The sequence below is a fragment of the Dasypus novemcinctus genome, chromosome 3, assembly GCF_030445035.2.
Source record: "Dasypus novemcinctus isolate mDasNov1 chromosome 3, mDasNov1.1.hap2, whole genome shotgun sequence".
NCBI classification, from domain to species: domain Eukaryota; kingdom Metazoa; phylum Chordata; class Mammalia; order Cingulata; family Dasypodidae; genus Dasypus; species Dasypus novemcinctus.
The window spans coordinates 144,175,196-144,318,222 of NC_080675.1; the positions used below are offsets into that span (position 1 = coordinate 144,175,196).

The 143,027-nt window shown below is 43.9% G+C and overlaps 3 protein-coding genes and 2 long non-coding RNA genes across 7 annotated transcripts; 3 read left to right on the top strand and 2 right to left on the bottom strand.

Annotated features, from left to right (window-relative positions):
- Window positions 1-334: 334 nt before the first annotated feature.
- LOC111762481 (uncharacterized) lies at window positions 335-3,141 on the bottom strand. Its single transcript, XR_002795584.2, has 3 exons — window positions 1,854-3,141; window positions 1,185-1,336; window positions 335-1,023 (listed from the first exon to the last, which is right to left on the bottom strand). It is a non-coding gene; the product is annotated as an uncharacterized lncRNA (long non-coding RNA).
- A 68-nt stretch (window positions 3,142-3,209) lies between these two features.
- Window positions 3,210-95,847, top strand: PAQR5 (progestin and adipoQ receptor family member 5). Its single transcript, XM_004451040.4, has 8 exons — window positions 3,210-3,360; window positions 45,846-45,989; window positions 72,360-72,487; window positions 75,537-75,742; window positions 79,156-79,282; window positions 86,581-86,677; window positions 88,545-88,686; window positions 92,584-95,847. Exons 2-8 carry the CDS (start codon window positions 45,939-45,941, stop codon window positions 92,823-92,825), a joined length of 993 nt encoding a protein of 330 aa, XP_004451097.1. The 5' UTR covers window positions 3,210-3,360; window positions 45,846-45,938; the 3' UTR covers window positions 92,826-95,847.
- LOC105745458 (uncharacterized) lies at window positions 70,325-73,331 on the bottom strand. Its single transcript, XR_001118158.4, has 3 exons — window positions 73,068-73,331; window positions 71,714-71,973; window positions 70,325-70,622 (listed from the first exon to the last, which is right to left on the bottom strand). It is a non-coding gene; the product is annotated as an uncharacterized lncRNA (long non-coding RNA).
- Window positions 95,848-102,098: 6,251 nt separating the features above from the next.
- Window positions 102,099-130,232, top strand: KIF23 (kinesin family member 23). Of its 3 annotated transcripts, XM_058294413.1 has the most exons (23): window positions 102,135-102,329; window positions 103,956-104,025; window positions 105,116-105,244; window positions 108,795-108,900; window positions 109,133-109,269; window positions 109,477-109,586; window positions 110,759-110,929; window positions 112,868-112,980; window positions 113,112-113,233; window positions 114,382-114,484; window positions 118,036-118,115; window positions 118,203-118,322; window positions 118,503-118,629; window positions 119,596-119,754; window positions 121,173-121,330; window positions 122,193-122,366; window positions 122,667-122,846; window positions 123,114-123,425; window positions 126,158-126,388; window positions 127,313-127,395; window positions 127,557-127,638; window positions 128,677-128,747; window positions 129,549-130,232. In XM_058294413.1, exons 1-23 carry the CDS (start codon window positions 102,319-102,321, stop codon window positions 129,562-129,564), a joined length of 2,865 nt encoding a protein of 954 aa, XP_058150396.1. In that variant the 5' UTR covers window positions 102,135-102,318; the 3' UTR covers window positions 129,565-130,232. The 3 variants fall into 3 exon arrangements, with proteins under 3 accessions (XP_058150397.1, XP_058150396.1, XP_058150398.1); XM_058294414.2 differs by lacking the exon at window positions 126,158-126,388 and having other exon boundaries at window positions 102,099-102,329; XM_058294415.2 differs by lacking the exon at window positions 123,114-123,425 and having other exon boundaries at window positions 102,190-102,329.
- A 4,217-nt stretch (window positions 130,233-134,449) lies between these two features.
- RPLP1 (ribosomal protein lateral stalk subunit P1) lies at window positions 134,450-137,173 on the top strand. Its single transcript, XM_004451035.5, has 4 exons — window positions 134,450-134,653; window positions 135,826-135,900; window positions 136,756-136,873; window positions 137,049-137,173. The coding sequence occupies exons 1-4, from the start codon at window positions 134,582-134,584 to the stop codon at window positions 137,126-137,128; spliced, it is 345 nt and encodes a 114-aa protein (XP_004451092.1). The 5' UTR covers window positions 134,450-134,581; the 3' UTR covers window positions 137,129-137,173.
- The last annotated feature ends 5,854 nt before the right edge of the window (window positions 137,174-143,027 follow it).

Here is a 143,027-nt window from a genome sequence, read left to right on the forward strand (position 1 = left end):
GGGGTTAGCACTTCAACATATCTTTTTGGGGGAGCACTATTCAACCACAAAATGACTCCCTACCAGGGGAGAGAAGAGGGAGTGCGCTTCTGGGTTAGGTTAGGGTTAGGGTGCAAGAGAGCTTGGCACACTGAAGGAGCAGAGTCCTGCTAGCAAGTGGGGATGCCTGTCTCTTTTGCACTGTTCCTGCTGTCAGGCAAGGCCTCTTGAGCAAATATAAGGAGGATGTGGCCAGCCACCCAAGGATGTTTGGGATAGTTGAAGATGACATATTAACAAAACAACGGCTTTTTTTTTTTTTTTTTAAGATTTATTTATTTTTATTTAACCCTCCTCCCCATCCCCCGGCCAAGTCGTCTGCTCTCTGTGTCCATTCACTGTGTGTTCTGTGTCTGGTTGTATTCTTGTCAGCGGCACTGGGAATCTGTGTCTCTTTTTGTTACGTCATCTAGCTGCGTCAGCTCTTCGTGCGTGAGACCCCACTCCTGGGCAGGCTGTAATTTTTTTGTGCGGGGCGGCTCTCCTTATGGGGCGCACTCTTTGCACATGGGGCTCCCCTACTCTAGGGACACCCTGCGTGGCATGGCACTCCTTGCGCGCATCAGCACTGCGCATGGGCCAGCTCCGCACTGTGCATGGGCCAGCTCTACATGGGTCAAGGAGGCCTGGGGTTTGAACCGTGGACCTCCCATGTGGTAGGCAGATGCTCTATCCATTGAGCCAAATCCACTTCCCCAAAATAACTTCTGGTATTGTGCACCTTGATCACCCAGGTGCCCAGGGGAAGATTCGAGTCACAGATTGGAGCAGGGACTCTTTCCCCTCCCTCCCCCCAAAAAGGAGTTTTGAGTTATGTTGGAAAGGTGGGAGGACTGATGTTCCTGCTGGAGCTTTCCTTTCTTCCCACCCTCCCTGGATCCTCCTGGGAGGATCTGGTGACTGCTACAGATGCAGTTCATGGTCCATCCCTCCACTGCCTCCAAGAGACATGCAGTGCCCAATCCAACAAGGGTTTCTTGAGACCTTTGGGAAAAAAACAAAAAACAAAACCCAAATGTTAAATTAGCTCAACAAAGCATTTCTAGATCTATTCTCTCCTGTGCTCACATCATCTTAGAGGAAAGAAATTATTATCCCCTCTCTATAAATAAACTGAGTTCAGAGAAGAAAAATATCTTGCTTACGGTCATTTGAATACAGGTTGTGTGACTCTTGGTGCTCTTCCCATGCCACCTCGCTGCCTTCCTGGCCTTGTCTTGGGCAGTTTGGGGCGTGTTTCTCTCCCACAGCAATGTCCTGCACACACAGCTGCCCAAATGGTGCGGCTCACTCCTCTCTAAATCATTTAAGGTCTACAGTTTGCTGCCCAGCCTTCCCGATCTATGCAACTCTGTCTTTCAGATTCTCCCCATGGCTCCAGTACCTTCCCCTCTGATCTTTCCTCTTCAGCATCTTGGCTCAGCTCCTTCACCCCCCTAGAATGCTCCTCCCCATCGGGTATAAGTCTCCGAAGCCTACCCATTCTTCAGGCTCCTTGGGCTGCTCAGGGGGCCCGAACCCACTCACTACAGAGCCCTGGAGTCCTGGGTTCAAGTTCCAGCTCAGCTCTGAACACTGTGGGGAACCTTGGGTTGTTCACTTCTCTCTGGGCCTCAGTTTTCTCCCGCAGGAAATGGGGGAGCTGAAGTCAATACTCCCTCAATTCTTCGTGTCTAATATGGTCTAAGTCTGGCCTCTCAAGCCCCTTCTTAGCCTCTGGCCCCTCTGCTTTTCCTGTGTGCTCACCACCCACAACAATCTCTCCCGCTCCACATCTTTCTCCCAAGGATTCGTGCTTAATCATTCAGAGAGACCTGAAGAGGGGAGGTGCCTCCGATGCTGGGCCAAGGCAGGTGGGGGGTAGTCCACTGCCACCGCCACTGAGGCGGGGCCTCTCGACCTTCCTGTCTAGTTTCCCACTGTGCGCAGAGGCCTGCAGGAGGCTGTGGCGGGGAGCGGGTGGGCGCTGGGCATCACTACCTACGGAGACAGGGGAGCAAGGAGGGCGCGTGCCTTTGTGCCAGGTGCCCCAGCTCCCGCAGGGGAAGTGAGGCCTCCCAGAGAACACCTCAGCCCATTCTGCCTCCAAAGCCCACCACGGGCGTCGCAAAGATGGTGCTAGAAAGCACACAACCCCTCGCCTTCCCCCTCAAAGGGCCTCATAGCTAACATCTCATTTAGTCCCCCCAAACACTCTTGGGGAGGCAAAGCAGGGATTATTAGCATCCATTTCCGATTTCTCGGACACCACGCTGAACTCCGCGCAGAGCGGGGCGGGGTCTGCATTCTCGGTGCTTAGCCGTTCTTACCGAGCTGTGCTGCACCGGTCACTGCCTACCTGTTTGCACAGACTCAATCGCTTTCCTGTGAAGAATTTAGGTCAGAGAGGACAAGCTAACCTAGACTGAGGGGAATGAACACACACACCCCCCCTTTACAAGATATGCAGCCACAGAAAACCCCAATAAAGCAAGGGGCCCAATATCGGAATTCGGGATCCATAAAAGGCACCGGGTAGCTGCAAGCTCTTCCTGCAGCACCCGGGGGTCACCGCAGAGCCCGAGTCCCGCGAGTCAAATGTTTCTTCTTTGTCCCTGGCGTCCTTCACCTCTTCTCGCGGTGCCCGTCGGGTGGCGGATCAGGCCCGTTCTGGGAGCTTGTGTCCTGGGAAACTGAGCTGTGGGAGGAGGGTGAGTGGCAAGGCCCCCACGTCCTGGGCACTCCAGAGAGGAAGCAGGTGGAACTGAGGACAGGGGCAAGAGCAGCCAGAGCCTCTCCCACCCTGGAAGAGGACATTGTGGGTGGGGCTGCGGGTACCCGGTTGTTTTTCCTCCTTCCCTGTGCTCCACATTTTTCTGAGGGAGGGGACAGGCTCGGTGGCCTTATCTTCTGTAAGGCTTCCAGCCCCTGGGGGTGGGTGGATGGACGTGCGGGGACAGGGGCCCCAGCGCTAGGTATACGGGGTGAGGGGAATATGTGCGCCCCCCGACTCCCCTGGGCGCGTGGCCTTGGCTGCACCTCAGGCTTGGGAGTGGTGGGCTGACCCGCTGGAGGCAGGGTCGCGGGCGCCTCGCTAGGTGCAGGCCCCACGAGGGGTGGGGCGCCCCCACCGCCCTCGGCTCCTCCCCCGGGCCGCCCCGCCCGGGACGGGAGGGGGCTGGGGCGGGGACTGGCGGGGCTGCGGCGCCGACCGGCCCTGCCAGGTGCAGCGCCCGCGTGTCTGGGGCCGCCGCGGCCCGGGAGGAGTGTGCCCGTCCACGGCCGGCCCGCGCGGCCTGCCCTGCGCCCCCTCGACGGGACCCGCTGACCTCCGGAGCCCAGGTACCTGAGGGCGGGGCTCCCTGGCTGGCTGCCGCCCCGGGTCCCCTGCCGCGCGCGTCCTCTCGCGCCTCGGGGTCCACACGCACCTCCTTTCCGCGGCCGCCGCGCATGTTCCCTGTATCCCGGGTGGGTCTCCCGGGTGGGCGGGGGGAGGCGGGGTTGCCTTGGAAAGTTTGCGCCCGGACGGCCGAGCACCGGGATGCGAGTGAAATGTGCCACCCGCCCTCCACCCCGCACACCCGCCCTCCACCCCGCACACCCGCCCTCCACCCCGCACACCCGCCCTCCACCCCGCACACCCGCCCTCCACCCCGCACACCCGCCGCCTACATCGCCCGCAGCGCCGCGAGCGGGTGCGAGGTGGCGCGGCCGCTGTGGATGGAGAAGGGTCTCCGCTGAAGTCGTTTCCTGTCTCACACTCTTGAGAGCGGTCGCGTCCCGTCACACCCTCCCCGCCCCAAAAGAAACCACCCTTTAAAAAAGTCCTGGGAGAGGGACTACAGAGTTGGTGAGTTCTCAGGGAATGTTTACATTTGGGCTTCCCGCCTCCTCGGGCCAGGCACAAGATTTGAGATTAGGCTGAGCAAGATAGGGTGCGCGTGAGGGGAGGGCCTCCTGCCCAGGGGGTCGCCCGGGCCCTGTTGGAGCGGGTGCTCACCTGGGGAGGGCGCACCTCCCAGGCTCTCGCTGGGCATGCTGTCGCCGCCACCAGCATTTCCCAAGCCCCACTCAGCTGAGGGCAGGGGAGAGGGTGGAGCCCAGCCCCGCAGGGGCGCAGAGCAGGAGCTAGAGAACCCCTTCCTGCTTAGAGCAGAGTGCGCTTCCTGCAGCCCGGGTTCAGAGGGGGCTCAGGTGGTGGTGGGGTGGGGCGGGAAAACCACCCTTCTTCTGCACCCACCCAGAGAGAACAGCTAGGGTGAGGTCACTGGATGGGAGAGAAGCTGAAGTGACTAACAGGTGGGCGCATCCCTGACACCATTCGACCCCTCACAACAAATCATTGAGATGGCAGGTGTTGTTTCCTTGACAGATGAGAAAAAATGAGGCTTGAAGAGGTTAAGAGATTTGTAGGAGAAAAACGGTGGCCCTGGATCTCAAACCCCAGCCCTCTAGGCCAGATGGTTTGGTTGCTTCTCCATTCGTGCTGCTCCTCTGGTTCAGCCAAGCTCAGTGCCTCTCCCCTCCCCGCCAGGTTCTTCCTGTGAAAGGGGTCTGCTAGGAGAGGGCCCCTCCAAGCAGAAGCACAGTCTGGTCAAGAAGCTTGCTAAGCTGCGAGAGCCGCAGGAGGGCAGGGACCTGCCTTGTTGGCAGCTGTAGCCATAGTGCCCTGTGCACGGAAGGTGCTGGGCAAGAACTGAAGGAATTCCTCTGAAATAGCAGAGCCGCCTCTCCAGCTGGCACAGCCCTGCTCTTGGTGAGCAGAGAGGGTGCTCTGTAAAGCTGGGCTGGAAAGGTGCCCACCACTGCTGCCGACGTTCCTGGACACTGAGGTTCCCCACTTGGAGCAACTTCAAAACAAAACAAACCGATGAGCACATCCATAGTGCCATGTGCTTTTCCAGACAGACAGACAGACAGGCTTCCACCTTTCCATCAAACCACTTTCGTCAGGCCAAGGAGAGACAAAGGATTACATAGCCAGCTTGACCCTGCCCTAGGTTAGAGGCCGGGGCCATACTGAGACTCTTGTCTCCTTACACCCAGTCTTGCCCTGTGCTACAGGAAATCTTATTTGGAAACTCTAGTCTTCGTAGCCCCCCTCTCTATGGGGCATCTGTGGGTTGGGGGAAGAAAACTTGCTTTTCTGGGCCTCAATTTTCTCACCTGTGAAACGGTCATGCTAGAATCTGCATTGTTTTATGAGACAGTGAATGGTCCAAAGGGCTGTGTGAGCTGCAGAGCAAACTGTAAGAGATGACTGTTATCTTCTGAGGTGTGTGTGCTAGCCTGCCCTCCCCAGGGGGCTGTGTATTCCTCTGGGCAGTGACCATGCAGCTTGTTACCACTCTGAGAGAGAACCTCATTCTGGGCACACAGTAGATTTGCAAAAAGTATTTACTGATCAGATATAATCTCTCCAGGAAGAGAAAGTGCTAAAATGCAGAGGTTTCTCCCTTTGGACGGTTCCATGTAAGGAGGGGGGTGCGCTACCACACAGGGGCAGTCCAGAAGAAGGGGAGGGAGGGGTCTGGGAGGCCCTGTAGGTGGAAGTGGCCAGGGCAGAGTTGGGGAAGGTGCAGTGAGGGATGGAGGAGACTTTCAATGGTAGTGTCCCAAAATTGCCACCCACCCTGCTCTCAAAGACAGCCTGTGCTGAGGCAGGACTTTTGAGGTCCTGAGTTGAGAAACACACTGTTCTCAGATGCCCAGTTACATGCCAGGAACCCTGTAACCCCTGGATACCCTCAGCATACCCTGGTGTCAGCTTCAAGACATGCCAGGACACCAGAGCTAACCAGTTCTGGTCCCTGGAGAGAGCATCGGGAGCTCAGGTGCCTGCACCCACCCTAAGAGCTGACTCTGGGCCCACATAGGACCCTGCCCAGCTTTCTATTGCCAGTTCTTGGTTCTTACCAGAACTTCCCGGCTGGAATAAGCATAGAGGCCAAGTCCCTATCTCCCCTCTCTGCTTTATTTTCCAAAGAATTTATCACCATCTAACATCCTATATAGTTCACTTTTTTATCTTGTTTATTGCCAGTCTGCTGTACACGAGGGCAGAGTTTTCTGTCTTGTTTGCTTCTCTATCCCTAGGATCAGAGCAGTGCCTGGTATGTCCCAGGGGCTCAGTAATATGAGTTGAATAATGAATAAATGAAGGCTGCCCTTCCTCATTGTACAGATGGGGAGACTGAGGCCCAGAGAAGGGGAGTGACCTCCTGAGGCAGAGCTGGGGCTTCTCCTTGTCAGGCTCAAGGAAATTCAGAGCTGGTCTCTGTCTCCTGCACCAGTTGCTCAGGATGCCCCAGTGTCCCTGTGGCAAGAACCTTAGGTGATGTGAGAGATTCGGGAGGGGGGCTCCCCGTCATAGCCCCCTCCCCAGAAGAAACCTTCCAATGCTGTCTGCCAAAGGCAGCAGTTCCGCCGATAGCAAGTCATACTTTGGTGAAACTAGTGCCCTCTCCAAGCACTGGAGAACCAAAAAGGACCAAAGCCACTTGGGCGGCTGCCCTGAGGGATGGGGCGGGGGTGCAGATGGACCGGGCCTACCGTAACCAACCAGCCTGAGTGGTCAAGGACGTAACCCAGGTGCACCCAGATGCCGAGGGCCAGGAAGAGTGGGGGCGTGATTCTCCGGGGGGCCCGGGGAAGGCATGGGGCTCTGAGGCCTCAGGAGGAACCTGATAACGACGGTGGCCTTGGAGGACCCAAGAGCTTGGTTTTCTGAGGGACAAGCAGGATGAAGAACTTGGCGTAGGGTGCAGGCAGAACGCTGGGGTTGTGTGGAGTAGATTGGAGGGGAAGAGACAGGCAGGAAGTTATTGCCGGAGCCTAGATAAGAGATGAAGTGGCTGGAGGCCCAGGTCCCTGGAGGCATCTCTTCTGTGACAGTAAAGGAAGACTTAGACTCTGCCTTCTTTCCTGGTTGACTGCATCTTTAATAACAAGAATAAGTAGTGAATAAACGTTAACTGCGCACCAGGCGCTGCTCCAGGCACTTTCTGTGCATTAGTTAGTCCTTACAGTAACCCTGTGATGTTGGAACTAGATCGTCCCCATTTTACAGATGAGAAAACTGTGCCTCAGAAAGGTGGAGTAACTTGTCCAAGGTGACATTCGTAAGAGAGGGGGAGCCAGAAGTGGCCTAGGCAGTCTGGTTCCAGACCCTGCAACCTTAGCCTCTAGGCCTCCCTGCCTCTGGACAAACCAGTGGACAGAGGGCCTGGAAGCTGAGGTGGTCACACACCCCTTATAGAGGAAGTCGTGCGCTTGTGCAGAGCCGTGCTTTAGAGCCATGGAGAGCTTCCCCCCCCCACCCCCCAAGCCCTGCTTTTGACCCCAGGCAACTTTTCCCATTGCCGTTATGGTTTGCCAAATGAAGGGATCATAAACACCTGAACCTTGGGTTTGGGAGAGGGTCCCCAGAAATTGGACCTTGAAAGATGTGTAGGAGTTTTGCCAGTTTGTCAGAAAAATTGGTAGGAATGGGACAGGGTGGGTGGAGGGATCACTGATAATGCTTTCCCTGAAGAGATGAACCTGTGCCTCTTCCTGTGACCAGGGCTGCTGCAGGTATCCCCCCACCATCCTTGCTCCAGTTACGACCTGTGGGCTCCCTTCCTCTGACGAGGGTGAGGCCCTGACTTGTTGTTCATGCGTTCCTGTTGGCTGGCATTCTCTTTGTCACCACCACTGCAACAGGTTTGGTGGCTTTCAGTCCAGTGGATGGAAAAGTACATCTGTTGTGACATGATGTGAGTCAGTCTTTCATAAGTAATGGGTCTGCAGCTTCAGTCCTGATGCCTGCAACTGCTCCCTGATGTCTGGCCCATTGCGGGAGACACGGTGTTGGCTCCTAGGGAGGAAAGATAAGAGTTACTCTAGGTGTAATTTTGGAATTCTACAGGATGGCAATGAAGAGCCAACAGATGAGAGTCAGTCATTTTTAGCACCGAGGAAAAAGAATATATCTTCCCCAAAGCAGTGATCAAGGTTTAATCCCACACACACCCTGTCCTCTAAGCCAGGTTTTACCTTACACAATTACCCTCAGTCTGGCCTCGCAGGACCACACCCGGCGTGCTCTGGACTGTGGGGACTTGAGTGTGAGTTTTGCCTAAATCTTAGGGGCATTGTGCCTACACACGCCATAGCCCTTTAAGACTTTCTCCCTCTTCGAGCACTGGGAGCCCAGTGGCCAGGGTGGTCGGGCTGACCTTGGTGGGATTCACGTGGAGCCCAGTCACTGTAGATGTCAGGATCCCAGCGTCCCAAAGTCAGCGACTCCACCGGCTCGCCATCGGCCTTGAGTTGGTCACTGCTCTCTCGGTGTGGCTGGTGGGGAGCCCTGGATTCTAATTCTGACGGTATCTAACCCACAGTGTGACTTTGGCCAGTTTCCTCATCTGTGAAAGAGAGAGTTTGGATTAGATCAGGGCTTCTCAACCTTGGAATACTGGCATTTTGAACCACATAGTTCTTCGTTGTGGGGAGCCAGCTGTCCTGTGCATTTTAAGAGGTTTAGTAGCATCCTTTGTCCTCTTCCCACTAGAAGCCAGTAGCACCACCTCCCCCTCTCTTCTGGACAACCAAAAATATCTCAATGCATTGTCAAGTGTCCCCTGAGGGCAGAATCATTTCTGGTTGAGGTCCCCTGGATAAAATGATCTCTAACCACCATCCCAGTGGTTGTTCTCAGGGCACCCTGATTTTCTCTTTCCAACCCCTGATTTGTAAGTGTGGACTGTGTGGGAGTGGGGAGGCAGGGGGTGGAGTATCCAGGGCTGGGGGGTGGGATATAGCTATGAGAAAAGTCAGACTCTGGGCCTCTTGCTGAACGCCGGGGCCAAGTTCTCTGTCTTCTGGACACGGGTCACCTAAGAAGGTGGGGGTGGAAAGGGGTAGGTAGGTGTGTGGACTGGGCCCATGCACGAAGGTCAGTGGCCTGCCCAGGCAGCCTAGTGACTAATCATCTGCACATGCCCTCACGACTCAACTTCTCTTCCACTTTCCTCACTCAGGCTACTGTGGGAGGGACACAGGAAGTGAATCAGCTCCCGCTGCTCCCCGGGCAATTGGGGGAGAGGGGGCGAGAGCGGTGGTGTTAGACGCAAGGACTGAGTGACGCCTGCATAGACCTACTCCTGGTTTTATTTTGTTTATTCCTCCCAGGTTAGTTGTTTATTAACTTTATCCACAGAAACCTCCTTCTGACCTTGGTGCTTAGAGGAAAGACAGAAGATTCATCTTCTCTGGGGTAGGAGAGGTTTTATTGATGAATCTTAGAAGTAAAGCACTGTTCTGGGGACAACAGGCTATAAGAGTTGGGACAGTGTTAAATCATCTCCAGAAAAGTTGGTTTGGGTTATTTACTCTCACAGCTGTCGTTTAAGGAACTCTAGGTTGCAGGCTAGCTGTTGGGGAAGGAGCAGTGACGCAGACACCATCCCAGCCTGCAAAAACCCTCACTCTGTGAGCACAAAGGTGTTGGTCCATGCCCAAGAAATGTGCCCATGTGCACAGAGAAGGGAATGATGAGCTCCAGCCTGCATGTGCTGTCAGGAATTGGGGCGTGGGTGGAGGCGAGCATGCATGTGTGTGGGGGGGTAATACACAGAATTCTTCACAAGAGGAAAGGATGTTTGAACTAGATTGTTTTAAAAAGATTTATTTATTTATATATTACTTATTTCTCTTCCCTTCCTCCCCGCCCCCGCCCGCCCCAGTTGTCTGTTCTCTGGTGTCTATTTGCTGTGTGTTCTTCTTTGTCTGCTTCTGTTGTCCACGGCACAGGAATCTGTGTTTCTTTTTCTTGCGTCATCTTGTTGTGTCAGCTCTCTGTGTGGGCGGCACCATTCCTAGGCAGACTGCACTTTCTTTTGCGCTGGGCGGCTCTCCTTATAGGGTACAATCCTTGCGTGTGGGGCTCCCCTGTGCAGGGGATACCCCTGTGTGGCAGGGCACTCTTTTCGTGCATCAGCTCTGTGTGTGGGCCAACTCCACACGGGTCAAGGAGGCCTGGGATTTGAACCGCGGACCTCCCATGTGGTAGACGGACGCCCTAACCACTGGGCCAAGTCCGCTTCCTGAACTAGATTTTATGGATGAACATGAGCTCTCCAGGCTTTCAAGTAGAGGAAAGGTAACATCTGGTAATGTGAGAGGAGGTGGAGGAGGAGAGGGGAGGGGAAGGGAAGGGAGCGGAGGCAAGAAACCTAGACTATGTCATAAGACTAGAAGTGCTGCAGTGGTATTTGTACTTGAGGCTGAAGTGGGGTGTGCCTGGAGATAAAGGCCAGTGTGGGGTGGTGAGGTGGGGATAGAGTACAAAGGGTCTTTAGGGACTTGGGCTTGACCCTGAAGACAGTGGGAGACACTAATCAAGAAGTGATACATGGGAAGCGGACTTGGCCCAATAGATAGGGCATCCCCCTACCACATGGGAGGTCCACGGTTCAAACCCCGGGCCTCCTTGACCCGTGTGGAGCTGGCCCACATGCAGCACTGCTGTGCGCATGGAGTGCCCTGCCACTCAGGGGTGTCCCTCGCATAGGGGAACCTCACGTGCAAGGATTGCTCCCTGTAAGGAGAGCCGCCCAGCACAAAAGACAGTGCAGCCTGCTCAAGAATGGTGCCACACACACGGAAAGCTGACACAAGATGACACAACAAAAAGAAACGCAGATTCCCGGTGCCGCTGATAAGGATAGAAGTGGTCACAGAAGAACAAACAGTGAATGGACACAGAGAGCAGACAACTGGGGTGGGGGGCGGGTGGTAAGGGAAGAGAAATAAATAAAAAGTAAATCTTAAAAAAAAATGTGATACCGGCCACCATCCTCTTAGAAGAACAATGCTGGGAGAGATGTGGAGGGTGAACTGGAAGGGAAAGAGGCTGAAGCAAAAAGACCAAGTGGGGGGAAACTGGGTAACCCTGAACTTGGAGGGAGCAGGTCTGAAAGGACCTGGAGGGTGGATGTGCTGGACCAGGGGTGAGGAGAGGCCAGCCTCGGGCTCCAGTTTCTGTTTTGGGCATCTGGGTGAATGGTGGCACTGCTGTCTGGTAAGCTTGGAGGAGGAGCAGCCAGTTTGATGAGATGAAGAAAGGGCAAGCATGGACCCGGTGGCTTAAGAGGGCTGTGGAACCAGCTGGGTGGAGATGAACCGAGAGGTGGTGTGAGGAGTTATTAGAGGTGTGAGGGTGTGAGAGAGAAGCTGGCTAAGGGTACGCTCCAATCACTCGCTCCAGCACAGCCTGGGAGTTGCACAGAGGCAGCCCAGCCCAGGTCCCTCTCATGGTTGTGACTATAGAGCCACTCACAGCAGCAAGTTAGAACCCCACACATATCCAGAGACAGGGCCCCAAGTCCACAGAGATCCAGGGTGGAACACATGCCTCTAAGTCATACAAAAGCCCACCCCCCAAGGGAGGGAGGGGAACACCGTGGCAGAACTGTTGGCAAAAAAGTGCACTTACTAAATCCAGTTTCTGTTGGCTAGACCATCTAAATGCAAAAGACACTTTTCTGGAGTGGCCCGCCTTTTCTGGATTGACTGCCTCTGACTCCCTGGGGCGGGATACAGAAATCAGAGGCAGAAAATACTCACAGAAAAAAAAGGGGGGGCAGGGGTTTAAACTGAACCACTGTAAGACAGAAGTGTCTCAGAATTGAAACATGTAAGAAAGAGGGAGCACTGATTCAAGGGGAGAATTTAAATATATCAGAAGAGCTGGGGGGGAAATCGTGCACAAAAACAAACAGAACAGACCAAGATTCCTGGAGAAAAAAACAGGAAATGAAGCTTTTTCCTGGAGGTGAAACAGTTGCTCAAAACATGCAATCTTGAAAATTGTACCACATAACCAGGGCAAGGATCAGATGAAGAAGAGCTGAGGACATGTGAATAGTGAGATAAGGGATACTCTAACGGTCTGGAACAAGTTGGACCAATATGTGGCAAAGAAAAGCCTCAATGCAAAGGCAATTAACTATAAAACCTTAGACAAGAGGGAGAAACTGACCTTCAGAGTTAACTAATAAAGATAATCAGATGCCCATACAGCAGCAGAAGTTTAAAAGCTATATTAGAAACAGGAAGATACGGCTCAGTCAAGGGAACAAATTAAAACTTCAGAGGAGACACAGAATTTGGCACAATTAATCAAAGAAGTTAAAAAAAACTCCTAAATCAATTTGAAGAGATGAAGGAAAATATGGATAAAGAACTAAAGGATATTACTTATGTATGAACATAAGGAAGAATTTGAAAGTATAAGAAGAAACATAAGAGTAATTGTGGGTATGAAAGGCACAATAATAGACTTTAAAATTCTCTGGAGACATAAAACAGCAGATTTGAACAGGGAGAAGAAAGAAACCATGAACTAGAAAAAGGGCAATCCAAAGCATATAGTCAAAAGAATATATAGAGGAAAGAATAGAAAAAAATTGAGCAGTGTCTCAGGGATTTGAGTGAAAGCACCAAGTGCATAAACTTACACATCATGGGAGTCCCAGAAGGAGAAGAGAAGGGATAGGGAGTAGAAAGAAGAGTTGAGGAAGTAATGGTCAAATATTTCCCAACTCTTACGAAAGACAAAATGTACATGTCCAAGAAGCTCAATGTACTCCAAAGAGAACAAATCATAATACATTGGCTCCAAGACATATACTAATCAGAATGTCAAATGCCAGAGATAAAGAAGGAATTCTGAAAGCAGCAGGAGAAAAGCAATTCCTCACATACAAGGGATCCTCAATAAGACTGTTGATTTCTCATCAGAAACCATGGAAGTGAGAAGGCAGTGGTATGATATATTTAAGGTAATGGAAGAAAAACTGCCAGCCCCAAATTCTTTATCTGGCAAAACTGTCCTTCAAAATGAAGGGGAATTTAAAATACTCACAGATAAACAGAAACTGAGAGAGTTTGTCAACAAAAGACCTGCCCTTCAAGAATTACTAAAAGGAGTTCTTCAGTTTGAAAGGAAAAGACAGGAGAGAGTGGTCTGGGATAGTGTTAAGACTTGGCCCAATGGATAGGGCATCCACCTACTACATAAGAGGTCCAAGGTTCAAACCCTGGGCCTCCTTGACCCATGTGGAGCTGGCCCATGTGCAGTGCTGATGCGTGCAAGGAATGCCGTGCCATGCAGGAGTGTTCCCCGCATAGGGGAGACCCACGTGCAAGGAGTGCACCCCATAAGGAGAGCCACCCAGCATGAAAAAAGTGCAGCCTGCCCAGGAATGGTGCCACACACACGGAAAGCTGACACAGCAAGTTGACACAACAAAACAAGACACAGATTCTGGGTGCCACTGACACAAGCGGATGTAGAAGAACACACAGCGAATTGACACAGAGAGCAGACAACTGGGGGAGGGCGGGGAAGGGGAGAGAAATAAATAAAAAATAAATCTTTAAAAAAAATGAAGATCTTCAGTAAGGGTAACTTAAAGGATAAATTCAAAACCCAGTAGTACTGGATCCTCAATATACAACTCTACTCTTTAATTCCTGTAAGAGTCAGAATAAAATTGAACAAGAAAAGGCATATTTTATGATAATGGACATGCAAAATATAAAGTGGTAAAGTGAGACAAAAACAGAGGTGTGACAGGGTTATGGGAGCAGAGAACATGTATACTATTGAAATTAAATTGGTATCATTCAAATGAGTAGGTTATAGATGTAGGTTGTGTAACATAAACCCTAAGGTAACCACAAAAAAGTGTTTAAGAAATAAACAGAAAAAGATATGTGAAAGGGATCAGTTAGCTACATCACAAAAGATCAACTATTGAAAATGAGGTTGCAATAAGGGAAAAGAGAAACAACAATAAAAAGATATGACATATAAAAATCAAAGGACAAAATGGCTGAAGTAAGTACTTTCTTTACAGTAATAACAGTGAATGTTAATGGATTAAACACCCCAATCAGAAGGAACAGATTGGTATAATGGATTAAAAAAGCTTGATCCAACTATATGTTATTACAAAAGCCTCATCTTAGACCAAAAGACAAAAATAGGCTGAAAGTGAAAGGATGGAAAAAGCTATTCCACTCAAACAGTAACAAAAAAAGGCTTGGGGTAGCCATACTAATATTAGAAAAAATAGACTTCAGTCAAAAGCTGTTACAAGAAACAAAGAAGAAAACTATGTATTAATAAAAGGGACAATCCATCAAGAAGAAATAAAAAATATTTTTGCCCCTAACCATAGTGCCCCAGAATACATGAGGCAAACACTATTTAAAACTGAAAGGCAGCCACTACAAAAATAGTTGGAGACTTCAATACACCACTTACCAATAGATAGAGCATCTAGAAGGAAGATCAATAAGGAAACAGAACTTGAATAGTATGATAAATGAACTAGCCCTAACAGACATATACAGAACATTGCACCACCAAACAGCAGGATATACATTCTTTTCCAGTGTGTATGGATCATTCTCCAAGATAGTCCACAAGTCTCAATAAATTTGAAAAGATTGAAATTATGCAAAGCATCTTCTCTGATCATAATGGAATGAAGCTGGAAATCCATAACAGCTGGATAACTGGAAAATCCATAGATATATGGAAGTTAAATAATACATTTTTAAAGTGTGGGTCAAAGAAGAAATTGCAGGAAAAATCAGTAAGTATCTTGAGACAAATGAAAATGAGAACAGAATACTCAAAACCTGTAGGATGCAGTGAAGGCAGTGTTGAGAGGGAAATTTATAGCTCTCAAGGCTTACATTAAAAAAGAAGAGCTAAAATTAATATCCTGACTACAGAGCTGGAAGAACTAGAAAAAGAACAGCAAACTATTCCCAAAGCAAGCAGAAGGAACAAAATAATAAAGATCAGAGCAGAGATAAATGAAGTTGAGTACGAAAAAACAGTCGAGATAATGAACAAAACCAAAAGTTGGTTCTTTAAAAGATCAACAAAATTGACAAACCCTTAGCTAGAGTGACAAAGAAGAAAGAGAGAAGATGCAAATAAATAAAATCAGTAATGAAAATGGAGACATTACTGCTGACCCCACAGAAATAAAAGAGCGGTTCAAACCTCAAAAGAAATAAAAGAGCTATGAACCACTGTATAACTACAGACTAGACAACATAGATGAAATGGACAAATTCCTAGGAACATATGAACAATCCACACTGACCCTAGAATAGGGGTTCTTAACAAGGGACTCATGAGCTTGAGTTGAAATTAAAAAAAAACAATAACAGCATTATTCTTGTGGGGACGTGTTAGAGCAAGTGTGATATATTTATTGAATAATACACAGTATAGAGTGGACTTATAAAGGGGTCCATGATTTTCACCTGATTGGCAAAAGGGTCTGTGGAACAAAAAAGGTTAAGAACCTCTGCCTTAGAAGAAATAAAAGACCTCAACAAACCAATCTTACAAATAGAGAGATTGAAACAGTCATCAAAAACCTACTCAAATGAAAACCATGGACCAGAAGGCTTCACAGGTGAATTTTACCAAGCATTCTAAGATTTAATACTCTTCAGTCTTACACAAACTCTTCCAAAAATTAAACAGGAGGGAACACTATCAAATTCATTCTATGAAGCCAACATCACCCTAATACCAAAACCAGGTAAAGATATTACAAAAAAAAAAAATTATAGACCCATTTCTCAAATGAATATAGAGGCAAAAATCCTCAATAAAATACTCACTAATCAAATCCAACAACACCTTAAAAGAATTATTCATCATGATCAAGTGGGCCTTATCTCAAGCATACAAGGGTGGTTCAACACAAGAAAATCCATCAGTGTAATGCATCATATTTGGAAACTGAAGGAAAAAATCACACGATCATCTCAATTGACACAGAAAAGGCATTTGACAAAATACAGCATCCTTTCTTGATACTCCAAAAGATAGGAATTGATGGATTCTTTCTACTTAATTCTATGAGGAAACATCACCCTAATACCAAAGTCAAATAAAAATACAAGAAAAGAAAGAAAAACTTCTTTTATGAATATAGAATAAAAAATACTCAAAAAAATACTTGGAGATTGAATCCAATAGTGTATTAAAAGAATTATATACCATGATGGAGTGGGTTTTATCCTAGGCTTGCAAGGGTGGTTTACCATTAAAAAAATCAATGTAATATACCACATTAATAAAGTGAAGGGAGAAAACCACATGATCATCTCAATTGATGCAGATAAGGCATTTGACTAAATCCAGCATCCTTTCTTGATAAAAACACTTCAAAAATTGCAATAGAAGGAAACTTTCTCAACATGATAAAGGGCTTGTAAGAAAAACTCTCAGCTAACATCAATGGTGAAAGACTGAAAGCTTTCCCTCTAGGATTTGGAACAAGACAAGGATGCCCCCTTGTCATCACTGTTGTTAATCATTTTACTGGAAGTTCTAGCTAGAGCAGTTAGGCAAGAAAAAGAAATAAAAGGCATTGATGTTGGAAAGGAAGAAGTAAAACTGTCACTATTTGCAAATGATACGATCCCATATGTAGAAGTCCCAAAAAAATCTACAACAAAGCTACTAGAGGTAATGAATGAATTCAGCAATGTGGCAGGGTATTAAAAAATCAGTAGTATTTCTGTACACTAGCAATGAGCAAGCTGAGGAGGAAATCAAGAAAAAAATTTCATTTAGAATAGCAATGAAAAGACTCAAATATCTAGGAGTAAACTTAACCAAGGATGCAAAGGTCTTGTACACAGGAAATTATAAAACATTGCTAAAAGAAATCAAAGAAGACCTGCATAAATGGAAGGACATTCTGTGTTCATGGATTGGAAGACAAAATATTGTTAAGATGTCAGTTCTACTCAAAATGATTTACAGGTTCAGTACAATCTCAACCACAGTTCCAACAGCCCACTTTGCAGGAATGGAAAAGTCAAATGATCAAATTCATTTGGAATGGTAAAGGGCCCTGAATAGCCAAAAGTTCTTGAAAAAGAAGGATGAAGTTGGAGGACTCACACTTCCTGACTTTAAAGCCTATTACAGGGAAGAGGACTTGGTGCAATGGATAGGGCGTCCGCCTACCACATGGGAAGTCCGCAGTTCAAACCCCAGATCTCCTTGACCCGTGTAGAGCTGGCCCATGTGCAGTGCTGATATGCGCAAGGAGTGCCCTGCCACGCAGGGGTGTCCCCCGCGTAGGGGAGCCCCACACGCAAGGAGTGCACCCCGTAAGGAGAGCTGCCCAGCGCGAAAGAAAGTGCAGCCTGCCCAAGAATGGCGCTGCACACATGGAGAGCTGACACAACAAAAAGAAACACAGATTCCTGGTGCTGCTGATAAGGATGGAAGTGGTCACAGAAGAGCATGCTGTGAATGGACACAGAGAGCAGACAACTGGGGGGGTAGGGGAGAGAAATAAATAAAAAGGAAAAAGCCTATTACAAAGCTACAGTGGTCAGAACAGTATGGTATGGGCACAAGGATAGATATACTCATCAATGGAATTAAATTGAGAGTTTAGAAATAGAGCCTTGCATCTATGATTTTTTTTTCTTAAGTACTGGGGCTGGGATTGAACCCAGGACCTCATGTATAGGAAGCTGGTGCTCAATCAGTGAGCCGCACTGGCTCCCCTGAATTGGTTTTTTTTCTTTTGTTTGCTTGTTGTTTGTTTTGTTTTGTTTTTAGGGAGTACCAGGAATCAAACCTGGGAACTCCCATGTGGGAAGCATCTGCTCAACTGCTTGAGCCACATCTGCCCCCTCGCTGACTGATTTTTGATAAGGCTGTCAAGTCCATTCAATTGGGAAATAATAGTCTCTTCAGTAGGGGTGCTGGGAGAACTGAATATTCATATGCAAAAAAAAAATGAAAGAGGACCCTATCTCATACTACATTAAAAAATAACTCAAAATGGATCAAAGACCTAAATTTAAGAACCAGGACCCTACAACTCATAGAAGAAAAGGGAAGCACCTTCAAAATCTTATGGTAGGCATTAGATTCTTTAGACTTCACTCCCAAAGTATAAACAACAAAAGAAAATTGGGACCTTATCAAAATTAAATACTTTTTGTGCATCAAAAGACTTTATCATGAAAGTGAAAAGACAACCTATTCAATGGGAAAAAATATTTGGAAATTACATAGCTAATAAAGGTTTGATATCAGAATATAGAAAGAAATTCTACAACTCAACAATAAAAAGACAAACCTATTAAAAAATGGGCAAAAGACTTGAAAAGACATTTCTCCAAAGAGGATATACAAATAGCTAAAAAGCACATGAAAAAATGTTCAATATCACTAGCTATTAGGGAAATGCAAATCAAAACCATAATGAGATACCATTTTGCACCCACTAGAATGGCTACTATTACTAAAAAAAAACAACAGAAAATTATGGGTGTTGGGGAGGATGTGGAGAAATAGGAACACTCTTTCATTGCTGGTGAGAATGTAAATAGTGCGGTTCCTATGGAAGACAGTTTGGCCATTCCTCAGCAAGTTAAATATATTAGTAGAATTATGATATGACCTGGTAATAACATCTTTTAGGTATATAACCAAAAGAATTGAAACAGGGACTCAAACACTTATTTGCTCACTGATGTTCATAGTGGCATTATTAACAATTGCCAAGAGGTGGAATAACCCAAGTATCCATCAACCAATGAATGGACAAACAAAATGTGGCCTATACATACAATGGAATATTATTCAGCAGTAATCAGGAATTACGTCCTCATGCATGTGACAACAGGGATGAATCTTGGAGGCATTGTGTTGAGTGAAAGAAACCAGGCACGAAAGGACAAATGTTGTATGATTTCACTGATATGAAATAATTTGAATAAGCAAATTCACAATTAGATTCTAGAATATTAGTTACCAGGGGTTGGGATGGGGGTAGACAATAGGGAATTAGTGCTTAATATGTACAGAATCTCTGTTTGTGTTGATTGTAAAATTTTGGAAATGGATGGTGGTGATGGTAGTATATTATAGTAAATGTAATTAACAGCACTAAATTGTATATGTAAATGTGGTTAAAAGAGGAAATTTTAAGTCATGTATATGTTACTAGAATAAAAATTAAAAGATTAAATATAGGACTGTATATAACACAGTGAACTGTATTGTAAACGGTAGACTATAGTTAGTAATACAAGAATAAACATGTTCTTTCATGAATTATAACAAATGTACCACACTAATATAAGATGTCAATAATGTGGTATATAAGGGGAAACTACACCTAATATGAACTATGGACTATAGTTATAGTACAATTTTAATATTCTTTTATCAATTGTAACAAAGGTACCGCACTAACGCAAAGAGTCGTCAACTATATAGGGTATGAAAATGCTGTAAGTTTTACATGATTTTTCTGTAAACCTACAAATTCTCTAATTAAAAAAAAAGAATTTTTGAAGATAAAGCATATTTTCCCTAGTAGTTGCTCATAATAATGTGATGAAATACTGAATCATAAAGAAGTAGTTTTTTGCTTGCATAAAAACTGCAATGAAGAGATAATTAGTTTTTTACTGAAATAGAGCTTGGCATAAAAAGAAAATAAGAAGTTATATTGGAAAAAAAGGAACATTTTGCTGGGGCTTGATGCCTGAAAAATTTTGGCTGGGAAGTCTCCCAGTTGCGGAGGATGAAACTAGGGGGAAGCTGGTGAGTTACGTTTTGTGCACATTGGGTTCGAGATCCCTAGGAGGCATCTGAGGGGGGCCTTGGGCCCAGAAGAGTGCCCTGGAGGAGTTACCGGCCAGATGCGCAGAGCCCTGGCGTGGATGCTCAGGGAGAGAGAGTGGGCTGATGAGAGGAAGGGCCAAGGAGAAGGCCTCGTAGTAAGTGCCAGGAGCGCCACCTTTTAGAGAATGAGGGGGTGGAGCCTGCAGAGGCTGCAGGGGAGCTCCCAGGGAGGTAGCAGAAAGCCCAGAGACTCTGGCCTGTGGAAGCTGCTGGAAGAGGGTTTCAGCAGGAAGGAATGACCCACTCTGAAGGCCGTGGCATGTGGCAAGTAAGGTGAGGACTGAGAAGTGGCTGTTGAATTTAGAGACCTGTAGTCACTAGTGGCCTCAGTAAGTGCCTCGGGTCAGGCTGAGGTAGTTGTGGAATGGAGCCGGGGGTGGCACAAAAGACAACTGGGGGACAGCTTCTTCCCAAGTTTGGCAGTAGAGGTGAGGAGAGGGTGGGTCAGGGAGGGTTCTGTGTGTGTGCTTATTTAATCTTGCTTGTTTTACTCTATTTTTTCCCTCTTGGTTTCTTATTTTTTATTACAGAAGTTATGGGTTTACAGAATAATCATGCTTAAAATACAGAATTCCCATACAACACCCTTTTATTAACATCTGCATTGGTGCTGTACATTTGTTTCAATTGATGAAAACACATCGTTATAGTTGTACTATTAACAATAGTCCACAGTTTAGCTCACTGTTGGTGTAGTGCAGTCCCATGGATTTAAAAAAAATGTTATACTAGTAACTTATATTCAACCTAATGTTTCCCCTTTTAAACATATTCAGATATATATTTCAGTACTTAGTCATTAATACGTTCACAATGCCATGTCACCGTCACTACCATCCATTATCGAAACATTTCCATTGTTCCAAATAGGAACCCCATCCATTTTAAGCCTTAACTTCCCATTCTCTATCCCTACCCCATCCCCTGGTAACCTATATTCTAGATTCTGAATCTATGAGTTTGCTTATTCTAATTATATCATAGCAGTGATATCATATAATATCTTTTTAGATTTGGCTTGTTTCACTCAATATGGTATCTTTAAGGTTCATCCATATTAGCACACGTATCAGAACATCATCCCTTTTTATGGTATATATTCCTTTGTATATACCACATTTCATTTATCTGTTCATCCGTTGATGGACATTTAAGTTGCTTCTATCTTTTAGCAATTGTAAATTATGCCACTTTGAACACTGCTGTGCAAGTATCTATTTGAGTCCCCACTTTAAATTTTTTGGGGGTATATATCTAGTAATGGGATTCCTGGGTATTATGGTAATTCTATACTTAACTTTCTGAGGAGCTGCCAGTCTGTCTCCCACAGAATCTGCACCATTTTATGTTGCAGTGAATGAGGGTACCTATTTCTCCACATCTTCTCCAACACTTATTTTCATTAAAAAAAAAAATACTAGCCCGTCTAGTGGTGTGAAATGGTATCTTATTGTGCTTTTAATTTGCATTGCCTTGATGGCTAATGACGTTGAGCATCTTCTCATGTACTTTCTGGTCATTTGTATATCTTCCTTGGAGAGCTATCTGTTGAAGTTTTAGTCCATTTAAAAATTGGGCTCTTTGACTTATAGTTGTTAAGTTGAAGGATTTATCTGTATATTCTGGATATTAAACTGTTAGCGGATATATGGTTCCAAATATTTTCTCCCATTCTATAGGTCATCTTTTTACTTTCATGATAGAATCCTTTGAGGCACAAACGGTTTTAATTGTGTGAGGTCCCATTTATCTGTTTTCTCCTTTGTTGTTTGTGCGTTGGGTGTAATGTTTAAGAAACCATTGCCTAATACAAGTAAGGTCCTAAAGATGCTTCCCTATGTTTTCTTCTAGGAGCTTGATAGTTCTGATTCTCATTTTTAGGTCTTTGGTCCATATTGAGTTGATTTTTTTGTGGAAGTTTTGAGATAGGGGGTCCTTCTTTCCTTTGCAAATGGAGATCCAGTTTTCCCAGCATCCTTTGTTGAAGAGATTGTTCTTTCCCAAATGATTGGTCTTTGCCCTCTTGTCAAAATTAGTTGGCCATAAATGTGAGGGTTGATTTCTGAGCCGTCAATTTTTGTTTTTTTTTAATTTTGAGGTATTTTATTTTGATTAGATGTACTTTTGTACTGAATAACAGTTTGCCTTTTTTGTCGTTTTTGTTAATTCAATACTTGAAACAAGAAGTAAGAGTTCAGCCTTGTGTGAAGTACTTGTATCAGATCTTTTTTTTTTTTTTTTTTTTTAAATAAATCTGCGTGGTTCAGAATTTAAAAGTTATAAAAGATTTCACCATGGAGAGTCTTCATCCCACTCATCTCTCCTGGCCACCCATTCCCCTGGGATAGTGTTATCAGTTTCTTACATATTCCTCCATACATATTTCATGCCTGTAATTGTAAATACATATAAAAATTCCTTTCCTCCAAATGGCAGCATCCTGTATGCACTATTCTGCCTTGATTCTTTCTTTCTCCACTTAGCTACCTCTCTTAAAGATTCTTCCATATAGAGTTTCTTCATTCTCATTGATAGCCAAATAATGTTCCAATATATGGGCATCATATGATTTATATAATCTTTTGCCTTTCTTTAGACAAGGAAGGTGTTCTGGTCAAAAACAATGTTCCTCCAAATCACCTTCCACATCAGTCATTTTTGCAAATGTAGACAGGTATATGTAGAGTTGATGGTCAGAGGCTACATGCATGTATTTTGAAAGGTATTTGGAGCACACTGCTACCCACAATGTATGAATATGCTCATTTTTTCCAAACCTTCCAAGATAGAGTGCTGTCAAACTTGCTGATACTTGCCATTCTGGTGGAATGAAAATGACATCTCCATATAGTTTTAATTTGCATTTTTCTTACTATGAGTAAGGTTGAGTGTGTTTCTATAAACATAAGAGCCTTTCGTATTTTTTTTTTTGGTCTGTAAACTGACTATTGATATATTTTGCCCATTTTTCTATAGGATTGCTGGTCTTTTTCTTGTTGAATTGGAGAAGAGTTTTAGGTATTAGGGAAATGAGTCTTTTGTCTGAAATATACAAGTGAAATATACAAGGGCCTCTCCCACCCCCAGGTGATCAACTGTGTGTTGACTCTTCTTGTAGTGCCAGAAGCTTTTATGAAAGCTGATGGGAGAGAGCTATTGGAGAGAGGAGGTCTCTGGCACGGAGGTCCCTGAGGAAGCATTGGGTTAGGTTCCAGAATGGAACCAGAGATTGGCTTCAGACAGGAGGGGAGCACTCTGCTGTTGTAACAGCCAGAAGGAAGAGAAGAGGGCAAGCGTGCCAGAGGCTTGGTAGCAGGAAGTTGATGAGTAAAGGCAGAGTTGAATTTATTCAGGAATAAGGTTTTGTCATTGTGAGATCAAAAAGGTGAAGGGGCAAGGGAGTTCACTGTACTAGCAAGTGGGTGATTGAGATGTTGAACCCTGGAATATGAGCCAGATGAGGAGAAGTGAGTGGATGGGGGACCCTTAGGAACAGAATAGGAGGGTTGGTAATCTGCAGGTCCCAGTGAGTCTGCAGGACCATCACGGTGAGAGTAGCAAGCTCTCAGGGAGGGCTTCCTGGAAGAGGTGGGGTGGAGATGAACCCTGAGGACTGGAGAGGTATGTCTGGTGGTGGGAGTGGCAGGAGCACAGGCTGGGAGGCACTGGGGTGGGGGAGGGGACCGAGACCAGAACTGGGAGGCTGGAGGGAAGTACACAGTAAGGGCATTAATCCAACAGTGTATAGGGAAGGAGAGGTGATGGGGTCAAAGATGTAGGATGGGTCCAGTGAATGTGACAATGGCCCTGCTGAACCTGTGCTATTGGAACAGACAAGTGAGAGTTTGTCCATGCTCCATCTCCTTTCCACTTCCCTCTTCTCAAAATACTTCATGAAAGGGCTGTGTCTTTTATCCACAGCCTTCAAATAAACATATTGCAAATCAATTTTTGAAAAAAAAAAAACCCTGAAAACAGTTGTTTTATTCCCAAGAATCATTTCCTTTGAGAAGTCCTGGTGAAGCCGCTTCTCACGAAGGACCTGAACGATGACGTGTGCTTCAGCTCAGTGAGGCGAGCCTTGACCACCTGGGTGCTTTCTGCCTCTCCCCTGGAAGCCCCTACCTTTCTCTCAGATCCTCCTCCCCCAGGCTCAGGTGCCCATACCTGTCTGGTTCTGACCTTCCAATGGCCTTTGAATTAAGAAAAGAATTATTGAAGACCAGAAGGTTTTCAACACACAGAGAAGAAAGCAGTCATAAGAGAACGATGGGCTGTGGCACTGCATGCTAAGCTGGGCGCTGTTCCACACTGCCGCAAAGCACAGAATGTTTTCTTTGGAGGGGTGGTTCCAGGAATGCTGGCCTAATCACAGTCCTATGTGCCATAAGTCAATAAATCCCCCAGAAGTCCACAGACACAGGCACGATTGGGTGATTACCCATGCTACCTTGTAATTTATCATTTATTATTGCCTAGAGAACGATTAGCCTTTTTGAGAATGAAATTTGTGGGAAAATAATCTCATGTTCAGCAAGTGTTTACTGAGCATTCTTAAGAACTCTGAAGTGGGTCAGCTGCTGTGGGTCTTATAAGTTTGTTGCGTGTGTTTCCCCTCCCTGGTAGCCACTCATCGATACGCTCTTTAATACCGTTTTCAGAGCTGAGAATAAAGGGAACCCAGATGGCCTATGATTGGCAGAGAATTCTCGACCAGACAGTGGTTCTCAAGAAGGTGGTAAAGGGAAAGGAACAAGAAAGTCCAGCAGGGAATCTCTTAATTTTCTGTATTCCACAGGGTCAGGGGTCCTAAGAGATGAGGCTGAGGATGGTGATTGGTTCCTGGGGGTGACGGGTGTGCAGATTAAGAAGGAAATGGGCGGAGGCATTGGAGTCCGTGTGGGCTTCTGCTAACAGTGTGTGTGAAGGTTGGACCTTCTCTGTAAGCAGGGAGCCCTGGGGGGAACCCTGAGCTGGATGGGCCACTGAGATGGACTCAGTGTCTTTTCATTTCTGGGAGCAGCTGTGTTTCTTTCAAAATGCTTCCAGATGCCTGTGTGCTGCCTCCCAAAGTTCCTGCAGTTTTCTCTGGGGTGGGAAGCAGCTTGTTTTCCCCAGGTCCGGGGCTTGACGATGCTTACTGCCTGGAGTCCTTTCTTTGGTGAGGGGTGGAGTTGGGGAACAGCATGCTGTGAAGAAAGGCGCCAAGATTTCCAAAATATTTGTAGGACTTCAGTAGTTCATTTCTTGGATGCTTTTAGTGCACCTCCTTTCTGGAACCTGACCGATCATATTAAAAAAATTGTGAAGGAGGACTGAATTTTGGCTTACCCATGAGGCAGTGGGTGTTGAGGGGGAAGGGAACGTGACTGGCTGTTGCCATCCCCCAACCTCTCCCTCCCAGGCTGGCTCCATTTAATCTTTTTAAAAAAATTTTTTAAATTTCTCTCCCCTTCCCTAACCCCCCGTCCCCCCTCCCAGTTGTCTGCTCTCTGTGTCCATTCACTGTGTGTTCTTCTGTGTCTGCTTATATTCTTGTCAGCGGCACTGGGAATCTGTTTCTCTTTTTTGTTGCGTCATCTTGCTGGACCAGCTCTTGGTGTGTGCGGTGCCACTCCTGGGGCAGGCTGCGCTTTTTTTAGCACGGGGCGGCTCTCCTTACGGGGCACACTCCTTGCGCGTGGGGCTTCCCTACGCGGGGGACACCCCTGCATGGCAGGGCACTCCTTGTGCACATCAGCACTGCGCGTGGGCCAGCTCCACACGGGTCAAGGAGGCCCTGGGTTTGAACCCTGGACCTCCCATGTGGTAGACGGACGCTCTATGCCTTGAGCCAAATCCGCTCCCCCATTTAATCTTCACCCTCCTCTGAGCTGGACGGATGCCCAGGTCTGGAATGTTGCTTCTAGGTTATGGCCTACTAAGATGGGGGAGCGGGGAGGAGGTGCCGAAAAGTGAGCTTCCAGTCCAGTCACCCTGTGTGATCCTAAGCAAGTTACCTGATGTCGCTGGGCCCTGGTCTCCCACCTGGCCTCCTTTCTGGAAGCATCATTTTTGCCTTTTCAGTGTCTGCACCATTCCCTCTTTCTAATGATAAAGTCCTTGCTTACCACCATCAGGATTTCCTAAAGGGCCTAAAAAGTGCAGGAAAGTTTGAGGAAGTGAATGCCAGTGGTCAGGCTCTTTCCGGCTTGTGGGAGGGGAGCACAACGCAGCCTCTGCTGGCCCTCCCCCGCCAGGCCTGGGTGTTCTGAAGCACACCCCTCCTTGTCCGAAGGCCTGGATTTGTCTTTCAGAGGGAACACACCTCTTTGGGTAAGGTGGGCCTTGCTCCTCCATTCAAGATGGCTTTGTTTGGGCTCCAGTTTCAGTTCCAGTGTCCTGAGAGTGAGCAGGAGGAGGCTGGCCCAGGCATCCTGGGGGTTAAGGGATTACTGGGTTGGGCAGGTCAAAGGGTTGCAAGCACCTGGGTGGGGGGCCGGTCAAGCCTCCAGCTGAGTTCCCCCAGCTCCTGCTCTGGGCTGGGGGCTCTGTGTTTAACTCTATCCTCAGGGACCACTCTGGAGGAACAGAGCTGGTGTCATCGTCTCCATTGTCTCATGCTGGGGTGAGAAATTGAGGCACAGGAAAGTCAGACAGCTTGTGCAAGTTATTTGGGCTTACAAGGGACAGGTCAAACCAGAATTGAACTAAGGCTTCTGACTCCTTGCCCAGTGCTCTTTTCCCCATAAAGCGTTTATGATGGACCTTAACACATTGGATTCTCTGCCCCTCCTCTCCTTCATTCCTGCTCTCATTTATCCCCCTGAAGCTCCAACTACTGCCAGTTATTATGGAAACTAATTCACTTTGCCCAGACAGGAAAATCTGGGTCTCTGCCTGAAAAGTGAGAGAGGAAAAAAAAAAGATTTTCTCTAGTAATTCCAGCTAATTCCCACTATGCCTCCCCTTTCCCAAACGGACCAGCATTTTCCTCAGGCCCTTCCTTCAAAACCAAAAAATGAATCTCTCATGAAATTTCCAGCCTCACTGCAGCGGTGACCACTTTTGTACCTCCTTACACAGATGCCAATCCAGAGCGGCATTCCCGGGCTGAGAAACGCAAGGAGCCAGCTCCCAGTGTGCTTCCGCCTCCTTGGCACTTCCCTGTCTGGGGGGCACTGTGGGGACACGTTTATGGGAGAAGCATCTTACCTACGGAAATGATTATTTTTCTTCTCACTTTTCACATAGAGGCCCGTATCTTCCTCTCTGGGTGAAGTGAATTGGTTTCCACAATAATTGGTGGCAGTTAGGATTTTGGGGGGCAGGAAGAAGAGATAGCTACTGCCCGAAATTCTCCCCTCCATCCGCTGTCGCCAGCTCATTGATTCCATGCCACCTCCCTGGCACGCCCTCTTGGGTTCTGAGAGCTTCAGAAGCTGTCCTGGGCAGTGGAGCTCAGGGAAGCCCACCTGGGAAGGCAAGGGTTACTGTTTACAACTCCCTGAGCTCTGCCTGCACGCTGTGGCCGCTGATTTAGAAGGATCGTTATTCCCATTCTTCATGGGCTTTTGAATAATGCATTTTGCCTTAGCCCTTTAAAAAAAAGGCTCTCCTTAATAATGCTAGAATAATGACCTTGTGTTACATTTCAGCCACGGGGGCTCTTAATCCACTGCTGCATTCAAATATTGTGAAATGTGTTACTTATGACATTGAGTTAGCAGGAGAAATACTGTCTTAGGGAGGAGAAAGGAGAATAAATTCTGTGTGATACCTCGTAGGCTGTGGCAGCCTAGCGAGGAACGTCCTTAGTCATAACACAGTTATAACAAGAGTTGCCATTTATTGAGCACCTACTGTGTACCAAGCTCTAATTTTAATACGTGGCTCTTATTAATGCTCACAACAGTCCCAAAGACAGTCCTTCTGGGGACTGTAAAAGTGCCCACCCAGAGGAACATTGTAAAAATTAAATGGGGTGTAAAATGCAAATAAGGGGTTTGTAGTATAGACTCAGGGCCCAATAAATGATATTTGAAGTCAACATCATCATTCACATATTGCAGAGGAGAAAAGTGAGGCTTAGAGAGGCTTCAGGACTCAAAGCCAGGTCCGTCTGGTTTCTTCTAAGAAAATGCCCGACCTCTGCACATCACCAGTGGGGAGGATTGTATGTTAGGGAGGCTGGAGGCGCCTGCCTGGTCCCAGCCTTCTGGGCCCCGTGTTCGCTGGGGGTCCTTGTGTAAGTCCCACCCTTACCTGCTGGGGCCCTAGGCCACCCCCTGACCCCCGGCGCCCTCCATCCTTGGCAGAGGGCTTGGCACATGTCCCTCTCCCCTGAGTCGTGTGACCTTCCCTCTGCCACTTCACGCCTGCCTGGCTTCTCCACTGCCCCTGATCATTTCCCTGTCACCTGCTGGGTGTGTTCTTTGGGTAATAATTATGTGAAATGGTTCACCCGCCAGCATCATCACCAGTATAATCAGTTAACAATTCCCCCCAGTCCCAGCAGGCGAAGCTCAGAGTTAATGATTGCCCGGGAACACCTTCTCGGGAACGCAAATGGGCTGAGGAGGGAGGTGGAGGGAGGGGCAGGGAGGTGGAGCTGTTCACCTGGGGCTGCTCTGAGCGCACTGGCCCAAGGAGGAGCACCCGGGGAGGGGCATAGCGCCTGCTCCCCCTCCCGCCCTCCTGCCATGCTGTGCTCTCATCTCTAGCCTCTCTGAATTCAGAACCAGCCAGTCTCCCTGCTCACTGTCTCCCAGCCTGCTAACCCTCTCTGGGCCCTCTCTCATAAAGTGCCTCTCCCTGGGGGCCCGTTTCCTCCCCCCCCCCCTTTTTTTTTTTTATTAAGAAAACAAGTCGTTCTCCCCTTTTGGGACCCTCCTGAAGTGCTGCCTGCTCCAGGAGCCTTCTTGGGCCTCCTGACATCCTTGCTCTGGGTCCCCTCTCCGAATTCCTCCCTGAGACATTGGGGAGGCCTGTTCCAAGGGCTCCCCAGCCTGTTGGGTGCTGTGCCTGGTTCTGAGCAGGACCGCCTGTGTATTCTGCAGCACCCATGCAGCCCGAGGCATGGCGGGGGCCCCCAAGGAGGGCCCAGTAGCCCGCGGGCAGAGAGGATGGGGGAACATGGGGGGCTGGTGACGTGGGCACAGGCTGAGACCAAAGGATGAGTTGGAATATTCGAGGCAGATCAGGATCGAGGATAGGGCCGTCTCAAAGCAGAGGGAGCGGTGGCGGTATGTGTGAAGTCCAAAGGCATGGCTTGGTGGTAAGGTAATGGTTCAGTTGTAAATGCTGCACTGGAGGCAGCCAGGTGCAGGTGTCTGCAGTGGGTGATGCTCTGAGAAGCCTGTCTCTCTCCCTGCTCTTGCTTGCTCAGTTTTCTGTGCAAGCATTCCTTCCTCTAGAAGAAGGGAGTCTCCCTGAGGGCAGCTGTGACTTCCTCACCTCCCAACAGGACCTGAACTTTGAGCTTGTGTTCACCAAGGAGGTTCGAAATTGCATTTAAAACTCCTTTGCTTCCCTCCACCCGACTCCAAGTCTGTGTCTTGCCCCTCAGAATGCCTCCTTCCCATTTTTTCCTGCTTGTATGTGTGCTTTCTTTTGCTCCAGGGTAGCCATGTGTCTCCCCATGGGAAGGCGGACAGTCTCAGAAGCTCGGGGTCGCTGTACCCTCCCTCACCCGCCGAGCGTGGCAATCACTGTGAGCTTGTTCACCAGGCAGGTGCCCAGGCTGCACGCCGGGGTCTCTGATTTCAGAAAGCCTGAGATGGCCCCCTGGGTTGGTTCCATGTTTTAACATGACCCCCCACCCCCCCGGGTTATTTGGATGCACAGATGGGTTTGGGACTTATTGCAGTAGAGGTTTTCCAGGGCCCTGTGTCTATCCCAAGTTTCAACCCCCTCCCCAAGGTAAGGACCCCAGACATTTTCTGAGTGGGGAGCTCAGCACCCATGGAGTAAGTGGCCTGCCTTCATCAGAGACAGGACCTCTGTGGTTGAAGCTGAAACCTGCCTTCCAAAAGCTTCTGTCTGGGGCCTTGGTTCTGCCCCCTGGAGCTCCTTGGTCTCCTACAGGCATCTAAGCCTTCCTCCTTCTTTCTGTCCAGTTAGCTCCCACCCACAGGCTGGCAGCCAATACTCAGACACTAAGTTTCTGATCAGATGAGAAGCTTGGAGGCTGCTAGAGACAGGAACGTGCCTTCCCCAGCAGTCTGGACGCTTTCCCTTTGGGGTGAGGGGAACTCTTCGAACTACTCTTAGCACTAAGGGCCAGCATTAACCCTCCATCAACCTGGCTAGGACTTTCCCAGTCTTGGGTGAGGACCTGCCTGCTGGACCTGCCTTGGAGGCCACCGAGCTGGACAGTGCAGAGGGAAGGTGAGCCCAGGCTGGCATAGGCACCCGGCTTCTGGTTCCACAGGGCTGCATGCACACCAGCTCGGGGGCCCTTGGTGGGCCCTCTTCCCTGCAGCCTCCACCTGGCTCTGCCTTCCAGTCCCCTGGGTCCTGTCTTCTCCCACCTGATCCTCATAATTGAGCTGAGGTGGACATGAGTATCTGTATTTTTTTTAAAGCTCCCTGGTGATTGCAACGTGTTTCCAGGCTTGAGAACTGCTGGGCTAGACGCCCAGGACCTGCCCTTCCCACTGACAGTTCCTTGGAAATAGTTGTTACCTCCTGGAACAGAATAACCAGGGCCATTTTAACTATGTATTTCATATAATACTGAAATAATTTTTGTATTTTATAAAAAGTATTCAAAAGAAAAAATCAGATAGTAATCTTAAATACAGAAATGTATGATGTTTTTGAATATTCAATAAATGTAAATTTGTAAAAATATACATTATCATTTTCTGGTCTCTGTTTTTAGCAGACAAGTGTTCAAAACATTAAATATACTTCAGACACAAAATTTAATTAGTCATGAGAAATGGAAGATGAAATATTACTTGATCCCTTTTAAAGGAGAATTGTAAAGTCAAAATATGTTGGCAGCATCATGTTACAAGTGTATTTTTTTCCCCTATAAAATTTTCTAGGAAAAGCTTTTCCTGACGCTACCCTAGTTGAGGAATGATGAGAAGATATATTTGTGAGATATCTGCAAATATTTTCCGCTGACAAGGCCGTTCAACTTTTTTCCCCCAGAGATTGCAGTCTTTTATTTATAAGGAGCCTTCGTTCTTGTTTCTAAAGCATTTCCGGTTTGTCTCTAAGTTCTTTAGATTTATCTTGTTCAGATGGAGATTCTGATGCAGCGTTTCCTGTATCAGTTTCAAAAACTGTCATGTTGTTATTCCACATGTTTGTAAATCTGTGAATAGAGTAATAATTATTCTTTCAACAGAGTTTCACTTTGTCTACTGCCATATGATGCCTAAGAGTCAATGCATATTTAACTTTTTTTTTCAGATATTTTTGACACTGTTATTGCCTCGTTTTAAAAAACATTTATTAAAATTGAAAGAATAGTGTAATCAACATCTATGGCTGGCTTCAACAATTTCCAGCTCATGGTCAGTCTCATTTCACCTTTACCCCCAACCTTCCTATTGGATTATGGTAAGCCAATCCCAGACATAATATCACTTCATCTATAATTGCTTCAGTACACATTTCTAAATGAAAAGGCCCTTTTGAAAAACACAATCACCATTATAACACCTTAAGAATCGACAGTTCTTCCTTATCATAAAATGTCCGGTCAATGTTTAAATTTCCCTACTTTTTTTTAACATTTTGAGAGCTCGGATTTTTAAAAATTTGAGAGAAAAATATTGGACCAAGCAAAACACACAATTCTGGCACTAACTCACATTATTCAGGAATAGAGCAAGGCACCACTGGGTGGAAGATACTAGGCAAGAGGGTCAGATATTGCCTCTAAGGTTCGGGAGTGGCAAAATTATTCAGCCAATCAGCAAACATTCATTGATTGAGTCAACACAGTGCCCAGGCCTGGGTTCAGCACCAGGGATGCGGCTGTGAATAATACAAACTCTGTTCCTGCCTCGGGGCTGAGGGGGTGGGGAAACAGGCACTGGCATTGATGTGTGAGGTTGGCAAGTGGAGTGGTATCTGCCAAATCCAGTGAAACCAGGAGGAAAGCGCAAACTGATTTTGCCCTAGGAAGCTTCACGGAACAAGTGGTGTTTGATTTCAGTCTTGAAGAATGGGTGTCAAGGACCTCATCCTGGGCAGGCAGCGAGAGCAAAGGGATGGACACGTGAAGGGACGGAGGCGCGTGATGGCGAGCGGGGCACGTGGCAAGGCCGGTGGGAGTGTGGTGGAGGCTTGAGGATTGTGTGGAGGGGGGCGCTCTGGGATCTTCTAGAGGGGACCCCGTGACTTGGTTGCATGAGCATCAGTTGTGGACCCTGAGGAGAGCAGGACCTGGCAGGAACAATGAAGAGTTATTTGGATTTCTGAGCCCTTCCTGGAGCCCTGCGTCTCCTAGACCAAGGGCCCCAACAAGGGCAGCAGGCCTGTGTCTGCCTCGACCTCCGTGTGTCTCTACACAGTTCCAGGGTTAGCACAGTGCTTGCCTGTCACCCAGAAGGCGCTCAGCGTGTGTGCTGGCTGCTGACCTTCCAGTGCTCCCAGGGCAGAGCGCCCCTGCCTAGCTCCACCTTCACCCTGCTGATGACTGAGGGAATCCCCTTAGGCCTTAGGCTCAGGAAAATGTGGCTTTTCCAACTGCATGCATGGCCACACTTTAGGACCCAGGTCCCCGTTGCCCTGAATGGACTGGCAGGCAGGGCAGGGACCAGGAAGGGAGGCTCAGAAATGAGGTGTGAGGGAGTGCCAGTACCTTGGGCCAACCCTAACGCCTCCAAGACTGGCCAAGTGCTGGAGGTCTCCATTCATTTATTTCCTTTTAGTACCATTGTCATTTTAGTGAAAAATAGTACGCATGCTCATTATGAGAAAACTCTGGTGTATTGAAAAGTAGAGAGAAGAGAGTAAAACAAATCCCTAGAGCTGACTGTCTAGAGACAACCACTGAACGTTTTGGGACTATCCTTCAAAACATTTTTCTGTCCGTATACAAGCAGTTAAATGTAACACAGTTTTTTGTTTTTAAAGATTTATTTATTTACTTATTTCTCTCCCCTCCCCCCCCAACCCCCTGCCCTGGTGTCTATTTGCTGCATCGTCTTCTTTGTCCGCTTCTGTTGTTGTCAGCGGCACAGGAATCTGTGTTTTTTTTTGTTGCATCATCTTGTTGTGTCAGCTCTCCATGTGTGCAGCGCCATTCTTAGGCAGGCTGCATTTTCTTTCGCGCTTGGCGGCTCTCCTTATGGGGCGCACTCCTTGCGCGTGGGGCTCCCCTACGTGGGGGACACCCCTGCATGGCATGGCACTCCTTGCATGCATCAGCACTGCGCATGGGCCAGCTCCACATGGGTCAAGGAGACCCGGGGTTTGAACTGCGGACCTCCTATATGGTAGGCGGATGCCCTATCCACTGGGCCAAGTCCGCTTCCCTGGTAGCATTTTTAATAGCTATGCAGTACAATTTTGCATGGCTGCACCATAACTTGCCCAGACAGAAATTTGGATTGTTTACAACTTTTTTTCTATAGAGAATGTAATTCTATATTCAGCTTTTTGTCAGTATACACTAATTGCCTTGTGGTAAATATTTAGAAGAGGGGTAGCTGGGACAAAGGGAAGGCTCCGTTCACTCCCTGAGTCCTGAAGCCAAGCTGGGCGGTCACCATGCCAACCTCAGCCCTCCTCGAACACGGAGCGGTGGAGCCACAGCTCCAGCCAGGGAGGTGGGTCAGACCTGAGGGGAAGCAGTTGGTTTTCAAGGAAAATTGTAGATCAAGGGCTGGGGGAGCATTCATGCAGGATTGAGATGGTTTTCCTGAGCACTGGTGGTAATTATTGAGTGCTTGCTATCTGGTGGATTCCGTGGTTTTCGTCCTCATAGTACCATTAATACTTTGTTGTTGTTTTTTTTAAAGACTATTTAAAATTTTTATTTATTTCTCTCCCCTTCCCCGCCATTGTCTGCTCTCTGTGTCCATTCGCTGTGTGTTTTTCTGTGTTTGCCAGCATTCTTGTTATGCCGCACCAGGAATCTATGTCTCATTTTTGTTGCGTCAACTTGCTGCATCAGCTCTCCCTGTGTGCGGTACCACTCCTGGGTGGGCTGTGCTTTTTTCACACTGGGTGGCTTTCCTAGTGGGGCACACTCCTTGCACGTGGGGCACCCCTATGCGGGGGCACCCCTGTGTGGCACGGCACTCCTTGCATGCGGCAGCACTGCATTTGGGCCAGCTCACCACAAGGGTCAGGAGGCCCTGGGGATTGAACCCTAGACCTTCCGTATGGTAGACGGACACTCTATCAGTTGAGCCACGTCCGCTTCCCTTAATACTTTGATTATCTTCAATTCACTGATAGGAATATTCAAGATTAAAGAGATCAAGTAATCTGCCCAGAGGTATACAGTTGAATAATGGAGCCACAATTAGAAATTATCCTGCATCTATTTTTCAGAATTCTTACCGCCCCTGACCTGAGGTCTCCAGCTCTCCCCATGACCGTCCCTGAGAGCTCTGGTCCTGACTCCCCAGCTCCCTTAGTGCATTCCTTGCCACTGTGATCCAGTGGGACACACCAGCTCTTCATCTGGCCCCTGTTCTCCATCTGCACCTCACACTCTGTACCCTACACCACCTGCACACTGATTTACGGACAGTTTTCCTAACCCTAGACTTTCTTCCATGTCTCTGTCCTGCTGACCCTCGGCTTAGAACACCCTCCATCCCAGTAGCCGGTGCACTCCTATTTATTCTTCGAGACTCAACTCAAGCTTCATTTCTTCGAGAAGTCTTTCCTCAGTCCTAATGCGATGCCCTTCCTCTGAGCTTCCATAGAAGCACCTAGTTCTCACCACTCTTGCCATCAGACAGGCTGTGTGGCAATTGTCAGTGCTGATCTACACGGGAGGTGAGCTCTCAAGGAGTGGAAGCATCTTCTCCACTTCTCCACCCCCATTCTACCATAACCTTCGACACATAGTAGGTTTTAGTAAACATGTGCTGAATGAATAAATAAATGATGGCGCAAACTCCCATCCACTTTCTATTTCTGTTCCTAGGTCCAGGGCCGGGAAGGAGAAAACGGGATTGCATTACCGTAGCAGTTGGTTTGGAGGAGCACCCAGCCCACTGGAGCCTCTCCCTGCTGCCCTGCCTCTCCCTGGCTGCTGCCTGAGCACTGCCCCCCAACGCTGCCTCCACCTTCCATCCTCAAGTCCAGCCTCTGCCTCCTCCCACCACAATTCCTACCTTTACTAGACAGGGAACCCAGGTACTGGGTGAATACCTCATCCCTCTGCCTCTAGCATTGCTTTGTCTGTTTTGCTCCATCATCCGCATGAACCTAATTTTTCCTCACCCCTTGGGGTCCTCTGACCTCCTCTCGCTTCGGGTACCTCGAGTGCTCCCTGGGCCTTGAAGTTTACCCCTCTCCTCTGAGATTTATCCATAGCCTCAATTTCTCCTCCAAGATGTGGCCACCTACTTTTTCTACTGCCAGGCTGGCATTTCTATGCAGCTCAAACTCAGCTTGTATGAAAACTGCTCTGGTCTTCCTCACTTCCTTCAGTGGAATCACCCTTTCCAACCCTCTGCGAGCTCTGAGACCCCACGGTCAGACACAGGGAGTGAGATATGGGTCCTCCTTCATTCTTTTGGTTATAGATAATCCAGTTGTCCCAGCACCATTTGTTGAAGAGACCATTTTGTCCCATTAACAACTGGTTTTTGACAAACCTACCAAGTTAATGTTAATGGGACAAAATGGTCTCTTCAACAAATGGTGCTGGGACAGCTGGTGAGGGTTTATTTCTGGTTTCTCAATTTTATTCCACTGATTGATGTGTATATCTTTATGCCAGTACCATGCTGTTTTGACCACTGTAGCTTTGTAATATGTTTCAAGGTCAGGCAGTGCAATTCCTCCCACATCGCTCTTCTTTTTTTAGAATACTTTTGGCTATTCAAGTGCACTTTCCCTTTCAAATGAGTTTGGTAATTGCCTTTTCTAATTCTGTAAAGGGATTTTGATTGGTACTGTGTTGAATCTATAAATCAGTTTGGATAAGATTGACATCTTCACAATATTCTTTTAATTCATGAACATGAAATATCTTTCCATTTGTTTAGGTATTTTAAAATTTCTTTTAGCATTGTTTTATGGTTTTCTACATATAGGTCCTACTTCTTTGGTTAAATTAATTCCTAGGTATTTGAGTCTTTCTGTTGCTGTTGAAAATGGTATTTTTCTCCTGATTTCCTCCTCAGATTGTTCAGTACTAGTGTACAATTCATTACTAATTTTTGCATGTTGATCTTGTATCCTGCCACTTTGCTGAATTTATTTAATAGCTCAAGTAGATTTGTCATGGATACTTCAGGATTTTCTAAGTACAGGATCATGTCATCCGCAAACAGTAAGAATTTTAGTTCCTCTTTTCCTATTTGGATGCCTTTAATTTTTTTTCTTGTCTAATTGCCCTAGCTAGAACTTCTAGTACAATATTGAATAACAATGGTGACAATGGGCATCCTTGTCTTGTTCCAGATCTTAGAGGGAAGGCTTTCCCCATTGACTATGATGTTGGCTGTGGGTTTTTCATATATGCCTTTTATCATATTGAGGAATTTTCCTTCTGTTCTGGCTTTTAAAGTGTTTTTATCAAAAAAGGATCCTGGATTTTGTCAAATGAGCCTAGGATTTTAGAATTGAGATTTATTAAGAGAAACTAGGAGTTCAGGTTTTATTTTTATTGTCCCTTAATTAAAAAAAAAGATGGGCCAAATTGTTTTGTTTTGTTTTTAAAACAATTTAGAAGCTAAGGCTCTCTGCTTTCCACTACATCTCTCCTTTCTATCATCTCTCTTCCCTTTCCCCCAGTTTGGGCTCTTCTCATCTCTCTGCATCCCTGAGCATGCCCACCTTCCTTTCTGTCTCTTCTCTCTACCACACTGTAAGCTCTTTGAGGCACTCAGATACTTAACTCCAAAGTCTAAGCTCCGGAGGTGCCTAAGAGGGGGCCTGCGGTGGGGGGTGGGAGCCTTTCCACATTCACTTACTAATTAAGCCAATGCCTGCACATGCATTGGGGCTGAGGTCTCCAGGGAAAATACTTTGCTTTTTTTTAATAGGCAATTGTCATATTTTTTACTTTTTTTTTTTTGTTTTTTTTTTATTAAAGTTAATAGATCACAAGGAACGTTACATTAAAAAACATTAAAAAAAAACAAAAAACATAAGAGGTTCCTGTATACCCCACTCCACACCCCCCCACACCACCATTTTTGTAAATTGTATTTTTTTGAAGATACATACATCACAAAAAAATGTTACATTAAAAAATATAAGAGGTTCCCATATACCACCCCCCCCACTCCTCCCACACCAGCAACCTCCCCCATCATTGTGGCACATTCATCGCACTTGGTGGACACATTTTGGGGCACTGTTGCACTACACAGATAATAGTTTACCCTGTAGTTCACATTCTCCCCCAGTCCATTCAGTGGGTTATGGCAGGATATATAAAGTCCAGCATCTGACCCTGCAATATCATTTAGGACAACTCAAAATCCCAAAAATGCCCCCACAGCATGTCTCTTCTTCCCTTTCCCTGCCCTCAGCAACTACTGTGGCCACTTTCTCCACCTTGATGCTAAAATTTCTTCTATTACTGGTGACAGTAGTTTTTTTTTTTTTTTTTTTTAAAGATTTATTTATTTATTTAATTTCCCCCCCTCCCCTGGTTGTCTGTTCTTGGTGTCTATTTGCTGCGTCTTGTTTCTTTGTCCGCTTCTGTTGTCGTCAGCGGCACGGGAAGTGTGGGCGGCGCCATTCCTGGGCAGGCTGCACTTTCTTTTCACGCTGGGCGGCTCTCCTCACGGGCGCACTCCTTGCGCGTGGGGCTCCCCCACGCGGGGGACACCCTTGCGTGGCACGGCACTCCTTGCGCGCATCAGCACTGCACATGGCCAGCTCCACACGGGTCAAGGAGGCCTGGGGTTTGAACCGCGGACCTCCCATATGGTAGACGGACGCCCTAACCACTGGGCCAAAGTCCGTTTCCCCGTGGTGACAGTAGTTTTATAGTAGAATATCTACTTTGCTTTTGACAACAGGAGCTTGGGGAGAGCATGTGGCAAGGGAGGGAGACCTGGAAGGCTCTCAGGTGGGTGGTGGCTGCAGGGAAGGGAGAGGCCATGTCCTTGCAAGTTGGAGAGAGGATTGAGGACAAGCCCAGGGATGGGTGGAGGGAATGCCTGATGCCAGAGTGGGAGAGAGGGGTGGTCTCCGGGACTAAGGGAGTGTCACCCCAGAGAATGCCCAAGCTGGGGTCTCAAGGTCATCTGGCCTTTCCATTGGTCATTTACCAGTGGAAAAACTGTGAGGCCCAGAGAGGTGAGGTGAGCTGACCCAGTGCTGTGCGCTGTCACAGGACAGATCTCTCCAGCCCTTGCTGCTCCACCTCTGCAGCCGTCTCTGTGAAGCCTTCCTGCCTCTCCATCACCCTTCTTCACTGAGGCCTGTAAGAGACCGTTGGGTGCAGCTGGGGCCTGACCCCTGCTCCCCAAGCAGAGCAGACACAAGGCCCAGGGTGTGGTGGGAAGCCTTGGGGCAGCTCTCGGTTGTGACCCGTGGGGCAGGAGAGGGGAGGAGATGCTGGAAGGCGGTGGGGGGAGGCCACAGGCCTGCCCATAGCAGAAGCCTGCTTGAGCGTGGGTGAGTGAGCAATACAGGAAAATAAACTCAAAACTCCTCCTCCCCAGCGGCATTTCCCCCCCGCAGCACAGGCACTCGCTGCCCCAGCAGCTCTTATTGGGAGAGAACACGCACCTCCACTCCTCCCGAGGAGCCTGTGGAGGAAGGAATAATGGCTCCCCAGGGACGCCACATCCCCAGCCTGGAACCTGTGAAGATGGTGGGTTACCTGGCAAAGGGGAATTGAGTTGCAGATGGAATTAAGTTGCTGACATTAAAAGAGGGAGATTATCTTGGTTTATTTGAGTGGGCCCACTGTGATCACAAGGGATCCTAAAAGTGAAAGAGGAGGTCAGGCGATGCTACGTGAGAAAGACTTGACAGCTGTGGCTGGGTTTGAAGACGGAGGAAGGGGTCCATGAGCCAAGAAATGCAGGTGACCTCTAGACGCGGGAGAAGGCAAGATTCTCTCCTAGAGCCTTCAGAAAGGAATGCCACAGTGCCAGCACCTTTATGTTAGCCCAGTGAGACCTGTGCCAGGCTTTATTCCTACACAACTGTAGGGAAATAAACTTGTGCTGTTTAGGCCACTAGCTTTATGGTAATTTGTTACAGCAGCCAAAGGAAACTAATGCAGAGCCCAAAAGGGGGATTTGTGGTTCTTGTAACGTGCCACGCACAGTCACGCCTCTGTGCCGCTGCTCAGGCTGCTCCGTCTGCCAGCTGTGCCTCTCCCCACTTCCCAGACCCACAGATTCTGAGCTCCATGCAAATGTCATCTCCTCTGCAAAGCTTACTCTAACCCTCCCCGGCCTCCACCCAAACATGAAGGTGTCCCGTCCCAGATGTTTCCGTACAACTTTGTTTCAGTCCTATGGCATCTAACCCACAGGATCACTGATTTGTGTGCCGCCTTGTTCCTCTGAGAATGCCCCCAAGGCTCCGGTATAATTTATAGCCCTGCATCTCCGACACTCAATGGAGTGACTGGCAACATAGCACACTCACTAAATGGATGAACCATCGAATGATGGACAAATAAATGGGTAGATGAATGGATGGATGGATGGAAGGATGGACAGATGGACAAATGCAGGAATGAATGGATAGACTCTGAGTAGAAAAGTCAACAAGTTTTATTGAACCACTTCTTTTATGTAAAAAGAGATTCAGGCCCTGTCTTCAAGGAATCTAAATTGTGGAAACCAAAACAACCATACCGAAATAATCAGAGAACAACACCAAACCCGAGAGAGTGTAAAATACAACATAAACTATAATGCATGCTGTGTAGCAGTGCTCCAAAATGTATTCATCAAATGCAATGACTGTGCCACACTAATGAGAGAAGTTGTCGATGTGGGAGATGTGGGGATTGGGATATACGTGAACGTTATATTTTTTAATGTAACATTTTGTGTGATCTATGTATCTTTAAAAAAAAAATCAGAGAACAATGAGGTGGATGGCCAGAAGATACCCCAGGCTTGGGACAGGCATGTAGCCTGGCTAGAGACTCCCCAGGGAGTTGCAGGGTTGGGGTTGGGGGTAGGCTTTACTCTACCCTGTGCTCACCCTGGAAGGTCCCCATGAGCTCCCTGGGTCCCTGATGTGGTGGCTCGCTGACGGTCCCTGCCAAGTCCCTGCTGCTTTCCTCCTGACCTGCAGCCGAGGGGAGAGCTGGACCTGCAGGTAAAAACCAGACCCATGGCCTCTGAGGGGTTGGACTGGGCTGCTGTGGGTGTGGACACTTCCATGTCAGAGGGCAAGGCCAGCGCAGCCTGCAGAGCTGGCTTCTCTCTGGAGTGCCTTGTTGAGGGAATGCCTCTCCCAGTCGCTGGGGTCAGGCCTAGAGTGGGGCCTTGGAGGCAGGAACAGGTTTCTGTGAAGGAACACTCCCTCCCTTCACCGACTGGCAGATACAACCCGGGGGCTCTGACTGATTCCCACCAGCTCAAAGCCTGCCCAGTGAGTATGGCCTGGAATGGGTATTTCCTCTTTGTTCTGAGTACCCTGGGGATGTGGTTTGACTTCTGTTCACTAGGCATTGCTTTGGGCTGGTGATTCTGAACCTTTCAGGGGTGACAGATGCCACTGAAAAGGCCCTGGCCCCAGTGTTCAGTGATACACATACACATGCACACACACAGCTGCACGTGCAAGAACGTGTATATGTGGTTCTCCCCACCTATGCACAATTTTACCTGTAATTTCATGAACTTCCTGAGCCCCATCATGGATTTGCAAGGACCTCAGGTTAAAGCCCCCCCCCCCATCCTAGGAGTTGTTGCAGCTGATTGCCCGCTCTCCTGAATGTTATTTGTAATAGTAGTAGCAGCACTAGTAGCAAAGGTAGTAAGCGTTTTGTAGTGAATAAGATGTGTTCACATCCATTATTTTGTTTCAGCCTCACCGCAGTCCTGGCCAGGTAGGTGTTAATATCCTCATTTCACAGATGACAAAAATGAGACTGGGGGAATTACCCAGCCCAGCCAAGGTCAAACCTAGGAAACAACAGAGGGGAGACCTGACCTCAGCTACCCTACCTCCCATGCCCTGTGTGCCCCCTCCTGCCACCCCTCCTCAGAAGGCTTCTGAGCAGCTGGGCTTTCATCTTTAGAACATCTCCCATGGGCAGGCAGTCACGGAGCCTGTTAGAATAGACCAGAGTGTTAGGAGCGGCCTCCTGTCCAGCCAGTCACCTGTCTAGGTACCTGGCTGTCTTGGGTCCTCTGAACGCCAACTCTTTGCCTCCACTGTTGTATATGTAGAGAGGCCCACAGATATAAAATTGTGTGTGTGTGACTCTAGATGAAAAAACGTCCACAGGTCCCCAAAATCTGTGCAGGTAATCCGTGATATTAGCACACTTCTCCAAACTTTTTTTGATTGTAATCTTCAGTAAGAAATCTTTTATGTTATAACCCAGTACACACGAATATGAATATGTAACATAGCAACAAACATGCAAACATAACATACAAAACAAACAAAAATATCACACAGCAACACTTATCTTTACTCTGTGGTATTTTTTGTTTTATTGTTTTCCCTAGTCTTCCTTCTTTAAATGCTCATCATGACCCACTGAAATGATTGCAAGACCTACTGACAGGTTGTGTTCTGCAGTTTGGAAAACACTGCATTAATGCAAACAGTGTTTGCAGCATTAATTAACAGCGGGCACCTGGGAGCCGTTTGTAATTTTGCTGAGGTGGGCATTTGGCCCTGTTTGCAGTGATATTGGTGTTCAAGTGCAGATCATTCGGCCGAGCAGCCTTAACTGCCCTCAGCCTGGGCTGCTGTGGTGAAAAATACTTACAGGTTGGTGCCCAAGTTCCCACCCATAGTTAGAGACCTTCAGCGTAATCTCGACTTTGCCAGGCCCTTGCTGAGTAACCACAGATAATTCATTTCCCATCGGGGGTCCTTATCTATAAAATCTGAAGAAGGGTGGGTTGAACAAGTCTGCTGCTTGGGTCAAATGGGTGACCTTTTGTCAAAAGGCTGTCGATGACATTCACGCAAGCGGGTGGTGGTATGACTGGAGTACCCCTCCAGAAGCTCCCTAATCTCATGTTTTTTATCATTCTAAAGACAACCATGGGAGAAACTTCCTCGCAAACAACAGGCTTTGCCTTTACTGTTTGCCTGTCTGTAAATTAAGTGTTTTGTTTCCAAAATGAAGAAGTGGCATTATAGCAGGTCCATCCAACTGGATTCAGGCCACTGAGTCCTCGTAGAGGGCTACCCCAGGCGCCTCCCAAGGGACAGCTGCTCTGGACATCCTGTAGCCTGTCCTGTTGGTGGGAAGGTGAGGGGAGCATGCAACACTGCACACCGGTTCCCGTGTCTCTAATTCTACTCATTCACCAGCAAACATTGTTCATCATTCATTGCGCTAATTAGCAAACCCTCTGCTGCTGGGCAAAAATAATCCCCACAGAAACAAAGCAGTGCCCTCTAGAGTGTGAGTTTGTGGTTAGTTTTTCAGATGCTAACCAGCTACCACAGGGGTAGAGGCTAGAACTCACGTTTTCACGTCACACTGTTCATGTACTTGAAAGCAAATTGCAGACAGTATAATAATACCAAATGAATACTTGTGACTTGGGAAAACATTTTCAGCAACAGCATTAAACATAGCTTCAAAAAGTATGGGTTTCAAGTAACTTAAGTGAAAGTGGAAGTATTTTTTCACTTAAACTATAGGTGACTCAAAAAAGTAGCAGGCAGTTATGAAGAAGATACTCTTGTCAAAGATGCATATGGAGATTTTGAATACACTTATTAGTATGAAATGTAAGTAGAAACCAGTATTTTAAAATTAATATGTTGGATCTCGTAAGGGATTTTAAATATTTATGTATAACTAAATTAATAAATTAATGTTATAAAGAGACTAATTACTAGTTCATTTGCATCCCTCAAAGTTTATGCATTTTTTAAGACCCTCTCAATTGGGAAATAGCCCATTAGCTTCTATGTAAACATAACCAGTTGGTTATATAAGGTTTGCGATCGTGTCTGGGATGATCGTGTCTGGGATACTCAGTGCGTAGGCTAAATCTTCCTGGGAGCGGGCCTCCAAGAGTCTGGATGGAGGCCTAATCTGAGGGAGGAGGCAGCTGAGTGCAGTCTGCATTTTGCTTGGTCTTGAATCATAGAAGCCTGCCTTGAAATCTCCTGGTAGTGATTTTGCTGTTATGGTTTGCCTTTTCTTTCCCTAAGATTATTTCAGGAAAACTCAGCAGGTCCTTGAGAGTATATTGCAACCCACTTACCTTTTTTAGCTGTTTAAAAGACATGTTTGTGCTGTGGAAACCTCTTTAGATGAAATCTTATATGAAACACCACTATGCTATTAAAATATAGTACTAGCAAAGCATCCCCTCGTGTTCAGATGTAGTAACTCTCACAAGCTTTTTTGTTTTATTCAAGAGTGTTTTTAGACTTCTGCAAAAAGAGACAGCAAAGCAAGCTGCTGTTTGAAATCTTGGAAATTGCACTGTAGTTTTTCTAGTATTGGTGAAATTGAGAACGTGGTTTGTGATGGGCAGAGGCCGAGAAGACCAGTGAGTCCATTTTGTGTTCAGTTATATCTGAAATGATCAGAATAGGCCCAGCATCTTTATCAACATGCTCTATGACTTTTCATGATCATCTATGGATGTTTCACAGTTTTTGACAAACATAAAGGTTTACATTTTACATGCAAAGTACCATTTAAGCAGGAGAGTCCTTGTTTGTTTGAATGGCAAGAAAACATGACACGAGAAATCTCCCACTTGGGAAACAGCAGAGTTAAATCCGTCTTACCTGAGAGTTTGTCTCACCTGGTGAGTTAGCATAAAGGTTCATTGTTTAGCATCTAGGTTATTAACAGTGTTGTAAACATTCTGTATCTTTATCTCAGTAGCAAAGAGAAATTACATCCCAGTGCTTGATGCTAGGACTTAATTCCCTCTAATCAAAATATAATTGCCTTCTAAAAGGAAATTTAACACCTTATATTTTTCTTAAAAGAGGGCTTATATTATTATGTTTCCACCATAATTTAGAAAAATGTGAACATTTTCTGACTGAGATAGAATGGAAGTGACCTCCCTGTTTCTCCTAGCCATGGCACAACTCCCGTCTCCTAAAATCGGGTCCTTGGGGCACCACAGAAGGTAGTTGGAAGATCTCCAATCTCTGGAGTCATGGGCCAAGACACAAGACAGCCGGTAGTCCTCCCCTCCATGAGGGAGCACACTTGCCCCAGTCCTCTATCCACAGACCCATGGTGGTAGGTGGGAGCTCAACTGCTTGAGTTACATCCATTTCCCCATCAAGTGTTTTAAGATCAGCTAAATTCTCACAGAGAATAATCAGCTATACAAGTTGCCCTTCCCCTTACTCATCAGATGATAAAAATACAGTGAACAGTGTTGAATGAAGAAACAAGTGAAACAGGTGACTCTGCTAAGGCTAGATACCCCTCACGGTTGCATGTGTTAATCTGTGCTTCAGGGCAGGGACTGTGATACCGAGTTAAATCCAGCGGAAGCCAAAGTCTGCTGTCTGTGGAGACCCAGCCTTGGTTTGCGCTGTCATGTGAGCTTTTCTTGTGTGCTTTAGTTGCTCCCGTCCTGGGCCTTCGCCTCTTGCCACTAGGTGAATTAGCCGTGCTTCTGGGAAGGTGAGGAGCTTGGTGGTTTAGACATGGGAGGCTTTGGCATGAGCAGCCAAGGAAACCAAGAGTGTAGCATGGCCCACTTAGCGGTGTTTTTAAGAAACGTATTCAGGACAATGAAACATAAATAAATGGTGTTTTGCTGGATAGTTCCAGACAGTAACACAGAGAACATAAAGAACTGCATAAGAACTGAAAGCGCAAAGGCCAATCAAAATTAGTTACTTCTGAGTTCAAAGGATGCTTGATTAAATAAGCCGTTGCTGGAGGCCCAGGACGAGCCAGGCATACACCCTGGAGGATCCCCCGACGGGGACCAGGCGCGGCAGCTAGCCCCGACGCAGGTGGAGTGTGGTTGGTGCCAGGAGAGGGCGAGGCAACGCCTGGGCCTGGAGAGGAGGGAAAGAGCCCCTTGGTTGCCAGGGCCCTACGGCGGCAGCAGACTTCAGCCCAGTCCCCGACGACCGTGCATTCCTTGCTCTGCCGGTTCTTTGGTAAACCCAGCTCAGGCTTCTTTGTTTGTTGCGCCCTTCCTGAGGGCTTTGGCTTTCTCTAGTTTGCGTTGCTCACAGCTGTTAAGCAGCCTTAATCCTGCGTTTAAGCAACCTTGTTACTTCAAGTCCCTCTCTCCCTAACAAGGGCCCGGGATTTGCCTGGTCTGGTTCCTTGGTGTGTCTCAGGGCACCCGGCCTCCAGTCAGCCGCGTCCCGCCTGAAGAGCCGCTTCTCTTTCAGAGAGTGGGAGCAGAGCCCCGTCCCTTCCTGCCCAGTGGTGGGGTACACGCTGGCGAGGACGTTTGCCCAGAGGCAGCATGTGGCGGAAAGGGAGTGAGGAGCCCCACTCCTCACGGCTGCGCAATCCTGGGGACGTCACCCACCATTTCCCCAGGGGCGACTCAAGGGGCCTGGGGGACCTGTCAGGCCCTTTCCAGCTCTCACGTGTTGCTTGCCCATTTATGATCTAATGACTTCCCTCCAGCACTCTCGGAGTTAATGACTCACCAGGCTGAGAGTTTTGCTGTTGTTGTTTTTACGAAGCCTGGTTATTTTGCCATCACAAGCAAGTGTAGGTTCAATAGTTAAACAGTCTGACCATCTTGACCCTGCTGGAATTAGGCTGAGACTGACTGGACTTCTTCCCTCGGTGCTCTTTCAGGGAGGCAACGCGGGCCATGTCAGAACTTTGAGTGCAGCCCGGTGAGCCGGAGCGCCACCCACCCACCCGCCGGCGCTCCCAGCCGACTTCAAGATGCTGAGCCCGAAGCTCCCCAGGCTGCTCGGCATCGAGCAGATGCCCCAGGTATGTGCCCTTTCCATTCCTGTGGTTGGATTCCAGGGCTGGGACTCTGCTTGGTCTCCAGGAGTCTGCTGTGTGCACTTCACCTTCTTCAATGACCTGCTCCCAGACGCCCTTGGGAAAAGCAGGGTCTCCTGTTTCCCAGCCCACACCAGACCTGGAACGGAACTTTTAAGATGCAGCCCTTCCCTGTGACATCTGTATTTTATCCAGAATAATCCAGTCATTACTGAGATTAGAGATTCACGCTAAAGAGATGAAGCCAGCCGCAGCTTTTCCTTTGTTTTGTTTTTTTAGAATGTTCCAGTGGGTTGGTCAAAGCAGGCCAGGGCCAGTCACCTCTGGGAGAGGCTTTGTGGCGGGTGCATCTCCTCTCTCTCTTGCAAGAAAACATTTCACTACACCTCTATTTTGATGTGCAATTTCCTTCCTTTTTGACTGAAGAAAAATACGTGTTATTTCATGGTGGGAAGTTTCATTTGGAGGATGTTATGGGGTGGGGGTGGGGGATGCCGCTTTCCACTCAGCTGATTGCAAGCACTTACGACTTTCCCCAGAAAAACAATTGCTAAACAAACTCAGCATCGTGAAGGGAAGATTAAGGGGAGGCAAACTGCCAAACTCTCTCCCTAAAAGCCAATAAAGCTAGGTGATTCGAGTGAGATGGCGTTTGGGTGGGGGGCAGGAGTTGTAAAAGATGCAGGGCTGTTTGGGATGAGATGAGGATGGCTGCGGGTAACAGACAAATTAAAAACGAGGCCATGCTCACGGGACACGTTGGGAGTGCCCGCGTCTGCTCTCACGGGGCGTCACTTCCTTTCCCAGTGAGTCTCACGGGTCGATTCTGCCCAACGAGCGCTAGTGGCTGTGACTCAGAACACACTGTGAGTCTCTGATTCATTCGCTCATGAAAGTTTTACTGACAGCCTACTATGTTCAAGACGTCATCCTGTGCTGACATCTTGCATAGAAATCCTGCCCGTGAAGGGGCTCACATGTTGGTCAGGAAGATTGAAACGTGTGCACAAACAGGTCCTTTATAGAGTGGGTGGGGTGTGTCCTAAGAGAGGGACAGAGAGGCTCAGAGGAGGGGGCTCATCACTTCCATCTTGGGGGAGGAAGGGGTCTGGGAAGGCTTCTTGGGGAGGTGATCTTTACAGTGAGCTTTGAGAGGTGGGTAGGACTTGGAAGGTGGGGAGGGCATTACAGGTGGAAGGACCAGCATGAGCACAAAGCATGGAGATGGGGAATCACGGGGCAGGTGTGCAGACTCGTGGGGCGGGGACTGTGGATGTCTCTTGGGGTATCTTGATCAGAGTCCGTGCCCAGGGAGGGTGTGAAGGGGGGAAAGTGGTGTCAACAGGGACTTGGGGTAACCTGCTAGGATTTGGAAAGTCAGGATCTGATAGCTCCTGCAGGGGCTGTGAACTAAAGATGGCTGTGTCTTCTCTGTGCAGTTATTCATAATCACTGGAGATGGCAGTGATGGATCCTTTTTAGTAAAATAGCACTAATAGGTGGCAGAGAGCCAATGTCACAAGTCTCTTGAGGATAAACTGTATGACTTATGTGAACATTTAAAACAGGAGACAGAGAAGCAGATTTGGCTCAATGGGTACAGCGTCTGCCTACCACATGGGAGGTCCAAGGTTCAAACCCCGGGCCTCCATGACCCGTGTGGAACTGGCCCATGCACAGTGCTGATGTGTGCAAGGAGTGCCGTGCCATACAGGAGTGTCCCCCGATAGGGGAGCCCCACACAAGGAGTGTACCCCTTAAGGAGAGCACCCAGCTCGAAAAAAGTGCAGCGTGCCCAGGAGTAGGGCCACACACACGGAGAACTGATGCAGCAAGATGATGGAACAAAAAGAGACACAGATTCCTGGTGCCACTGACAAGAATACAACCGGACACAGAAGAACACACAGCGAATGGACACAGAAAGTAGACAACTGGGGGGAGGGGGAGGGAGGTGAGAGAAATAAATAAAAAATCTTTAAAAAAAAGAAAAAAAACAATGGGAGACAATGTAGCAATGTTAAGTTTGATGGACTGCAGTACTTGGTTTGCCCAGGGTCCTTGAGCAGAATACTTCATCTGTCTACCTTAGTCTCATCCTCTGTAAAATGGGGATGGTGATAATTTCTTCTTCCTAGCATTGTAAGGATTGAGTGAGATAATCCATGATAGTGATGGTAGCACAACATTGGTGATTAACAGCACTGAATCATGTATTTGAGTGTGCTAAAAAGGGGAAATTTTAGGTTGTATGTATATTATTAGAGTAAAAATTAAAAAAGAAAATATAGGACTCTATAACACAGTGAACCCATATTGTTATAATAACATAGCTTCATCACTTGTAACAAAGGTAGCACACTAATGCAAGGTGGGAATAATAGGGAAAATTGTGTGCGTGTGGAGGGGGTAGTATGGGAACTCTATCTTCTGCATTCTTTATTACAACTTCTCTAATAAATAATAAATACATAAAGTCACTTTTGAAGTTTTGGTGAAGAATTAAGGAATATCCACAATTATCTGAAAAGGCTATTAAGAACATTACTTCCTTTTCCTTTCTGTGCAAGGCTAGGTTTTCTCCATATTCTTCAACTAAAACAATATGTAGCAACATTTGGAAAGTGGTAGGAAATATGAGCATTCAGCTGTCTCCTTTTAAGCCTTGATAAAGATTTTCAATAATGTAGAACAATGCCCCTTTTCTCACAATAATTTTGTTTTGAAAATATAGGTATTTATCACGGTAATATTGTTTGTTTACATGTAATGGGTTGTGGTAATTTGATATTATATATGAATTCCAAAAAGAGATATAGATTATGTTTGTATACTGGTCTGTTCCTCTGGCCATGATATCCTTTGATTGATTTAAATCAAGATTAGGGCTTTGATTCAACCTATTAGGATGAATCAGCGTTGAGTCCACGCCCCCTTGGTGGGCTATGTAAACACTCGCACAGGAGAAGACAAGGAAGTAGATACACAGGAAGAGAGAGCTCCGTAGATGCCAGAGGAAGAGAGCACCATAGACATAGAGGGGAGAGTGATCCTCCGGTCCTGGGAGGAGAGATGAGCCATTCACCTGATAGTTTGCAGCTGCAGAGAACAGAACAGCTGAGCCCTCTGCCAGCCTACAGCTGAGATTGAAAGAAGTTGGGCCTTAAGAGGAAAGAGGAAGGCTGAACCCTCGCAGACATTGCCCACCATCGTGCTTCAACATGTGGCGGCTGACTTCGGGTGAGAAAGTAACCTTGAATTGGACTCTTTAGGGCCTTGTAACTGTAAACTTGTATCCCAAATAAATACCTTTTATAAAAGCCAACAGATTTCTGCTACTTTGCATCAGTACCACTTTGGCTTACTAATAAATGGGTTTATTGTTATTTTTTTAAAGATTTTTAAAAAATTTATTTCTCCACCCGCCCCAGTTGTCTGCTCTCTGTGTCCAATCGCTGTGTGTTCTTCTGTAACCGCTTCTATCCTTATCAGCAGCACCAGGAATCTGTGTTTGTTTTTGTTGCTTCATCTTGTTGTGTCAGCTCTCCATGTGGGCGGCACCATTCCTGGGCAGGCTGCACTTTCTTTCGCGCTGGGCGGCTCTCCTTACGGGGTGCACTCCTTGCGCGTGGGGCTCCCCTACACGGGCGACACCCCTGCGTGGGGGGGGCACTCCTTGCGCATATCAGGACTGCACATGGGCCAGCTCCATACGGGTCAAGGAGGCCCGGGGTTTGAACCGTGGACCTCCCATGTGGTAGGCGAACGCCCTATCCATTGGGCCAAGTCTGCTTCCCGGTTCGTTGTTATTTTTGAATGAATTAATAAAAAAATTAAAAAATTTTAAAAACTGAAGTAACTCATGGTGAACATCAATAAATAGTTTTGCTTGTCATTGTAATTATTAACTCTCATATGCATTCCAGGGCACGGCAATGGGTAGAAAGTGTGGGGAGGAGACTTTGAAGCCCTGTCATTTACTTGAACCTCATATACCTACCCTACACCCACTGCCTTCGCAAGCCTGAGCCAGACCCTCATCCCTAGCCGCACCGATTGTCTCTTTATTCTTCCCCCGAGACGCCACCTTCACCTCTCTTAATTTCTATTTGAAGAAGGCTTTGTTCTCCATCTATGTTCCTCCCTTCTGGCTTCCTTCTTTTTGGAGCTGAGAATGCCCTCTGTCTTCCCACTGCAGGTGGCCCTGTATTGGCCACCTTTCTTCCTTTCTATATCAACCAGCTGTGTGGCCTATGCCACCTCCCTAGCCTCTCTGAGCCTCATCTATCAGATGGTGCAGTCTACCCCACCTCTTGCATGGTCAGGTTTATAATCATGAGACACTACTGGCATGTTTGTGGCACGTTCCTGGCCTATAGATTGTCCAATGGAAAGGGTAGCTTCTCCCTTCCCTTAGTAGGTGGACCTTGATTTTTTGCCTCATAAACCTTAGTCTTCCTTCTGCCTGACATCAGGGACATATGAGGTCTTTAGTGATACCAAAAACACACCTCAAGGAGTGGAACACATATCCAGGTGTTGATTCCTACGCAGACCCAACTTAAAGACGAAACAGAGAGGGCAAGACAGCAGCTGCATGTGCAACATCGTGACATTTTGCCAAGAAGCAAGGGCATTTTGCATCAAATTGAGACTCTTTTATTAACCATGGCCTTGATTCACTGGTTGTAGGGTAAACATGCTGATTTGTCCTAGATGCCTGAGTTTAGGAGCAAAGGCAGGAGGAGTTCCCTGATTTGTTGGGTGTAGAGAGGAAAAGCACTACAATTCCCCAGACTTGGACTGCAGCTCTGCTTCTTACTGTGAGATTTTGGAGAAGACTTGTAACCTCTGTGAGTCTCAGTTTCCTTACCTATAAAATGAAGGTAGTGTCTTTTAGGCCAGCTTCACAGAGATGTTATAAAGATCAAAAAAAAAAAAAAAGAAATAGAGCAGTGAGATTATGATGGAAGGAAGGAGGCATACCCAGATAAAGGACTGAGGGGTGGTATTTGGTCGGAGGGCTCTGGTACTTGCAAGCAAGGAGCATTCCCAGTAGGTAAATGGTTTCTTCATCTTGGTATTCTTAAAGTGGAGTGCTTGAATCACAAACATCAGAATCATCTTGGGAGCTTATTAAAATGCAGAAGGGGTAGTGATTGCAGACATCTTTGTCTCATTCTTGATTTAAAAGGAATGCTTTCAGCATTTTACCATTTAGTATAATGTTTGCTTTGTGTATGTGTGTGGGTATGTATATATAAATAACTTTTATTCAGGTTAAGGATCTTCCTTTTTTGACACCTAATTTGCTAGAATCCTTTTTTCCCTCTAATCCAGAATGAATTTCACAGAACCCTTTTTTCCTATCAATATGTCTTTTGAGATAATCATATGTGATTCTTTTAAGGTGTTATTGTGAATTATTGTTGATTGATTTACTAACGTTAAACCAATGTTGCTTTCCTGGCTGAAAATACAACTTGGTCATGATTTAATATCCTTTTAATCGGTTGCTGGAATGAGTTAGCTAATATTTTGTTTAGGGTCCTCAAATCTTTTCGAGTTGGCCTGTAATTTTTCCTTCTTATTCTGTCCCTGCCTGGATTTGGGATGAAGGTTATGCCAACCTGAAACGAGTTGAAGAGTGCTGCCTGTTTATTCTGTGCTTAATACTAGAATTATACATTCCTGAGTGGTTGGTAGAATTGACCTTGAAATTGTCTGGGCAGAGCCACCATATTGACTGACTCCAAGGGTTTGCCTTTACCTTTTAGTCTACATGAATGGTAGCTTCTGGAGTTGTGCAGGGCAAAACTTGACCCTATAGCTGAATTTTCTTTGTAAAAGATTTTTAAAATGACACCTTTGTTGAGAGCTATTTCACATACCATAAAATGTACCCTTGAGATGTACACAATTTCATTGGTTTTAGTATGTTTACAGAGTTGTGCAACCATCAACCCAATCAGTTTTAGAACATTTTCATAACCCCCCAGAAAACTTCGTGCACATTAGCAGTCACTCCACATGGGGCTCCCCAGCCCCTGGCAACTATTAATCTACTTTCTGTCTCTAAGGATTTGCCTCTTCTGGACATTTCATACAAATGGAATCATGCAATATGGCATTTTGTGACTGTCTTCTTTCATTCAGCATAATGTTTTCAAGGTCCATCCATGCTGAAGTATGTATCAGTATTTCATTCATTTTTATGGATGAATAATATTTCATTATGCACCTTTTGTTTTTCCATTCATTGGTTGAAAGACATTTGGATTGTTTCTACTTTCTGACTCTTGTGAATAGAGCTGCTATGAACATGCATGTACATGCTTTTATTTTGGCATTTTCATTTATCTTGGATGTACACCTAGAAGTGGAATTGCTGGTCATATGGTAACTCGATTTAACCATTTGTGAAACTGCCAAACTGTTTTCGAAATTGTTGACGTGAGGGTTCCAGTTTTTCCACATCCTTGACAGACATGTGATCGTCTCTCTTTTGAGTATAGCTATCCTAAGGAGTGTGAAGTGGTTTTGATTTGCAGTTTCCTGATGGCTAATGATGTTGAGCATCTTTTCATGTGCTTGCTGGCCATTGTTTATCTTCTTTGGAGAAAAGTCTATTCAAATCTGTTGGCCATCTTTTAACTGGATTTTCTTTTAATTGCTGAGCCTTAGGAGTTCTTCATATATTCTAGGTACAAATCCCTTATCTGATATATGATTTGTGAATATTTTTTTCCATTCTGTGAGTTGTCTTTACATTTTCTTCATGGTGTCCTTTAAAGAACAAAAGTTTCAAATTTTGATGTTATCTACTTTGTTTTTTCTTTTGCGGCTTGTGCTTTTGAGTTATATTGAAGAAACCATTGCTTAATCCAAGGTCATGTAGATTTACTCCTATATTTTCTTCCAAGAGAATAGTTTTTGCTATTTCACATAAGTCTATGATGCTTTTTTTTTTTCATTTTTAAAAAATTTGTTGAAGTATACCACTCGCACATAAACATAAACAATAGTGTATAGTAATAGTTGTGAACTTACAAAACATACATACATAGCATCATACAGGACTCTCATAACTCATCCTACCACCAAACCTTGCATTGTTGTTAAACATTTTATTTATTTATTTTTTGTTTATTTCTCTCCCTGTCCCCCTCCCTCCCTACCAGTTGTCTGCTCTCTGTGTCCATTTGCTGTGTGTTCTTCTGTGTCTGCTTGTATTCTTGTCAGTGGCACCGGGAATCTGTGTCTCTTTTTGTTGCATCATCTTGCTGTGTCAGCTCTCCGTGTGTGGCACCATTCCTGGGCAGGCTGCACTTTTTTCGCGCTGGGCGGCACTCCTTACGGGGCGCACTCCTTGTGCATGGGGCTCCCCTACATGGGGGACACCCCTGTGTGGCAGGGCACTCCTTGTGCGCATCAGCACTGTGCATGGACCAGCTCACCATACAGGTCAGGAGGCCCTGGGTTCGAATCCTGGACCTCCCATGTGGTAGGCGGATGCTCTATCCGTTGAGCCAAATCCGTTTCCCAAACATTTTAAACTAATGATTAAAGAGCATTGTCAAAGTATTACTACTAACCAAAGTACTTTCCCCCAATCCACCCTATTATTATTATCTTTATATCATTTATATATGAACATACATAAACAATAAGTGTATAGTAAAAGTTGTAGACTACAAAGCAAACGGGCATAACATTACACAGGGGTCCCGTACATCAACCCTCCACCAACACCTTCCATTGTAGTGAGGCATTTGTTATAGATTGTGAAAGATTATTGTCAAAATCTTACTACTAATTATAGTCCTTCTCTTACATTTGGTGTATTTTTCCCCCAACCAACCTTTTGTTATTTTTTAAATGTATTTTTTTATGACAGAAGTTGTAAACTTATAAAACAATCACGTACATGTGCAGAATTCCCAAACAACAACCATCTATCAACACACCACACTGTGGTGGAACATTTGTTATAGATAAAATAATATCATCCAACTGTTACCACATCCATAGTGTACATGTAGCACACATTCTCCATATTGCTCAACACAGTACATCTTTGGCATAGATACAAGTATATTACATTATTACTGCTAACCATAGTCCATAGGTCACTCCAGTTGTATTTTTCCCATGCTTCTCCACATTCCCACCACCCTGCAATAGTGATGTATACTTGCTCTAGCTCACAAAGGACACTCTTGCATCTATACCGTCAACCACAATTCTTATCCACTTCTTGGTTTACTGTGCTATTCAGTTCCTAGATTATTCTCTAGCATTCTGTCATTTGGCATTTACATCCCTAGACTACCATTTCAGCCACATGCCCATTTATAAACTAGCTGTTACTCACCATTTGTTACCAGCCACTCTATATATTTACACATTTTTACAGTAAAGCTAATTAAAACTTATACATACATTAAACATCAGTAGTCTGTCTCAGTCTTCCTTTTATCTCCTTTAAGAATCCACCACCTACCACCAAGTCTTGAAGATATTTTCCTACAATTTCTTCTAGAAGCGTTATGGTTCTTGCTTGTATGTTTAGGTTTTTGATCCATTTTGAGTTAATTTTTGGATAATTTTGGCTATGGATATCCAGTTCTTTCAGCACCATTTGTTGAATGGACTGTTCTGCCTGAGCTGTGTGGGTTTGACAGGCTAGTCAAAAATCACTTGACCGTACATGTGAGGGTCTATTTCTGAACTATAAATTTGGCTCCATTGGTCTACATGTCTGTCTTTATGCCAGTACCATGCTGTTTTTATCACTAGAGCTAGGTAATATAATTTAAAGTCTGGAGATGAGAGTTCACTTTTCCTTTTTAAGATGTTTCTGGCTATTCAGGACCCCTTACCCTTTCAAATAAATTTGATAATTGTGTTTTCAATTTTAAAAAATAATGCTGGTGGAATTTTTATCGGAATTGCATTGAATCTGTATATCAATTTGAGTAGAATTGACATCTTAATGATATTTAGTCTTCCAATCCGTGAGCATGGACTGTTCTTCCAGTTATTTAGGCCTTTTTTGACTTCTTTTAACATTGAGTTGCAGTTTTCTGAATACAAGTACTTTACGTCATTGGTTAAGTTTACTCCTATTTGAGTGTTATCTGTCATATTTTATTTTCACCACTCTTTGGACACTTTTAGTTACTTTTTTTGATATAATCTTCATTCTAGACTCTCTTCCAGGCCTCTCTCTCCTGTCTTTTCTTTCCAGGCTCCAGCACACCCTTTAGTATTCCTGAAAATCTGGTCTCTTGTTTAGAAATTCTTGTTTCTGTTTATCTGTGAATATTCTAATCTCACCCTCATTTTTGAAACACAGTCTTGCTGGATATAAGATTCTTGGCTGGAAGTTTTTCTCTTGTAATCTCTTAAATATCTCTTAAATATATCTTCTTGTCTCCTTGGTTTCTGGGGAGAAATCAGCACTTAATCTTATTGGGTATCCTGTATAAGTTATGCATTGCTTTCTCTTGCTGTTCTCAGAATTCTCTCTTTGTCTTTGGCATTTGACATTCTGTTGACTATGTATCTTGGAGTTGGTCTATTTGGATTCTTTTGGATGGGAGTACGTTGTGCTTCTTGAACATGGATATCTATGTCCCTCAATAGGGTTGGGAAATTTTCTACCATTATTTCTTCAAATATTCTTTTGCCCCTTTTCCCTTCTCTTCTTCTTCTAGGATACCCATGACATGTATTTTTGCACGTCTTTTGCTGTCTTTAAGTTCCCTGAGACCTTGTTCAATTTTTTCCTTTCTTTTCTTCATCTCTTCTTTTGTGTGTTCACTTTCAGAGGCCATTTCTTCAAACTCACCAATCCTTTCTTCTGCCTCCTTAAATCTGCTGTTGTAAGATTCCAGTGTTTTTTTAAAATTTCATTTATTGCACCTTTCATTTCCATAAGATCTGCTATTTTCCTATGTATGCTTTCAAATTCTTTGTGTTCATCCAATGTCTTCTTAATACACTTAATCTCTTTAGCCATCTCATTGAATTTATTAAGGAGATTTGTTTGAACAGCTATGATTAGTTGTCTCAACTCCTTTATGTCATCTGGAGGCTTATCTTGTTCCTTTAACTGGGCCATATCTTCCTGTTTCTTGGTGGGGATTGTGATTTTTTTGTTGGTGTCTTTGCATCTGGTTTACTAGAGTATTTATTCTGGGTGCAGTTTTTCTCTTTAGTTTAGGACTTCCTGCCCTTTCTCCCTTGCTGGTTGTGTGGTAGGAGCCAAGGATATAGTTTGTGCTGTAAGCTGTGCAGGCTGAAGCTGCCCTCATTGCCCCAGGGCAATGAAAGTTGGGAGACGAAGCTTCTCCCAACTTTCTCCTTTGTCAGGGGTAGGACAGAGTCACAGCTGTGTGGAATAATCCATGGTGTGCAGGCCTAGACTATAGTTGCCCAGAGAGAATGATGAAGCTTCATGCCCCTTTCTCCCCAGCCTGGGGCAGGGAAGGAGCTGCAGATGTGGGCAGCAATCTATGCAGTGTGGGTCCAAGATAACCGCAGTTGCCTTGGTAGACTTCCAATTATTCAATCTCTGCCAGCCAAAGGTACCTGCAGTTACCTGGATAGGCTGGTGCAGGGCCTGCCAACCTCCTCCCTGCCAGAGGTGGGGCTGAAGCCTAGGCTAGGGCTGCAGGCTGCTATGGGTGAAAGAAACTGGTTCCTACCATCACTGTGATTTTCAGTCCTGGCTTTCCCTCAGGCTGAGGCCTCTTTCTGACTTGGACAGATTCACACCCTAGCTGTTCCTAGGCTTATACCTTAGGCAGCCAAGTCTACTAATCAGTAGCCAAAGTCAGTGGCCAACTGTCTCCTCCTTCCCTGTTTTTGGGAAATGGAGCTTCTAATTCTAGCCATAGAATAGCTCCTAGGGCAGCTCATGCTGCCAAGGTAGGACAATCACCAGCCTCTGTGGCTTGGCTGGTAATTTCCCGGAGAGGCTGGCGCTGGTCCTGCCAGCTTCCTCCCTGCCAGAGGTGGGGCTGGGGCTTAGGCTAGACCTGCAATCTGATCTGGATAGAAAGAAGCTGGTCCCTATTTGCACTGTGATTTTCAGTCCGTCCCGCTTCCTCTAGTGCCAGGCGCAGAGTTAAGACGGTGGCTTCCAGCCTCTTTCTGACTTGGACAGGCTCAAACTTTAGCTTTTCTCAGGATTATACTTTAGCCTGCTCAGTTTACTCACCAGTAGCTGAAGTTGGTGCCAACCATCTCTTCCTCCCCTGTTTTTAGGAAGTAGAACTTTCAGTTCCAGTCGTGGAACAGCTCCCGAGGTGGCTTGTGCCTCCAGTGGAGGATGGGCACCGGCCTCTGGGGCATGGAGTGCTCTACTTACGAATCTTCTCTGCAGATGGGCAATCTCCTCTTTCCATTCCTTCAAGGGTGTTGCAGGATGCTCTTCTGGTCTCCTGGAGCCCCAAACAGGTGCTTCACCAAGCTCCAGAGAGCTCTGGGTGTTTACTAACTGCCCTGTAGCAGGAGCTGACTCTATATGCTTCTTACTCTACCACCATCTTGCTGGTTGTCCTCTATGATGTATTTTTTAGTACATATTTGCATGTGGTATGAAATATAGGTCCATAATCATTCTTTTGCACCATTTGCTGGAAATACTGTACTTTCCTCATTGATTTGTCTTGGCAGGCTTATTGAAAATCAGTTAACAATAAATATAAAGAGTTTATTTCTGGACTGTCAGTTCTATTTCATTGACCTATGTCTTGGTCCTTATCCTAGTAGCACACTGTGTTGATAACTATAGCTTTGTAATGTGTTTTGAAATTGGGAAGTGAGAGTCCTTCAACTTTGTTCTTCTTTTTCAAGATTGCTTTGGTTATTTTGGGTCCCTTGTGTTTCCATATGAATTTTAGGATCCGCTTGTCAATTTCTGCAAGAAAAGAAAATAGTGGTTGCTATTCTGGTAGAGATTGTGTTGAATCTTTTGATCAATTTGGGGAGTATTGCAATCTTCACAATACTGTTTTTATTTCATTAATGTTTGCTATTATTTTTATTATATTCTTCCCACTTTGGACTTATTTTACTATTTATATTCTAACTTCTTAAATTAAATGCCTCACTCATTTTCACTTTTTGTCTTCTAATATGCCCATTTAATAATATATATTTTCCTCTAGCTATTTACCCTAATGGCATCCCCCATGTATTGTTCTAATTAATTTCTAATTTCCCTTATGATTTTTTATGTGACTTATGATTGCTTAGAAATGGAGTTTTTTATGTGATTGATTTAACTTAAGGACTGTGATCTGAGACTGCCTTCTACATTATTCCAATCCTTGAAATTTGTTCAGACTAGTGTTTGACCTTCTAATACATGATCAGTTCTCATAAATCTTTTAAGTGTGCCTGAATATAATCTTTAGTTACTAATTTTGGGTGGCAGTATTCCATTTATATCCATAAGATCTAATATTTTTATATTTTTACTAATTTTTTTCCTGCTTGTTCTATCCATGACTGAGATGTGTTTAAATTTTCCATTTCAATAACAGATTTGTGAATTACTCCTTGTAGACTGATCTATGGATTTTGACCCTGTTTTTAGGTGCTTTGAAATTTATAGTTGTAGCTTCCTGGTGAAATGAAGTTCCTATCATTTTGTAGTGATTCTGTATATCTAGTAAGGCTTTTTGTCTTAGAATCTGTCTGTCTGGTATTAATAAAGTGACTCCAGCTTTGTTGTTTTTGTGATTATAATTTGTTTGAGTCATCTCTTTCCCTTCTTTGAGCTTCCCCCCCGGCCCCTGAGATGGTTCCCTCATCCGTTTGCTTGTTGTTTTGCTCGTTGTTTTTTGCTCATTGTTTTTTTGCTTGTTGTCTGTTCATTGTCTGTTTTTTCTTTAGGAGGCACTGGGAACTGAACCCAGGACCACCCATGTGAAAGGTGGGCACCAACTGCTTGAGCCACATCCACTCCCATTCTTTGACTTTTAATCCTTCCCTGTCCTTATGTTTTAATTGTGTCCCTTATAAATAGCATATAATTGAATTTTATCTAGTTTGACAATATTATTGTCTTTTAACTGGACATGATAAATATTACTGGTCTGTTTATAATGATTATTGATATATTTGCATTCATTTTGATCACCATCTGTGGTTTCTATATGTCTTACTTTCTCTGTTTAGTTTTCTCTTCCTTTCTTGCTTCCTTTGGATTGAGTTTTATATTCTTGTTCTTTCTTTTATCCTTTTCATATTTTCTCCTCCACTTATTTTAAAGTCTGTATAGTATAAATACGCTCTATGTCTATTAGTTTAGATTTAGAGTGTATTTATTTTAGTATGAATAACTATACAAGGCAGGAAGGGCTAGGCTATACTGAGTGTAAATTCACTCCAGATAGCTTAATGACTTAAAATAGCAAAGGTTTATTTAACACATCACACAGTTAAGTGGTCACTGGGGGACTGTATGGGACCCAGGCAGATGGAAGATTCACCATTTTGTAGCTGCACCATTTGGAACATGTGGCTTCCAAGATTGCCACATAATGGGAAGAGAGAGTGATGTCTTAGGTTGGGTTCCCTAGAAATAGACTTTGAGAAGAAGATGTGCATGCAATAAGTTTGTTGGGGGGAAGCGGAGTTGGCCCAGTGGATAGGGCATCTGTCTACTGCATGGGAAGTCCGCGGTTCAAACCCCGGGCCTCCTTGACCCGTGTGGAGCTGGCCCACGTGCAGCGCTGATGTGCACAAGGAGTGCCCTGACACACAGGGGTGTCCCCTGCGTAGGGGAGCCCCATGCACAAGAGGTGTGCCCCATAAGGAGAGCCGCCCAGCGTGAAAGAAAGTTCAACCTGCTCAGGAATGGTGCCGCACACACAGAGAGTTGACGCAGCAAGATGACGCAACAAATAGAGATGCATATTCCCGTGCCACTGACAACAACAGAAATGGACAAAAAGAAGCACATGCAGCAAATGGACACAGAGAACAGACAACTGGGGCGGGGGTTTGGGGAATGGGAGAGAAATAAATAAAATAAATCTTTGAAAAAGAAAAGTTTATTGGGGAGAGTTCTTAAGATCAACACCTGTAAGAAAGAGGAAGCAGAATTAGGTAGAAGCATCAGAGGCCTCAACCTATCACACAGGGAGTTCTGGCTCTGAATTGATCTTTCAGAGTTATCTTAAATGAGAAAAGGAGTCCAGGATTTTTGGTCCATCATTACTGGATATAGTCTGCTCCTGGGGAGGGAGTATAATCTGGCCAAGGTAGCTCCTTTGGCCAAAAGCAATTCCTGTAGAGTGGTGAGTACCTCAATTCTGAATGGGGGTGAGGGGTCAGGGTTGAGAAGTATGTCACAATATCTGCTACAAGAAGGCATATTGCTTTTAACTGTGATAGGCTGGGGGTAACATTAGCTGAAAATAGTCACATGGGCCCAATCTAACTGCAAGAAAGTCTGAGAAATATAGGAAAATACACAGAATAATTAGCGAGCATCAACTGTCTCTCCTGTAATCTAACTTAATTTCTTGGGTCTGAGGATTGGACAATTCTACATATTTTTCAACTATCATCTCTCAAATACTGCATCAAAAATCATTCTGTTTTCTCCTTCTGGAGAAATATTCTCATGTCTCTTATTCTTTCAGATTTTTAAAATCTCAATCTCTCTGGACAGAATTCTGAATATTTTCTTTGGCTCTACTTTCAGTTGACTAATTTTCTCTTCAACCATATCTAATCTGCTATTTATCCTTTCAATGACGTTTTAAAAAAATCAATTTTATTGAAGTGTAATCATAAACCATACAATCCATCTAAAGTGTATAATCAGTGGCATTTGGTATAATCACAGAGTTGTGCATTCATCACTTACATCAGTATTAGAACATTTTCCTTACTCCAAAAAAAAAGAGGAAGAAAAAGAAAACAACAAAACAATAGCAAACAAGAAAGGGTATTGAACCCTCGGTAGGTGGACGCTCTTATCAGTTGAGCCACGTCCGCTTCCCTCAGTGACTTTTTAATTTCAATTTTTTATTTCTAAAAGTTATATTAGGTTCTTGTCAAATTTACTTCTGTTCATGTTTTCATATTTTAAGCTCTTTTTTCTTTATAATATAGTTATTATATTTCAATATCTATGGTCTTTGAGCTCTCTGCTGTTTCTAATTCATGGCGTTTTTTTACACGTATGGACATACTAATTGTTTTTCTTTGCACTTCTAATTTTGCTTGGAAATTTATCTGTGGGTACTCTTTGAGGCTTGTTTTAAAGTAGAAATAATTCAGAGAGGATTTGCATTTGCTTTTGTTACTTACCCGAGGGAGCTACAAAACTGTGACCTCTTTCTATTTGTAACCACTTTAAATTTTCCACTTGAGTTTTTTTTGACCACAGAGGTAGTGTGGATTTTGACCACAAACCCATATGAGGACTAGCTGATGGTTATGAATTCTTGGGAGATAAATGTGTTTTCTCATTTACCCAATGCTAGGGTGCAAAGAGATCGTTTTTCTTGATATCCTCTTCTGCCTAGTGGATTTATCTCATATTCATTTACCTTTAGAGTGCTAGCTTTGTTGATGGAGGTCTTCTATTTGATTCCCTGCCTTTGGTGAGCCTTGGGTTTCATCTCTTGTTTACAAAGTCTGGCAGCCAAAACTCTGATGATGAAAGTGGCGCTTATCTCACAGAGTTCTTGGTTTCACTTTGTTTGGGGGCTTTGAGATTTCCTTACCTTGTGCCATCTTGTTGATATATATATATATATTTAGGAGCTACAAGAGCCCTCAGGAACCCTGCTATGTGAGACAATATTTACTGTGGCAGTCAATGAGATCCTGCTGAGATGTGCATAAGCATATCTCTGGAGTGACCTCCTGACTCACTTTGAAATCTCTTAGCCATAATAACTCATTTGTATTTACACTTTCCCCCTTTTGGTCAAGGTCTTTTACCAGTTGCTATTGCTAGCTGGAGCTTGGTAACAATCCATCAGTGGCAGGGAGGCTCATCTCCAGGAGTCACTCTGTGGGGAAGGTAGTGCATTTACATGCCAAGTCTGGCTTAGAGAAAGGCCACATTTGAGCAACAAGGAGGCCCTCAGGAGGTACCTCTTAGGTAACATATAATACTAGATAGCTGTTTTTTGTTTGTTTGTTTTTGTTTTTGCTTTTTTAGGAGGTACTAGGGATTGAACCCAGACCTCTTACTTGGGAGGTGGGTGCTTAACCACTTGAGCTATATCTGCTCCCTGAAATAGTGTTTATTTTATTTAAAAAAAAATTTTTTTAGGAGGTACCGAGGATTGAAACCAGGACCTCCTACATGGGAAGCAGGCACTCATCCACTGAGCTATACCCACTTCCCTAGGAGGTACTGGGGATTGAACTCATGACCTTATACATGTGAAGCAGGCACTCAACCACTGAGCTACACCCACTTCTCTAGGAGGTACTGGGGATTGAACTTGTGACCTCATACATGTGAAGCAGGCACTCAGCCACTGAGCTATACCTGATATATTTTTAAATATATGTATGTATGGACATATATATATATCCATAATGCCACAAATGATGCCTATTTCGTCCAGCATTTTAATTGTTTTTGTCAGAAGGATCTTTGGGATATCTAATTGACCATCATTTTACCAGAACTGGAAGTCTCTCAGCCATTCTTCCAGCTCTTCCTTATGTCCAGTGATGTCTTCTTTCTGAACATTTTTAAAAAACACTTAGTATTTCGATAAAATTTATTTATAGCAATCTCTGGTTCCACTAGGCTGAACACAAGTGAAACATGCATGAGTTTTGCATCCATCCAACTAAGAATTTGTATCTTGGTTCTGCTATTTAGTATGGCCTTGGAAGCTTCATCATACGAGGTTTACTTTCCTCATCTGTAAAATGAGTTTGATGATACCTTTCTTGCTGTGCTGTTGTGATGATTAAATGAAACTGAGCCTGCCCCAAACATATGCTACATATGCTGGGTATGAATCAAGAGAACAAATGGCCACAGAATATTTAAATTTCTAAATATTTAAAAATTATAAATGAAGCTAAAAAACATTTATATAAAGTGGTTCTAGTCTCCTACCTTGAGAAATATACCTTCATAATGGCAAAAGAAGTGTACAGTTATGATTTCTATATAGCAAAAGTCAAGAACTCTCAAAGACAATTAAATTCCATTATTATTGCAAGTGTCTTATGTTATATCGATAGGTTAATGATATTTGGATCAGTAATAAAATAAAAATCTACATTATTCACTAATTATGTGCTGTGGCAGTTTGATATTGTTTATGAATTTTAAAAATAGATACTGGATTATGTTTGTGAACTGGTCTGTTCCTCTGGGCATATTAGATTGTACTGGATTCAGAGGTTTCACTTTCACTTGATTAAATTATGATTAAGGCTTTGATTCGGCCACCTCAGTAGGATGTTGAGTTCCTGCCCACCAAGGGGGCTCAAAGGAAACAACACAGCACAGGAGTTAGTTGGAGATTTTTGATGCTGGAGCTCTGGGAAGTAAATACACTGGAGAAGAACACAGAAGAATAGAGACAGCCCCATAGACATGGCAGAGTCCCCGGGAAGAGAGAGAGCCTGATAGTCTACAGCTGACCTTGTGGAGAGAACAGAGCAGCTGAGCCCTGAGAGAGATGAGCCCCGGAAGGCAGACGAGACTTATCCTAGCCTACAGCTGAGATTAGAAGAAGCTGGGACCACAGAGCCTTAAGAGGAAGAGGAAGGCTAACCCTTGCAGATGTCAGCATCTTCCTCCAGCACTTGGCAATAGACTTGGGAGGGAAGTAACTTATGCTTTATGGCTTGGTAACGGTAAGTTTCTATCCCAAATAAATACCCTTTTATAAAAGCCGACCAATTTCTGGTATTTTACATCAGCACCCCTTTGGTTGACTAATACATGTGCTTATTCCATAAAGTTTGTTTTTCTTGCCTTCATTTCAGCAAACTTATGAGTTATATTGTTGTAATTAATATTTTCACATAATTTGTATTTTATTGACACAAATCTATTGATGCTGTATTAGACCACTATCCTAAGTCCTTATAATTCTTAGTTTTTTTTCTTTATGGCAGAAGTGGTATGTTTACAGAAAAATCTTTCATAAAACACAGAATTACCACCCTATTATTAACACCTGGCAGGGAAGCGGGCTTGGCCCAGTGGTTAGGGCGTCCGTCTACCACATGGGAGGTCCGCGGTTCAAACCCTGGGTCTCCTTGACCTGTGTGGAACTGGCCCATGCGCAGTGCTGATGCGCGCAAGGAGTGCCCTGCCACCCAGGGGTGTCCCCCGTGTAGGGGAGCCCCACGCACAAGGAGTGCGCCCCGTAAGGAGAGCTACCCAGCACGAAAGAAAAGCGCAGCCTGCCCAGGAATGGTGCCGCACACACGGAGAGCTGACACAAGATGACGCAACAAAAAGAAACACACCGTGCCGCTGACAACAACAGAAGTGAACAGAGAAGAAGCAGCAAATAGACACAGAGAACAGACAACGGGGGGGGGGGGGGGGGGGGGAGTGAAGGGGAGAGAAATAAATAAATCTTTAAAAAAAAAACAAAACCACCTGGCATTGGTGTGGAACATTTATTACAATTGATGATGGCACATTTTTACAATTGTACTATTCACTATTGTCTGTGGTTTAACTTAGGATTCACTGTGTGGTGTAGTTCCATGGATTTTAAAAAAAATTCTGTTCCCATATACACAATCTAATATTTCCCCTTTTAATCACATTCAGATATGTTTCTGTGCTTTTATGTTCACAATGTTGTGCATCCCCACCGTCCATTGCCAAAACATTTGCATCATTCCAAATAGGAACCCTGTACATTTTAAGCCTTAATTTACCATTTCCTATCCTTACCTCATCCCTTTGTAACCTACATTCTAAATTCTGACACTGTAAGTTTGCTTATTTTAAGTGTTTCACATCAGTGAGCTCATACAATCCTTTACCTTTTGAGTCTGGTTTATTTCACTCAACATAATGTCCTCAAGGTTCATATATGTTGCGGTGAGTACCAGAACTTCATTCTTGATTATAGCTGAATAATATTCTGTTGTATGTATATAGCACATTTTATGTGTTCATTGGTTGATGGACACTTGGGTTGCTTCTATCTCTTGGCATTTGTGAATAATGCTGCTGTGAACAATGATGTGCTAATATCTGTTTGAGTTCCTGCTATCAATTCTTTTGGGTATATACCTAGTAGTGAGATTGCCTGGTCACATGGTAATTCTATACTTAACTTTCTGAGGGGCCACCAAACTGTCTTCTACAGCAGCTTCACCATTTTACATTTCCACTAGCAATGAATGAGTGTTTCTATTTCTCCATACCTTCGCCAGTACTTGTTATTTTCCATTTTTTAAATAGTAGCCATTCTAATGGGTATGAAACGGTATTTTCCTTGTGGTTTTGATTGGTATTTCCCTGATGGTTAATGATGTTGAGCATCTTTTCATGTGTATTAGATAACTGGTTTTTTGTTTGTTTTTGCCTTTTTTTAAAGGAGGTACTGGGAACTGAACCCAGGACCTCGTATATGTGAAGCAGGAGCTCAACCACTGCTCTTCTTCCATAGTTTTAAAAATTTAATTTCAATTGGGAGGAACTTGGTAATGGAAGATCAAAAAGGTATTCCTAAATCCACATTTAGATTAATAAATGAACCATAAATTTTGCATATCAAGCAGAAAAATTATAAAATATTTCTATTTCATCATATATATATCACTATCACTTACATTGCTATTTCTCCTTTCTCTTAAAGTAATCTCTAGATCCATACAGTGCTTATTCCTTTTCTCTTTTCAATGTTTTCAATATTGGAAAATTATAAAGAAAACTGAAAGTAGTATTTTGAGTCCTAGAAATTATAAAGAATACTCATAAAGATTAGTTTTTGGTTATGTGCATTAAGATATAATTTTGCATGAACAAATACTACTTACTGTTTTCTTTATAATTTTAGGGTTATTCATATGTGACTCTTTCCCTTCATAGTCCATAGGCATTTTTATTTTCTTTTTTGAATTTGATTTTATTGGAATGTCAGTTTTGTTGCATATTTCACATGCTGTTCCTTTGGTTTAGGAAAATCCTATACATATTTTTTAAAAACCTGTTTATTTTTAATCAAACCTTTAAAAGTGAAATAGCCAAACCAAGATTTTTAGGGGTAGGTTTTGGTTAGCATTATTGTATAACATTCCATACCAAATATCTGTAAACAGTTCAAATTCAAAATTAATTTCATTTCCCACTGTATTAGTCAGTCAAAGGGGCGCTGATGCAAAATACCAGAAATTGGTTGGTTTTTATAAAGGGTATTTATTTGGGGTAGGATCTTACAGATACCAGACCATAAAGCATAAGTTACTTCCCTCACCAAAGTCTATTTTTACGTGTTGGAGCAAGATGGCTGCCGACATCTGCGAGGTCTCAGGCTTCCTGGGTTCCTCCCTTCCTCAGGCTTCTCTCTGGGTTCAGGGTTCCTCTCTTCCCCAGGCTTGCTTCTTCCTGAGCTCAGGGTTCCTCTCTTGCTGGGCTTGCTTCTCTTTCCTCTGTGCGCTTACTTCCCGGGGCTCCAGTTTAAGGCTTCAGCATCAAACTCCAACATCAAAAACCCCCAGCATCAAAAACCCTCAACTCCGTTCTTCGCCATCCCTTTTATCTGTGAGTCCCCACCCCCCAAGGGGTGGGGCCTCAACACCCTAATGACGTGGTCCAATCAAAGCCTTAATCATAACTTAATTGTGCCCAGGTACAGACCAGATTATAAACATAATCTAATATCTATTTTTGGAGTTCATAACTATATCAAACTAATATACCCACCAAAGTTGGAGTTTGCTCTTTTGTTTCACTTGTTTCTTTTAGTGGGCTTGTATATTATCTAAATAAAATTGAATTGTTTAATGGCATTTATTTGGCAGTCCTATTGTATGAATGAGAATTTTTTAAGGTCAAATTTAATATTTGTTTCAGCAAGATGTCCCAGTTTGGGGAAGATTCAGAAAATGGCATATATAATCTGCATATTGTTCCAAAACATGTCATTAATTCTCCTAGTAAGAAATTCAAAGCATGTGCCACCATATACATCATGAAGAAGGCTTCTGGACTTTTGGTCAAATTCTGACCTTGTTCTCTATTGCTGCTTTAGCAAATTACTACATACTTAGTGGTTTAAAGCCATACAAATTTATTACCTTACATGTGAGAAGTCCAACATGGGGCTCCCTGGGCTAAAATTAAGTGTTCCTTTCTGGAGGCTGTATGGGGAATTCCAGCTTTTAGAGGCCCCCTCCTCCATCTTCACAGCCAGCTTCGTTGCATCTCTCTGACCATCTGTCTATTGTCACATCTCCCTCTGCCTCTCCCCTTCTGCCTCCCTCTTCCACTTCGAAGGACCTTGTGATAATCCAGGAGACCTGCCTATTTTAAGGTCAGCTGATCAGCAACTTTAATTCACCTGCAACCTTAATTCTCCTTTGCAGTGTAACCCGACACAGTCACAGGTTCCAGCGATGAGGGCTTGGGCATCTTTGGGAGCCATTATTCTGCTTGGCACAGACCTGTAGACCTTTTTCCTTACAATCATGTTGTGTTTTACCATAGGCTTTCCCACGATAGATTTTTAAATCAATGCCTAACATTGAAAATCATTTTCCCAGTTCTTAAGTCAAAAGCTGCATTTCTACAACAAATGTAACAACATTGGAGTGCGCCATTATTTCTCTGTTCTCACTTTCTTCTGTAGGTCAGTGTATCCTGTAGAGTGCTGGTTGTTTGTCATGGCACACCCTACCTAAATTGAGTAACACTTACTTTTTAAAACATTTTTGTACTATTTTTCACTTTATTGCCCATTAAATTACTAATATTCCTTTGAATTCTCCACCTCAGATAGTGGCAATTTGTTTTATTACTGGTTTTTTTCTTCATCTTATATGTTTGGCCATTGTAGAAATTTGCCATGATCTTCAAGTGTGGCAAGTACAAAAAGCATCCTTATGCTTGACTGAATATTGAGCATTCTTTTTCTTTAAGAAGAGTGCACCTATGTTCTAAATTGGCATTTAACTGCCATTAATACCATCAGTGGCTAGTTATTAATTCAGCCTATTTACCTTTCTAGTAATTGCACATGCCATATTTTATGCTCTTTTATTTGGGAACCTAAGCTCTAAAATAAATGAGAGTTGTTTAAGGTCAAATTTGATATTTGTTTCAGCAAGATGTTCAGCCCAGATGTTCCACCCAGAACCCTAAATGGCAGGTTATAATGGATATAGCCATTCATGGCCTGCCACTTTCTCTCCTCCCTCTCTCATACCTTCTGCCCCCAAATACCTCCCCAGACTCCCCCACTGGTCTCTCTTCTCTGCCCTGCCCTTTCATGCCCATGTCTATGTGTTCATATGGTCCATCTTGCCTGTAGGAACCTCCTCTTCAGTGATGAACTGAATTCTCGCTAGGGAGGTGACTGCAGGATGCTGAGGCAGCTAACTCTGGAGTCAGTTAGCTACAGCACCAGCATCCTCTGGGGCTTCTTAGAAAGGCAGGCTCTCGAGCCTCACCCTGGCCTCATCAGTGCCTGAAGATTCCCAGGCACTGTGCAGACACTGTGGAGTCTGAGAGGTACTAGTTTAGAGACTTAGTCATCTAATCTCACCATTTTAAAGAAAGAACTGAAACCCAGAGAAGCATATGATGGTCCAAGATCACACTGCAGGTCAAGGAATGAATGAGAGCTGCATCTCTCGACAGCTCTTCTGGCCCACAGTGATGAGAGTGCAAAAGGGGCTGGGCAAGTGAGTCTGCTGTTGGTTCCCGCTACTTCGAGAATCTTGGATAAATGCCCTAACTTCCCAGAGCCTCAGTTTCCTTTCCTGAGAATTGGGGGCCGTAAAAGACTCGTCCTCCTCACAGGTTGTTGTGATGATGCAATGAGATTTGGACACGAAATGCAGAGTACCATGCAGTAGTCAGCCTCCCCTTTCTTTCAAAATCTGCTCTTCTTTACTGCTAGTAGATGCCCAATTGTTTCCCCAAGGTGGTTTGCAGCTTAGTAGCTAGAAAAACCAAAAGTTTGACATTGCCGTGGTAGAATTTCAGGCCTTAGGTCACATGTTCACAGGGGTCCTGGCCACACAAGGGGGTCTTTCCTGGGTGCTGCCCCTGTGGCGGCATCTAAAAGAGAAACTTGCTGGTGTGCCCTTCCACACTGAGTGCCTGGGGATTCTCACTTCTAAATATTAAATAATAGGCTGCACCTGATTTGATTTCATTTTACTCTAAGTCACCTAGCCTGCAACCAGGGATACAAGGTAGTGTCTTAAAAATCAATTCCACTGTGCAAATTAACAGGTGCCTGCTGGCTTCTCTGGTGCTTAGAAATGAGGCTGTGCTCCTGACAATCAGGAGAATGATTATAATTTGCCTTTTGGGATCTAACTGGGTTTGGAGTCCAGAACTGATTCCCAGTGTTTAGTTTCTTGTTGCACATGTGTGTAAGATCTCCTCTATGCAAGGCACTTTGCTACGGGAAGTTGGAGAGAAGCTGTTTCTCTGGGCTCAAAGGAGCTCAGAGCAGGAACTGACCTATGAACTAGAAATTTGGCCAAATAAACAGAGGTTCAACAGGGCATGTCAGCCTTTTAATTCTGAGTTGGCTCAACACCGTTCTGGGACATGCCTTTGCAGAGGGGTGTGCTTTCCATCCTGCCCCCGGGGCATGGTTGATGTCAGGCACCCCATCCATGTCAGGATAGCAGTGAGATGGAGGCAGGTTCCTTTAACCTGGGCCCAGCCCTGGCTTTGGTGGGATGAGGTCCTTCCCAGGTCTGGGGCCAGATTCCAAAATGTGGTCCCGTTGTCAAGTACATACATCCCGAGGCCCTCTGTTTCCTTCTGGCTTTTGTCCATGTCATTCCCATCCATGTTTGTCCCCCAGAACACCAGGTCCAAACATACCCTGAGTCACCCTGGGCAAAATGTGGGCGGTGGTCTTTTCCAGCTCCCGTCCAGCCCCTGCCTACCTGTGACCTTCACTGTGTCCGAGCTCTCCTCCAGCCCCTCTCCCATCCTCTTTTGTCTGCCGCCCACTTCACATGCCCCCACCTCTGTAATGTTTATATTACCACCAACCCCTTTTCATAAGATGTCTTGCTAAATGGGATCAGCTAAATTAATTCATGTGAAGGAGCAAATAATAATAATTGCTTCTTTCAGAGACTTTGCATTTTAATAAGCAGCCAATGCTTTAATTAAAAAAAAAAAAAAAAGGAAGAAAGAAGAACATGTGAAAGAGGAATGAGAGACCCAGCCAGAGGCTCCTGGGGGCCATTTTTTGGCCGGAATGCCCAACATGCGGCATCCTCCTCCATGCGGATCAAAGGCCGAAGTCCATCAACCCTTTTGCCCCCTTGTCATCAACCCCGGTGGAGTGTCGAGCTGAAAGCTGAGATTCATGCTGCCCATTATAGGAGTCTGTCCACTGTAAACTGGGGCGTCAGCAGAACTGAACTGTGAATCAAAAACTGGAACAAATCGCTTTAATTAGCTAAGCCCCAAACCTAATTCAAATAGTATTTCTTCACTGGGCCATGAACCACCTTCATTATCCCCCAGCTCTCCTCCCCCTAGCTGACCAATTTAACCCAGAATTGAGCTAAAAGTTTTCTAAAACTCGGAGCCACTGCAGGAGGGGAACTGACTGGCCATGCAGCTGGCCGCAGCCTCCCGTGCTGTGGGTGAGGACACTGAGATGTGACTGGCTCAGGGTCCGCCCCCCCCGGTCCCCCACATTGGACTCTTCACCCTGGGAGCCCCTTCCATTCTCCACTGTTCTATGCGGCCTATTGAGTAGAAACCTCAAGAGATCGTCAACCCTGTGCTATGCATTGTACGTTTTTGAAATGAGAGCCTCTCTTCACCTAAGAAGCTGGTAACCCAAATGAGAGATGGGTGGGTAGGTGGGAATTCTCCCAGCCTTCCTTCCCTCCCACAAACCTAGAAAATCAAAGGGAAATCTTTAACGTCTATTGTAGCCTTAATTCTATTGTGATTAATAGTAGTATCATTGTTGTTTTTTACTTTCCTTAACCTATTTTATAATAATTGCCCTTTTAAAGGTTATAATAACATTTATCCAAGTCAGTGTTCTTAACGGGGAAATTTTGCCGGCAGGGGACATTTAGCAATATCTGGAGACATTTTTGGTTGTAACAACTGGGCAGGGAGGCGGGCGTGTCACTGGCCTCTAGAGGGGCCAGGGAAGCTGCCCACTTTCCTACAATGCACAGGACAGCGTGCACAGCAAAGTGTTCTCTGGTGCAAAGTGGCAGTAGTGTGGGGATGGAGAATGAACACGGAGGGAGAAACTCGTCTCCTGCAGTCCTGCTCCCTCCACAAATTAAACCCCGCTTTTCCATGTTCTTCCCAGCCTCTGTCTACTATGCATATTAAATTTCCACCATTCTTACAGTAGTGGTGGGAATACCATCTACCACCTTCTTTCTCTGACTCAATTCTGCATCCTGAGCTTTGCTACCTCTTGCTTAATTGTCTTCATAATTACCATTTTCAGTGGGTGCGATCTGTTCCTGCAGGTTGCTACCCCGTAATTTACCTGAGCCGTCTGAGTTTCTCATCGGGGGTGGATTTGGAGGGAGTTGCCAAGGGAGCTGCACAGGGGTGGGGGCGGCACGGGTGGGCTCTGTTCTGGCCGGTCTTTCCTCTTCCTCCAGCGGAGGCATCAGCACCATAGTCCTTATCCTTAAAAGGCCTTTGTGAAGCGCCTTGGTGGATGTATCTTGGCGCTGGGGGGTGGCTTCTGCAGAGACGTCCTCCAGCCCCTGCTGTAGTGGTTGTCAGCTCAGGCAGCAGCATCTGTGGGGCAAATGGGAAGCCTTCCAAGACCGGGCTGCAGGCCCAGGCCGAGCGTGCAACACCAGGTTCTTAGGCGATGTTCACGCCAGGGGTAAGTCTGTTCGGGAATGCAAAGAAGGCTTGTCTCCCAGGGGGAGCCTGGGCCCGGAGCTCTCCTCCAGCTGGCTGGAGGCTTCTTGGAGGACAGGGACTTTAGAAGCCTCTGGGAGGGAAGCAGAACGGGAGAGAGGGAGGAAGAGGAGGAGGGGGCGGGGAGCGGCTGGACAGGTTCAGGGCTTGGTTGAATGTTCAAGTCTCACAGCCTGGGAGAAAAATAGATGCCCGCCTGAGACAGCCTTCCCACCGCCCCCCACTTACCTCTGTGCCCCCTTTCTCTTCCCCTGCAGGTGTTTCACGAGCAGGGCATCCTCTTTGGCTACCGGCACCCACAGAGTTCGGTCACTGACTGTATCCTCAGCCTTTTCCAAATGACTAATGAGACCCTCAACATCTGGACCCACTTGCTGCCCTTCTGGTACCTGCTGACCCCTCAATGGGCTCAACTCATTCAGCCGTGGGAACCGGGGCTTCATTAAAACACAGCTCCGTTTGGGAGGACTGGGACTCTGGGCTGGGATTAGGGGGACCCCTCCCCCACTGGTATGTGCGGGGGGAGGTGGGCGCAGGTGGTGGAGGAGGGCGAGGTTGAGCTCCCTCGCTGGCATGAGCTTGGAGGCATGGTCTCTGGCAGGACTCGAGGGGCTCCTGACCACTCCCCAGTCTTTCAGTGCTTCCCTGCCCCCATGCCTGATTTGATGGCAATATTTTTAATTTCTTCAGTCTTGGAAGATTTCCAGGTCTTCCAGAAGCCCTGGTTTAAAACGCCCCTAGCTTGAGCATGCCACTTAACCTCTCTGAGCTTCTCGTTTGCCCATCTGCAAAGCAGGAGTGATAGCTGTACCTTTCCCAGCACAGGGTGCTCTGTAATTGTTTGGGCAACCACAGCAACCGGAGGCACTTAGTTGGGCAACACTTTAATAGTGCCAGCTAAGAGCAAGCTCTGGAAGGGCCCGCACAGGAATGGAAATTGCCAGGAGAGTGAAATGGGAACTTACTGAGAAAGAAGGGGGCCGAAGACCAACATCCCACAACTCACACCTTGGCTTACTGGAAGACGAGCAGAGATGAATCCTGGTATATCAGAGTGGTAGGTTGCCAGAGGTCATTTAGGCCATGGTCCTGCTCAGGCCACCGGTGGCCGACATCTTCCTGGCCCGGAGAAGGGGTGGCTTGCTTAGAAGGCACTGTAAGTCATGGCAGCACTCGGCCTCTGGATTCCCATTCCCAGTCACGTGAAGAAGCAAAGACTGGGAAGTGGACTTGGCTCAATGGATAGAGCATCTGCCTACCACACGGGAGGTCCAGAGTTCAAACCCAGGGCCTCCTTGACCCGTGTGGAGCTGGCCCACCCACAGTGCTGATGCGTGCAAGGAATGCAAAGCAACGCAGGGGTGCTCAAGGAGTGCATCCTGTAAGGATAGCTGCCCAGCGCAAAAAAAGCACAGCCTGTCCAGGAGTGGCACCACACACATGGAGAGCTGATGCAGCAAGATGACGCAACAAAAAGGACACAGATTCCCGGTGCCACCGACAGGAATAGAAGCGGACACAGAAGAACACACAGCGAATGGACACAGAGAGCAGACAACTGGGGCGGGGGGAGGGGGGAGAAATAAATAAATAAATAAATAAATAAAGAAGCAAAGACTGTAGGAGAGTCTCAGGGTGGGCTGCAAGTGGAGAGGGACCCCCAGGAAGGCACTGTGCTTCTGGGTTAGGGCACAGCTTGCCTCACCTAAAGTCAGAAGACTGACCTGGAGCCACAAAACAGGGAAATGCTCTTAGGTTCCAGAAACTTCCCTAATGGCAAAAAGAGCTCAGGCTTGGGGTGAGAACCCCAAGACTGGGAGACCACAAACTGGTCACGGGAGGCAGCAAGGTCCTGCTCAGGGGGGCTATGTGCCATTTTATTTTTTCACTTAAGCAAAAAGTACACGTGCTAATAAATGATGGCATTGCAGAGGGGAACGGGGCCAGTTTCCTCCCCAGGCCTCTAGTTATCCTCTCTGGAATCACCAGGTGGACCCATTTCTTGCCCCCCCTCCACCCCTGCAGACTCTTCTGGGGACACCTGAGCACCTGTAACCTCGCCCTTTTGCCTTGGAGCTCTTGCTCTGTCAGCACCCACGAGTGCACTCAGGCTCCTGGGCAGCTGCGTGGTATTTCATTTCATGATTAACCACAGCTGGTTTAGGCTCCAGTGAGAATTGTGCCACCACGAAGAGGGCCGCCCTGCCCATGTTTGTGGGTCTGTGAGCCGTGGGGCGCAGACACCTGTGGGGTGACTTCTTGCCGTTTCACAGCAGAGCCCAGCCGGCTGAGGCCAAGCGCCTGCACACGGCACCCCTTGGACTCTGCCTGCTCTGAGGAGCAGGAATGGTTTGGGAAAGCCTGGATTAAGAAAGCTTGAGGAAATGGGGCAGTGGGATATTCTTGAGAGGGAAAGGGATGTATGTGGACAAACAGCAACTAGTTTCAGTTTGATTTCTGCTGGGACAGAAGTGGAAAGACTTCATAGGTAGCCAGAAGGGTTTAGCAACTCTGCCTGTCCCTCCAAGAAAAGCTTTGTAAAGTCTGCCCTGGGGGCGTTAGTGGGAAAGGGCTCTGGCTCTCTAGGAGCAGTTTGCAGTCGGAGGCCCCTGCCTGGCTTACAGTTTAGGCAGATCCAGTGCACAAGTGTGCAGTGTACCTGCGTGTAGATGGAGCCGCGCGGTCTGTGCACGGCTGAGTGTCGGCTGGAGGACTTGGCCACTCAGGAGAAAAAGTGCCATCTGCGTGGGCAAGGAGTGTGGAAAAGGAGGGAGACGTGGTTCTGTTGTCTGCTAGACTTTTGAGGTGCCCCCTGGGGGATTGCTTTTGTTTAAGGGCCCTTTCTTCAAGAGGACAGAGATGAACTCTGTGGATGAGGAGGAGGCCAAATTTGGATCCTGTAAGAAGTGATTGAGTGCACTGGGGCTGGGGCATGTGAAGTTCATGGATGGGGCTAAGTCTGAAGACTACCTTAAAATATTTGATGGACTTAATTTTCTATGATTCTGACAGAGAGAACTAGGGCCAGTCAATGGAGACAGATTCCAGGAAGAAGATTTCAGTTCAATGAAGGAGAGCTTTCCAACACTCAGAGCTGCCTTGGCAGATAGTGAGCACCCCATCCCTGGAAGTGTACAAGCCGAAGCTGGAGAACCACTTAGACAAGATGCTACAAGTGGGTTTCAAGCACTATATGGGGAGGGAGCGAGGTTGGACAAGATAAATCTTAAAGGTTCTCTTCTTGACCCTCCTGCCCATTCCCAAACTCCTCCCTCTCCAGTAAAAGAAGACCATCCCCTACCTTATGGCATGTCGCCAAGGCGAAGACACACAGGGTTGGACATCCCAGGGAAATGGAGGGTAAGGATGGTCTGGGGAGGACAGTGAGGAGCATCCCCAGCCATGGGGGCTGAGTGGGCCACTCTGTGTTGCAGGTTCTTCATGTGGAAGTTCCTCACTGCACTGAATGTGACAGATGTCCAGAACGACAGCTACTCGTGGCCTCTGCTTGTGTACCTGGGAACCAGCTGTGTGTTCCCCCTGGCGTCCAGCTGCGCGCACACCTTCAGCTCCATGTCCGGGAAGGCCCGGCACATCTGCTACTTCCTGGACTATGGCGCTGTCAACCTCTTCAGCCTGGGTGCGTGGCCCCCCTTGCCTGCCCTCCCCTGTGAGTCGGGCTCACCGTGAGGCTTGGACACGTTTGCGGAAGAGTCGTGGGAATCCCAGGGCCCCTGCTGGGATCCCTGATGAGTGTTTCTAAGAAGCTTGTCCAAAGGGGCGTTGGTAAATAACTAACGACAGGCTCTTTGGGGACACAGGCCCTACTGTGTAGTTTTGCTAATTTCTGTGCCGTAATATTCCCACGTGGCCGATTTCTAGCTACCAAGTGACATCACTGAATGAAGGGTTGGGAAGGGATGTGCAGTAGCACACGTACACCACTCTACACATACGATTGAGTTTTATTACTTTTGTTAGTATAATTTATTTAATTGTAAGTTTGTACAATTTAATTTTTAATGATGGCCATGTTTAACGATTGGTTTGCAAGATTTGAAATTTTAGCAACTGGCTCTCGCGGCCAGGATACCAGTGCTGGCCTCAGTCATACCTGGAAGAGAAGGAGAATGGGGTCATGAGTCACATTTGTCCCGAGGCTTAGAGGAGTTAAGAGAATTGTTCAGGGTCCAAGAGTAGAGGGGCAAACCCACAGCCAGGGACGCTGGCGCTGGCACCCCCGGACGCCGCACCTCTTCCTTTAAGCGATCACATCCTCGCGTGCGCGGCACCCTCTTCTCCTGCCTCCTCTTTTCTCCTCCCCCAGCATCCTGGTTCCAGCCACTTCCTCCCGACCCTGCTGTGGGCGTGAAAGCTGAGTCATGTCTTCCCCTGCCCGAAAACTGTCCCGAGGAGCATCCTAGCCTCCTGTCTCCTAGGTGCCGCCGTCCTATTTCCTCTTCTCTCCCTTCCTTCACAAGTCATACAGCGCACACCCCCCTGGACCATCTCACTCCCCGCTCTGCTGTCATCTCTTGTCTGGTCCCACCATTCTCCGAAACTGTGATTGCCGAGGCCCCACCTGTCTGTTGGGATCAACGCACGCTTTTTGGGTCTCATTTTCTGGGATCTGTCTCCATCCTTTGACGCAGTCATTATTGATCCCCCACTCAAAAACCCTCAGTGGCTCCCTAGTACCCAAAAGAGGAAAGTTACTCTTGGCCGTGTCTGCCCCTATCCCTGGAAAGCCCTCCCTGCCCTCATGCCTCTGTTAGAATCCTGGCCGGCTAAGTCTGGGTCCCAAGACCTGCTCCTCCACACCCCCCAATGCCCTCCTCGAGGCTCTGGTTGTTTTGCTTGCCTTTGCGGTTTCTGGCAGGGTCTGAGCTTGGCACACACCTTGCCCAGAGTTGTCCCCCAGTCACTACACACAGAGTGAACGCATCCTGGGCCTGATGGAACCTCCCCAAAGTTTCAGGCGGAAAGAGCCACGGGTTGTCCTCCTGGCCAGTTCCCGGGCGAAGCCCCCGCAGCCTGCTGGGGTGAGGGAGCATTGTGCCGGAAGGTGGTGGGTCTCCTTCCTGAGAGAAAAAGGCAGCCTCCCTCTGCCTGAGTGACCCTGCAAACATCACTTGGCTTCACTAGACACCCTCCTTCAAATGGGATAAAAGGCAGAGGCTGCCTCTGTGTGACCCGAGGCCTATTTCAGCCTTGAGCTAGGATCCCAAGGTTCTTCAAAAAAAAATTCCCTTTTATTCGATAAGTTGTGGGCTTACAGAACAATCATGCGTGAAATACAGGATGCACATATACCACCCTATTATTAACACCTTGCCTTGGTGTAGAACATGTTACAATTGAAGAAAGCACTTTTTTTTTTTAGGAGGTACCAGGGATTGAACCTGGGACCTTGTACATGTGAAGCAGGTGCTCAACCAGTGAGCTACAACAGCTCTGCCAAAAGCACATTTTTACAATTGTGCTATTAACTAGAGTCCATGGTTTAACTTAGGGTTCACTGTTTATGTAGTATAGTTCCATGGATTAAAAAAATTTTTTTTATTCTGTTACCATTTCTCCTTTTAACCATATTCAAATATCTATATTTCAGTGCTGTTAATTGTGTTCACAAAGTTGTGCTACTGTCACCACTATCCCTTACCAAAACATTTTCATTGTTCCAAATAGGAACCCTGTATATTTTAAGCTTTAACTTCCCATTCCCTATCCCCACCCTGTCCTCTTGTAACTTATACTCTAGATTCTGACTCTGTGAGTTTGCCAAGGCTCTTTATGTCATTGGAATAACAGGTGACCTTGGACCTGGTTCCTCCAGCCTTGGGCTGACAGGCTGGCAGCTGCCTCTTTATTTATTTATTTTTATTTATTTCTCTCTCCTTCCCCCCCGCCCCCCCCTCCCCCATTGTCTGCTCTCTGCCCATTCGCTGTGTGTTCTTCAGTGTCCACTTATATTCTCAGTGGCACCAAGAATCTGTGTCTCTTTTTGTTGTGTCATCTTGCTGCGTCAGCTCTCCATGTGTGTGGCACCACTCCTGGGCGGGCTGCGCTTTGTTCGCCCCGGGCGGCTCTTCTTGCAGGGTGCACTCCTTGCGCATGGGGTTCCTCTATGCAGGGCACACCCCTGTGTGGCAGGGTGCTTCTTGCATGCAGCAGCACTGTGCATGGGTCAGCTTACCACAGGGGCCAGGAGGCCCTGGGTTTGAACCCTGGACCTCCTATACTGTAGGCAGATGCTCTATCAGTTGAGCCACATCCACTTCCCTGGCAGCTACCTCTTGCAGAGAAGAGCTTGGCAGGTGATGTCACCTGGACAGGCCTCCCAGGCCCTTCTTTCCAGGTGAGGCACATCAACAAACAGGTCATGAGAATGTCCTTCGTTAACTCTTCTCTCACAAACCCCAAGACCCAAAAGAAAGCCCCCAAGGCTAGACTCTTACACCCAGATGCTCAGCTGGTCAGCCCCCGAGCTGACCGTGTGTGGTGGGCCTTGCCTCCCATGGGCCCTGCCTCTGACCTTGCTCTTTCCACAAGGGGCAGCCCATATTATTGGGCAGGTGAGAAGTACACACTTGGAGAGTAAGGCTGAGCACACTGGGGCTGCAATCATGAACAGTGGTGTGTGCTTAAGAGCGGGGACTCTGTCACCAGGCTGCCTGGGTTGGAAGCTTGGCTCTGCTACTTTCTAGTTGTGTGACCCTGGGTGAGTTACTGAACTTCTCTGAGTCTCCGTTTCCAGATACATGCAGTATTTATGCCAGAGGTTGGGTTGTCAGGATTGCATGAGCTAATACATGGAAAGCACTTAGAACAATGCTGAGCCCGTGGTAAATTCTCAGGGTAGGATTTGGATGAGCAGATAAGGGAGGGGAGGACCTTCTGGGGGGTCATGGTACAAGCAACAGTGCAGAGGCAGTACTGCTCATTGGTCTGGGGGACGGTGAGGGCCAAGCCAGAAGCTGGGGACTGTCTTCCCAGGGGGCCAGGTGGTCCCGAGCCCCAGCTCCTTTCCCAAGGCTGGTCTTCCTTTCCCAGGCTCGGCCATCGCCTACTCTGCATATACGTTCCCTGACTCGCTGGTGTCCACCGCCTTCCACGACTGCTATGTGGGCCTGGCCGTGCTGAACACGATCGTCAGCACCGGCCTTTCCTGCTACTCCAGGTACTCGGGCTCTCTGATTCCAGGTGGCGGCAGGGCCTCAGCTGCAGCTCCATGGACTGTGGGAGGGAACAGCAGGGGAGCGGGGCTCAGCACAAGGCGGGAGCAGTGGAAAGGGCAGCCGGGAGCCGAGGACCCCGTTCCAGGTAGACCTCCCGGGCGCACGACTGGTGCAGTCACACAGGGGCCCTGCATTTTTATTTTGCGCTGCACTCTGCCAATGACGTGGCTGCTCCTGCTGCGGCCAAGTCACTTATCCTTGAACCTCAGTTTGTCCATTTATAGAATGGGGTGACACATCTACCTTCTGAAACGGATGTAAGGATTAGAGGCAGTGCACCCAGAGCCCTGAGCTCGGGCCTGGCCCGGAGAAGTTTCCCCATAAACAGGCAGTCGGCTCTCGGTGATGGAGGGAGAGTGAACCTGGCTGCAGGCACTCCTGGGTGATGATACTCAGATGTCCCACACATCCTCCGGGGAGGCCACGGCCACAAATCCCACCCAGCTCCCTGGCCTCTGATTCCCTCTTTTCTCCTTCCGCTCAAGAAAGCTTATTGGAGTGTGATGCAAGAGACAGTGCTATGGGGACAACCACTTGATTTATGCAGCTTTGTAAAAGTGAACTGCCCAAAAGCTCCGGATCCCTAAATTATTTAGGAAACCTCACAAATAGTTGTGCTGGGGAGACAGCCCTCATCTCCATGGTGCAAAGAGGCTGGGTGCTTCGTGGGGTGGGGCCTTCAGGGGCAAGTGAAGAAACGTGCTGAATGAAGTAAGCTAGCAGGTCGCCCTGAGTCTCCCCTTCATGTCCTCTCCCGCTCCTGCTCCCGCCTCTGGTCCGTTCAGGACCACAATTCCGGGGCACCTGTTTGACCCTCCCAACTTAGGACTCTTGCAGCCCTCCATTCTTCTAACCACCACCCCTGCCCCCGGACCCAGCCATGGCAGGAAGAAATTATTCTCTGCAATGCTTTTGACTCTGTTCTCCTTTTGGTGACTCTTAGGTTTTGTGGGACGGAGGTAGAAGCGGGCAAGTTTTCCAAACTTGAGGAACAGGTTTTTTTAAGAATGAAAGATAATTTCTTAAACAGTATCAGGAATACTTGCCCCAACTTGCCTTCTTCTACCTCTCCTGAGATGGGCTAAAAATGTTCCTTGAGTTGCTTTTGGTGGGAGTTAAAGTCCAGTTTCCAGGCATAGTCTCTGCATGGCTTATTGTGTTATTTCATTCTTTGGAAAGGCCTCCGGTGGGGCAGGAAACTTTTTTTCCTGGAAATCACAGTGCTCCAGTAAGGCTGCGAGGACAATAAAAGCAGACGTTGTGGCAACATCTCCCAATGCCTCAAGGACTCTGGCAGTTAGTTAAAAGCTCTTTATTAAACACAGCCAGTGCCAGGCTGGAGCTGTGAAGGCTGCCTGATGATGGAGAAGGAAGGAGATCAGGTCCCTGCTTTGGGTGAGATAAGGCCTAACCCATGAAGAGAAGTACTGACCATGCTCAAGACAGCCCAGGAGAGGGGAGGGAACTGCGCCCCCTGCAGTGGGGCCATGGACAAGTTGCTGCCCCTCTCTTGGCTCCTGTAAGGCTGCACAGCTCTGGAGTTTAGAATTTAGGATTAGAGGGAGGAGAGCACTGAGGCTGAGGGGGCCGGGGAGCTTTCACAGGTGTGGAAGAAACAGACCAGATCCAGGACGACTGCTTTTCCAAGGACTTAGAATGCAAATTCTTGGAACACTTGATGCTTTTCTTTTTCTCAGGTTACGAATCAACTATAAGCCATCAGATTGGATTGTTTTTTTCTAGCCAGGGGTGTCCTCCCTGATTGTTCAGATATAATGGGTGGATCTTTTGGATGTGGTATTCCTGATGCCTTTGAACAAACTTGCTTGACAGGGCGGCTTGGCCAGGCATTGTCTGAATGCCCATGTTTGGGGGCCACTCTCCTTGACAATGAGATGGTTTCTTTCTTCTGTTATGAGGTACATCTGTGGTTATTTAATCTACCCACCTGTCTGTCCATCATCATCCATCCACCCACCTGTCTATCGATCTGTTCATCCATCCATCCATCCATCCATCCATCCATCCATCCACCCACCCATCATCCATTCACTCTCCATCCATCATCCACCCATCTATCTATCCACCCATCCATCATCCATCCATCCATTCATCATCCATCATCCATTCACTGTCCATCCACCCACCCACCCATCCATCCACCCACCCATCATCTATTCACTCTCCATCCATCATCCACCCATCTATCTATCCACCCATCCATCATCCATCCATCCATTCATTATCCATCATCCATTCACTGTCCTTCCACCCATCCATCCATCCATCTACCATCCGTCCATCCATCCACCCACCCATCATCCATCACCCACTCATCTATCCAACCACCTGCCCATCTATCCACCCATATATCCATTATCCATCCACGCATCCATCCATTCATCATCCACCTATCTATACACCCACTCGTTCATCATCCACCCATCATCCACCCATCCAACCTCCCGACATTGCTTGAGTGCCTGATATGCCCGAGGAACCATGTTAAGACCTGGGAATGCCTGGAGGAATAAGGTACAGTCCTTGCTCTCAGAGAGCACCCAGTGTAGTAGGACAGGCAGGCAGGATGGAACCATTTTCTTTAGAGAGTAGCGTAACATAGCGTAATGTAAATAAATAATGATAATACAAAATGAAATCCCCTTAGATACATAGAGTTCTGAGAAAGATCATTTGGACTGAGTATTGAAGGATGAAGTTGAACACTCACTGGAGAGGAGGGAAGGGATCTTTGGGGCAGAGCAAACAACCTGGACAAGGATGAGCGGTCCAGAGAGGATGGGACATGATTGGGAAGCAGTAAGGAGCTTCAAAGTTGCCAGTGTACAGCTAGAAGGAAGAAAGTGGCTAGAGAAGAGCTCCTTAGGCCAGTTGAGGATTTGGACCACCTCATGGGTCTCCCCAAGGGCTGGTCCTTTGTCATGAAGGGAGATAATCTGCCTAGGAAGAGAATCCCATGGCTGAAGCAGGGGCCTAGGGCAGAGCTAGACCATAAAGGGAGAGGCTCCCTTCTCCGTGTCAAACGGATAGTGGGGTGTTCTCTTCTGCTGGCCCTTCCGGTTTCCTTCTCATCTGGTCCTCTTTCCATGTTCCTGGTTTTCCCTGTTCTTTCAATGCCTGTCCTCTGTTTTCACGCTGTCTTTGGTGTCTGAAGAGTGAGAACGATGACGCGCACAGGGAGTGACTCTGGCTGTGATTAACTTCAGCACAGTCAGGTGGGGAGCAGGCTGACGGGAGTTCTGGATTTCAGTCCTGCTCCACCATGGACTTCCTGTGTGGCCTCAGGCCAGACACTGCCTGCTCTGGGCTTCAGCATCCACTCCTTAAACAAGGGCATCGTGGGTTCCTTCTAGTTTGCACATTCTGCAGTTCCAGTGTCTTCCCCCAACACTTCTCTGTTTGCCTCTTCCTCCTTCAGGCCCTACCGTGCCTCTCCCACCTGGTCCATCTGTCCACCATGTGGCCAGGAGAGGCCAGGGGACCACTTCCCCCTTCCCTGATCCCTATTGTTTTTAAACTTTTCAAGTGTTTACCAGAAAATTGTTTAAAATTGCATGTATTTTATCACACTACATATCATTTAGGTAAATATCAAAATTTAGAACTGGATAATTTTTTTGGTTCTTATTGTCATGGGTCTTAGTTAAAATGAACATCTTCCAGAAAGCTGCTGTCCCCTTCCATAGCATTTGAGATATTTGGACATGTGGAGTTTGGGACAAGGTGGGGGTAAAGGAGCCCCCCCCATGCTTACACCTGCCGAATGCCCAAAAAGCCCAGGAAGGCGTTATCACTCCATTTGCATTGTTACACAAACAGGGTGTGCCGTATGCCACGATTCAGTGTAGCTACTTTCTTGTTCATTGGTCCAAGGCAGACAGCATTGATTTTTCATGACCAGTACGGGCTGAGTGAAACGCCCTATGGGCAGTGCTCTGAGGGAAAGAGATCAATTTTCATCCAGGGTGGAAAATGAGAAAGTGAGAACGTGAGGATGATGTCCTGGTCCTCAGAAGGGGCCGGGAGCAGGTTTCAAACGGGGCCTGGAGAACAGCTGGATGGAGAGGCTCCAGCACACAGTGGTTCTAGGACAGACGTCAAAGTCCTGCTAGTCACAGGGGCCATGGGCTGGCATGTGCGGAGATCCACATTCTTATGAATCTTCAAAACAGGACCCAGACCATGCAGCAAAACAACTATAAACACATATATACTTGCATATCAGCACATGCATGTCTCTGCAATAGGAAGATTTTTCGAAGTCAGCCAGAGATCCACTAGTTTCAAGCACTAGTTCCAGAATTCCAGTTGCTAATCCTTGGTGTTTGTTCCAACAAAATCTGTCAGGTTGTAGAACAGACTGGTAATGAATTGACCCTCTCTTTTAACAGAGGCTTCTCCCATAATTCAGAGATCCAGTGTTTCCCACCAACCTTGTTCAGGGCAGAGGAGACCAGACTCCTCTAAACAAACCCTCCCTCCTGGGCTGTAGGGGCTGCCACAAGCAGGCTGGGTTTTGGAGACTTTCGGGGCATGGGGTGCTTTGGAGGATTCTGTGGCTCCTGCCCTCACTCCCTGAATCTCTGGCTGTGGCGACACCTTGTGGCTGTATGTTGACTTGCACCTTCTTGGTGGGAGGCCCCTCTCACTGGCTGCTGGCCCTTCTGCCTTTTATTTTTTTTCTCCTCTGTTGCTGTCTCTCTTCTGTTCTGCTTTTTCTCCTTTTTTCCCCTGTAGACTCGGCTTTGCAGCTGGAGAGGCTGGTCCGTTTGCCCCTGGGGAAGCACTTAATCAGGCCGGGCGAAAAATTGTCTCAAGTCACAGGAAGTCCATGCTTTGGGGGATGGCCCTCGCCAGCCAGAGCCAGCTTTCTTCGTGTGTAAGTGGCCACAGAAGGAGCATGCTTTAAGAGCGGGCCTCTTTTAACCCAGAAATTACAGAGAGCGGCAGTGTTCAGGGAAGGAGGGAGTGTCTGCTGTGGTTGGGCAGGGTCTGCAGGGAAAGACTGAGAAGGCAGTTGAGGCAGGCACCTGGGTTCTCTGGTTTGGGGGAGTGTGTTCCATTTGCCCCCAGGGGCAGAGGGAGTGTAAGGGAAGGGTGGGTGGGATCTGAGGTCTGCTCAGATTTTTGCAAGGGGAGGGAGTATGAGACGAGGGCCAAACAGCCCTGAGTTTCCATCCTAGCTTTGCTTCCTATTAGCCTGACTGTCGTGAAGCAAATCACCCAGAGCCTGTCCCCTCCTGTTCCAATTTTCGGGTCTAACAAAGCTACAAGATGGGGAGGGGGAGAGAATGGTTCCTTACAACACTTAATCTGTACATAGCTGCCATTTAGTGACTCCTTACCCTCTGCCATGCACGGTTTAAACACTGGGTGAGTATCATTTCATCAAATCCTTACAATAACCCTGTGAGGGAGGTTCAGGTATTATCCCTGTTATGCGGGAGGATTCTGAGGCACACAAAGGTTAAGGAACCTGCTGAGGTCGCACTGTCATGAATGGCCGAGTCAGGATTCGAACCCAATGCATTCAGGTCAAATGCTCCCCATTGAATCGCGGCAGTGGGCTGCTGCACTCTCTGTGTTTCATGGTTTAATCCAAGGCCCTGGCTCTTGTTCTGGCGGATGATGAGTTGAGGTCCCTTATTTCTCTTGCTCTCCTTCAACTTCCTCTTCCACCCAGGGCCCATCGTGTGGTCCTCTGATTTTTGAGCAGGGTCAGGAAGGAAGCAGAAAGCTGTTGGGGTGCGCGCATGTGGCCCTCGTCTCTGGGGCTTCCTGCTGCCCATGAAGGCTGCCTCTTCCCTGGGAACAAGATTTCCATCAGGCCGTCCTTGCTCAGCCACCCTCACACCTGGGTGGATGCCACCAGCCTAACATCTGTCCTCGGGCACGTGTCTGAGCTGCTTCTGCCCTTGAGGAGGGTCCGGCGAGTGACGTGGGCAGCGGTGGGGTTCGCGGTCAGGTGGTTGCACTGGCTCAGAGGAGACGGGCACCAACGGCCCAGAGAGAAATGGCTGAGGGAGCAGCAGGTGGGCTTGGAGGGAGAAAGGGCAGCTTGTGGGCTGGGACAGAGGGCCTGGAGAGCAGAGGGGGGGAGACAGAGAGGGCCAGAAAGAGGGGTGGCGGGACCCAGACTCCCTCCCCACCAGAGAGCGTGATGAGGGGGAGATATGCAGGCTGAGGCTGAGGCCCCAGTGCCTTCACTGAGTGCATCATGATGGCCACCCCAACAGCTCCCGTGCTTGGCACTGCCGAGGGCCCGCTCGGGGCGCTGGCCTGCGTCCTGTAGCTCTATGGGCACCGAGGGCCCAGGCCCCATAACACACCAGGTTGGGAGGGGTCACCACGCCCTACCACCTGGCCTTGGTGGGCCAGCTTGGGCACGTGAGCACTTCCCCCCTGAACCTCAGGTTCCAATTTTGGTGTGGGGAGCTTTGCTACTTGTGTTCTCCTTGCTCCTTCTGGATCCTCTGAGTATCCAGCCTGCCATCTGTGGTGCCCAGCCCCCCTCGCCCTCAGCGCTGACCCCACCTCCCCAGGCTGGGCCCAGCCCAGCCCAGGCCCCATCTTCGTCTTTGTGGGAGGACTCGCCTCTCTTTGAGGAAGGCGGCATCGCTGGTTCAACGTGGGCTTCACCTGTCTTTGGATTGGAGGCAGGTTGGGAAGCATGAGGAAGGGCAGGAGCGACTTCACATGAACTCATTTTCCCAGGACGTGTGCCTGTGGACTCTAATTACTCCAGAAACCTCTTAAAGTAATTAAATATCTCTTGAATCAGGGCTTCTGGATGGCTCTGCTAGTTAGATGCATCTTAACCTTCACCATGTGTGCTTGGTCCAAGGCATCTGTGTTATTGGGGTCACCCCACAGCCCACCATCCTGATGGCTATTGGGTGTTTAAAAGATTTTTTGGCAATTTAGTAAGTTGGTCCTTGAAGCGTTTCTGCCCGGTGCCTCCTGCCTGGCTTAGTCTGGATGCCATCACTTCTCATGGTCCAGAGATGTCCCCTGAGATCTGTTCATGTCTGAGATTGAGTCACTTCCATCGGGCAGGAGAATTGGAAGAGGCTGGTGGAGAAGCTTCCGGCTGCAGGAGGTTGGGCACGAACGCTTGACCTCTGTTGGTCACTACAGTCTTCACTTACTTTCGGGGGGTGTGTGTGTGTGCACCCACGTGTGTGTTAATTTACTGCAACTCTTTTCCTTTCCCATTTAGGTTTCTTGAAATCCAGAAGCCCAGACTCTCTAAGGTGCTTCGTGTCCTCGCCTTTGCTTATCCCTACACCTGGGACTCCTTCCCCATCTTCTACAGGGTAAGGGCCTGGCGCCATCTCCACTCTGCCTGTTGGCCACACCAGGGAGTCAGCGCGTTCTGGAATTCCTGGCGGTCGCAGAACCTGTTTGTTCACACAGTGCTGCCTTAATGGCCCTTGCAGAGTAGTCAAGAGCTGGCATAGCACAGGGGCCCTGACAATGCAGGATGCGCTAGCAGCCAGTGCTGACCAGGGGCTCAGGAGCAGTCACGGAAGGCTAGACAGGGGAGGCAGCCTGGGATTTCATAGAGCGACCAGGAGAGTGGGCTCTGGAGGCAAATCTCTATTACCTGTCCTTGGGCAAACTATTTACCATCTCTGTGCCTTGATTTCACCCCCTCTAATTGGGCTGTGGGGAGATTAAATGGATAACCTGTAAAGTGCTGGCAGGAATCCAATAAGTGCATTATGTATTATCATCAATTAATGTGTAATTAGTATTGAAGAAAAAGGTATACTTGAGTCTTAAAAGAGAGACAGGAAGTAGATGAAAAATGTGAAGGAAGAGGGTGTAGAAGGGGCAAGAATGGGGACTGTCCATGAGCTCTCAAATGAGATGGGCCTGAGTTCAAACCCCAGTCCCTGGCTCACTGGTTGTGTAACCTCAGGTAGCATATATAACTTCTCTGAGCCTCAGGTTCATCATCTGTAAATGAGGCTTAACATTACTCCTTTATAGGAAAGTAGGGGGAATTAAGCAAAACAACTGATCTGAAGGACTCAGCAATGCCTGGCACACAGCCGTCGCCCAGTGAATGGAGCCCCTTTTAGAGGCAGCCTGTGGGTGTGTTGTGTGAGGCCAAGGAGGCCGGTCAGGGCCCCAGAGGGAAGAGGAGGGGCAGAGCGGGCTGTACAGGCTGGGGGCGCTGAGCACGTGCTCTGGGCTCTGCCTGTGTGTGCCTGGGGCGGAGTGACCCAGAGACGAGGGTGTGGCCAGTTCCCCTGCTCCTTCCTCGAGGGCACAAGCTATGCAACCACAGCGGACCACAGCAGACAGAGCAGGCTGGCCCCACGCACCACCAAGTTACGCAGTGTTATCGGCGCGACATCAGCACAGAGCAGTGAGCAGCTGGTGCTCAGGTGCTTGGGACAGGGCAGCGGGGCGGGAAGTCTCATTCTAACAGTGTCGTTGTGAAGAACGCAGCTCCTGGGGACAGCCTGTCTGCCTTCAGGTCCCAGCTCCACCATTTATTAGTGGCTTGCAAGTCACGCTCTAGGCCCAGGTTTGCCTAATGGTTATTGTTGAGGCTCATCCATGAAACAACACAAGTCAAGGGCCTGGCCTAGTACCCTCAGTAGTGGAAGCTACTATGGTTATTTATACTACTACTAAAACTATCTGTAATGGCCATGATTCATAACTTTTGATGACTCCAAAGGCTTTCCAGGGATTTCTAGGCCTTAAAACTTTAATTAGGAGCATGGGTTCTGTGGATGTGCTGGTTAAAATTGAATTCAAGTGCTCGATAGACCTCTCTTTACTATCGTTACGTTTTACCCCCAGAAAGGGTAACAGTATTTTAGTTAGGTTTTTCTTTTATTTTTCCTTTCCTTCTCCCTTCTCCTTCCCCTTTCTTTCCTTTCTTCCTTTAGTTTTCTTATAATTAAATAATCTAGAAGGCTCTCATGGGAAAATACACTGGTTCTGTTCATAATGTCACACTCAGAATAGGAATTGTGCTCACAGCCCCTGAGCCTTCCCTCCTACAACGCCACAGACCTGAGGGAGGGCGGGCCTTGGCCTCCGGAGCCTGTAGGTGTGCCGAGGTGTGTGGGTGTCAGAGCCCCCCATGGCCTCAGCTGCAATGAGAAGACGGCTTTCCTGAGGCATGTCCACCTCTCAAGACCTCTCTTTAAATATCTGCAGCTCTTCCTGTTTCCGGAGGAGAGCGTGGGGAACGAAGCCTGCTTGTACCACCAGAAGCACATGGCCATGACTCTCCTAGCCTCTTTCTTCTACTCTGCACACCTGCCGGAGCGCCTGGCTCCGGGACGCTTCGACTACATTGGTGAGTGTGCAGCAGCCCTGCTCGCTGCCCTCCTGCCTGGGAAGGAGGCCGGCGGTCGCCCGTCATGACCTAGGACCTGCAATCATGCTTAAAGGAACATTGAAGACAGCCGTGGAGAAGAGGAAAGATGGTGTGCAGATGGCCTGGATGCTCGATAGCAGGGGCTGTGCAGCAGGGGGAAAGCGTCTGTCTTTGTCTTGCTCGTGGCGGGCAGGAGTTATGGGAGAGCATAGTTCTTGGGGCATGGCCTCCAGACCAGTAGTGCCAGCATCATCTGGGGAGTTGGTTAGACACTTGGATTCTCAGGTGCCACCCCAGGCCTCTTGAACCAGAAATTCCAGGTGAACCTGAGCTCCGTGAAGTTTGAGAATGATGTGATAGAGAGAAGGTGTTGAGGCAGAGTAGTTTACAGCTGCTGGTAGAGTTCTTTCCCTCCCTTGTCCAGGGAAGGCAAGGTGGGGCACTGCAGGATATGTCTCCCCACCTTGGCTCTGGGAATGGCCAGGAGGCGGGCTCTTGGGTCACTTCTGTTGACAGTTCTTTGGGTTGAAAGTTCCTTGGATGAGCTATCATGGGAAGCAAAGAGTCTGCTTTGTTCTTCCGTGGGGGCCAGGAACCTTGGTTCTCCCCAAAGCCATGTGGCCATGATTTTCCACCTCTAAGAGGTGTGGAGATGTGGCCAGATTTGCCTTGTTTGATCTGATTAGAGTTTCATCTCCTTTACTTCTTCCCTTCTACGAGAAGGGGTTGCAACTAGCATAATGCTTAGAGGACAGGTTTCAAAAGAAGTGGAGGACGAAAGGCCAGGGAATGGAGAAACCAGGAACCTGCTCCCCTTGGCCACCTTGCCAGCCACACTTTGATTAAGCAGAGGTGGCTATGTAGGAGGTCTTAGGGGGCTGCAGGAAAAATAGCCCTGGGCCTTATTGCCAGGCCTATGGCTTCTTAATAACATTTCATTTATTCACCTCTTTCTCTTTTTCTCAGGCCTAGAGGTAAAGAGCAGAAAAACACCTCTATGGGGGGACATTTGCCAGAGAGCAGCAGACAGATCATTAACAAGTCCTTGAATAACTGAGTCTGTTGGACAGACATGGGAGTCTCCCCGTCCCCCCACCCCACCTGTGAGCCTCTGTGGGAAGTGCCAGGACAGGCATGTTCAGCAAACTCCTTTCCATTCCTATTGAAATCACTCTTTCTGTTGCAGCCACATTTCAGATGAATCCAATACTGATGGCTCCTTCCATCTTATCTCCTGCCCTAATAGAAACAGGTTTGAGTCTCAGTTGGTGAAGGCAGCTAGTCACCTCTCTTTCTGCTTGGCCCTGTGTCCTTGGAGAACACAGCTCTCCACTAGACAAGAAACTGCTTTGCTATGTCATACACAGATTTGGAATCACACATAGCCCATAATATAGCTTGAGTAAGGTAGGAGTGGCACCTCCTGGCATACCTTCCTCCTGGGGGACAGAGACTAAGGGACTGGTCTCCCTGCCATAAGGAACTCATTAGACAGCCTCATGAGAATTCTCAGTCCTCTTACAATGTTATTCCTGACTCCGTTTCTGCTCAGTAGTGGCAGGGGACAGGCTGGTTTGTTCCTGGGGCATACTGTTGATTCTTCTTATTCTTGTCAGTTGTGTTCTATAAAGTCACCGTGAACAATGAATTAATCAATACTGAGCTACTGTTACTCCTAAGGGAAATACGCCAATAGGTTCTTGTAAGCCTCTGGTCAGTACATCACCTTGTTTTATGTGTGTTTGTTTAAAGACACTTTTTTACTATATATTGTGGCTCCATTAACATTGAACTCATGGCCAACAGCACTATAATTCATGCCTAAATAAAGCTTATGTAACACATGTATTTTCTCCATAAGTCACATCACAGCCTTCTTTCATTTAGGAACACTAGACAGCACTTTAGCACTACATTTGAGGACCATTTTAAACAGTGAAATCACCAACAAAAAGCACAAAATGTAAAAAAACAACAACATAAAGAACAGGTCACTAAATATACTGCAAAAAGGATACTTATTTACAGTATGAGAACTGGAACAAGGCAGAGTGTCACCTTGTTCTACCTCAGCTGGGAACATGTGCCTGGGGCAACTCAAATATTTTACTGCTCTGCGTATGTCCACAAATGACTGCAGCAGCACTGCAAATATTGATTTAGGGGTTGCAAATAAATTTTAGCAAGTAGGCAAATTCGTAAATACAGTATCCACAAAAAATGAGGATCACCTGTATTTATTGAAAATTTTACTCTGGGAGAGGCCTTGGATACATGTTTTTTTTTTAAACAAGGGAGAATCTTTAACTCCCACATTGTCTTCTCATCTTACTCCTGGTTTCTGAAGATCATTCCCCAAAGCTTTTCCCAACCCTGGGGCATGTTCTCAACCAAATCAGCATGGCAGCCCACTGCCATCACCCTCTTTTGGGCTTCCACTCTCTGCGAATTAGCAGCCAGTGATCTGGGGTCCAGCATGTCATTACAGAGGAAGAGTTCTTTGTCTTGATTGATCGGCAGTAGGAAGAGGACCATCTTGTACATGTCCAACAAAAATTAGGCTGGCTTCTCTTTTGGCTCTGAAGTCAGAATCTGAGGTGATTAGCTCTGGCTTTTAAGAGATGACCTTTGGCAGAACATGGTGGCTAACTTTTTCATCTGGAAAATAGAACTGGTGGATAAGTCTTTTTAAAAATGAAGTTGGAAAAAAAAAATGAAGTTGGTTTTGTTTGATGGCCTTTTTATCCTCACACACATTACGTTTTTTAAAAACAATTTTATTCACACACTGTACAATCCACCCAAAGTATACACACAGTGGCTCTCAGTATAATCAGGTTGTGTATACATCACCTCAATTTTAGAGCATTTTAATGACTTCAAAAAGAAAAATCCCATATCCCTTATATCCCCCTATTACTGACCCTTAGTATTGGTATAGTATTTTTTTACAGTTGGTGAAAAATATTACAATATTACTGTTACTATAGTCCATAGTTTGCGTTAGTTGTATTTTTCCCATGTACTGCCCTATTATTAACACCTTGTAAGAATGACATGCATTTGTCCTAGCTTAACTCACATTACATTTTATAAGTAATTTCATTGAGGTATATTTTATATAATGATCATATGATTCCAGTTCGAGTTTACAATGCAATTATTATTTTTTTAAGATTTCTTTTTATTTCTCTCTCCTCCCCCCCCCCCCCCCAGTTGTCTGCTATCTGTGTCCATTCGCTGTGTGTTCTTCTGTGACCGCTTCTATCCTTATCAGCGGCACGGGGAATCTGTGTCTCTTTTTGTTGCGTCATCTTGTTGTGTCAGCTCTCCGTGTGTGCAGCGCCATTCTTGGGCAGGCTGCACTTTGTTTTGTGCTGGGCGGCTCTCCTTACGGGGTGCACTCCTTGTGCTTGGGACTTCGCCATGTGGGGGACACCCCTGCGTGGCATAGCACTCCTTGCGCGCATCAGCACTGTGCGTGGGCCAGCTCTACATGGGTCAAGGAGGTCCAGGGTTTGAACCACGGACCTCCCATGTGGTAGGTGGACACCCTATCCATTGGGCCAAGTCTGCTTCCTGCAATTATTTTTTAAAAATAAAATTTTTTAGAATACTTTCTTCACCCCAGTAAGGTCCATCATGCCTACGCACAGTTAATCCCTGTTCCCACCCTCTGCTTGAAGCAAGCACTACTTTCCGTCTCCATGGATTTACCTTTCTGGATATTTCCTATAAATGGAATCATTTAATATGTGGTATCTTGTGATTGGCTTCCTTCACTTAGCTTAATGTTGCTAGCACACCTGTTGTGGCATATATCAGTGCTTCATTCCTTTTCCTTGCTGACCTGATGGCCTTTTGTGTTTGCTGTAGGTCACAGTCACCAGCTATTTCATGTGTGTGTGATCCTGGCCACGCATATGCAGATGGAAGCCATAGTTCTGGACAAGACTCTGAGGAAGGAATGGCTCCTGGCCACCTCCAGGCCCCTTTCTTTCTCTCAGATATCTGGAGCCTTACTTCTGTGCATCATCTTCAGCCTCAGCAACATAATTTATTTCTCAGCTGCTCTGTATCGGATGCCTGAGCCAGAATTACATAAAAAAGAAACATGATTCAGACCATAAGCTTTTCATGCCAGATGCCAACATTAGGTTGCCACATCCTTATCACCATAAGCCAGTGGCATAGTACTCGGTGCAGTGTCCTAAATTATTCATGATTGATGTCTTGGCTTTTTTGAGTGGGTTCATGTCAAAGAGGTGTTTCACTGGGGAACTCTCCTAAGTGTTCACTGATTCTGTGTGTGGTTTTAAAAGGGGAATGTGGGTTGGAACAAGTCCTTGTAAAGGCAAAATCATTAATATTCAATTTCATTCATCAGCTCTATTTAAATAACAGTTGGGTTAAACATACCAATCTTTCAGCTTTGAATTACTCTTTGAAACTGGGACTTGCTCCATTTGATGAATTTCATGAAGCAAAGTTTCCCTCAAGAGCTTTGGTAGTGGTCTGTCAACTACTTTGGAAGGAGGCTGAGCAGTGAAGGTCATGGAGAGGACTTGAGGAGGAGGAAATTGGGCCTATGGGAGCCCTGGGGACTGGGTTATGAGCTGGGAGAAACATTCCAGAATAGAGATCTGGTTTGTTTGGAGAGGGGTCTTTTTCCCTTCTCCACCTAGTGAAGGCAATGCTTAGAAGGAAAATCCTTTCTTCCCACAAGTCTATTCTGCCTTCTAATTGGAAATTCCTAAGTCATAATGGATTTGGAGTTTGGACGTTATTTCTTAAGAGCCCACAGGCTATGGCTGGTGTCATATGCTCTATTATGCTGTTTTCTTGTTACTAGTTTGAGACCACAAAGTATTATGCTGTGAAGGTAAAATGTGTTAAACTATGGAAGTTGGCTGAATTCTTATCAATTGATTTTGCTCATCTTTCACTTTTTAAACCGATGAAAGCACTATATTTTGGGGTGTCATACATTTGATGTTGCTTCAGCATTTCAAGTTCCCATAAAATTTAGTGTTCATGGGCAGAGGATGTTAAAGACCTTGCCAAAGAAATGCCCAAATGTAGTCATTCTCAAGCATCCCTGTGAATAAGAAACACTTGATGAGGCTGCAATAAATGCAGATTCCTGGGCAAAACCAGGAGATTCTGCATTAATAGGCCTAAATGTAGATTGCATCAGAAAATCTGCACTGGAAACAAGTCCTCCAGGTGATTCTAATGTAGGAGGGCCAGGGGTCAGACTTGAAGAAATGCTCTTGGGTATTCTAGAAGGCATGAGGTCTATAGGCTTTGTTTCCATTAATCTAAGTCTCAGCAATTCAATACTAAGGAACCCCCCACACCTGCTTTCTGTTTGGGAGTTTTCTGCTCTAATAGTAGTGAAACTCAGAGCCTTTTCTCATCTGTTGCATTATCGGTAGTTCATGGAATTGTCAGGAGCACAGAAATGCTGAGGCAAACAATTTTTCACAGAGGCCCATCAACCCCTGATATGCACTTTTTAAATGACTTAAGGGGCTCCTCATCACAATGAAGAATGGCTGTGCTGTCTCAGCAACACCCCCATATCACAGAATACCGCTTCTATGATTAACCAGCCCAGATCCTCAGATGGCCTTGTAAATAGCTCGTTGTCTAATCCTCCAAGGACAAGCAACAATTTATACTGGATGAGAGTAGATAAGAAATATGATTTCATTAGTTTTGTTATCTGTTGAAGTTCTCTGGGGAAGACAGACTGATAAAATTATATGGGCTGCTTACATTTTGGTACATTAATTACAAGCTGGACTACAAAATTTGTTTTTTGGGGGGCAACAAACTGACAGTGTTAGTATACCAGCAAGGCCTTTGACTTCCGTTTCATCTTCAGTTTTGTGGTGAAAAAGGGTACAAAGTTTAAATACCTCTTTTCTACTAATGCTGAAGACATAATGGCCATTAAATTCTTATAGATAGTAAAATAACGTTCTCAGTTTAGCTCAGAAATAGTTGAAAGATGATTAATTTGAAGGACTTTTAGATTATTTAGTCTTTGCTTATGTTGTTTTTCATCATGGTTAATGATGAAAATGAAGTGTTAAATAGCAGAATAAGATAAATAAATGTTTCATAATGTTTTTGTAAGCTTGGTAAACTTTAGTCTACATTGTACACTTTTGGAAAGTGTTACAAATTAAAAATTTAAAACGGTTTGCAATACACTGATGTGGAAGTTTCTAATGTGAAATGAAAGTGAGTTCAAATATATTAATTATCATTAAGACATACATATTAGATGGCTATTGTGGACATACTTTTGTCAAAATCATTCCAGAAAATCAAGAGTTGGCAAGGGTGAGTTGAAGGCCTCACTGGGAAGATGTTTTTTTTAATACAATTGTTCTCAGGTTTTTTCTTCTTAATGTCTTAATTACATCTAAGAGATTTGACATACTCTCATTGCTTAACAATTGCTCACCTTGGCACTGTCTCAAAAGGGACTCTGGGTACCGAGGCCACTCTCCCCTGCATGAGAACTATTTCCTACTTTAAAACATTATCATTGTTATAAAACTTGAGTGTGTTTGAATGAGGCAATTTAGGTCAACTTTTTTTTGCCCTTCAGCCATTGACGTGTTTAATTTTCAGTTAATTTCAGTTTTTAGAAAGTAACTCTCGAAAGAAATCAATTTGTGATTGGAAGTGGAAGTTGTGGGATGTTTAGAGGCTTTTTGAGTACAAAGGGGGTTTTAAATATGTGGCCCACTGCAGTCTTTCCCACAGTATTTTTTGAGGAAACTCATTCCTTTGAGGATGAGAAGGTGAGGCAGAATAGAGTGGTTTATCAGATAAGTTTGAGAAAACCTTCATTTGTATCTATTGTGTTCCACACTTTGTCCATGACCCCCCACTTTTTATATATGAAAACCTATTCTATATTTAAGCACTTATATAACAATATAATGTTCAATGTCATTCAATGTTTAATGTCAGCTTCTAATTTTCTAGTCAACAATTCATAATGGTTGAAGATGGGAAAGACCTGCCCAAATTCACAGAAATTCTTCCAACTTACACTAATGTCTGAATTTCTTGAACTGTGTGGAGAAAAAATAAAATAAAATTTATTTATTATAATAAGGTTGTCCTGTCTCTCATTTGATCTGGTTGTGTTTCACCTACCACACTGCAAGCAAACATATTTATTCACCAGGAGAAATAGGTCCTTGTACAAGTGTGCACTGTTAAATATTCAATGAATATTCCTTTAGTGCCTAGGATGTATAGGCTGACACTCTTCTAGGATCTGTGGATACAGAAGCAACTGTACTTCCCTTGTGGAACTGATATTCTTGTTGGGCAGTCAGGCAAAATTTTAAGATAAATTCAAATCATGGCAAGTGCTATAAAGAAAAGTATGGGGACGCAGATGTAGCTCAAGGGATAGGGCTTCCGCCTACCATATGGGAGGACCTGGGTTTGATCCCTGGGACCTCCTGGTGAAAAAGAAGAGAAAGTGTGCCTGCATGGCAAGCCAGTGCCTGTGTGGTGAGCCCGTGCCTGCATGGTGAGCCAAGTGCCCACATGGTGAGAGTGCCCAGGTGGTGAGCCAGTGCCCGTGCAAGTGAGTCACACAGCAAGATGATGATGCAACAAAAGAGAGAGAAAGGGGAGAGTCAAGGTGAAGCACAACAGAGACCAGGAACTGAGGTGGTGCAGCTAACAGGGAACCTCTCTCCACATCAGAGGTCCCCAGGATCGAATCCTGGTGAATCCTAGAGGAGAAAAAATGAGAAGAGAAGACCAAAAAGAGAAATAGATACAGAAGATCACACAGAGAATGGATACAGACAGCAAAATAAAATAAATCTTTAAAAAAATTTAAAAAAAGAAAAAGGAAAAGCATGGCAATGGAATAGAGAGGAGTGGGTTAGGGCAGGTGAGATTGGATGGTGACTCTGATCACCTGAAGTCTGAGGAGACTTAATAGGCAAAAAGGAGCCAGCCTTGCCAAAGTGCAAGAGGTGGTGCTGGTAGTGTTTCAGGACCGGGCAGTGGTAAGTGGTAAGTGCAAAGTCCCAGTGCCAGAAGTTTTCCTATTGGAAGGATGGAAATCTCGCCACTCATTTCTGAAAAATGAGAACTCCAGAAGACATCTGGATGACTTGATTTTTTAAGAACCCTGGAATTTCTGAGTTTTTTTCCTGGGCAATTGTGTCTTAGGGGCTTTCTTGTGCTCCCTTGGCTTGTATGGAATGTTTACTGGTATCAATTGCATTCCAATTAAATAGAGTCATCACTCCCATTCTTGTAATGCCAAGCAACAGATTTGTAAAACTGACTTAACTTTTGCCTCCTCCAGAACACAAAGTTGAAAGGACCTCAAAGTTCATTTAATCCAACATTTCTAAAATTTGCTTGGTGATGTAAAATACACATTGTTAGGTCCAAACCTAGGTGAGGGTCACAGAGATTTGGATTTTTAGCAAAAGGCCCAGGTGATATTTAACATTAAAAGAGAGTTTAAGAAGCAAAGAAGAGATGCTAACTTCATCTCAGGAGGCACATGCTCTCTTAGTTCCATTATGGGCAATGTTAACTTTGGTCATGTGTCTGCCAGAGTTATCCACTAATTTTCCCTTGTAATTATTAAGTAGCTTGTGGGAAGATCCTTTGAGACTAGAATCTTGTTCCTCAAACTTCCACCTGTGAGTTTTAGTATCCATTGCTGATTTATGCTTGAATCAGTTATAATCATTGCTGGATGGTAATTTTCTAATTTCATCATTCCTTATACATCCATGAACTGGCTTTCTACTGTAAAGAAGAGTTTTTAAATTCATTATGTATGAGTGTGTATTTATGTCATTATGGACTCATGGATCCTTTATGCAATAGGTTATAATCCATTACTACCATTATTCATTCTCATGTTTGGATTTTCCCAGATTCGGTGAGTGGAAATCCCTTCAACCTGGCTCCTATGATTTAAAAAAATTATTTTATTTTATTTATTTATTTAAAAAAAAATTTTTTAGGAGGTACCAGGGATTAAACCCAGGCCCTCATACATGTGAAGCAAGCACTCAACCATTGAGGTACATCTGCTCCTCCTATGACTTTTTAACATGTCTCTCTCATTCTTTGAGCCCTTCCTCACCTTTTGACATGAAAGATGCTTTAAGCTCTCAACTTGTACATTCCCTACTTCAGTCCTGGAACTGGCCAATTCTCCAAGGAGCTACACCATCTGTTAGTGGAAAATGGTACTTAGAAACGAAGATTTGGGCATATGGAGTGCTCAGTGCTACTGGGATGTCATTCTATGCCCTCTCAGGGATTACAGCTGAGAAACAGATGTATATATATATGCATATACATAACCAAACATGCATTGTTAAGGGTACATTATATAATTCATCCCTACATGCATCTTTATTCACTTTTATATCTATTTATCAGGCCATGAGTTCACACTGATACCTCTAATTCCAATCCAAATGCACACAGGATTTATTCTATCCTTCCCCCTATTTGTAACTCCCTTCTCTGATACTGGGAAACCTGGCTCCAATTATCCATAATATATTTACTTATTTGCTTAATTCTAGAATATACAGAATGTCACTTCAGAATTACTAATCCATGCCTGTGCAAAAAAGAAGCCCATTAATTAGAATTAAAAAATAATTCAAGTTCTTTTTGACTTACACCTGTGGAAATTACTTAGGTTAGTTATCTATCCCCCTCTGTTTGAGTATGTTAACATATGACGCATCATTTGGTTTTTCTTAGTATTCACTGTTACTGTCTCCTTCCCCTAAGCCTGTTGATTTTACTTTTTGAGTATATAAAGCATTAATATTCAATAATTCATTTTACAAATGGCCTGGGAAGAAAAGTCACCTGGCTTGGAGATATGGAACAACATTTTGACAGCTACTGAGTAAATGGCAGGGCCAAGGAGGAAACTGAGTTATGTTGGGTGTGTCTAAATTTCCAGTGCAGTCCTATTTCCATCTTGCCACCTTCCCTCTAAAACTCTAGGCTTTAGCAGTTTCTCATCATTGGTGTTTATTTTCCCACAGCTGGACTTGCTTATCTGGGTGCTTGCATTGATTTATAGTTTCAAATCTGTGTAATGTCAATCCTCTTCAGTGATATGATTTCATAAGACCCACCCAGTCCAGTTTGGAAGTTTCTTAATTAAGCCTCCTCATGCAAGACCAGCAATCTTACCCAAGAGAGATAAAACACATGTCCACATAAAAAACCTCTATGCAAATTATTATAGTAGTTTCATTCACAATCAACAAAAAGTGGAAACAGCCTTAATGTCTGTTAGTCACCCAAAAGGGGTGCTGATACAAAATACCAGAAATTGGTTGGTCTTGATAAAGGGTATTTTGGGTAGGAGCTTACAAGTACCAGGCCATAAAGCATAAGTAACTTCCCTCACCGAAGTCTATTTTTACATGTTGGAGCAAGATGGCCGCTGACATCTGTGAGGGTTCAGGCTTCCTGGGTTTCTCTGGGCTCAGCTCCTGTTTTCTCCACAAGGACTATGGAGGCTCTCTAGGCTTTGCCTTTCTCCACAAGGTCAGCTGTAGACTACCAGGCAAACGACTCTGTCATCCCCACCCACCAAGGGGTAGAGACTCAACGCTCTAATCATAACTCAATCATGCTGAGGTTACAGACCAGATTACAAATATAATCCAGTATCTATTTTTAGAATTCATAACCATATCAAACTGCTACACTGTCCAACAAGTGAATGGAAAAATTGTAGTGCATCTTTATAACGGAAATTACTCGAAATAAAAAGGAAACAAATTACTGATACAAGGAACAACATAGAGGAATCTCAAAAACATTAAATGAAAGAAGAGACATTCTGGAAAAGGCAAAACTATAGGGAGGATGGCAATAGGAGGCCTGTTAGGGTACTGTTGCAGTTCTCCAGCTGAGAGATGGTAGGGGCTAAGAGGATGTAGATGAAAGTGAGATGTTTGAAGGCTGTTTAGGAGGTAGAATTGGCAGGTCTCCACTGAGAGGGAGCAGGTTTGGAGGAAGAGATTAGAGTGAGTTCTATGTAGTGACTGTAGGACAACTAAGTGGAGAATTCAGAAAGTAGTTAGATCTGTGGGCCTAAGGCTTAGAAGAACAAACATTCAGCCGTGATAGTGTCTAAAAGTGCCTGGGGAGAGGAAGCAGCTAGTGACCATGTCAGAAACCTAAGCCATAGCATATATAAGAGAGGAAAGGAAATTCACAAATGAGCCTAAGAAAGAAGGGCTAGAGTGCTAGGAGAAAAATAAATGCATGGTAAAAGAGGAAAAGGCAATATTAGTGTTGCTGAGAGATCAAGTAAGATTAGGGCTGGGAAGGGTAAATTCATTTTAGTAACAAGAGGGTGGTGATCTTGTTGACTAGAGTTTCAATGGAGAGGCTGAGGCAGAAATCAAACTGAGGCACAACCAGAAGCCAACCCCAATTCTTAAATTTATATTGATCCCAACCTCTCACTTGTTGACAAATTCCTAAAGGATCAAAAGACTTAAACATAAAAAACAAAAACAATAAAAGGATTAGGGAAAATATAGGAGATTTTTAAAAAGTAATCTCAGAATGGGAAGGCTTTTTCCTAGTATGACACTGAAGGGAGAAGACAAACATTTGGGTACCTTAAATTTTTTTCCAAGCTGTCAAAAAACAAACAAACAAACAAAAAACCATCATAAACAAATTAAAATAAAAACCAAAATATGAACCAGAAAATATTTGAATTCATATTTTTGGATGAGGACTAGTTTCCTCAATATATGAAGAGCTTCTATAAATAAATAAGAAAAACTAACAACCTAGTAGAACAGTGGCACAAAGGATACAAACATTTCATAGAGAAGAAAACATAAATGACTCAAATGTGAATGGACATCCAGCCTTTTTTATCATAAAGGAAATGAAAATTTAAACTGCAACGTGATTTTCCCCCAACTATTAGGTTAACACCTATTGAAAAGTTTGTTAACACTTTCTTGTCTGAGAGGTATGGGGAAAGAGGTACTCTCATAAATGGCTGGTGGGAGTGTACATTGGGATAACCTTTATGGAGGAGAATTGGGGAATGTCTATGAAATATTACTCAGTAATTTTGCTTCTAAGAATGTATTTATACATTATAAAATAATGTATTTCAAGTTTATTCACTGTAGCACATATTGTAATAGCAAAGATTGGAACCATCCTAATGTCCAACAATATGGGTCAAGGATATGAAACTACGCCTATCCTTACCATCGCCACATTCCTGTAGGAAGATAGGGAGAAGGAACTAAAGTTCTGTAAGAGCACAGACATAGATGCATATTTGATAGTCATTAGTTTAGAGGCCAAGGTTGAAAATGTGAAATAAAATCAATTTATCTAAGAAGGGAACAGGAAATGGAGGTGGCTCAAGCAATTGGGTGCCTCCCTCCTGAATTGGAGTTCCCAGGTTTGGTTCCCTGGTGCCTCCTAAAGAAACAAGGAAGAAGAACAAAGACATCAAGTGCAAACGAGGAGGGAAGGGAGAAATAAATAAAAATAAATCTCTCCTAGGTGTTCATCAGCTGATGAATGATAAATTGTGATGTATTCACATGATGGAATATTATGCAGCTGTAAGAAGAAATAAGGTCGCAAAGCACATGAAAACATGGATGAATCTGGAGAACATTGTTGAGTGAAGCAAGCCAGACACAAAAGGACAAATATTGTATGACTGTGTTACTATGAATTCATATATTGTGTAACATATTGTATGATTCAAAAAAAATTTTATATGTATCCATTATATTTAATTGAGAAATGTATATTTTTATTCAGCGGTTTTCTTTTTAAATTATTGTTTATATTTTCAATTATTAAATGTAAAAAATAAAGTTTAAAAAAAAGAAGGTAGGTTTTGGAGGTTATTTCTTAGGAGCAATGACCAAATTTTATTTATCTCTTTATGTCCGGGATTAAACGCAATTAAGAATTTGATAAAATTACGAATATATATATATATATGAAAGAGTTGCAGGAATCAGGGAGGGAGAACCCAGGAAAGGTGAATCAGAGAGAGAAAGAACGCCAAGGTGATGTGGGAACATGGAAACCAGAGAGGGAGACTCGAGGGTTGCTGACCTCTGAATAAAACCTGGAATTGGTCTTCCATTGGACTCCTTGTGATGCCGGAAAAATAAATCCTCAGTTTCCTCATCGGAAGGGGTTGAATTTCATAATCGATGAGGTCTGCCCTCTGATCCTGCAGCTCTGACTCCCAGACTCCTCTCGACCGCTCGGCGTCGGTCGCCTTGGAGACGAGCGCCACTTCCGGCAGAGCTGACCCTTCCTCTGAGGCCCCGCCCCTTCCCCGCTGGAGGGTGCCGATTGGCCTGTTTGAAATGCGCCGGGCGCGAGCGTACCTGGGTTCGCAGGGGCGCCGCCGGGCTTTACGGACAGGCGCGCCAGGCGGCGGGGTCTTTCCCGCGGTGCGTCCCAGGCTCCCGCAGTGTACGCCTGCCCGCCTCATCGAGCCCGGCGTCCCGCGCGCGCCTTTGGGCTGCGCGTATCCTTGCTGCCATGAAGCCAGCGTGAGTTCCTGGCCCGGGGGGCAGGGAGGGCGGGCAGTCTGGGCGGGAGTCGCGGACCCGTCTCCTCACGCCGTACCCCGGCCATGGGCCGCACAGTCAGGACGGGGACCCCGCGCTGCTCCCGCCGCGGCCCCCAAAGTGGGAGCTTCCACGCGTGGCGGCTCAGGATGACGGCCAGGCGCGGCGTCCTCCAGCTCCCGCCAACCCGGAACCGGGGGCGCCTGCTGTCCCCGCCCGGACCGCGGGAAAGTCGGCCCGAAGTCGGGGGGTGGTAGGTTATGTTGTGACCCCGGTTCCTGTTAGCCGGGTTGTCATCCCCTTGGCTCCAGTCCTGCCTCCCCCGACCCTTTCTCAGCTCCCCTTTTCCCTCCCTCGCCGCCCGCGCCCCACATTGCATTTGCAGAGTTAGTGCGTGTCGGGAGGCGACTGGCCTCGGGACTCTTCTCTCTGGTTAGGTCGAGTGTCGCGCAATAGGAGTTGGCAGTTGGCTAGTTGCTCTCAGTCCCTGGAGAGCGCCGGAATTCCTGAGCACTGCGTGCTTTTCTTGGCCCAGCTTGGTTGCCTGGGAGCTAAGACCATCACCTTATTTGGGCGAGTTACTTTTGCCCCATTCTCTGGTCGCAGGCAATCTCCGCCCTCGTACACAAACGCCCACGCCCACATTTCTCTCCAAGAAGGTGATACGTTTTCGGAGGAGCTTAATTTCTTGATTATTGCTGGAGAAAGAAGTACTTTGCATGCACAGAAGTTCGTTGTCTTTATAATTATCATCATCATTTAGCTAGTCGTTTGCAGAAGGCAACTTGTTTTATTGAGGCCAAAGCCAAAACCTTAAGAACAAAAAAGACATGAATTTAAGTAAACCTACCCCAATATTTTGTCCCTAAAAAGACTAATTTGCTTCTGTTTCATATGGGAAAATGTTGAGAAAAATTATCTAATAAGCTACAGTCGAAGTCAGTAATTTCACTTAATTTTTCATCTAGTCTGTATACAAATGGGGGGGGAATGTGGTATGATAGAGAAATGGTGAGATAAAATATCTTTTTCTATTGTCCTTAAGGTAAGAGAACAAGAAATTTGCAATTTGGGACCACTTTTTGGGGACAGAGGGTGGTAGTTTTGAGAATTAAATCATCAATTGTTCCTTGAACATATAGACAAATCCTGAAATAATTTTAATAATTTATTGAAGTTAATCACTTGTCACTCTTCCTTGGCAATGACTATATACAGTGTGTGTGCTTGTGCACCTATGTAAATGCCTTAAAAATAAGTGTGGCCAGTTATCTGTTGAATTTTTTTTCTCAAGATTTATAGTGCCTCTTTAATACCTCAAGAAAATATGCAAGCTCTTTTAAATATAGAATTAATCAAAGAGTAAGTAGGTACATTTGGAACCAAGAATATATTCTAAACAAAAATTTAATTACTTTTGGATTACGCATGCCACAAACACTCTTCTACTAATGCAATTTATGATTTATTATTCATGTTATTTGGGGGGCGGTGTTTGGACCTGCTAAGGAATAATTTTATAAACCCTAGGAAGGTTGTCTTTGAGTGAATTAAGCTGAGGTTTCTGTCTGTTGGTGTTGAACTGAAACATTTTTTATCTATGTCCAGAAGAACTAAGACACCCAGGAAACCTCTAGTGAAGAAAGGATCCCAGACGAACTTTAAAGACCCAGTTGGGGTAAGGGCACTTTAGGATTTGTGTGTATGTGTTTTCTTCAGGCCACTTTTCTTATGTGGAAGAAATGAGAGAAAAGATGTGGAAGTGGAGTCAAAGAATATTTAGTAGTTAAAAAGATTGTACTAAATTGCATAAGGCTGGTTCTAGCTGTGAAATTTTGTTTCTGTGTAGGATTCGTTAGTCCAGTAAGATGAGATTTTGGTTGTCAGTAATACACCTCTTAAAACTAATTGTAATTTGAAATACTAGATAATTAAAAATACTCTTCAACCAGGTTCGTGCCCTCTGGGATGGCGGAAACATCCTGATTGGATGAACGAGCATCCTCTACCATCTTGGGACTGCGGAGAGTAAATAATAGCAAGCTTAGTAAGGAAAGCTCCAAACTATGCTTCTCTAGTCCAATTTTCATAAATTTTATAAAGACTGGTTTAGAATTCCACCTAAGGTCTGCTCACAATCGGAAGGACTTCAAACTGGTTTTAGGCTTGTGAACTTGTTTTTAAAATCAAATGGCAAACAAGTTACCTCTCTAAGGTATGTTAAAACTTTAACTGGCACTGGTCTGTGTCTCAGGTCTGAGTTGAGGGAACTAGATTCTTTGCACACAACTGAACCAGGATTTCTTCAACCCTGTCTTGCTTAAGGAGACAACACATTTCAGAATTTGTACTGATTTATTTAATAACTGTTAGGTTATTGAGTAACTGTAGGGTAAGCTGGCAAGTTTTGACATCCAATTCTTAAAAAATTTAACAAATTTTAAAATAATTCTCTGTGTGATATGTTAATTTTTAGATTGATTTTATATTATTAGTAATAGAATATTTGTATACAATATAATTGTGAAAAATAGCTGCAATTTTGTTATCAGAACTTATATGAATTTCATGTACATTGAAAATTTTTTCTCACATTTAATCTATCTGCATTTGACAATCTCAGATAGTTGATATTGGTTTTCAAAGCTCTGTGTTTTATAGCTCTCTTAAATTGAGAGGCCAATTGTTTGTTGAATGAATGAATGGCAAAACTTAAAAATTAGGCAAAAAGTCAGCCATCATTCTTAATGCCCCTTCTGTCTTTTCAGGTATACTGTAGGGTACGCCCGCTGAGCTTTCCTGACCAAGAATGTTGTATAGAAGTGATCAATAATACAACTGTTCAGCTTCATACTCCTGAGGGTTATAGACTAAACCGAAACGGAGATTATAAAGAGGTAATTCCTGTTGTACCCAAGTTGTTTTTACTGAAAATGTTGTTTCCTAAATGAGTTTTTCATTTTTTTGATTTAACAAAGTTCAGGCATGATCCCACTATTTTTGAAAGACTTATTTCACTATAGCCAGAAGATCTCAAGTGCTTTTGGCGTGTGGGGTGTACAGACACATCTTTGGAACACTGGAGTTAGTGGATAGCTTTTAGGGAATAATTTCTTATTACTGGGTGTTTTTGTTGCTTTTTAAACTATGTTTTAGGGATAGTTTAATATGGAATGATGCATACGTATGCTAGGCCAGCCATCCACAATATGTATAACTTTATGTGAAAAGATTAAAATCACATTTAATAACAGGCATCGTCTACTCGTATCTTTTAGGAAATGTTTTCAGTTTTAATTAAATACTGAACAAAATGAATTCATTTCACCTCAACATTTTGTGCTCAACTGGTAGTTGGAGGTTGGAAGGAGATTTAAAAAACTGGGGAAGACACCCTTGCCTTTATAGAGCTTGCAACATAGTTGAGAAAACACATGGTAAAACAAGTAACCCTCATATAAATAGGGCAGAAAAACAGGTGTGCTAAAGGTTTCTAATTTTGACTTATTCCTTTGCCCACACTACCCTCAATGAGATTGCTCTTCAAAAGGCCACCAGTGGCCTTTTTGCTGCTGAATTTGATGTGCACTCCTCTGTCCTTATTATGATCTATCTATTCTCAATACTAAACTCAAACATCCAACCACTTACTTGCCATCTTTGCTTTGATGTCACATTTCTATCTCAAATTTTACATATCCATAAAAGGAACTCTTGACTTTTTTCCCTCTAATCACTTCCTCATCTTAATAAAATTACATTGTCTGACAAATTGCTCAAGCCAGAAACCTTGTTCCTACCTTTCTTTTGCCCCTCTTCATATCCAGTTCATCAGCAGATTCTATCAGTTCTGTTCCAAAGTTCCAAAGTATATCTTGAAACTGTCCTTTCATTTCTTTCTCCACTACCAATACTCCAGTTTTGAGCCTCATTATTAATCACCGAGACCAATGCTTCTCAAACTGTTTGTGAAGGAACGGCTTTTTTATTTTCAATGCATCACAGGTTGATAGTTATGCAGCTTGCAATATGTGGAATTAACATGTGAGTAAGACAACACTTAGCTGGTTTGTCATCTGTTCAGTGAGATGAGTCTGTAGTCATGTGGTTAGATATTACAGTGATATAAAATGGCTACAAATGTTTCTAAACATTTAGTCTCAACCTCTTTAAGCACTAGTCACAGACAGATACTGGATTGAGTAGCACCAACATGACCATAGCATAGCTTAACTGCCTGCTTCCATTCTGAATCCTTTCCTCTAATCCATTTTCCACAAAGCAGCCAGAGTGTTCTTTTAAAGCATAAATCAGATCTCATCATTTTCCTGTTTTAAACCTTTCAAGTAATCAAGACTTTAAATTGCAAAAAGGCCTAGCATAATCTGTCTCCCGTTTATCTTTTCAGCCTCATCTCCTAGTACTTATCCAATCCTCTGATTCTGTGGATGAGTCAGCATCATTCCTCAAAGACATTCCCTCTCCTCAAATCGGGCCTGTCTTGACTACCCCATAAGTAACACCCTACCCCTCTCCCTCTCCCCTGGTTTAATCCTGTGTATTTGCTTCAAAGCACTTACCTCAATCTATAGTCATTTGTTTATTGTCTTTCTTCTGTTATAATGTAAGCATCTAAGGGTATATGACCCTTATCTGTCCTTTTCACCAAATACTCAATAAATGTGGATTGAGCATGATCAAATGGTCCAGGAAGTCTTCGTGAAGGAGCAGACCTTTGAGGATGGGAACTAGTTGAAATTGATTTCCTGGATTTTACTTCTTTATTAAAGTACATTTTGAACATGTATAAATGGTATAAAAGATTTGGTGGGTATTCAAAATTCTTACTACCTTGGAATGGGGGCCAACACTGTGTATTACAAAGATCATGGGACTAGAAATGGCTTTAACAGTGATTAGCTCTGTGGGCTTGTGCAAGTTCCTCCTCTGAGCTGGAAAGGAGGGTTTGTTAATGAGGAACTTCAGGTGAAAGTCCAGTCTTTTTGCCCTTTTCATTCTAAGAATCTTTTAGTTCTAAGAATCTTCATTCTTTTTGTGAACTCTGAAGCTTGTCTTATAGTATTCAAATAAAAAGTTTCACAAGGTTACTGTTTGCCTGGCTGAAGTAGGTGTGCCATCTTGGACAAGTTAACCTGTTTCCTCATTTATAAGATAAGCATAATTACTAGTATCTACATTAGAGGTTGTAAAAATGAAATGATACACTATTGTGCTTGGGTGGTGTTTGGACATGCTAAGTGCCAAGTTGCTATTGTAATATATTTATTTGAACACTAATCTGTATGTGTCTATTATAGCTGCTATTATAATATATTTGAACAGTAGTCTATAAACATCTCCATTTTAGAGAGAAAATTGACAATTCTGAAAACCAGTTCTTACACTAATATAACAGCAGAATGAATTTAAGGTGAAGGGCATAAAATAAGGAAAAGTAGGACATTTTATAATGGCAGGGTATAATTCTTAATAAATTCTAATGAATATACCTATACCAAATAACCTAGCATTGAAATTCATGAAGCAAAACCTGCAAGAAACTCAAGAAATCTGCAGAAACAATTGCAATGTCTATAGTCCAGTATAATTAGAAAATAAATAATACAAATAAAAACACTAGTCCCTTGGCAATTATGACATTTTTAAATTTAAAAAAACAAGAGAAGCCAGTGTAGCTCAGTGGATGAGCACCTGTTTTGCATGTATGTGGGCCAGGGTTCAATCCTCAGTACCTCCTAAAAAATAAAAATAAAATTTAAAAAAATCCCAAATCTAATTTTCCAAATAGAAGTTTGGTAATATTTTTGGTAATTTGGTTATGCTTTAAAATAATCACATTTTGAAAGAGATTTGCTAATTGACATATTCTTGCTTTCTTAATTGTCACAATTTTATTTAAAATTTATTTTGTATAAGAACTCAGAGATAAGATCTTTTTTCTGGTCATAAAATATGATCTGTCAAAACATTTGGTTTTATACTGCTGTGTCATTTTAAATGGCACATTTACAATGAAGAAAATAGAAAGCAATAAAATTATATATGAAATAACGCTTGTAGATTTTCACAAATCTGTTACTGTGATTCAATATAATACCTTTTTGATCTTTGTCAATTAGAATAAAATCAATTTTAGTCTATGAACCAGTAGTGGATTTAAGACTTTTCTACATTCTCTTGGGTAGTTATGACTAAAAATATTTACCAGTTTATAATTAATATAATTTAGGTATGTTACAACATTTGAGTGTGCCAATAAGAAACAGGATTCCAGGTGTAAAAGCCAGGCCATTCATGTTTATCTTTGTGTATCTTGATCTTAAATGTTCATAAATAACTTATTAATAAGTTTGAACTATTGTATTTCTAGCCTAGTTATAAGGAAATTCATACTCCATTTACATTTTATTTTTTCCCACCTTACAGACGCAGTATTCATTTAAACAAGTGTTTGGTACTCATACCACCCAGAAGGAGCTCTTTGATGTTGTGGCTAACCCCTTGGCAGATGACCTCATTCATGGCAAAAATGGTCTGGTTCTTGAATTTTTGTTGGATTTTTCTTTTCTCCCCTTTTGTTAAAACTTTTTGGTCTTTATGTATTTGATTTATGTTTGGAGTTGAGAATTTAGATTTAATTTGTAGGGATGATGTTAAACCTGCTTTTTTTAGCTGATTTATTTTTAGTATGTTGTAATACAAAGAAGAGATATTACAAGTTGCAGACTTTTAGATTTGACTGATTGTGACTTGCTATATTGTAGGTCTTCTTTTTACTTATGGAGTTACGGGCAGCGGAAAAACTTACACGATGACCGGTTCTCCAGGGGAAGGAGGGCTGCTTCCTCGTTGTTTGGACATGATCTTTAACAGTATAGGGTCATTTCAGGCTAAACGATATGTAAGTGTAATTATTTTATGTTGTGACCATTTCATTTACAGACACAGGGACTAAGAAACCTATGGATGCAGTAGGATTAAGGGATCAATTTTGAAAACCTCAAATATGCTCGAATATGAAATATTTTTCTATTTCTTAAACACATTTCTTATTTAAGTCAAATTAAAAAAAAATAAACATTTGGTCTGATTTTTGCCCCTATTTCAGGTTTTTAAATCTAATGATAGGAATAGTATGGATATACAATGTGAGGTTGATGCCTTGTTAGAAAGACAGAAAAGAGAAGCTCTGTCCAATCCCAAGACTCCATCTAGCAAGTAAGTAATTATATTTGTATATAATACTGACCTAAGGGGTGTGGAATTTTGTCACATGGTTTCCATAGACAGAGGAATTGGTGAATGTTAAGTGGGGAAGTTGGTCCAGCATTTGTTTTCCCCTTGGGAACATTTACTTTTTAAAAAAAATATTTATTTCTCCCCACCCCCTCTTTGTTTACATTTGGTGTATTTGCTCATCTTCTCTTTTGTTTGTTTCTTTAGGAGGCATGGGAAACTTAACCCTGTATCTCAGATGTGGGAGGGAGGTGCCTAATTGCTTAAGCCACCTCTGTTCCCTGCTTTGTTGTGTCGTTCATTATGTTTTTTTTCTTGTGTCTCTTGTCATGTCATCTTGTTGTGTCAGCTTACCATGCCTGCCCGCTGCGCCAGCTTACTGTCTTCTCTAGGTGGCACCAGGAACTGAACCACAGACCTGCCTCCCATGTAGTAGGCAGAAGCTCAATTGCTTCAGCCACATCCATTTCCCATGGGATCATTTACTTTTTTTTAAAAGTTTTTTTCTTCCCCTCCCCCTCCCCTGCCCTGTCGTGTGTGTGTGTGTGTGTGTGTGTGTGTGTGTGTGTGTGTGTGTGTGTGTATGTGTGTGTTTTGTTTTGTTTTTTCTGTCTGTGTCCATTCACTGTATCACCTTCTGTATCTATTTCTCTTTTTGTCTTCTCATCTTTCTCCTCTAGGATTCACCAGGATTCAATCCTGGGGTCCTCTGATGTGGAGAGAGGTTCCCTGTCAGTTGTGCCACTTCAGATCCTGGTCTGCTACACTTCACCTTGACTCTCCCCTTCGTCTTTCTTTTGTTGTGTCATCGTCTTGCTGTGTGACTCACTTGCGCGGGTACTCGGCTCACCATGCTGGCACTTGCGCATGCACTTGGCTCACCACATGGGCACTCGTGTTGGCGCTCGGCTCACCGTGGGCACTCGGCTCACCACACGTGCACTGGCTCATCACGCAGGCACGCTTTCTCCTTTTCTTTTTCATCAGGAGGCCGCAGGGATTGAACCCATGTCCTCCCATATGGTAGGCAGAGGCCCTATCAGTGGAGCCATGTTTGCTTTCTGGGATCATACTTTTGATAATTGAATCACAACAAAGAAGATCAGACTTTTTGCTTTTATAAAATTTAAAAAAAATTTATTTTCATTTTTCAGACGTCAAGTAGATCCAGAGTTTGCAGATATGATAAATGTACAAGAGTTTTGTAAAGCAGAAGAGGTTGATGAAGATAGTGTCTATGGTGTATTTGTCTCTTATATAGAAATATATAATAATTACATATATGATCTATTGGAAGAAGTGCCGTTTGATCCCATAAAGCCAAAGTAAGTAGTAGAGAGAAGCCCTTCTTAGCTGCTTAACCTTGGGAATGTCATTTCACCTCACCTAAATGAGCCTTAGTTTCTTTGGCTATAAATGGGAATAATGCTTACTTTTTGGAGTTGTTAGAATGAAATAGTATAACTTGTATATTATGTAGTTGGCGCTCAATGATTAGTTTTATTATTAATAATTAGATATGCAGCTGTATTAGGAAACCAATGGATTAAGGCCTCTAAGCAGAAGAGTGACTCAAATATTCATCTTGGGGATTACTTTTAAAAACTCTTGGCCTTGGACTGTGTTTTGAGAAGGACTTGAATTAATTCTTTAAGGATGTGTCTCTCTGAAGTGCTCCAGGGATACCTTTGAGGAACCTGAGACTCAGTGTTGATAGTTTCATAACCTCTTTAACTCTTATGTCATAGTGATCGCTATAGCATAAACCTTTGTGTGTATGTCTAGTGGAATATGATTAGAGAAACAGCTAGATTTAGAAAACAGACTGAAAACAAGTGTCAGTTATATCACTTTTATTTACATTAGATAATTTACAGACTCTGGTTAAGGCCATACTTGATCAAAGTATTTCTGTGCTTTGATGCAGGTATCTTGATTCAGAGTTCTTTAACTTTTCATCTGCATTGATTTCTGAAACAATTAAAAAGTTGCTAAGCAAAGAGAATTTTAAAAGTATTAATTTTAGGAGTTTATGTGAAGGACAGCTGTGACCCTTTGTGCTTCTGTTCTTTTTAGCCTTTCATCTAATGAGAAGTTTATGAAGGAGTTTTTAGAATGAACTATGTTTACCCTTGGAATGTTGATATTAAGAAAGAAATATTTGGGCTAGGTTACAGAGAAATACATGAAATAACAGGGTACTTAAGAAACAATCGTTTTTTAATATCAAACTCATTACTTTACCATTTGTTTCAAAGTGTCAGTTGTCTTGACTCTAGTTTTGTGTATTTACTCATTTTTCTAAACTTTTGTGATGTCATTTGTCACTACCAACCAGTTTCATTTCTGTGCATGTGCCAAATTTTTGTTTGGTTGGTTGTAAATGAGATTATTTTTAAAGAAATGTGTCTTGTGTGCCTTATAACCTTTTTGGTAACTCCTTGAATGAACTGAGAATGACCAGTACTCTGGACTTCCATATTGCTGTGTGATGGCTGCTGTAGAAACAGTAACTCATACCTTATTCCTTTGGTAGGTGGAACAGTTGCAGCACTCCCATGAGGAACACAGATTTTGTGTATGTGATGGGGTTGGCTCTCTTCTTAAATAGAAGGGTGCAGTTATACTAGTGGTTGGCATCTGTGGCATGTTTGCATGTAGGTGGTTTTTATTGGCACTGGGCTGACTGCTATCTCTGAGCCCCTCCTTGCTTCCTGAAAAATTTGCCACTGACTATGAGTGATGGTAAATTTTCTACCTCCATCATTCACAAGACAGGCTAAACAGACAGCAGTCTTCCTACCCTTATCATATGGACTTAAACTTGACAAGCCACTTTTGAAAAGTTTGCCACTCCTGGTATATACCAAACTCTTCCTGAATTTGTTTTTTGCTGTCACTGAGATGGTCAGGATGAGCTCTCTAATGGTCTTTTAAAATTAGGAAAATGCTAGATTTTAATGATTAACCTGTGCATGTGATGTAGCTATACTACTACCTTGGTCTCTAATTGTTCAGTAAGGGTTGTTTGATATGCTTTGTGAATTAGAGCAGAGCTTTGAAAACAAAGTAGTTCCTGTTACCCTGTTAGGTGACTAATCTTGGCTATATCTTTATCATCTTACCCAAGTTTAATATTTCTCTGGGTCTTACCTAAGCTTATTTCCATTATAAGAATGGATATGATGTTGCTTGGCATTTTAGTCTTTGTCTTAAGTTGAAGATAGTAGTTTAGGAAACTAACTTTTTTTTCCTTCTCATAGACCACCACAATCTAAATTGCTTCGTGAAGATAAGAACCATAACATGTATGTTGCAGGATGTACAGAAGTAGAAGTTAAATCTACTGAGGAGGCTTTTGAAGTTTTCTGGAGAGGTTAGAAATAGAGCTAGAGTTGGAAAAATACCAAATTATAAATATAATCCTGACAGTTGCTACTATAATTTGACAGCAGTCCCTTTCGATTTAGTAGAAAGCATATACAATAATTTCTCTTATCATCACAGGCCAGAAAAAGAGACGTATTGCTAACACCCATTTGAATCGTGAGTCCAGCCGTTCCCATAGTGTGTTCAATATTAAATTAGTTCAGGCTCCCTTGGATGCAGATGGAGACAATGTCTTACAGGTAAAGTTGTAGTGTGTGCAGTTTTTCTTGTTCTAACTGAATTCTTAATTCTTAGACTTAAATTAGGGAGGTTTCATTGCAATAAAGATTCTCTAGCATTGATTAATACATAGATGGTGATGCTTTTTTAATTGCTCCATTAGATAGTTTGGTTTTGGGAAGCTGGCTAGTGAATCTAGAACTGGGCATTTTGCTGTGAAGAAGGTTTACGAATCTTTATTAATCTCTTTAATAGAATAGATAAATGAGAAGAATGTGTGATTCATTGGTTTATCTCTGAAGACTCATTTTGTACATGGAAATTTAGTTTAAGGTTTTAAAATGTCAACAATTAACTTTCTAGGGTATGTACAGTTCAAGAGGTGTCCAGGGTTCTAAATTGTTCATCTCTTTGGCTGATAGGCCAGGAGGGTATCCCATCTGCTGGTTGTTATTTATTCCTGGGCCTTGTCATGCTACAGGTCTTATATCACTGAGTAAGAACAGTCTGACCTAACTGTAATAGCACTTCCTCACAGGGTTGTGAGGGTTAAAGAAGGTAATTAAATACATTTAAAATTCTTAGTCTAGTGCTTGGTATATAGTAATAAACACTAAGTAAATGTTAACTAGGAAATGGTTAAGTAATTCAAGCATCTGCATATTCACTTGATTTCCTCTGAAACACATCTACTATTAAAATATCTGTTATGAACATCTTTACTTTCAAGACTTAGTATAAAAATTATTAGAGTAATATGAAATTATCATAGTACTATAAAAGTATTACATTTCTGGTTACAGAAAAATTTAGGATTGCCCTGTTCTAGACTCACTTTTTTTTAGCAAATGTTTATTGGGTTCCTAAGTGCTAGGTACTGTGTACTGTACTGTAGATAAAGTGGTAAAGATGACAAATAGAGTCCCTCTTCTAATGGAGCATACAGTTTAATGTAGACCAATCAAGAGGCCAGTCATCATTCATGTTATGAGTATATTTATCATACTCCTAGTAAACTTTCCTCAGAAAACTTACCTTTTGCCCCTCTACTACATTTTGTATTGTACAAATATTATATTCATAAGGCCTAATAATTTGAGTGTATTTAAAGAATCTGTTAACCAGTTAAACCCATTTTATGTTACTGGTACTATGATCTTCCTTTCAGGAAAAAGAACAAATCATTATAAGCCAGTTGTCCTTGGTAGATCTTGCTGGAAGTGAAAGAACCAACCGGACAAAAGCAGAAGGAAACAGATTACGTGAAGCTGGTGAGCAAAACATAGTACTTATTTATTGCTACAATTTTCAAAAAATTGCAATTCCACTTACCTGTTTATTAAGTGATTAAGCATAATTGTCTTCAATTTGATAATTCAGAGACTAAGTTGAGTGACCCAATTCTGTTTCTTTGGCTATACCTTTTTAGTATTGAACTATAACAATGTACTGATGAAGAAGATTGACTAAAATAAATAAGTGTATGTTGTATCTATTGTTGGTATTATAGGTCACTACCGAACCCTTGAAATTCAGTGATTTAGCAGTTATTCAGATAGTCACAGTGGTAAAAACAATCAGTTTCTGGAGATGGAAAAAATCTCTTTGAACACAAAAGCCATTTGAAGGGAAATCTTTTTTTCATTTAGTACAGCCATGTATGTTTTGCTTTATGTTAGTAAACATTTATCGAGTATCTACTATGTGCCAGGAACACAGATGTAAAGGATGAAGCTCAGCCCTTGAGCCCAGACTAGTATGAGAGAGAGGCCGATCACTAGACCATTTCAGTAGAGTGTGGTGGAACTGAGCTTGAGGGACTGTGGGTGTATAGTCCAATCTGGGGGTGGGCTTGTGGTGGTATATTTGGAGAAGAATTCATGGAGTTGACCCTTAAATTGAGTAGGGTGAACTGTATGACGAAGGATAGGATTAAGGGCATCATCCCTGCCAGAGGAGGAAGCCACTAATAAACAGACCAAGTCCTAAGAGATGTGGCAGGGTCAACATTGCTGAAGTGGAGGGTGTGGGTTGGTGAACCATGAGCACTGAATCAGGATAGTGAGACAAGGTCATGAAGACCCTTGTCAAGCATATCTTGAAGGAATAATGGTGGCTACCAATTACTTGAGGGTTTAGTATGTGAGGATTGTGAAGATTTGAGTAGGTTTATATGTGGAAGAGAGATGAAGTTGAAGTTGAGAGATGGAAAACAGGGACTATTAGACCTGCCTTGAGCCTGAGCTAAAGGGCTCTTTCTACCTGTCTGAATCGCTTGACTCTTCTAAGAGTGGACTATATCTTTGCTGATCACCACTGTATTCCCAGTACCTAGCACTATGTAGGGGTTAATAAATAGGAAGGCGATGATTACTGGTAGAGAAAGGTTCCAGATCACAAGAGAGAGGAATAACCTTTATGGGAAATGATGTTTCACTGGATTGGGAAGAAACTGAAAACCAGAGGGGGAAAGATGGAGAGGACTATTAGTGGTAATATGGGTGAAGATCAGATGTGACAAGAATTGAGGGGTGAGGGAACTAGAAGGGGAGATTGTGGCTAGGCATAGGGCAGGCATTAGGTTTTCTGAGGTGGTGCAGTTCTGAGTGAAAAGGTTCAGGATATGGGCAATGGTTGTGTGGTTAAAATGGAAGAATGATCAAGATTTACTGGAGTGAAGGAGATGGGGGCCCTCTGACACTGGCATGTCATCCACATGTGATCATCCACATGATACCAAAATGATCCAGGGGCCTCTTGCTTCTCTTCTGGATTCTGGAGAAACGTTTGGAAGGCAGCAGGGAAGAACTAGAAAAATGTTGCTGGCCTCCCTATACCCAACATCCTTGTAAAATGTCAGGTAACTTTTATTCAAAAAAGCTACAGGGCTACAGGGGAAAGCATTTTCCTTCAGGGAGAGCCAGAGTTAGGTTACATGGTTTCTTAACTGTTTTTGTACTGTGGATGCCGGGTGAAGCTGTTCAGGATAATATTTTCGAATGCATAACATAAAATACATAGAGAATTTCAAAGGAAACCAATTGTATTTAATTTTTTTTTTTCCTGATGTGCCAGGGCCGGGGATTGAACCTGGGGCCTCTTATGTGGAAAGCCAGCGCTCAACCACTGGGCCACATCAGCTCCCTTGAGTTGGTTTTCTCGTTTGTTTATTTGTTTTTTTGTTTTTAGGAGGCACCGAAAACTGAACCTGGGACCTTCCATGTGGGAAGCAGGTGCTTAACTGCTTGAGCCACATCTACTTCCCTGAAATGTATTTTTTAAAAATATTTTTTAAAAAGTGTTATAGTAATTTATGTTTTTCTTTATTTAATGCGTTAAATACAAAAATCTATGATTTATATTGATGATAAAATCACAGGTACTACTACTACTACTGTGGCTTTTGCCTATATTCATAATTGAAGGGACTGCTAAATTTCAGTCAGGGGTCAGTGAAAATAAGATATAGTTTATTTCCCATCTAAGTATGCAGAAGCCCTGTGTTTTAGGTTCCTGGGCTGCTCAAGCACATATGCAATGGTTTGGCTTAAACAATGGGAATTTATTAGGAATTTATTACCTCACAGTTTTGAGCCTACAAAAAAGTCCATATCAAGCTGTCTTCAAGGAGATGTCTCTTCCCCAAGACTGGTATTGGGGCTGGCTGGTGGAGATCCTTAGTTCTGGGTTCTTCTGTCACATGGCGATGCACATGGCGGCCTCTCCAAGCCTCTCCCTTCTCTTCTGGATTTTGTTGATCTTCAGCTTCTTGCTTCCCATGTCCTTCTCTGTCTTTCATTAAGATCTGGCCTAGGCCATATCTTACTGAAGTAACCTCATCAAACAGTCCTACTTAAAATGGATTAAGTTTAAGAACATATTTTTAGGGGGTACATAGCTCCAAATCATCATATCCTGAAGTCTCCCATGGACAACATGGGCCTAGGTTAAGGAGTGCTAGGTTATTTAGGAAGTGAAGTGAATCAATTGTTTGGTGAAGGGTTGAGAATGTAGGCGGATGATTCTGTTGAGAGTACAGTGGGAGACCAAGGGATCATTGGTGTTTGGGTCAAGGAAGAGAAATGATGTATGAAACATGGAATATTATGGGGGTACAGATGAGTTTTGTATTGTGGGGGGGTTGGCAAAGAAGGAAAACATGGTAGAGTTTGCCGACCTTATTCAAGATTCTGAAATTAACAAATTCTTATGTACTTGTGGGGTTTGTATGCCTGAGAGCTCCTGCATTATTGGAGGCTTGCTTAATGTCAGACTTCCCTTGGCCCAGAAATCCAAACAATGGTGGTCAGAAGTAACAAGGCTGCCTCCTAAGAAGTCCTTGTTCAGATGTACAGAGGACAGGTTGACTATTAGAAATAGCTAAGACTCTTGACTGTTAGAAATAGCAGTAGCCCTTCTGAATTAGAGGGAGACTTCAGTCTATCTTGATGGCATCAACTATAGCCTGAAGTGGTCATGCTTTAGAGAAATTATTATATGTGGATTAAACATCTGCATCTAATATACTCTTTTCAAGAATTTAGAATTTGGAAGGAACTTTACAGATCATCAAGTTCAACATTTCATTTATTGGCAAATCCTTCTGATGGAATCCCTAAAAGATGAATATTTAACCTCTCTTGAAATACTGCTATTGAAAGAAAGCCTGGACAATACATGGACAGTTCTTGAAATTGAGTGACTAAAATCTGTTATTTGCAATTTTCATCTGCTTGCTTAATGAAGCATAGATTTTATAGACAACATACTTTAGCTACTCTAGTGTTGTTTTCAAATGTTTTTGTGTATGCTTTTCTACCAGGTAACATTAATCAGTCACTAATGACACTAAGAACATGTATGGAAGTCCTCAGAGAAAACCAAATGTGTGGAACTAACAGGGTAAATAATAGCCTTCTTTAATCATTTGTATAGTTTCATTTGTGTGCATTTTTTGCCTTATGTATTTGGATTTGAATGTATTTGTAGATGGTTCCATATCGAGATTCAAAGTTAACCCATCTGTTCAAGAACTACTTTGATGGGGAAGGAAAAGTACGCATGATTGTGTGTGTGAATCCAAAGGCTGAAGACTATGAAGAAAGCTTGGTAATTTTAATTATCCTATAAAGTATCAGTTTCTTTAGGGAAAACAATTATTTGGCTGCAAAGAATAACATCTTGAACTGTGAACTAATAACCAACCAATAGTGCTTTAAAAATATTTTCCGCGTAAGGACTTAGATATGCTTATTTATTTTTAAAATTTGTTTGTTTTTTTATCTTTAGCAAGTCATGAGGTTTGCGGAAGTGACCCAAGAAGTGGAAGTAGCAAGACCAGTAGACAAAGCAATATGTGGTTTAACACCTGGGCGGCGATACAGAAACCAAGCTCGGGGAGGTCCAGTTGGAGATGGTATGATTTAGTGTTGCATTAGTCAGCCAAAGGGGTGCTGATGCAAAGTACCAGAAATCTGTTGGCTTTTATAAAGGGTATTTATTTTGGGTAGAAGCTTACAATCTAACAAGGCTATGATGTATGTTACTTCCCTCACCAAAGTTTGTTGCCATGTGGTGGAGCAAGATGGCCGTGGACATCTATAAGGGTTAGCCTTCCTTCTCCCACTTAAGGCTCCTTGCTCCCAGCTTCTGATCTCATCTGTAGGCTGGAGGAATCATCTCTCTCTCTGGGACTTGTTTCTCCGGGCTCAGCTGCTCTGCTCGCCCCACAAGGCCAGCTGTAAACTATCAGGCGAACAGCTCATCTCTCTTCCCTGGGCCTCTGCCGTCTATGGAGCTGTCTTTCTTCCTCTGTGCTCTTTTCCTGCATGTTTACTTTCTGGGACTCCAGCATCAATACTCAAAACTCCCCTGCTGTGTTGTTTTCTCTGAGTCCCTGCCCACCAAGGGGATAGGGACTCAGTGTCCTACTGATGTCGCCAAATCAAAGCCTTAATCATAAGTTAATCAAGGAAAAGTGAAACCTCTGAATTTAATACAATCAAAGGGTAACACACCCAAGAGAACAGACCAGTTTACAAACATAACTCAATATCTATTTTTGGAATTCATAAATATCAAACTGCTACAGGTGTTAATATCATTTACCCACTGATTGTTCTCTTTATTTTTTTAATCTTTCCTACATAAGAGAACTGTTTATTATCCTTTCCCTCAAGAAACAAGTACAAAAAATTTGAATAAAAAAGTAGATGAGATTTCTCGTTACATATTATAACTCATTTTTAAAGAGGTATGATTGATAATTCTAGAAGTTACATTGTTAGTTGGGCTGGGGTGTTAATCACAATATTAAACTTGTTTAAGTTGCTCTTAATTTCCTTTTTAACTTTTTTTTTAATATATATATAATTCAATACAGAACCATTGAGTACAGAAGTGGTTTTGCAGAGTTTTCCACCTTTACCATCATGTGAAATTTTGGATATCAATGATGAACAGACACTTCCCAGGCTGATTGAAGCCTTAGAGAAACGACATCAACTGCGACAAATGATGATTGATGAGTTTAACAAACAATGTAAGTACAAAAATTATTTTCAGTTATTTATTTTTTTAAGGAGCTACCAGAGATTGAACCTGGGACCTTCTACATGCAAAAGCAGGTCTAAACCACTGAGCTACACCCACTTCCCTTGCATCATTTTATTTTAATTTTTAAGATTTATTTATTTCTCCCCACTCCCTTTCCCTCATTGTTTGCACTTGCTCGGGCTCTTCATTTTCTTTGTTTCGTTGGGAGGCACCAGGACCCAAACCCAGGGCCTCTGATGTAGGAGAGAGGTGCCTAATTGTTTGAGCCACCTCTGCTGCTTACTTTATTGTATCTCTCATTATGTCTTTTTCTTTGTATCTCTTGTGTCATCTTGTTACTTCAGCTCGCTGCACCTGCCCGTTGTGCCAGCTTGCTCTCTTCTTTAGGGGGCACCAGGAACCAAACCAGGGACCTCCCATGTGGTAGGTGGGAGCCCAATTGCTTGAGCCACATCCGCCTCCCCCCCTTTGCATCGTTTTTACTTTAGAAATTAAAGGAATTTGTGGTGCATCTGAGTTCTGTGATGGGACACATCTTTAAGGAAGGGTTATTTTTTTGTCTCTTAATGATGCTCAAAGTATTGTTTAATTAGACTCACAAGGACTATCTTCCCATAGCCCCTTATTTTAATATTCGAAGGAAGTAAAATGAAAAAAGAAGTGGTATTTTCCTTTTTTTTTTTTAACAGTTATGGACATAGGGATAATAGCTACTTTGTTTTTGATTCCTACTATTTACTTATTTGCAAGGCATTTGGACATAAATTACATTTTAATAACTGCATTCTTGTGCAAATTACTTAAGTTCTTTTTTCCTTAGTCTCCCTATCTGCAAAATGGGAATTGTCCTTACCTCAGGAGGTATAAGGAGGATAAATGAGATCATGTGTGAAGAGCATGTAGAAGAATGAATACCCTGGTGTATAAGTGTTCAGTCAATGCATCTGCTATTTTTATTTTTATAAAATAAAGTTGTAATGTAGGAGGTATTTAAACCCCCAGTTTGAAATGAGGAGATAAGATCAGAGAAATTAAGAACTTGCTCAGAGTTACATATCTAGTAAGTGGTGTGCCAGGGATTCCAACTGGTCTCAACAGATCCCAAATCTAGTGCTATTTCTATTTCACATTTGTTATTCTGAAGCAAATCGTTTATCAAGAGGTAAATGGGTCATAAAGTATGGGGAAGTGGAGACTTACTGTATAAATGAAGGACTCATATATTTTCAGTAACAAAGAGGAAGTTTCTATAAATGTTTCTTGTAGATTTGAGAATCAAATACTGATTTCCTTCCAAAGTTGTTTTCTGATGACAGATATATATTATCTGCTAATAAATTTGATTTCCTTGGTTATTTTGGAATTGGAGTAAGTCTTGGCCTGTGTGCTTTTTTTTTGTTTCAGCTATTACTTTTAAAGCTTTGTTACAAGAATTTGACAATACTGTTTTAAATAAAGAAAACTACATTCAAGGAAAGCTAAATGAGAAAGAGAAGTTTATTTCAGGACAGAAAATGGAAATAGAACGGCTGGAAAAGAAAAACAAAACTTTAGAATATAAGGTCTGTTTTTGGCATTATCATGATGGATGTATGTTCTGGCCATTTGACACTGGTCTCTGCTTCAGTGGTCTCTCTGTATATGTCATTCTGCTCTACGGGCCTCTAACTGCTGCTTATTAAAATTTTCACTTGGCAGTTCACCAATTTTCATCCTACCCAAAGAAGAAGAAATGTGAATGAAATGCATAACGGGAAGAAAAGGATAATTTATTCTTTAATTTAATGAGATAGACTTAACAGTTGAAGGAAGTGTTTCTGGACCAAACAAGTGAACTTTCTAGAGGATTTTTAACTTTGGTTATAATTTGCTTTTTGATTTATTAGAAAGATTTCCTCAGTATAGTTTTCTCAATAATTACATGAAATGAATTGTTAAATGAGGTAATATAAAAGTGTCAACATGGTATTGTGGATGTAAGACACTCTGTAATTGTTAATTGGATCATATTTGCACTTAGATATCTGATGGTAAAAGAGCATGAACTCAGGATTAACCCCTTTCCGTGGGGTAAAAGGAAATACTGTCTTGTTGGGGAATGTTGCATCACTGTGTAATATGTTTGCTCCCTCGTTTACAGAGGATCATTTAGAGGTTGAGGGGTGGGAGATGCACATTGATTCTCTATTCTGAAAATAACTTAAAAAACTAAAATTTCGGGACTTAATTTTAGGGGAAAGTAATTTTCTGATGTCAAGTATAACATCTCATTTCTTGTAATGGAAATAGGAATGCAGATGAAAATTTATAGGAGAGAATATGCTTTTTCTTCTCACGACTATGTATAATTAAGAAAGACATTATTTTATAGCTATTTGAAATGTTTGCATGTGAAATATTGAAAATAATGGTCCGCCTCCCTAGATTGAGATTTTAGAGAAAACAACCACTATCTATGAAGAAGATAAGCGCAATCTGCAACAGGAACTTGAAGCCCAGAATCAGAAACTTCAGAGACAGTTTTCTGACAAACGCAGATTGGAAGCCAGGTTGCAAGGCATGGTGACAGAAACAAAAATGAAGTGGGAGAAAGAATGTGTGAGTGTTCTTAAGATGCTTATCTCAGGGTTTGGTGGTATATTTGAAACGAATTTACAATTTTGCCTTTTTGTACTTTGGGTAGAGTTTTGGTGTCCGCTGTAGAAGCCACTATTCAGTTCATCCTATTTCTTTTCTCTCTGCCTTCAAAATCCATGATTAATTAGCATTATAAAGTTTAGTTCTCTCTCAGGAAGAACTGGAGAGCTCTCATTTTTAGGAAATAAAGAGACTGGGTAATCTGGTGCATTTGTTTGCTATGACTGAATTAGAATTTCAATTGGCATTGATCATGTGTAGGAACGTCGAGTAGCAGCCAAACAGCTGGAGATGCAGAATAAACTCTGGGTCAAAGATGAGAAACTGAAACAGCTGAAGGCTATTGTTACGGAACCTAAACCTGAAAAGCCAGAGAGACCCTCTCGGGAGCGGGATCGAGAAAAAGTTGCTCAAAGATCTGTTTCTCCATCACCAGTACCTGTAAGTTATTTGTAGTTTTATGGTAACTTAGTACTAGAGAGAATATGTTTTAAGGGACTAGTTCTATGAAATAAAATTTTCATTTTATATTATTTCTTAAGCCTCAAAGTATTTTTAAAATTTGTATAAATATAAATTTAGTATAAACACTTCGTAATTTAGTATATTTACTTTAATGTTAAGTCTTCGTGTGCTAAAATTATAGAAAAGTAATGTATTGTTTCAATTTTTCAGTCTTGTTCATTAACTTCTCTTCAATTTTTTTAGCTTTCTAGTAACTATATTGCTCAGATTTCCAACGGCCAGCAACTCATGAGCCAGCCACAGCTACATAGGCGCTCTAACTCTTGCAGCAGCATTTCTGTAGCTTCCTGTATTTCGGATTGGGAGCAGAAAATTTCTCCGTACAACACACCTCTCAATGTCACATCTATTGCAAGGCGTAGGCAGCAGGAGCCAGGACAAAGTAAAACTTGTATCGTGTCAGACAGAAGGCGAGGGATGTACTGGACTGAAGGCAGGGAGGTGGTTCCTACATTCAGAAATGAGATAGAAATAGAAGAGGATCATTGCTGCAGGGTTAGTGCCAGTATTATTTTAAAGTATTGAAGCAAAAGATTTTATCTTTGTTTTTTTAAAATTTTAATTTGGTTCAGAAAGTTCAGTGGAAAGATGGGTAGGCTCTAATAGAAACAAAATCTAATCTTTCTGTTAGTTAATTTGAAAAGTCAAATCACTCTGAAATTGAGACCTGGATCTTCAACTAAACATGTTTGTCTACAAAAATAATGCCTCTCCTGTTCAGTGAATATAGGTCACTTTGATGCATCCATAGTAATCTGTCATTTTCATTTGTATAAACTAATATATGTCACCTGAAATCAGTGAGTATGCAATGCAGGTTGTAGAGTACATATTCCATTTTTTTTCTTTTGACTCCCTTTCCCCAAATTAATTTTTTTCTACTTTTAAATGTTCTTTTTAATTGTTTTCCCAAAGTTTTATTTTGGAAAATTTCAAACCTGCAGAAAATGAAAAGAATAGTACATAACATCTATTTCCCCTCACTTAGATTTGCCAATTGTTGCTCTAATAGATGTAAATATTTTGTGAATCTTTGCAAAGTGACACTTAATCCCTAAATTGTTTATTATCTATTTTCTAAGATAAAGGTCATTTTCCTACACAACCACCATCCTTGCCACACCTAAGAAAGTTAGCATTAATTCAATAAATATCCTCTAATATATAGTCCTTACATTTTCCCACTTGACCCAGAAATTTCATATATGATCCATCAAGGTGCATGCATTACATTACATTTGATTTATTATGTTTCTTTAACCTCTTAATGTAAAATAGTTTTGTTTTTTTTTTAAATTTTCTTGACATTGACTTTTGAAGAGACAAGGCCAATAGTTTTGTAACTATTGAAGGTTTGAATGCTCAGTAAATGAAGGCTTCAGTGCCTTCATCTCAATATATGAGGGCTGTGCCTCATTCATCAAGTGTATTTAAACATAATAATTTTAATATTTTTATTCTTGGGGATTAAGGTGAAATTTTCCTTTGGGTCTAGATAAATGGGTCAAGTAATATTGTGGGTTTACATTTAGAAAAATCTTAATAGAGCCCGTTTAGAGCTTTTCTTCTAATTAATCTTACGGTAAATATTTTAGATTTTTTTATTGTGTATTTTTATGATTGCGGACAAATGATCCTTTAGTTGGCCCACAAAAAAATTTTTTAAGTACTGAACTTAGCAGCTTTTGCCTTAATATACCTTTTTAGGGAACAAATTATGGTGAGTGGTCTTTCTGATCAACTCTAGTAAATCCCTTTATTTCATGAAAGTTTATAGATTGAAAATTATTCGAGGCCTGCTTATGCCTGGCCAACACTATTGTAACGTCTAATTTGGCTATGAAATATTTAAGAGGATTTACTGGAGATCTTTTATCATGAGAAATAAAAATCTCTTTAGAAGTGCAGCAGAAAAGTTACTGTAAGGCTACTATCTATGCATTTAGATTTTTTTGGTAAAAATATCAGTGGGACTAAATATTTCATAAATTCTAGTAGGTTGTAAGGACTACCATCTTTCCAAAGCTTGCCTCAGAAAGTATTGCTAGATGTGTTGAAGAAGACTGTCACTTGTGCTAAATGGTAATCATAAGAGCCAGACTTCCTTTTTTGTTCAATTTTAATTTAACCATTTTAAGCATGGAAAGTTGTTAGGGGCAAACTCTTAGCCATGTTTTATAGTTTGATGGTTTGTGCTTTCCTTGGTGCTTCATTTGTTTCTTGTAATTAATGTAGGGAAGAGTGCTCCAGATAGGCATTTTGGAATTGGCATCTTGATATTTGACCAGCTTTGAAGAATTTGGCCTGTGACAGACTTTTTCATTTACTTTGTTTTATAAACAAGATGGTCACAAAATTTCAAAGATAACTAGTTGCTTCAAATTATTAACTAGGAACTGGATATGAAATATTTTTTTCTTAGGGTGAACATACTGTATATTTAAATGTCCCAGATTTACATTACTTTTGACTGGAAGCATTTAGTTTTCTATTGTATGTTAGAGACTGGTTGACACTATTTTCAAGGTTCTTGAATCCTTGATGAAATGTTTGGGGAAAAAAACTAGTTGGTATATTTTAGCCATTATTATATCTTGACCTTTTCATGAAGTTCTGTGTGATTTAACTATAAATGTTCAGAAGTACTTTATCCTTTTACTTTTTTGTATATCTGGTTATTATATCTTATGCTGTTTAATATTTTGTACTATATACGGCTTAATCAACTTCTACTTTTTGCCCGTTTTCATATAAAGGGGTCAATGCCTCTTTTGCTTAGAGGCCTGTGATATAGGCTTAGGGTTTTTATTGATCTTATTGACACTTGTAAAAGAGTTGTGTACTTAATAAATAACCTCACAGTTGCAGGTGCAAATGTTAGTTTTTCACTAAGGATGCAAAATGAATTATTTGTCCTGAACACCAGCTAAGTAGGAAAGACTAACAGCATTACCAGAATTTTTTCTTCCATTCTTTGTTGAAAGGGAAGTTCCTTGGTAGAGAAAAAGTATATAAACTGGTATTAAAAGTAGTTTGTTGGTTTTGTGTTTAAATACAAAAAGAACATTTAAATTACTTGAGTAATGTATTTAGCTTTTGAAAAGGTTCCTGCGTTTGTTTTGATATTGTTGTCAATTAATATAGCCAAACCTGCTGCACTTCTAATAATACCCTTAAATTAATTCTGGGTTATGCTTGTTTCTTGATTCCTCTTTCAATCTGATCAGAACGCACCACCAATTCGTCTCCGACACAGACGATCACGCTCTGCAGGAGACAGATGGGTAGATCATAAGCCTGCCTCTAATGTGCAAACTGAAACAGTCATGCAGCCACATGTCCCTCATGCCATCACAGTCTCTGTTGCAAATGAAAAGGCACTAGCTAAGTGTGAGAAGTACATGCTGACCCACCAGGAACTAGCCTCTGATGGGGAGATTGAAACTAAACTAATTAAGGTAAAATTTTTATACAGGAGAAAAAAAAATACATAAAAAGCCAACCTAACAACATCCTTTAATGCCACATAGGCAGTGTCAACTGGAACATAAATGGCTGATATGTTCTTTTTGTTAGCAGCAAACTATTATAAAGTAACTGCTTAGGTTGTGAATCTTTTAAACTTGGGGGCTAAATCTACTGTTTTCTTCTGTATGAGGCTTGATCTCAGGTTTGTTAGAGGAACTCCAAGTATATAATGTCCTGGTTCTTTAATTAATGTGTATTTGGTTTTAACCTCTTAAAAAGTAAACCTAAACAAAGAATTCTTAAGTTTGCTATTGGTTTAAGATAAAAAAGCCCACATTAAAATCTGACCTATTGACATTACTTATGTACTGAACCATCAATGCCATGTCCCAGGAGGAGACTTGCCTTCATGTAGAAGGATTTTCTTTTGAGCAGAGTTAATGAGTAATCAGAGAAATAAAGGACAAGACTAAACAAAACAAAACAAAAGCTTTTCATTTCATATTCAATTTACAGGATAGTAAAAATAAGACCATATTGCAATTGGAATATGGCGGGGGGGAGTACACCCGGAGAATAAAGTACAAAGCCTTAATATATTTAGAAACTTTTAGTGGATTTCTTGATCCTTTGTGCAGTTTAGTTTTTAAATTATAAGTTGACTTTTTTTGTTTTGCAATTATGAATGTTACTGATTATATTGTATTGGACTTCTTTTGTTTAGTGAGATAAGTACTGAAATGTTTAAAGTATTGTAATAGTATAGACTCATCAGTCCCAGACACCATATGGCTTTGTGGGTAGGAGTTTCCATAAAACAGTAGAATCTTGACATCAATTTGAAATATGCTATATATGTGTTTTATCATTTGGATTTATAAAAGTGTAACACTGACCTTTTCTCTTGACTTTAGGGTGATGTTTATAAAACAAGGGGTGGTGGACAATCTGTTCAGTTTACTGATATTGAGACTTTAAAGCAAGAATCACCAAATGGGTGAGTGATCATCAAAGATGTCTCTGTAAATGTTTATTTTTGAGGAAAAGATCCTGTAAACTCTATCACTAATTCTCTGAAGGAGTATAGATGATATTTCTAATATTTTTCCTCTTTTTAGATGCAAAAATAATTCTTGCTTCCTGTTTCCCCTTTTTTAGTAGTCGGAAACGAAGATCTTCCACAGTAGCACCTGCTCAGCCAGATGGTACAGAGTGTGACTGGACAGATGTAGAAACAAGGGTAGGAGTGAAAAATTAAATATTTGTCTGCTTAATCAAAAGTTAGGGGTGTCATATTTTAGACCCCACAGCTGTGACTTTGCTCCTTGAAGAAGCTGAGGTTTCATCTCATTTTGCCAGTAAAGCCTGTATGCCTCTTAATAGCAAACCTGCAATGGTGTTTGTTTAGGTCTTTTTTTTTTTTTTTTTAAAGATTTATTTATTTCTCTCCCCTTCCCTCCCCCCTACCCCGGTTGTCTGTTCTCTGTGTCCACCTGCTGGGTCTTCTCTGTCTGCTTCTATTGTCATCAGCGGCATGGGAATCTGTGTTTCCCTTTGTTGCGTCATCTTGTGTCAGCTCTCTGTGTGTGCAGCACCATTCCTGGTCAGGCTGCACTTTCGCGCTGGGCCGCTCTCCTTATGGGGCGCACTTGCGCGTGGGGCTCCCCTACGCTGGGGACACCCCTGCGTGGCAGGGCACTCCTTGCGTGCATCAGCACTGTGCATGGGCCAGCTCCACATGGGTCAAGGAGGCCCGGGGTTTGAACTGCTGACCTCCCATGTGGTAGACGGACGCCCTAACCACTGGGCCAAGTCCGCCACCCTTGTTTAGGTCTTAATGCAGCTCTTCCATTCAAAGCCCCTTCAGTGCAGAAGGCCAGGGCCCAGGAATTGAGCCAGAGAGTGTCACTCTAAAATAAAAAGAATTCACATCACATCGATAGGAATCTTCTCAGAAGCTGCCTATCAGGAATTCCCTTGCTAGCTATGTTGTTCCTGCTAAGAGACTCATAGGGAAAGAGCAAGGGAAGGTGGGGTCAGGAAACCAGGTCCTAGCCCTGGTCACTAATGAGGGAAGTTACGTGGATGACTGGCCCCCATTGTTTGTGCCTATGTCAGTAATAAATTGCAGGTATCTGGTATTTTGACATAGGTATCATCACTGAACTGGAAAGTAGTGTTGGATTTCATCTTGGGTTGAGCCTATTTTCTAAATAATATTGTTTTATAGACTGCTGAGAAGCACTGATCTTTTCCTTTTCTGTATTTTTCCTGTCAGTGTTCTGTGGCTGTGGAGATGAGAGCTGGATCTCAACTGGGACCTGGATATCAGCACCATGCACAACCCAAGTGAGCACTGACTATATTGGGGCCTTGCTGTGTATGTTGTCCCCTCTCTAGTATGTCTACCACTGTCCTTTTCCCTACCATACGCTTGTTTTTAAGAGGAAATAATGTGATTTTTGTTTATCCCTTGAAATATCTGGGCCCTACTGGCAGATTGCAGTTGGCAGCAGGAGTGCAGAGAACTTCAGAAGGCTTGATAAGAGCAATTAGAACTCCTACAACAGAAGTTTATCGAAAATTATTTGCTACTGTTCATTTTTGCCAACGTTCATAAAGCTTTCAGAGGCTGAACTGAGATTGCCTATAAGGAGGGAAGGCTAAAGGCGTTAGTCCAGGATGAGAGCTCTTGGACTTGCCTCTTGGTCTTGTCAGAGCAATAAATGTTCAATAAAATAAACCTGAATGGTAGGATTTATGGTCAGGAAAGGAATTACACTCTGCTGTCCCTCTGTTCTCCCCCCCGCCCCACCCCCCCCCCACCCCCCCCAGTTAAATATACTCAGGTGCTTGGCCTATTCTTTTTCTATATATTAGTAAGTAAAATCCCTTTTCAAGTATCCATCTGTACAAGCCCATGTGTCCATTTTGGGCCATTTGAAAGAGCATTGCAATGGGATAGACAAAGAGGAAGTCCTGATTTCTAAATTTAATTGTAGATAAGCATATTTTATAGAAGTTGCTTGGTTTCTCCAAAGGACTTCAGTTTTCCCATGATAAAACATGGATTCTTCTTAGAGAAGATTCAGTTGCTATGGATGTCACTAATTGAAATTCAAGTCCTAAAAGCTGGTTTTTATATTTTAGGCGCAAGAAGCCATGAGTTGACACAGTTCGAGTAACAAAAGAATATTTTCATTGGTTTGATAATTTCTTCAAAGCCATGCCAGAAGCACTCTGAGTCATCGTGTAGAACTCCAGCTTTGTTGAACATCACAGATCTTAGATACATCATACACTGGCCTGGATCAAAGCTTCCCTATGGTTCCAAAGAAATCTAGTATGCAACAGACTTTTAATATTCTATGCCTTGCCATATTTAATATTAATAGCAGAGAGAGACCCTCTTTCCTTATTGCTGTATGAACTTTTTTATAATGCTGTTTTCTGGTGTATTTCTTGTTACTTATAAACTAATTCATGCAAGTTTTTGTCTTGGGTGATTACGGAAGACTATATCTAGATTTACACTGTGTGTGTGTGTGTGTGTGAGAGAGAGAGAGAGAGAGTGTAAAGAGAGAGAGACTTTTCCAGCTCTGGTCTGAATACTTCTTTAAGGTTTTATGAACAAAACAAATGCTGCTATTGATTAGCTGCAAGAATGCACTTTAGACATATTTGACAATTCAGACTTTTAAAATGAACTTGTCAGTGACTGACCAATCATCAAACCATTTTAGGAAGTTATTTGTTTGGAATTTTGTATGTATATATTCATTTTCTGATATTTAGGTATATAAAAAAGTTGAAATAAAAAGCATTAAGAAAATACTAGATTGTGTGATGGTCATTCAGTACAGACTCCAGCATCTAGCATAGTGTCTTGCTTTTATTTAGCTCACAATATTTGTGGGATGAATGAAAAGAAAACTCTAGAAAATATAAAGTAATCTGATGGTAAATGGACAATTTGCTTTGTGTGTGGTAACTACAGTATATACATATTAAGTACACTCTTATAGACATCCAAACAAAAAAGATGGTTTTGGGAAAACAATTTAGAAGTACGATTGAAAAGCATCTTAAAATATCCAGTTTTGTACCAGTGAACATACATTTCTCTGATTAAATGTGGATTTCTTTTGAAGGTGAATTTTTTTTACAAAAATGATAGTTTAATCTTTTTCTATTAATGGAAAAAGTATATTAGTCCTGACTAAAAGATGAAAAACTTTTACATTAAAAATTTTTAAGTAAAAGCAAACTCCATTTATTTTTTTCATTAATAGTATAGTAGTAGTATGCAATGTGATATTTACAGATGTGATTTTAGAATTCTTCAGACTACCACTGTAAAGGTTAATTCCTGTTTCAGTAGGTGCTATAGGATTTAATCTGATTCTTGACTATTTTGTAATTTTTAAAATGGCATATTGCTTGTTCTTTTGAAAATAAATAGTAGATGGGAAGTTTTTACTACGATAGGGGATGCTGGGGTAGTGGAATTTATCTTAAGTCACAGTATGTTGAATCCCCTAAGTTCTGGGACCACAAAAAATAAAAGGAAATGCATGGGCAATTGATGCTTTGCTTAGATAGTTCTCTTAAATAGATACGAAGAACAGCTGTGGTTGAGTGCTTACTGTATGTCTGGTACCCTGTAAAGGTGTTATCTCTAATTGAGAGATGAAGAGATTGAAAAAGTTATGGTTTGCTCAACGACCTCTAGATCCTAAATGATGAAGCTGATACATAAGCTCAAGCCTGACATCAAAGCTCTTAAGTCCTCTGCTGTACCTATAGTTTAATATTTTCTTAGCCCTAGTTTTAGTTGATAATTTCTGGTATTTTACAAAACAGGATTGTCTTTGAGATCATTATAACTTAGTGTTTTGGTTTCCAAATTTTCGGTAATTATTCTCTGATATGATCTTTACAACCCAGGGGCAGAATAGTTATTTGTACCACACAGAAGAGGAAACAGGTCCAGAGAAGAAAAGTACTTCTTTGTAGGTCCCATAGGAATGTAGCCAGAACTAACTGGATTTCTTGTGCAATTTGCCTTTTTTCATTCAACCTTGGTTTTGAGACTTATCCATAGCTCATCATGTTTACTGCTTTATGCTAGCCCATGTCCCTACACACAGCAGGGAGTATTTCCAATTTTCCATAGTGCTGCAGGGAATAATCTTGTATTTGGACTTTGTGCACATTTCTCTAGGGTAGAATCAGAAGGAAATTGCTGGATTTAGGCTCTGGATTTTTTTTACCAGATTTTGCCAATTTACATTTTCTTTAAAGATTTATTTATTTCTCTCTCCCTCCCCTCCCCTCCCCTCCCCTTCCCCCCCCCCCCCAGTTGTCTGCTCTCTGTCCATTTGCGGTGTGTTCTTCTGTATCCACTTGCATATTCTTGTCAGCAGCACCTGTAATGTGTGTCTTTTTATTGTGTTATCTTGCTGCATCAGCTCCTCGTGTGTGTGGTGCCATTCCTGGGCAGGCTGCACTTTTTTCGTGCTGGGCAGCTCTCCTTATGGGGGCGCACTCCTTGTGCATGGGGCTCCCCTACGTAGGGGACACCCCTGAGTGGCATGGCACTCACTCCTTGCCTGCATCAGCACGCGTGTGGGCCAGCTCATCACACGGGTCAGGAGGCCCTGGGTTTGAACCTTGGACCTCTCATGTGGTAGGCAGACACCCTATCTGTTGGGCCAAATCTGCTTCCCATCAATTCACATTTCTACTCTTCTCACGTATTCTTACATTTCCTCACATTCTATCCTACACTTGAAGATTGCATTTGAATTTCCTGATTGTTAGTAGTGAGTGGGAGTCTCTTTTCCTGAGTTACCTAGCCATTCTAACTTCTTCCTTTGAATTATCTGCTTGTATCTTTGTTATTTAACTAGTTGGTAGTATTTCTTCTCATTGGTTTATAGAACTTTATATATTCTTTGGATATTTGGGACTTCATATTTTCTCCCAATCTGTGGGGTCTTTTCACTTTTTATGGTTATCTTTTTTGTAAAAAAAAATTTTTAGAACTCATTGGGATTCACTGAAAAATTGTGAAGATGGTAGAGTTCCCATATTCTGCACCTAATTTCCCCTATTAACATCTTATATTGGTGATATATTTGTTCCAATTAATGAGCCAGTACTGATACATTATTATTAATTAAAATCCATACTGTATTCAGATTTCCTTACTTCTTACCAAATGAACTTTTCTGTTCCAGGATCCCATCCAGAATATCAAATTATATCTAGTCATTTTGTCTCGTTAGGCTTCTCTTGGTTGTGAAAATTTCTGAAACTTTGGTTATGGTATCTTTTTGTCTTACAGTTTTAACTTTTGATGTAATCAAATTTATCAATCTTTTCCTTTATGTTTGTGTCCTAAGAAGTTTTTCTATACCCTGATGTCTTAATATTCTTCTATATTTTCTTCTAAAACTTCTAGAGTTTTGCTTTTCACATTATGTATCTATAGTGTGAGGAAGGAATTAAAGACTTTCCCCACCCCAGCTCCATATGGATAAGAAACCAATTGTTACAGTACCATTCTTTTGAAAAGATCATCCCTTCTCCCAGATTACATAACTAAGCTCCCAAATGTATGAGAGTATATTTCTGGGTTCACTGTTCTGTTCATCTATTTGCATGACAATGCCATACATTCAATTCATTATATATTTATATGGACTATTTTCTATGCCAGGGCACCACTGTAGGCACAAGGAATAAATACAGTGGCAAACTAAAGTTGGTGCCCTCATGGAACCTAAATCTCCCCTTATTACTTTAAAAAATTGTCTTAACAACTACTGGCCTTTTATCCTTCCATTTAATATTTAGAGTCAGTTTGTGAAATTCCATTGAAAACGCTAATGAAATTTTGATGGAAATTACCTAATTTAGAATTTCCCACTTGAAGACAGTGAATCTTGTCTGTGAACAAGGCATCTCACTATTTTGGTTACCTTTTATATTGTTCCATAAAGTTTTGTAATTAAAAAAATAATGGTCATGCACCTCTTTTGTTTTTAATTCAATTTTTAATTTAAAATGTGTTTAGGTTTGTGCTTAAGACTGGCCCAAGTGGAACCCTAAGGATTCCGAAGGAAAAGTTTGGTTGGAGATGATTATGTGATAAAGGCACTGATTAGAGCCGGTTGCCTTAATACTTGAATCATCCTTCCAGGAAACTAGGTAAATTTCAATAGAGAAATAGTCCACGAAATGTAAAGATTACCATTTTTGATGGTAGGATTTAAAATTAGGTTTCAGATCATATAGTATTTAATGCATGCCAGTTGTAGAAAATTTGAAATATAAAAAATAAGGGTGAAGACAAAATTTAGCCACAATCTCAAAACCCAGCCCTCCCCACTCAAGCAAACGACGCTGAAATTAAAGCATTCAGATTCCAAATCCAGTTATACTGCCCAATAACTGTAATCCTGGCTCGTTACGGGGTCCACGCCTTAGTTTTGCCATGGCAAAACGGAGATAAATAGTACCTACTTCCTACATTGCGTGAGAATTACACGAATCCTTGTACGGTGTGACTCACTTGCCTGGGACATAGGCACTCAGCCGCTACTACTATCATAACGCTGTTTCTCCGTTCCTCCTTCGTTTACTTATTATATCCTAGACACTGCACTAAGCATGGGGTCCCCAACCTGTCGCCGCCTGCTAGGGGAGGCCGCGGCGTAGATTTTGAATAGTGTCTCATGACTCTATTCGGCTTACAGCCGAGCTCCCGCCAAGTCAAGCGGTCCATCGAAACAATGGGAACGAGACCCATTTACCCAGGTAACTTTTCCCTAAAAATATTTTCAATGTTCACAAGCCCTGTTTTTTACCCAGATCAAGCGAAATCGCTTTCACCAGCAGTGAAAGAGCAACGAACGCGTCACAGGTAGTGCGCAGGCGCCTCAAGCCGCGCGCAGGCGCCTCGAGCCGAGCGCGTCGGTTCTGGCCCCGCCTCTTCCGCCAGACGCGGGCGGCGATTGGTCTGTTTGGCTAGTATAAGAGGCTGCGCGCAGGCGCCTCAGCCCCTTTCCTCAGCTGCCGCTAAGGTGCTCGGTTCTTCCGAGGAAGCTAAGGCTGCGTTGGGGTGAGGCCCTCACTTCATCCGGCGACTAGCACCGCGCCCGGCACTCGCCCGCACAATGGCCTCCGTCTCCGAGCTTGCCTGCATCTACTCGGCCCTCATACTCCACGACGATGAAGTCACAGTAACGGTGAGTACGGACCCCAGGCGGCCGCGTGTGCGACCTGCCCACTGTGAACCCGCTCTCCACCTTCGAGTCCTCCAGGCGGGTCAGACCTGGCCTTTCCGGCCTGAACTGCGGTTGCGGACACCCCAGGCGTCTTGGGAGCGGGCCGGAAGCCGGTCGGGTGGAGCGGGGTACGAGGGGCGAGGGCCCGAGGACCACGTGTCAGTCCCCGGAGTGTTGCGCTTCTGGCTGTGTACTCTGGCTGTTGGAAACTTAGTTTAGAAAAACTTATCCTTAGAGCTTAGCATCCCAATCCGCATTTATTTTATTCCTATCTTCTTTATGGGGTCATTGCAAAACATCAATTGCCTTGAATTCTTTTGGTCCAGTGTGATAGGCCTTGTGGGGCGAGGCAGCGTGGTGTGGAGGAAAAGAACTTGAGCGTGTCACCTTCGCCTTGTTTCTCCTAACGTACAAAAGGTGCGTTATTTGGGCCAGTTACTTGTTCCAGCCTGTTAAATGACAGTGATGAACTCATCCCTTTGCAAAGTGCACTTGGTCCAAGAGCAAATGCATTTCTTTTGCTCATGAGTAGAGTGTAAGACATGGTATTATTAAATTTGCCTACATACAATACAGATGGAGTATCTGAATTGGATAAACATGGATCTGTACACATTTTTATGATTTGCTTTTTTTAAAAAAAAATTCAATTTTATTAATACACATCAATAAAGCATACAGTTTATCTAAAGTGTAAAATGGATTTGCTATAATAACAGTTATGTGTTCATCGTTTAAATCATTCTTAGAGCATTTTCATTATTTCAGTAATAAAATAAGACAATTCCTCACCTCTCAATCTCTGTGCTTCCCCCACTGAACATAGCTGCTGTTTCTAGCTATTCTATCCAAAGTGGATAATCAGTGGCTTTCAGTATATTCACACTGCTGTACATTGATCACCTCAAAAATTTTAGAACAATTTAATTACTCCAAAGACTACATTCCTTAGGATTCCTTCCTCAGACCTACATCGCCCTCAATCCCCTTTCATCTTTATAAATTGATTTATATTTACATGTTATGTAAATGGAATCATACAATATGTAGTACTTTGCCTGGATTTGCTTTTAATTTGCAGTGTTTGTGGAGATGTTGAACTTTTTGATGGATTGGCATTTTGTTTGTTCTAGGAGGATAAGATCAATGCCCTCATTAAAGCAGCTGGTGTAAATGTTGAACCTTTCTGGCCTGGCTTGTTTGCAAAGGTAAGGTGATGGTGGGAAGTTGGGAAGACGTTTCTGCTGACTTATTAGGGCATGTGCATACATTTGAAGTGCCGTCAAGCAAGTGCCAGAAGGCCCCATATTTCATTGGACCTCCTTAAACATAAGTAGTATATTGCATTTGTATCTGGATGATACTGAGGTTTCAGTTTGTCATGCTTTGTGTACCTTCAGTCTAACTCTGGTTTAATGGAAATTGAGTTCCTTGACCTTCTATTGACCCCTTATTGTACTTTGGGAATATAGTCGACTGATGAAGACAGGGCTCCTGCCCAGGGAGCTTTGGCACTGGCTACTTGCCAGTGTACAGGTTACTTAATATCTGGCAGCTGAAGCTATTAATAACCCTTGACTCATTGGGTTCCCTGAAGGGCTTTGAAACATTTAAACGATACCCATGTCATCAGGAGAGAAGTGGATGTGGCTCAAGCGATTGGGCTCTTGTCTACTTTATGGGAGGTCTAGGGTTCGTTTCCTGGGACCTCCTGGTGAAGGCAAGCTGGACCAAGCCCACAGTTGGCACAGCAAGGTGACACAACAAAAGAGGCAGAGGAAAGTTCCTTACCATCAAGTTTACAGTTTTATTTTGGACCCATTTCTTCATTTAAAAAGGGAAGGAATTCATTTGGCAGATTTTCATAAAACATTTAGACTGCCCTAGTCTGAGCCTTAATTATCAGCAAGGAAATGTCAGCCTTGATGATAATCAAACCAACTTCATCACTGCTGGACAGGCAACTCCAGCACAGAAGAATGTTGGGACCGGATTATTGGGGCTAATTGAGAGATCCAAGAGAAATAGCTGAGCACTTACTTGAGCATGCATGTGTGTTGCAGGCCCTGGCCAACATCAGCATTGGGAGCCTTATCTGCAATGTAGGGGCTGGTGGACCTGCCCCAGCAGCAGGTGCGGCACCAGCAGGAGGTCCTGCCCCCACCACCACTGCTGCCCCAGGTAGGAAGCTTTAAGTTTATTGTGTGGAAGGAAGGCGGGAATTAAAAATAGTTCTACAGGAAAGATCAGTCTTAATTTACTTAATTTACTACCTAAAGCATGGTTGGGTGGTGCTGAGGGAATGCATAGATGTGGTTTTTGACTCTTCCCTACCTTTTTACCTTTTTTTTTTAAGCGGAGGAGAAGAAAGTGGAAGCAAAGAAAGAAGAATCTGAGGAATCGGATGATGACATGGGCTTTGGTCTTTTTGACTAGACTCCTTTTGTAAAATTAAAATGTTCAATAAAGAGCTGAACTCTTTTGCTGTGGTCTTGCCAGTAGTTTGGGGATTTTGGACTGCAAAAGTGGTATCACCTCTACAACAAACAGTGGGTTTATCCTTTTCTTTTCTACTGCCATACACAGCTGGATTTCCAGGTGGGAAATAATAAACATCCTTGACACTTTACTAAAAATGTGCCCAATAGCTCTGAAGATTGTATTCTGGGGCCAGGGACAGGATGGATCTGAGCAGGTGCCTTTTCCAGAGTATCAACAACTTTTTGGTTGCAGGGTTTATTCCTAAGAACTTCGGAGCTGTGCGGAGCTGAGGTAGAATGTTGCTGGTATGCCCCTCAGCAAAGTCCTTAGTTACCTAACGTGGATGAAACCCCAATTCAAACGTATATTTGAAAAACTAATAACTTTTATTCATACTAACAGCGTGAAATGGAGATTGGTTCCTAAAATGCCAGGACACTCTTGGACTTGGAATGTGCCAGGTAGAACCAGAGACTTACCTTTACATCTGTCTCCATTTAAGAAATGTTTCAGATTTAAATGACTAGGACCTTCTAGCTCCTATTGTCAGTCTTGGGTATAGGGCTATTTTATGAGAATTACTTGGTATGCTTGTTTAAAATTGCTCAGCTTCAGCTGGGTATCTAGAAGGGATCTCTGAGGTTATGTGAAAGTTGTTTTGGGTCTTGCACCTTCCTTTTAGGAGCTGTCTGAGGAAGCTCCTTAACCCAGCTTGTGAAGTGTATATGCCTGTTAGATCCCTGGCCCAGGACAGCAGTTTTCCCAAACATGAGAATTGATTTGTTAAAAAGTGATCCTATTAAGTGTTCATATGTATCAATGGATGGCTTAGTTTATTATCTTAAAACTACTTGGGGAAATTACTGGCATTATATTGTAGTATTGAGCCTTTAACCCTGTCACCTAGCCTTCTACCTCTAGGCTCATATCCAAGGCACTTGTTTATATGGACTGTTAAAGTAGGGGAAAAAATCTCAGCATGCCCATCAGCTAGAAAATAAATGGCACTAAATTATCCTCAATGGAAAACTACAGCTACGAATACCAGAGAAATTCTTAATACAAGGTTAGATTTAAAATCCATGTCCCAGTAGATTACATACAGTGTATTACCATTTTTTATTAGGCTCAAAGGAGCTAATAGTGCATTGCCTGATAGAAATAAAAAGTAAAGGATGTAAACAGTTGAGGACCTTAAATGGGCTTGTGATGGGGAATACGTGGATGTTACAGTCAGTGTTCTAATTGAGGGGTTTTCATACAGGTAAAAGTGACCATTGTGGAGTGTTGTGTACAGCCCTGCTGCTCTCAAGTATATCCTCATCTTTTTCATATGACCTGCCACACAGATGAGAACGGGAAACTCAGGATACAAACTAGTAAATGGGATCTGACAGTTTACACCAAAGCCTGTTACCAGCACCTCTCCTTACATTCCCGTTCCTGTCTCCCCACCTACCTCCGTTTACTCCTCTATAATGGTTCTACCTCACAGGTTCTGGTGCATTATAAGAGAACAGGAGCTCACACAGTGTGCACTCAAAGATCCAAGACTGGGAATGCCAACACCTCACTTGGCTGAGGGGCATTTTGAATGGGTTAATGAGAAAACTAATAAGGGAAAGAAGAGCTGAAAACTAGGTGGTTAAGCTGAAAATTCTACATAAGTCTTGTTATCCACACCAAACTAATAACAGTTACCACTAAAATTTCACTTAAGACCAAGAGTTAACATGGCCTAGTAGATGGCCCAGCCTTTAAAAAAATCTTAATATAGTAAAAATCTAATAGAGCTAAAAACCTTTCAAAAAATGACTTAAAAGTCAATAGGAGACTCGATAACATGTAGAAATACTAACATTATATTCATTTGGTACTGAGAAAAGTCCTCCCAGTTCCACCCTCCCTAGTTCCCCTGAACCTGGATTTGGTCTTTGCAAAATGGGAATAATATCTGCTTTGAGGAATAAACAGATAAGTGATGGTGTCTAGCACTGCTGCGCGGGACACAGGTTTTTTCCCTTCTGCATAAGATCCGAGGAGCACCCCTGACACTTCAGCACTGAATCCCTGGCTCCCAGAATCCTTGGGTCATGGCTCTGCAACCCCACCTCCCCCCAGTCCAACCCAACCAGGCAGCAGCTTAATGACTTCACCAAGCATACTTGTTACTTTATTTAAATTGTTCTTTGCTCTGAAAATTCTGTTCACATCTCCAGTGGTGGCTGAAAGCATACCTAGGTGCACTACTCGCACCCTTAATCCTAAATGAACAGGAAGCCAGGAGTAGGACTAAGGAAGGCTGTATGGCTGGCTTCAGTGCGCTTGCTCCCTGAAGTCCTAGAGAACTGCAGGAACAGAAGTGCCCCGTACCCAACCACCTTGAACTACAACTTCACAAAAATCCACATTGCCCCTGAATGTGTTGCGTGATGTGTAAAAGGCCAAAGTTCCTATTACTGTCTTAATTTTAATTCTTGGAATCTTTCTTCCTTAACTGAAGAGTGATAACATGAGAACCACACATGAAATTTTAAAGCCATTTTTGGAAAAGATAAACATTTTAATTAAAAGGAAAGTTCAAAATAATAATGCAGCAGTAGAATTTGGCATATCACTACAGGTGCAAATAAAATGTGTCTGGTCCTCTCTTGCATAATTGGAGTTAGCACATAGAGTAAATGTCTGAGGGAATCAGGTGAGCCAGGTGTAGGTTGGGCCTCCTAAAGGAATCCCCTGCCCTGGCTCCACCATGGTCACCCTCTCAAGGCCCACAATAGCTTTTCTCAGGGGAAGCAGGGTTTCCCTTAACTTGGTATGTGACTCAAGAGGACAACAGACCTGAAAGCCTAACCCATTTGTTCTCAAAGACTGGCTCACTTGTTTAGCCCCCAACACACAGATGGCCTGTCAGTCTACAAAGCACAGCCCCTCACCCCCGACTCTGACAAGTGCAAACCAGCCTGGAGGTCTGACTCCTCCTCAGGTCAAGAAGAGAGGTCGTGACCATGGGCGGCACCAGCAGCGACCCGCGCTGGGCTGCTCTCCAGCCCCCACATTGCACATTTGAACCTCACTCCTGACACCAGCCAAGGCCTGCAACACACCCGTGTATATACTTAAGTTTCAAAAACTCCAGTTTCTTCCTAACCTGCCCTCACCTCCACCAAACCACTTCATTCAGGTTTTCTAAATGGCATTCAGGGTCCTAGAAGGGAGAGCCAAGAGACCAAGGGTTGGGATAGTAGAACATAAGGGAACATTTTAAGAACAAAGGCTTGAGCAGAGTAAGAAAACCCACTGTACTAGAAGGGAGAAAGAGAATTCAGACTCCTGTGAACCTGACCTTACCCAGTGTCCACTAAAAGCCAGTGTTCTTTGTCCTTTTATTAATATGTACAATAATATCACCTAGGATTTGCTGAGTGCTTCCCAAGTGTCAGGCACTGTGCTAAGTACCTTTTTCATAATCTCATTTAATTTTGAGGAGAACCCCGAGGAAGGTATCCACATGTTACAGATGAGAAAACAGGCTTTGAAAGTCTAAACACCAGTAAGGATTATCGATTTGGGTAAGGTATTGCTTTATAGTTTAGAAATAACTTTCGCATGCCTTCTCATTCTAAACTTTATCCTGTCAGGAGTCCTTCATTAACCTGGTTTTATATATTAAGAAAGTTGTCCAGAGGAGTTGAGTGCCTTGCCCAAGTTCACACAGCTAGTGCAGGGCAAAGCTGGGCCTGGAATTTGAGTTGTCTCAATCCAGCATTTCTTGTACTATGACACAGGTTCCTCTCCACACACGAGCTTTTGTAACCAGCCCTTGTCTTTTTTTTCCCTGTCACTACAAGGCACTTCTCTCTTATCTCACCTTTGCAAATATGTCTGGACAATTCAGTTTGACTCACACATGAACTGCTTTAATGGGAGCATTACTATTATTTTTAGTTGTGAAACACAGCAAGGAAGTGCTCCTCAAAGTCAAGTCACAGACACTGCACAGCATGTATAATCAACCCTGGGCTGTTCAGATCCAACAATTTTCTGGAACACTTTGGTCAGAACTACCGGCATTTTCAAAAGGATTGTCCAAATAGTTATGGGTTTCCAAGAACCCTCCAAAGTTCTACTAGGATTTAATTTGCTGAAGCTTCCATTCCTCATCTTTCTTGTATATTTTGAGTGCTATTATCATGTCCAATTAAAATAAGAAACATGCATTCTGGGAGGCATCTTTCACCCTGGGGACCTTTGTACATGGTATCCTCCCTCCCTTCCTCTGGGCCATCGACTCCTACCTCAGTTAATTCCAACACCTTCAGACCTCAGGAATTCCACCTCAGTCTACGTCTTAAGTCTCCAGCTCTATGTTTTCAGAGCTCCCTGTACTACCTCTTCTTTTTTTTTTTTTTTTAAGATTTATTTTATTTCTTTCCCCTTCCCCCCGCCCCACCCCGGTTGTCTGTTCTCTGTGTCTATTTGCTGCGTCTTATTTGTCTGCTGCTACTGTTGTCAGCGGCACGGGAATCTGTGTTTCTTTTTGTTGCATCATCTTGTTGTATCAGCTCTCCATGTGTGCGGCACCATTCCTGGGCAGGCTGCACTTTCTTTCGCGCTGGGCGGCTCTCCTTACGGGGCACACTCCTTGCGCGTGGGGCTCCCCTATGCGGGGACATCCCTGCATGGCAGGGCACTCCTTGCACGCATCAGCACTGCGCATGGGCCAGCTCCACATGGGTCAAGGAGGCCCGGGCTTTGAACCGCGGACCTCCCATGTGGTAGACAGGCGCCCTAACTACTGGGCCAAGTCCACTTCCCTGTACTACCTCTTCTTAAAAGCAGATGCATTTATGCGTTTGCGATGCTTTGTTGAAGGTGTGCTCTGTGAGTCAGAGCTGTTTTGCTTACCTGTATACCCAATACCACAATGCCTGGCACATTGTTGGCATTCAGTATGTATTGATCACAGAGCCCAACCCTCTCCTTTTACGTATCAGGCAATTAGGGCCCAGATAGGGAACTTGATCACAGCAATGATGAACAGAGCCAGGACTGGAATGACTGGAACCCAAATCTCCGGAGTAGGAAATTCTCTTTTTACTGTAGCAGGCAGAAAACCAAGCCAGCCACCCAACACAGGTCTCACTCATTCATTTAACTCACAGTTACCATGCACGTTCCAGGTGGCCACGTCCAAATATTGGTATTCAGGCCCTGAGGTGGGAACTCACACCAGATGAGGACGGAGTCAGGGACCCTGGAACCAGGTCCGGCCTTGCACATTCATTCATTCTAAACCGGCAGGCCCCGGGCTCCGCGGACGTAGGGCGGGGTCGTGTTGGCTTCGCTGGGACCCGGGCTGTGGAATGAGCAAGGGCATTCTCAGCAGATGCAAGGGCCCGGGGGCCCGCAAACTTCCTTCCGGCACCTGGGTCCCTCACGCACTGCGATCCAGCATGTCCACATATAGCGCAGGATGAGGGAGAAGATGCTGGATAAAGCAGCCTAACTCGGCGCGGCCCCAGGTCTACAAACACCTAAACCCTCGCTGGCCCTGGCGCACCAGGGTGTATCGGCGCTCAGAACTTTATATCCCGCCATTCGCCAATCAACGTCCGCTCTGGGCGGAAGGGGCGGGCAGGGAGGTGGGGCTAGTAGCCGAGAGGGGCCGAGGGAAGCCAACGTCTCAGTTGCGCTGAGCTCTTCTGTCCACTAGGGGCGCGCGAGGGGAGTGGCCATTAGCCACGAGCCCGGCTGGCGTAGGGTTTTCAGTTTTTTCTTTTAAGGGTTTCTCATTACTTGTTAAACGCAAACCAAATAGTTCTCTGTTCTTGTACTTTCAGAAAGTCGATTC

Excerpts from the sequence above, each read along its gene's own strand:
- PAQR5 (XM_004451040.4), top strand. The coding sequence starts at position 45,939 with ATGCTGAGCCCGAAGCTCCCCAGGCTGCTCGGCATCGAGCAGATGCCC. Across the intron at positions 75,743-79,155 it reads TGTCAACCTCTTCAGCCTGG|GCTCGGCCATCGCCTACTCT; the intron begins GTGCGTGGCCCC and ends TTCCTTTCCCAG. Across the intron at positions 79,283-86,580 it reads GGCCTTTCCTGCTACTCCAG|GTTTCTTGAAATCCAGAAGC; the intron begins GTACTCGGGCTC and ends TTTCCCATTTAG.
- KIF23 (XM_058294413.1), top strand. Across the intron at positions 109,587-110,758 it reads CCCAAGACTCCATCTAGCAA|ACGTCAAGTAGATCCAGAGT; the intron begins GTAAGTAATTAT and ends TTCATTTTTCAG. Across the intron at positions 122,847-123,113 it reads TTTCTCCATCACCAGTACCT|CTTTCTAGTAACTATATTGC; the intron begins GTAAGTTATTTG and ends CAATTTTTTTAG.
- RPLP1 (XM_004451035.5), top strand. The coding sequence starts at position 134,582 with ATGGCCTCCGTCTCCGAGCTTGCCTGCATCTACTCGGCCCTCATACTC. Across the intron at positions 134,654-135,825 it reads ACGATGAAGTCACAGTAACG|GAGGATAAGATCAATGCCCT; the intron begins GTGAGTACGGAC and ends TGTTTGTTCTAG. Across the intron at positions 135,901-136,755 it reads GGCCTGGCTTGTTTGCAAAG|GCCCTGGCCAACATCAGCAT; the intron begins GTAAGGTGATGG and ends TGTGTGTTGCAG.